The sequence below is a fragment of the Phodopus roborovskii genome, unplaced genomic scaffold (genome assembly GCF_943737965.1).
Source record: "Phodopus roborovskii unplaced genomic scaffold, PHOROB, whole genome shotgun sequence".
NCBI lineage: Eukaryota > Metazoa > Chordata > Mammalia > Rodentia > Cricetidae > Phodopus > Phodopus roborovskii.
Genome location: NW_026126571.1, coordinates 24582467 through 24726645, shown reverse-complemented (window position 1 = coordinate 24726645; position 144179 = coordinate 24582467). Strand labels below are relative to the sequence as shown.

Genomic DNA, 144179 nt, shown 5'->3' with positions numbered 1-144179 from the left:
TCCCCAAAAGTGTGAAAGTTTTGAGGAGATAAAACTATCCACCCACCCACCCCCAAACTTAAATAAGGACAGGAAAACCTTTGTGGGAACCATGGTGGATATTGATATCAGGGAAATCTTTATTTTCAAAAGAGGAGGGGCAGGGTAGAACGAGGGGCTTAGACTCATGGCCAAACACAAAAGCTCTCATGTGAATATGATTTCAAGGCTCAGGCACAAAGACTTCTGAAGCCTGAACATTAGAGGAAAATAATTAACATTAAACCCTTAATCTCAGATTCTGTACTAGGTGATTTACATATTTCTTGATAAATTGAATAAAGAGAGATAGGAAAGGGGGTGCAGATGATTAAGCTCTAATCACCCTAACTCCAACTAAGGGAACTTTCTTCCTCTAAACCGGGAGTATTGTTGTAATGTTCTATCTGTTGTCAACACAAGCTAAACAGAGGAGAAGCAAGCTACTCTCCCATGTCTAAATCCTTCAAGGTTGTAAGTCCAAGTTAGCCCACGCCCACCTCACATTTCTCATTGCTACCACCATGCTTTTCCAGCCAAAATATACCTTTCCACCCTTAAGCAACTTCTCTTTTATTTTTTTCTTTTTGTCACAGCAAAAGAAAAAAAGAAAAAAAAAAAAAAAAAGCAACACACCCCTCTTCTTACCAAGTAAGTGGTGTGTACCTGTTGTCACTGTACTTGGAAAGTAGAGGCAGGAGAATCATGAGCCAAAGCCAGCTTGGCCTACATAGCAATAAAACACATAGCAAGCGTATCAATATAATCCAACCAAGGCAGGCTGCATACAGAAATTACTTTCTAATTTGCAGCACTGGGGCTTGCCACGTGGGAACAGTTAGTAGCATCTTCAGCAACCACATCACACTGTGGCCTCACAGGAAGGTAAAGATTAACTTAAACTCTTGGGTTGCTTCCATAGCAATGCCTACTGAGCCACTCTGCTCTGTGGTGTAAATGCAGGCTTGTACAGGTAGTGCTACATCATCTCACCTGGTGATCTTTGGATGCTTCATGTCACTGTGTATTCAATGTTGATCCTATCTCCTTCCTTGGAGATTAATTATCAAGCTTCTATTCCCATATCTTCATAGGGTGTTTGATTGAAGCACTAAGTAAGACAAGTAGCAGATCCAGAACGGATGTGGGGAACAGGAGAAACTCGGGTTAACAGGTAAACAGCTCAGCTTTATGAAACTGTTACTGCCAACCATTCACCTTAGGACAATAGAATGCACCTCTTGAGAAGAATTCAAACAAAGACAAGTGACACTTGGCAGAGGACACTGGGAGTATGGGCACGTAGACATCTGAGGACAGTGCTTCCACTTAAGGGAAAACACGAATATGAGCTTAGGCTCAGAGTGCTGAGGACTGTCTCCATGTGTCTCTGGCTCATCTTGGATTCTTGAAGAAAGCATCCCTGTAAACACGGAACTCGAGTAATGGCTCCTCCTCCACGAGGACCGCCTCCTCTACTTCATCCCTTTAGCCATTCTTGACAGATCCTACCTTTGGTTACAGCTGCTGACAGAAGGGTCTTGTGTCACTATCACAAGCTTATGTACTTTTCTGTTTCTCTTGGACCCAAAGAATCTAAGTTGCTCCTCACTGGTACCAAATCACAAGGAAATTTGCAAAAAAACAAAAGAAACCACATTGTGCATTTGACTCCAGGAGACAGACTGACAGCTCTGAGTGCCAGAGATTTTACCCCCTGAGTGGGTGCCCCACTGAGGCAGAGGCTCTGCCCACCCCTTCCTGCTTGCTCTACAGAAACCAGCACTGTATTCAGTACGTGATGGATGCTCGTGGCATAGTCTTAGAATGATGACTGAAATAAGCCATTCTCCTGAAAAGGAAAAATCACTTTCCTCTGCTTTGCGATATGTGGGGGAAGGGAGAAGACCTAAACTGTCCTAATTATTATAGGAATTTATCTCCAAGCCAGTTCAGGACTCCTCAACTCAGAACAGTCTCTGGTTTAAGCTCCCCGCCACCACACGCACTCCCCGTACTAAGATTCCCCCCCATTAAAAAAAAAAAACCCTTTGTTCTACAGCAGGCTTGACACATTAGCAAATAAAAAATACAAGAGTCCCAGTTAAATTGGAATTCCAGATAAACAAACAAACAATGTTTTCCTGGAATAAGTATATTCCATAAAATATTTTGGGCATCTTATACTTTAAAACGCTGTTATTGCATGGAACTCGGAGTCACTCGGATGACTGGCAACCCCTTCCTCAAGGCACACTATGTTTCTTCTCCTCAGTATTGCTGGGTGTTTGCCTTGAGTCTGGTCCCCTCACCATTAAACCTGGACACGTGATGATTTCTGTGCAGTAACACTGCACACTACAGTGCTGCTCATCAGCAGTCATAACAGTGTTTGACAGACGCTCTGATCCAACTTAGCCCTTGGCACGCCTCTGGAGAGGTAACAGAATACATCTGCTTAGAAGTCACTGGCAGAGCCAGAATCACAATGCAGGACTCTGAGTCTGGAGTCTCGTGGATCGCCATCTTTGAAGGGCCCACAGGCCCTCTACTCTTCTAAGTCAGGGTCCCTAAAGTCCCCTGGGGCCGCAGTTCAGGGCAGTGATGGTGTCAGAAGGAGAGCATGTATCACTTACCAGCTTTCCAGCAGGTGGCTTCCATGACCTAAGACAGCCCTTTGTCTGGAACCCACCTTGACATCAGAAGGCTGACTCCAGAATGTTCTTTTAGACAGCATCTGAGATGAGAGAACAAACATAAGTGGCTAGTCCCCTGCCTAGTCCTGTGTGCCTCTGTGTTCTTCTAGGTCTTGGAGAGGCACACGGGGAAAGAAAGAAGGGAAGGAAGGGAGGGAGGGAGGGAGGGAGGGAGGGAGGGAGGGAGGGAGGGAGGGAGGCAGGGAGGAAGGAATTATGCTGGCTGGCATAATTTTCCTCAACCTCTAGGTCTCCCACAAGCCTTAAGCAACTCACAAATGACTCACCTTTGGAAGGCTGTTTTTGTACTAAAAGATTGGGTGTTTGATGTCTCCATCCTGAGGCTTCTTCTCCAGCCCAGCCAGGATTCAAAACAACTTTCACTAAGACCATCTGTTCTTTAAAACATGCCATGTCTGGGAGAGGGAGAAAGAGAGAGAGAGAGGGGGGGGGATGGAAGGAGAGAGGGATGGAAGGGAGAGGGAAGGAGGGAGGGAGGGAGGGAGGGATGAAGAGAACTCAAGCCTGAAGTTCTCATCTCGGCTGGATGCACTCTGGCTGAGCTGGGTCCATACATAGTTCACAAGGTCCCGCTTAGTATTTGGAAACAGGTCCATGGTTGGTCCAGCATGGTCTATCATTTTAAAAGGCATTGGTGGGCAAGCAAGGTGTTAGCTTTTTAAGCTTTTACTTCTCTTTTTTGGGAAGTGTTCCATTTCATAGCAAATCGAGACAGGTGTAACTATGTGATGTTAACAGAGGTGTGCATATAGACTAGAACTATTGTTCCTTCAACAGAAACAGAGTCACAGTGATCTCCACTGCAGTCCTCCTTGGAACCTATTGGAGATCCAGAACGTGCAAAACATCTAGGGATATTACCTGATGATCAAGCCACAAGCACACTATGTTTTTGTGATAGTTTTGTTTTGGATTGTGGGTATCAGTCATGACTCCAAGCCCCTAAAGTGTGCAATTCTTCAGAGGAGACAAATTTTAATGATTTTGGAATGTACTGAATTGAAACTACTTTCCTAATAATTGCCAAGATATGTTGGCAGATAAACTAAATATTGTGCTGAAAGAGAGCAGCATTTTAAAGCCTTGGTTGACATCTTTGCTTTTCTACCCAGCAGGCAGCCTGGCTTCCCAGCTGAAAGCCTCTCTCTACCCAGGGACATTGTGGGGACAAGTTCCTGCCTACTTTTCTGTCTCAACCCTGGAAAATTAAATAACCATGTTCTGAACAGCTTCGGGTATTATTCTGCTTTGGAAATAGATTTACAAAGTTTCATAGTCAGAGGGGGAAAAATGAAGACATTCTTACTATAGAGGAACTGGTAGCCTCGGATGCTAACAACGTAGGTTTCTAAAGGTTCCATTAAAAACAAGACCACAGGCAGAGAGTCACAGGATGTTTGTAAATTAGCCCCGGGGGAGAGGCTGTTCACAGCCCACCAGGGCCGTGTAATGGGGAAATCGTGTGACAAGTTCCAGATCAGTTTTGGTTTTTTTTTTCTACAGTCTCAAGAGGCAGGGCAGTACAAAGGCCGAAGCTGTGAAGTGCTGTGCCTTTCAAAGAATGAGCTCGAAATGGTGACAGTGATGACAAAGGACCATCAAATACATTTCAAAATGAAGTCTCCCTTCGAGTTCTGCCACCCTGGCCAACCCTGTTCCGTTCCTGCCAGGAGTTATGAGAGCCTTCTTGTAAGGAGCCACCCCACTCTTGAGCAGTCCCTGAGCACCACTATGGAGGTGCCTGCCTGAGTGCTTGCCAGCATCATCTGGTGTGCAGGCCACGACTTCTCCAGCTGGCACCGGAGAGATAACACAGAATCCTGGTGTGGTGCTGATGAGTGACTAGGTAGAGCCTGGCTCTGACACCAGCCCCAGAAAGAGGCGTTGGCATCCTTCACGCCTTTTAGGTTTACTCAGCTCAGGGGAAATCGATTTTTTTTTTTTTTTTTTTAGTTATACTATGCAACTCTGGGAACTAAAGAATCCAAGCAGCATAAAAATCCCCTTCTGGGTAAGATATTTTAGTTTGCAAATGGCTGTTGAAACAGGCTCAAGCAGAATGTGGCAGCTTAGGATGGGCTGCAGATTTGTGCACCACCAGAGTGGGCTTCTCAAGAGGGGCCTGCTGCTCAGCCTGGCAGGGAGCGACCTCAGCAGGATTGACATCTGTGGACAGCAGGTCTGTTTGTGTGAGATGCACTCATCTGGCGTTCAGCTTGGGGTCTGCCTTGAGTGAAAGCTTTCCCCCAACACCGAAACCTGTGTGAGCGCCAAGACAAATGCTGACCTGTTTGTGCTCTCTGAGAGATCTCCCAAGTGCTAAAATCTTCATGATGAGAATGAACTCGCTCCCCTTTCTGTGTCCGGTTCAGACTCAGCAAGTTCTGCAAGCTCTTGGGACCACTACTCTTGCCAACTGAAAATTAAAACCGACTTGGCTAGATAATAAAGGGCCATGGACAAAATTCTTTTTTCTTAATTTGTCAGGAATTTGATGCTCCTGCAGAGATCAAAGGGAGACATTCCGAGCTGCTGTAAGGGGAAAGTGTTGAGTCTGAAAATGGTTCATTCCTTTCTTATTCTACAGCCTTGACTCAGCACCTAAGCTGAAAAGATCCATGGTGTGAGATGTACTGGTTGTTCTTCAGGCCACCAAAACCAAAAGAGCTCTGTGCTAACAAAGGAGCGTTTTTTTTTTTTTTTTTTTTTTTTGTGGGGCTTCATAGACATAGAGCTCCTACACAACAGTGGGGGTCCTACACAATAGCATCTAAGTTAGAAGTATGTAGTTACAGTTTTACATTTTTTACATTTATGTACTTTGGGGCTTGGGGCACACAGGTGACAACTAGTGGGAGGCGCTTCACCCAAGATGTAGAATTTGGGAGCAAACTCAAGTTGTCAGGCTAGGTACAAAGCCCCTTACTCACTGCTGAGCCTTCTCACCACCAACCCTTGAAGCACAAATGTTTTTTACTTCATGCTTTTAATACAGGCTTCAGAGGAAGGGGGAGGAGGAGGAAGAGTAGGAGGAAGAGATTATTATAATAAAGATGAGTGAATGAATGTCAGTTAGAGGTTTGAGTCAGGAAGCAATCATTAGCATTTGCTGGATGGCTGCTACCTGCTGTGTGTGTTCTGGGCACACTGTTGCTTTATGTATTATGTATAGTTGCATTTTACAGAATCAGAAACTAAGAGAGCTGGACAGTGTCCCTGAGGTAAAGAAACCAGTAAGAAACCAGTAAGGGGCAAGTGAAGGCAGCATTTAAATCCACAACGTCTTTCGTTTAACCTGGGCTGTTAATGTCTGGGTTTCCCCTCCTCTTGGGACCCTTTCATCGTGCCCCCGCCCCACCCTTTGGCAGATGTGATGTGGTGATCTATAAAAGCATGTTAAAGCACAGGCTCCAATTCTGACAATCCCTTCGGAGTTAATGGCAATATAAAGCAAATAGTGTCACATACTTCTATTTGTAGCATGTAATCCATTAAAGCCCTTTTGTAAGAGCAGTGAAATCCATCATTTAAACCCTTCTCATAATGTATATGACTAATGTGACTATTTAATGAACATATTAATGCTCAAATTCTTTCTAAGCTGCCACTCAAAGTTAATATTAATAAAGGCAGTTAATACCAATAAATCACAAATATCGCTCTTGTGTTCTACTTTTAAAAATAAATAAAATCATAATGCCTTTAAAATGCATGCATACAACTACATATTCTACCAGCATGACGACTGTGCCTTTGGCTGGACAATCCTATCTCTAATATTATTACTGACAGACATGTATATTCTTGCTTTCTTAAAATACCACATAAATGTATTTTACATACACCCTTCATCTACCCTTGCCTTCTAACTTGTTAAAAATTTATTCATGGGTAAAATTTAAAATTAAACAGGAATGGCTATCATCCTAAGTTGCACAGTCATCTGTAATCACAACTATTACAGCACATCAGTAAACATCAAAATAAATCACATCAGAATGGAAAAGTGAGAGGCAACAGCATCCCAGACCTGTCTGAAATCGGCTCCACATTCCTTTGAAGGGAAAAGGAAAGACACAATTCTGGAGTCCTGATACTTTATAATTAGGAACTGGATTCTTCTGCATTTCATAACTTGCCCCATCACATCAGGTGTCTTGGCACTGCAGTTAAGAGTAGTCAAACTAGATGCATTTTGCCAAAGCCTACCGAGTTCAATATTCACTCACTTGCTTATCCAGTCATTGACTCATTCATTGACTTAACAAATACTGAGTGCTTCCATGTTTGTTCTTTACACCTGTCTCATAAGAATGCTTCCTATATTCAATGACGTCATTTATTAAATACATCACGGTTTCCTGCCTTCTAACTTTCAGATTTTTCCTGGCAGCTTCATGTTCAAATGAGAAGCTTCATCCTCTAGGACACAGACCAAGATGTGGACCTTGCATTCTATCCAAAGCATCTTCCGTGGAGTTCCTTTCCCCTCTGAGTACATTAGAGCTTAATCATGTCTGGATGTCAGTGGTAAAGCATCCCAAAGCTGCATATGTCCCATTTATCTCTGGCTATGTGTCCTGCATATGCATGCCTAAAAGCCCAGCATCTCTTCCGTTACTATTGAGAGTTGAACAGAGCAAATGTGCCTGGGTGATCGTAGAGCAAAGGAGTCAACATCCCTAGTGTGTTATTGCCTTGATGCTGTGACAAAGCCCTCTGACAAAACCAACTTAGGGAGAGAGCGGTTTGTTTTGTTTTTTTAATTTCAGGAGCCAGAGGCAGCTGGTCATGTTGCACCCACAGCCAGGAAGAAGAGAGAGATGATTGCTTATGCTTTGCTTGCTTTCTCCTTTTGATTCAGTCCAGGACTCTAGCCAATGAGATGGCACCACTCACATTTAGGGTGGGACTTCCCACTTCTATTAGCATAATTAAATAATCCCTCACAGGCACACCCACAGGGATGTCTCTTTCTTGATTCTACCTGTGGGATTAACAATCAAGAGTTAATCACCACACCTACTGAGAGGTCACCTCCCTAAGGACTGATCTTAAGCCAGGCACATTGGCACATTCCTGAAATCTCAGCACTTGACAGATGGAGACAGAAAGATCAGGAGATCAAGGCCATGCTCATGTACATGAGAACAACAAAATCTTTTACTTGGATTTCCCAGAGGTTTCAACCTCACAACTGTTACTTTCAATCAGAAAGTTCCTTAACAGTTTTCAAAATAAAAGTCCCAGAGAAACGAGAGGGGAAGAAGGAGAGAGAGGGAGAGCACTTTTACTTCAAGACAAAGTTAAACATGGCTGTTTACTCTCTAGATTTGGGTTTGGCTACAAGGAAGTCAGAGAGGGAGTGAGGTGAAGCGAAAAAAATTACATAATAAATACAGTAATTCTATCATGATTATTCCAAATACCCCTAGAAGTCTCTCTCCCTCTGCTTCCCCTCCCTCTCCTTTTCCCACTCTTCTCCACATTTAGAAAATATGATGTCCTTTTCTACTGGAACAGAACAGCTGTAAGGATGAGAGACCTTGAGGAAATCCATGAATGGAAATTCTTCACCCTCTGCAAGGCAACTAGCAGTCAATCAAAGTGTGTTATTCACTTTTTATAACAAAAGAAATGTTTTTAAGGCTTCCTTGTTTACATGACTGCATTAGATTTTAATTTTAAAGCCCATTAAGAAACTTGCTGACTCATCGTAGAACTCCAATTGATTCAGAGAATGCTGTGAAGAAAGTCTCTGCTGGGTGTTTGGGGCTGTCTTATTCCAGAGTGCGCTTCAGTGGGGCTTTTAAATTGCACCCCACGACTTGGTTCATCATTTCAGACCTGTTGGGATTTCATTTATTTGATTTTTATTTTTCAATCCCAGGTTTTCTCCTGTGGTTAGTCATTCAGCAACTTTCTTTGTTCTACCTTGAAATAATACAGAGAGCAACACATACCACAACAGCAAAAATGCATTTGCCAAACACAGTCAGGCACATGAATCACAGGACTGTTGAGAGATGGGTTTGTAACTTGTTACTGAGGCACAAAACAGGACTTGCATGGGAGCCAGCAGGCTGTTTTGTTTCTGAGCAGATGTGAAATGTGTTCTCTTCCGTTGGTGATGGGCCACAAGAGGTTGGGGAAAACAGGCTTGGTTTAATTCAAAGTCACCTGAAACCTTGTTTGAAGTTCATTACGGCAATTCAATTCAATTCAGCAAACATTTACAGTGGGCCCTTCTGGGAGGTGCTGTGTGCTGATGGCTTTGGAAGACTTTGTGAGACCTGAGATCTCAGCTACCCTCTCAAATACCAAGGACTAGCAACCACAAGTATCTCTGCACAGCTTCTTCCCACCTGGCCTGACTGACCCTCAGAAGACTACTGGGACACACTGAGACCCAGTCTTGATGCTTCACCTACACTGGCTGCCCAGCAATCCCCTATGATCCACCCGTCTCCTCCCAAGTTCTGGTACGACACAAACATACCAGCACACCTGGATTTTCATCCATGGGAAGTGGAGATCAAACTCAGTCCCCATGCTTGTAAGGCAAGCACTTCACTGACCAAGCCATCTCTCCAGCCATTATTTGCATGTGGTGAACCAGACAACAGAGTCATTCCCTGGACTTTGTAAGTCCTAAATCCATACCTCTGGGGTCTCCATCCTCACTTCATCCTCATACTATCAATGTATACATCAGTGCTTCTCAACCAGGGGTAAGTTTGGAGACATCCAGTCACAACTAAAGGGGAGGTAGTGCTAATGGCATCTGGAAGGGAGAAGACAGGGATACGCCTGAATGTCAATGCAGTTCAGAGGTCACGCTCTATGAGGAGGCAGTAGAAAGTCCCAATGCCACAGTGCTGTGACTGGGAGATTCTGAGGTACACCATGCAATGTTTAACACTGCTGACATAATGCAAATTCTGTTTCTGACATCACTCCTGCTTTGCTAACTCTGTTATCTAATACTAGTTTATCTAATGTTTCTGAATCCTGGCAACTAAGCACAACACCTTCCCCAAGAAAGATTCTTAATAAGTGTATCAGAATGGGGAGTCACATGTCTCTCCAGTCACATACTCTATCATAGCCTCACAGATATTTGATTTTAAGGGCGTTGCCTTATTTGCTTTGAGACAAAAATCTCTCTGTGTCATTCAGGCTGACCTCAAACTCTTGATCATTGTGCCTTAGCCTCGTGAGTGCTTGGGCCTTAGGTTTGTCCTAACATAACCAGCTTGAGTATCTTTCTTTCTGGGGATGTCAAGGTAGACAGTTGGTATGTGAAATGAATGATAGAGACGTGGTGGCAGCAGTGGGCAGAGAATTCCTGGAGGAAGAAGCAAAATAGGACATCTAGAAGATGTGAAAGAGCTGAACCAAGAGGAGGAAGGTGTGTTCTATGCAGGGAACTGTGTAGCGGTTAAGACCAAGAGATGAGAAAGCAACATGCATCTGAGGCCAAAACTCAGGCGTGGAGCAGGGTGAATGAATGAGGGCCTCCTGGCCACACACAAGCACCAAGGATACCAGAACCTGCTCAACAGCCTTAGGCAGAACTGCAGAGATCTAATCTTGTTATAAAGCATCACTCCAACCAGGAAAATGCAACGCCTAAGTTCAGAGGTCCCCATATGTCTTGCCAGACATGCTAGTATGAAGGACAATGACAAATGGTGGCAAGGAGGCAGAAGAGCAGGAACGTGTAAGCTGTTGTTAATGTAAAATGCTGCCATGGTGGTACAGGGGCCTCAACACAAGAGAAGAGAACTACCATAAGCTCCAGCAACCTTGTTTCCAGGTGTACATTCAAAAGAACTGAACTCAATACCGCGAAGAAACAAGAAACACTGATGCTCCCATGTCCGCTGAGGCACTAGTCACTGTAGCTCCAAAGTAGAAGCAACCCAAATGCCCATGGATGGGCAGATAATAATTAAAAAAAAATGTGGTACCAACACCTAATAGAATATCACACAGCCTTTAAAAAGTCAGCCAAACTTGGTGGCCTGAGGCAAGAAGATGGTGAGATCGAGGCCAGCCTGGGCTGTAGAGCAAATTCTAAGCCAGCCTGAGCTATATAGCCTTTATCAAAAAACAAAACAAAACAAAATAAAAACACACAAAAAAAAACAAACAAATAAAACCAACAAAAACCTCTAAGAAGGAATGAAAACTTAAATCCTGCCATATTTAATACCATGGATTAACCTGGAGGGCATTGTGCTAAGTGTAATGAGCCCATCTCAGAAGCACAGATACCACATGGGTCCCCCAAATTAACTAGTTAAAATACTCAAATACAGAAGCAGAGGTTAGAAGGGCGGTGCCAGTAGCTGGGATGCAGGCAAGAAGCAGAGGAGCTGCCTCATGAACGGTGGCATCTGTACCTCACCTTGCCATACCACCGTAAGCAACACTTTTAAATATGCGTGTGAAGGGTGGACTTCCTGCTAACACTGGTACCCATGCAACAGTTTGTGAGGGAGGAGACCAACAGGACAATTCAGGTGGTGATGGAAATGTTTCAGTGCATTGATTGTGGCAATGGCTTCCATCGTCAAGCTTGTCCGATTGTATATATTAATTATGTGTAAGATTTTTTAAGGTAACAATTACCCCATACTTTTTAAGAAGCTTTTTATTTTTGTGTTTGTTTGTTTGTTGTTTTGTTTTGTTTTCGAGGGAGGTCAGTCCCTCTGAGTGTTATGCACAGATTGGACTGGGGGATTGAGAGTCACAGAGAAGGACTTCATCACAGTGACAAATTACCCCAGATATTAAGGTTTTGGAGTATATGAGGGATGCTGGGTCCTCACAATCTGGATCCAGAAAAAGGACAGCAAGGCAAGCATGATGGCATACCCTTGTCATCTGGGAAGCAGAGAGGGAAGATCAAGGACTTCAGGGCAGCCTGAGAATCATATTGAGTTTGAGGCCATCCTAGACTACATGCACAGCAAGATCATGTCTCAAGACAATGCAGCTTTAAAAAAATATTCAAAGCCGGGTGTTGGTGGCACTCACCTTTAATCCCAGCACTTGGGAGGCAGAGGCAGGAGGATCTCTGTGAGTTTGAGGCCAGCCTAGTCTACAGAGTGAGTTCCAGGACAGACTCCAAAGCTACGTAGAGAAATCCTGTCTCGGGGGAAAAAAAAAATCCACAAGTTGCAAAACTCAGAAGTTGAAATCATTTGACTCTTGTTACAGTGAGTATGAAGTAAGGTGGTATTACAAGAGCATGTCAGCCTGGGGCTACACAGTAGAAGTAGCAAGAATGAATATTCAGCTGAGTCCTCGCTAACAACAATCTTAGAGGTACAGATTAATGGAGATGGTGCATTTCTCGTAGCAGACTCTCAGTAAACATTTGTTTACAGTGAATTGGGTTAAATTTTATTCCATGCTCACTGAGCAACTTCCTGATTAGGAGTGAGCTTCTTGTGAGTCTTGACTTTTGACGTGAGGTGAGCGTGTGTGTGGAGAGAGAGAGAGAAAGAGGGAGAGGGAGAGAGCGAATGTTTGTGCAGGTGCAAACACCCACAAGCACATTTGTGAACGCCCAAGGTCAACATCACATGTCTTCCTAATGCTGGTTAGTTTTTGTTAACTTGTCACAACCTAAACAAATCTAGGAAGAGGGAAACTCGACTGAGAAACTGCCTCCAACAGATGGAACTATGGCATGTCTTGGGGGACATTTTTTAATTAGTCATTGATATGGGAGCCCTAGTCTACTGTGGATAGTGGGCAGTTGGTCCTGAGCTACATAAGAAAGCTGAGACAGTAGGTAACAGCACACCTCATGGTCTCTGCTTCCGTTCCTGCTTTGAGCTCCTGCCTGACTTCCTTCATTGATAAACTGTGACTATAAGATGAAATAAACATTTTGGTCATGGTATTTATCATAAAGCCGAACAGAAATCTGGGACATTTCTCTGTCTCTCTTCACCTTCCTTTTTGAGACAGGGTCTCTCAATAAAACTGGAACTTTTCAATCCAGAGAGACCTTCTGACCAGAGAAACCCTGGAATTCTCCTTTCTCTACCTCCTCCAAGTTCCTGGACTACTGATACATGCTTGGCTTTGTGCATTGGTGCTGGAAATCTGTGCTTCAGTCCCCTTGGTTACACAGCAAGCTCTTTTCACACTAAGCCATCTCTCCAGCCCTTCAGGTTTTTTTTTTTTGTTGTTGTTGTTGTTGTTTTGATTTGTTTTTGTTTTTGTTTTTTTGTTTTGTTTTTTGTTTGTTTGTTTGTTTTCTATTAGCAAAGCTTGTTCTGGTAGACCAAAAATATTCAACTCTAATTAGCACTCCCATTTCTACCATAAGTTATGTAGTTGTCATTGTGAATGCTGTATTGATCTCTGACACCTGTGGTTGTTTACCCAGCATCCTTCTCTTCTGCCTCCCAGAAATACACTTTTCCAAGCATTTCCTTCTCCTCTTCGCATAAATCCTTTGTGCTTATGGCTGGCTGGTCCCACTTTCAGCTTCAGGTGGGTCCTGACTGCGTTAAGTCAATCATCATACCTGCCCGCTCTAATGTCTGTCAAATTCAAGAAGAATGTCACTTAGAAAACTAGAGCTGAGGTGATTCCCGTTCCTGACAATGTAGCTCCTGGGCATGAAGGAAGCCAGTTTGCTACCAAATGGATGGTTAATTCTGTACATGGGTTTACCAGGCTATCATGCTAAGGTGGGAATGTTCCTGAGGAGGGTTTTTCAAACATGTACATAAGTTTTGAATTGGAAGAGTTAGAGTAATGCAAGTTACTGTGCACATTGTGGAGTGAAAAGGAGGCTGCCTGAAGACAGGACTTCCCCTGCAGACTGCCTGCATGTAGGGCTGCAACAGCAACTCCTCTGGGGCTCTCCTAGGATTGTGTAGATGGATCCTTTCAATCTCAATACAGCTCCCTATAAGTCCCCCCCACAATTTGTTTTCTCTGTCTGAAGAACTCTGACTAACACAGCCATCATGGGGGAAGTCATTCTGAGAAGAGACAAGCAAGGAGCAGGGTCAAGACGATCATACAGTACATAAACAAGAGCCTGGATCAGAGCATGGTGAGACCTGTCCCTACCCATCAAGATAAATTCAGTGCCAAGCAACAGAAAGCCTACAGCCTTAAGCCCTGTGGACATTTCTCATGCCTCAGTGAACACAAACCCCAGTGGAAGAAGAGACTCTAAAGTAAGGTGGGCCTGGCCTGAGTTCCATGACATCACCACCAGGAGGTGAGTTCTATCCTTATCTGTTTCATTGCCCACAATGCCTCATCCCAGTCTCAAGCCCTCTTTACTTACTGGTTAACACCATCAGAGCCACCCACTTTATCTTTCCCATCTAGCAAGAGACTGGATTTCACTGGTTCTGTCTCTGAAAGGCAATGCTGAATCTTCCTACTGTGGCATTTACCCAGACTTACCTCTATCAAGGGTAGCAGAGAGGGGGTGCTTGATGGGTATAACTGTCAGGACCTACACTCAGAGCTTGGCCACACCTTCCATCTATACAGCAGCTACATGCCGTAGAGGACTGGAATGGATATCAGGCAGGCTAAATAATGTTTTGGGCCCGACCAGTACCTTTTCACTACAAACTGACTTTTCAAACAATTTTGAATTGGATTATTAGTGATAATAATAAGCAAAGTCCCCCAACTCTTGACTTGACCAATGAACCCATCCTCAGTATCTGATTGTCTCTGAGCTGCTTGATGAAATCAAACTTTTAGGCCACAAAAAGATCTATCCTTAGTTCATAAGTTCTTAGGCCACATCACCCTGTGAGACCCTATTTCTCTAGTCCATACATCCCATTCACCTTCCCTTTGTCTACCCAAACCCTAAAATTCCCTAGGTCCATAATGTATTTGTGCCCTTTGAACTCTTGACTATAAATGACATATTCTTCTCCTTCAACCTGACCCTTGTCCTGTTCTGTCCATGCACAAGTCATCCATCCAATTGAATGCCTCCCGTGCTGCTATTACTAGGACCCTGGAGTACAAAACACTCATACTTATTCATTATGATATTCAGAACCAGATGAACTTCTAATTTCAGTCTCACAATCACCTTATGAAATGAAGCCTGAATCTGTACCTCATAAATGAGGAAAGTGTGACCCAGGAGAGTTCAAAAGCTTGACCAGGTCTATGTTACCAGGGAGGTTTCAATCCTGGTTTATCTCTTTGCAAGTCTGTATTCTTTCCACAGCACCATGAAAAATCACATTCTTCAGCCTGTGATACAGTCTGTGGTCAAGGTTGTGTTTGGTGCTGGTTAGGGGTCTGTAGCCCTAATGCATATTTGATTGACTTTTTATCATGCCATCTGTTTTCCAAGCCCTCCCACGTTCCAACACCCCATCTGTTGTCTTTCTGACCTTAGGACTGGGAGGCAATGGCTTCCTGTATCACGAGGCCCATGTGTACACATCTTCATCACAATGCGTCAAGGCATCCTTCCTAACTCCTCTCCACGAGCAGAGGAAGTGAACCATCTTCTGGAATGTTCTTGCTTAGTCTGCTTCCTGCAACTATCCCCTGTTCTGTTTACCCACCAGTTCTAATTCTCATTCCCTGGGCCCTTTCCTTTATACCTGTAAATACTTCTCATTCTCTGCATGTGTGAAAGCCCACGCTGTGTCTCAGGATCTCCTGAAGCTTCCTGCTTCTCATCACTTCTCTCTTCCAACTTCCTCCCAAACTCGTCCATCCTTCCCTGTGTTTATCCTTTGATCACTGCCGTGCTTGAAGCCTTCTACTCCACCCCACCCTTAACATGCCCCCACACAAAGATTCTCAAAGAAGTGGAAACTGGCCTCTCTCTGAAGCAAGTGCCCCCTTCAGTGTTTTCCCTCCCCCATCTTCAGTCCCTGACATGCCAGTCCCCCTACTCTTCAAAACTGGAATTTCTGTGACACTGTTGCTTCCGGTTTTTTCTTTTTTTTTTCCAGTTCTGTCTGTGCTCTTGGGTAGCTCTCTTGGCAGGCCCATTTGCCATTGTCCCCCTTCTTCCTCCCAAGGTAGCCCCACTACCTCCTTGGAGTTTAGAGACTTCCTCCTGAGTTGGTCCCTAAGAGTGCACCCACAACCTTGATTTTCAGGGTTCCCCAGTGTTGGTCCTCTGGCCTGCCATACTTATCTCCAGTTCAGTGTCTCTGAGCATCATATTTTGGGTCTGGAGTGACTTCCAATTTCAACTGCCACATAGTTGTGTTTGGATTCTCCGGCCCCAAACCTTAGTCCCCATGGCTGTTTTGGTTTTGTTTTTGTTTTCTTTATCTAGAAATTGACTAACAAGCCAAACTTACTCTACATGGTCATCACCTCACATCAGTATTGCTACAGCTTCTGTGCCTCTGCAATCCCCTCTGTTCCTGATATTCGGGAACATTCTGCAGGCCTCCCTTGTCTGCTATAGCAAGTCTATGGTAAGCCAGAGACCTCCCTGATGGTGTCCCCGTCCCCTCCTTCAGAGGACAAGCATCTTTCTGAATCGTATCCCAGTTCTTACTGAGCTGCACAGACCCTTCCTGTCCCTTCGGCCTTGTCAGGGACAACCAAAAAAGTTATCACAACCGTGGAAGATCTGTTTACTTTCCCATTTAGTGCTTGTATCTGTAGAATTCTTCAGCGTATTCATCTGCTATGGGAATCAGGAAGAAACAGTAACAAAGTCCCATCCTTAAGAAATTTGCCATTCAGTAGAACAGAAGAAAGGCCTTTACCAACAACAGTGACTCCACCAGAAGAGGAAGTTTCTAAAAACCAATCACACAAAACAGAAGTTCTTATCACAAGATCACACATGAATGTTCTTTAAAACTATATGCTGGGACTGGCAAGACTGCTCACTGGGCAAAGGCGCTAGCGACCCAGTCTGACTTTGATCTCCAGAACCAAAGTGGTAAAAAGAGAGAACCAGTTCTCACAAGTTATCTTCGGACTGCCACAGGTATGTTCGTTCTCACCCTAAATAAATGTTAATAAATAAATAAAAACCCAAATGCTTATATGTGTGTATATGTACACACACACACACACACACACACTCACATACACACACACACACACACACACACACACACACTGAAAGACTCTTGCTTTTCTGTCTTCCTTATGCCCTCATGACAACAGTAACCATTAACAGAATATTATACCTTTTTTACACATAGTATATGTGTTGTACTCTCATTTAATTACATGAATATATATACATGTTTTACAAAAATATATCATGCACACATATTATCCTGAAAATTTTTCTCACTGAAAGTAATCTCCTTTGGTGATATACTTGCTTCTTTCAATTTTTGACTGCATAGATGCACAGCGTCCTCTGATACTCAGCCTTTCCCTAGAGATTATCACTAACTCTTGTGGGTTCTTCAGTGAGCATCCTTCCACACATTTTTAGTTTCATGCTGGTAAAGGTTTAGTAGTTGAGTCTGTGAAATAAAACGAGTAGCCCCAATTTCTAACTTCTTTCCAATTTCCATGGTGTAAATACCCTCACTCTATGTAATTTGAAGATACCGCCATAGAACCATGGAAAGAAAGCTAGTAGTCAACTCCAGCTAGCAGTTGCATGTGCTCCAGTACTGGAGAATATACTGTGAGTATTCTTCTGAGTGTTTCACAACATAAGAGAGCAAAATATTAAAAGGCAATTATCACTTGCCAGACAAGGGAAGCATAACTAGCTTATTAGCTGTAATAAAGTGGGGCTGAGAATTAAAGGCATTCCTCCTGAAGCCCAAAGAAGGCCCCTCATAGTCTTAAATTGGCTCTGTTTAACAGCCAAGGACATTTCAAAGCTTTCTGCTTTGCTGCCTGAGCAAATTATTTAAGGAAAGTCGACTTGATAGACAACAAAATATGCTCTAAAGACTCAGTAGAATTGAATTCACCAATTAGTATACTCGGACACACAGAGAACTTGATGAGATCATGCTGACCTCCTCTCTTTGGCAAACTCATAAGAACAGGGCTGAAGTGCTCACAGGTGCACTAAGGACCACTTCAGACTTGAGAGTGCATCAGAATTGCCTACAGGTTTTGCCAACCCACTACAACTGGACCATACACACAGACCTTCTGATTCTATAGGCCAGGGATTAAGGCCAGGGGTTTGCATTTGTCGAATTCCTTGATAGTTTTAGCAATGGTGGTGATGGTAATGGTGGTGGTGGTGGTCCAGAGACTTCACAGAGAACCACCAACTGCTTGCTATATATGAAATCTAAGCCCAAAGCCTAGGATCTCCCATATTCTTCCTCTATATAATCTCTACCACTAGATCAAGTTCTTCCAAATATAGACTTTCTTCTTGTTAAACCACAGACATGGACTGGGGAGATGCTTAGTGAATAAAATGCTTGCTTCACGAGCTCATGCTTGCCTGAAAATCCCCCGCGTATGCATTAAGATCAGACACCATAGCATGCATCCGTAATTTCAGTGCTTCTGAAACAGACATAGGAGGATCCATGGGGCTTACAGGCTAGCTAGTCAGTGAGCTCTAGATTCAGCTAGAGACCCTGTGTAAAACATAAAATGGAGAACAATTGAGGAAGAAATCGGGTATCAAGCTATGATCTCCACATACTTGCACACATGTGCACATGCAATCAAACACACACACACATACACACACACATTCTAGTGCCCTTCTGCAGTGGCGACATCCCATCCCCTCCCCCATTTCTTGTCTCATTCAGTATTTCCCATATTCGTTGAATGCCTTGAAATAACAAGCACCCTAGGCACCAGGGACTCAACACTGAATGAGATAAAAAGAGCTCTTGTCCCCTTAGTGGCTTAACTTCTAGAAGAGAGCTGATAAAAAAAAAAAAAAAAAAAAAAAAAAAAAAAAAAGGCAAGCAAACACGAAGTGTGTCCTCAGGTGGTAGGTACTGGGGAAATGGGTGGGGATGAGGGGCAAAGGAGAAACCCTCTGAGCACTGGATCATTTGAACAGAGCCTCAGAGGACATTTGTGAGTGAGGTTCTAGAACACGGGAAAGGGAAGCTAGACCCAGAAGAGGAGAATCAGAGGCATGTCTATGTGGCTCAACCTACATAGGGAAGCAGCTGGAACAAGGCCAAGCCTGGGAAGACTGAACTAGCTCTTGGTTTGGGTTTTGGCTTCTTAGAAAAGTTCTTGCTGTGTAAAGCAGGTTGGCCCCAAACTGACAACCTCCTGCCTCAGCCTCCTGGGTTGTGGGATTACAGTTAGGGACACCATGCCTACTTGCACACTAGCATCTTTACTGCAGAGCAAGTCGCTCCAAACTTGGTGGCTTCAAACAGCAGTAGCTACTCCTCTCCTCCCTGCAGCTTTTGTGTGTAAGGATTTGGGAGTGACAGCTGGGCAGGGCTGGCTTGGCATTCAAAGTCATCTAGAACTGAACCACAGCCATCAGTGGACTGGGCAGCTCTGGGGGAAGTTGGTCATACAGCTGGCAACTAGGTGTTGACTGTTTGTTGCAAGGGGAAATCATTTCCTCTCCAGAGGTTCTCTCCCTGGATCTTTTTAAAATTCATGCATGGTGACTGGCTCCTCTGAGGAAAGAAAATCCAAGAAACTGAGGCAGACACAGCAACATCTTTTATGACTTAACTTGGAAGTCACACACAGAGTCCTGATTCTGCATGAAAGTGAAAGTCGTTCTACGATTATGAACCTCACAAAGGGAGGGCTCTAGAAGCCATCTTGGCACCAGTTATAACATCCCACACAATTGTGAGGGTGGTAGCCTTTTCTCTTCGTGGAATAGTATTATATTATGGTTGGTTTTAACACCCGAATGGTATTACAGTTGGTTTAATTCGAACTTGCCACAAATTAGGACATCTGGGTAGGGGGCCTCCCCTGAAGAACTTTCCTAACTGGTGTCATTGACATGGAAAGACCCACCCCAACTGTGGGCAGCACCTCATGGTTACAATCTAGATTTTTTTACAGAGGGGGTGTGGAAAATGGAAGATCATTCCTGCCTTTTGCTGATTTGATCTTCCCTCTTGCCATTTACCCTCTACTGATATCAGAACCAGTGTAGCCAAACTGTCATAGACTAGGGAACAAAGTTCTCCAAGAACCTTCTGGACTTCCAGTGGCAAATTAGGGGTTGTTGCCTCATCCCTACCCCAGTGAGATGCAACTGCTGTGGGACTACTTGGACTTCTGAGGCACTGAGCCTCAGGGCCCGAGTAGCACTGGTTCTCAGCTCTCAGTGCAGCTCTGCTATTGCTACTATTTCAAGAATGACTTAATAGACTTACTAGATCCAGACATATGTGTAAAGGGTGATGATAGACAGGCAGACAGACAGACAGGCCGACCCCATTGGTTCTGTTCCTCTAGAGAACCATGACTCATACAAATGATGAGCCAGTAGGAGTTTGTAGCAAAGGGTATCGTGATTTTAAAGTGGTTTGTGAATGCAATCTGGAGAATCCACGCTGCGCAGGCAAGTAGCCAGAGTGCAAACACAGAGGATAGCAAGGGAGGCAGAATGTCCACAATTCAGGAGGGATTATGGAGACTTAGATGTTGGAGATAATGGTAATGGAAAACAAGAGTCTAGATCCTTCTGAATATGCTCTGAAGTTGATATCAACAGAAGTCTTGACTGATTAAAATGAGGATCAAAAATGAGGAGGCAGAGGCAGAAGGATCTAGAGAACTGGAGGCCAGCCTAGGCTAAGTGGTGAGCATTTGCCCTAACAAAACTGAAAGGCTATTGACCTGAAGGAGTGGCCATTGCCCTGTGCTATATCCTGGCTCCAGACAGATCCCTTGCCATGGCAACTCACTGAAGTGGGAGGGAGTTGCCAGAGTATTAGCGAAATATTAGCCAAAGTCTGTCTAAAAGGCATTGATCCAACACAGTGACATTTTGAATAAAAGGAAACAAGTGTCATTTCCAATGAAATGTAAAAACTAAAACTGTTGTAAAATTAAACTGAGGCATGTGTAACTATTTACTAAAGCTGCAGTAGGCTATGTAGTTTCTCTTCCTCATGTCCCCTTTCCTGGCAGCCTTTGGATGACAAAACAGTGGGTTTCATCTCTTGTTCCATCCCACACGAACAGAAATTCTTTTAGCAAGAGGACATGCTCAATCATCACACAACTTTAAAGCTTTATTGTAAAAGCAATATTTGTCTAAAACTTTTAACTTTTGCAAGTATTGTTTTCCCAGCACTCTGAAAGCAGAGGCAATAAAACCACAAATTTAAAGCCAGCCTAGGCTACATAGCAAACTCCAACTGGGTCTGCAATCAGACCCTGTCCAACAAAGTTGTTCATTTGATCTGATGTATGACACTGCATATAGAATATTCTCAATCATTGTGGAGATCTCACTGAGTCGAACAATATTGGATTCATAGATTATATTTATCATGTGATTTCCTTGGATCATATTGTAAGTACCACATAGTTCCTGATCTGTTCTAAACCGAATTTGTTTTGACTGAAAGTGTTGAGCTTCTTGAAAATTGGCGAAACGGTGTTGTTGAAGCTACAATTTCACACTTAGCTACCAGACCGGTCTTCATGTGCTCTCACTCTCTCATTCCCCACACACTCCCTCAGCATTCCACTCAACGCCCGCCCGTGCTCCACACTGTGAGCGTAGACATAGACAAATCCTTATCTCGGGGAGCTTCCAGGACACTGGGAAAGACCACTGTGAGAGCTGAAAGGAGGAGGCACTGTGACAGCAGGGAGGAGAAGCCCTGAGGTGGAAGCAAGGTACTCACACTGAGAGGAGTAGGCACAGGGACACTGAGTCACCCGCCAGCCAATTCAGTAGGGGGGAGATGTGAGAAAGACAGTGGAGTGTGGGGAGCGGAGGGAACCCCAAGTGAGTGAAGGCCCTAGTGAATGTGTGCTGTTGACATGGGCATGGCCCTGTCAAGGACCCAGTGGCCTCAGACCCGTGGAGAAATGCCAGAGTCTTCTACCTAGTGGTAAGGCTCAAAGGAAAGTGGAAAGGCATTCTCTTCTGGCCTGTGTGGAGATGTGGGACAGCGTGTGCACAGAATGGCCACCATGCCTCCCTCCTGCCAGATGTTTACAGAGTAAAGACTGTTCCCCTACAAAGACTGTTCTTTCTAAGATTAGCTACCCCTACCTCCTTGCTTAGCTGTTTGCCATAGACCTCGCCTATTGTTTGTCTGTATGTAATAACCCTGCCTCCTTGTTCAGCTGTATACTATAAACCCGTCTCTCTGTTCAGTTGTATGTAATAAACACTCTGAGCTCCCAGGATGCTGGGGTGTCTCCATCCCAGTACCACTCTCCAAAGGACCCCTGCTTCCCTGTGTGCACGTCTGTCATTTCTGCATTCCCTCCACACCCCTAGGTGGGTCAAGTTGTGTGGGGGTGCAGCAGTGAAAAATAAAAAATAAGTAAAGAAAAAGCTGGTACCAACCCAGGAAATGTTCAAGGAACTTCCATGTTACTCAGAAGACAATGGGCACGCACTGTGCAGTTTAAAGCTGTACCATCCCGGCTTTAGTGTTTTGAAAAGGCAGCTCCAGTTATGGCTCAGAGCATAGATTCAAAGGGAAGAGGTAGAGTCAAACAGTTGTCCACCTCCTCACTCGCCTCCAAATTCATGCCCATCGTTCTTCTCTGAAATCAGAGATTCCACATCTCAGAGTCTTCCAATCTGTTCTCATAAGTCAATTAAAAATACAGTTCAGATCGGGCCACTTTCCTGCTTAAACGATGCTTTGGCATGTTCTTTTCATTATAACAGTGATTCACAAATGCTTGCTCAATCTGGTCCAAAGAGTCACCCAGTTTTAACAACACCTCTATTTTCTGTGCTACTCCTGTTAATTTTCACTTCCTCCAAGGAAACAGGCTCTCACTCTTGCTCCTCTGGAATTCTGAATACATTATTCGCTATATCTGGAGAAATGGACCCCAGTCTGTTCATGCCTTTAATTCCCATTTAAAAGTAACCAGCACCTTCTTAGAGATGTGATCCTTTACTATCCATTCAAAAAGAAGTTCTCCCTCCCCCGAGTGTGCACATGGTGCGTGCGCGCGCATGCGCGCACACACACACACACACACACACACACACGCACGCACACGCGCGCACGCGCACACACACCCACGCAAGGCACGCACACACACATGCATGCACGCACAAGCACACATGCACGCACACACATGCACGCACACACACACACACACACACAGTCGATTCTCCTATTGAGCCTGAACCATTCCTCTCATTACATGATTTCAACAGCAGCCTTTCCCACTAGGCTGAGCACCTTCCCAGCTTTCTCCCTTCCACAGTACCCCACTATCCAGCAGGCTCAACATGTCATATGATCTTTATGTTCAGAATAAGTGGATGAAAGCAAAAGATTTAAGTTCCACCTGAACTTGGGGTGAATGTAGTAGAATGCAGTAGAGAATACAGTTGAATTTTGGGTGATCACAGTGACTACACTTGAACCTTAACTGTCACAGGGCAAAATACTTGGGGGAAAAGGGTGAGTCCTCCTGTATGCGATCCTTGACTGAATGGCTCTTGAGCAGCATGTGGGGCACAGTAGAGCACTTACTAAACATTTGTGTCAATGACTGAGGTAGGCTGAGTGGAGGCATCACTCAGGTTTCTGGCCTTGGCTAATGAGGCTGGAGGGAAGGGCTTTTTCAGACTGGGCTACAGAAAATGTTCAATGAAAGTATCTAAATGACACCATATCAACACAGAAGAAAATGAAGTATAATTGTGTGTAAAGTATTGCTGGGTTGAATTCAATATTTTGTGGATGTATAATTTTAATACTTTGCGTTTGAACCAGATATTTTCACATTTCCTTTTAGAATAATTTTCTCTAATTGACTTGAGTTTCTGGTGTAGGTCAGCTGCAGTTCAGGGAGGGTGGTTCCTGAAAGTTACAACTGATTTAAACGAGAAAAGGAAATCTGTCTCAAAAATAAAAGAATTGCATATTCCATCAAAGCGCTTTCCTAAGACCAGCCATGCATCTCACTTCAAAAATCACAACACAGGAAAAAATCCTGGACCAAGATGGTGGTGACATCATACAACGCTGTGAATGGATGGCATGCTCTAAGACACGTTTTAAAAATGGTTCCAGCAGTAAATGTTATGGCATGTGCCTTTCCCCCCCCCCAAACAAAGATTAACACAAAACATGTGTTTCCTCAAAATAAAGAATTTAATCACATTACACAACTTAGATATTTCAGAAATATGAGTACTTTGCTCTGTGTACAAAATGCTTTGAAGTCACATATGAATACACAGTGCTGGGAGCTGTCTTTCTGGCAGTGACACTGGGACCTGGCTTTCTGAGAAGACTGAGAGTCAGGCAGGTTATGATGGGACTTTGAAATACAGGGAAAATACCAGCTGGGTGTTGGTGGTGCACGCCTTTAATCCCAGCACTGGACAGGCAGAGGCAGGAGGATCTCTATGAGTTCCAAGTCAGGCACCAAAGCAATACAGAGAAACCCTGTCTTAAAAAAAAAAAAAAAAAAAAAAAAAAAAAAAAAACAGAAAAATAAATAAATAAGGGGAAAGCGCTAGACATTATAATGAAAATTAACATCTCCCTTGCCCATAGCAAAACAGGGCTCTCGTTGAGGCTCTTCCAATCAGATTCTCCTTTCTTCTCAAGAAACTAAGAAAGAAACTCAAACCAAGGCATTACACACACACACTCACACACACACACTTGCACATACAGAATATACTTTCACACACATACATAGACTTTCACACACACACTAAATAATCAAATAAATAAATGACTGATTTCTACAGGCCTTAAAATGTCTTATTGCACAGTAGAGATTTCACTCAGTCCTACCACTACACAGTTAGTGGCTTCTGGTCTTTTGGGTACCATAGAAGGTGCTTTGTCATTAATCCTTCTTTCACAGATCTTGAGTTGCAGTTTTCAAGAAAATGTAGACTGTATAATCCTCTCATCAGTGTTATTTGCCACCATTTCAATATTTGCACCCCCCTAAAGTTCATATTTGGAAAAAACTGGAGTCTTCCATGTACCTGCCACATGCTGGTCCCTCTCTCACATGCTCCATCTCACAAAGAACTTTTTCTTATAAGTGTTCACTGTCTTTGGCATTCATACTTAAATCTCATCATCTGTTAGTACATTCAGGATTTGTGTGTGCGTGCATGTATGTGCACGCATGTGCATTCTACTCTCTCTCTCTCTGTGTGTGTGTATGTGTGCGCATAGGAAATCATGATTAATTATTTTTTGTACTTCAGATCCTCAACAACACACATGATATCTAACACACAACTATTAAGTCAGTAGCTCTCAACCTGTGGGTTACCACCTTTTGAGGGTCAAACAACTTTCTTATAGCGGTTGCCTAAAACCACCAGAAAACACAGATATTTATATTACAATTTGTGATGAAAATAATATTATGGTTAGTGTCACCACAATATGAGGAACTGTACTAAGGGTTGCAGCATTGGGAACATTGAGAATCATTGTGCTAAATGTTTGCCACAGAAGAAAACTGTCCTTTCAAGCCCGAAAGGCTGACCTCATAGACGCCAGAATCAGAATCAGTTATCCCAACCTACAGCAAATCCAACATTTCTTTTAAAATAAGCATGCTTGCCAGGAAGGAAAAACAACGAAGACCCCTAAAAGTCAGGATGGTATTCAGGGCCTGAATTATTAAAATGAGGCCATAATCTAAATGGATGTTTGAAATAAGCTAATATCCTGAGTGAATATTCAGTCTCAGTCACTACTTTAAGAAATTATTCTGAATTGAGCCATAAGAGTCATTTTCCATTTCAACTAACTTCCCAGATTTTCTTTGTATGAGAAAAAAAATCTTCGTATGAGAAAAAAAAAAAAGAGATAGAGAGATTCAAATGACAAGATGTTATTGGCTTTTGTCAGATCTAATTATAGGTCTTACTTTTTAAAAAGAAGTGCATAATCATAATGTCGGCCAAAGGTCATTTTTTTCTCTTGTGATGTTTTTGGTATTTAAACTTCTACTCTTGTCTGATCCTCTGCTGTAGTTTCGTCAAGAAAGAGGGGCAAAGGGAGGAAAGTTTGATTGGCAGCAAACGTGAATGGAACCAACCTTCTCCAAAGACAAGACAGTGAAGCCGGATAATGGCATACATTGTGATAGAAAGTGAAAATTGGTCCATTGCCTCATATGGTGTGTGCTCTGTGATTTCATGAGTGCAAGAAGTTTTCAGATGATTGATGGGTGCTGTGTGGATCAAATCCATGTGAGTCTCAGAGTCATCTCTGCCTATCAGGAATCACAATGGAGCTCTTTTAGTACTAATGACACGGGACTGGTACTACAGTGGGAGGCGTAAATAACAGAGCATCCTAAGATTCCCATGAGCCGCTGTGATTTTTTTTAAGTCTTTTTCTATTATCTTATGAATATGCTTTACACGTCAATGTTGAGTGTCCTAACTTTTGAGAGCATGGCTTCTGTAAAGGCAGATTGACTGTTGTGAATAGCATGTGAGGTATATTGCTTTATCTAGAGGAATGAGATTGGATCTATTCTAGTACATTCTCTAAGCAAAACATAGGAGTATTCTACAATTAAAAAGGGCACTTTTAGGGAAAAAGTGGTCTGCCTACGGATGGACAGATGGCTGGTGCCTCTCATTTATCTGCCCATCTATAACTACCTGGTACCATTTCATACACAAAACAGATGTCAGGAAGTGCTCTTAGACTAAAGATGAAGAACAGTCTTTAAGCCACTGAGAAATCGCCTACCCTCTTCTCTTTCACTGAGGCTAAGCTAACTCTGCCTTTGCCTAGAAGTGGTGACTTTTGGAGGTATGGTTACACCTTCTTAAAACTTGGGTTGAAGACCTGCTCAAGTTTCACCAAAGTCACGAAAATGCTTGCATTTTCAGCATACCAACACCCACGAGTTGCCACCCACTGTCCACCCCACAAATGGCTTCTCAAATATTGCCCTGGTGCTCCGTGTATTTATTTTTGTGGCCTTTGTTCTTGAGGTTAAAAAGCATCTTTGTTCGTGTTTTTATTGGATTTAAAATTCAAATGTCTGGAATGAAGAAACATTGCTGAAGAAGTAAACAGTCTATACTTTGTCCCTGAATAACCAAGAGGTTAAACGGGGCAGTGGACCATGGCATTTTACAGTTTGCTTCTTACAATGAAAGCTTAAGTTTCATCTGGGATTTGGGAATCTTGAAAAATTTTAAGGCATGTAATTTAATTTCTTCTAAGAATTTTTTCCTGTCACAATATGCAGATTTGAAGTTTTTTACCCAGCATCCTCAGGGACCCCTTTAATAATCTGACCACAATGCTCCATTACTCAGAGCCTTCTGCGCTTTCCCACTGACCCTTAACAAAGTCTGGACCTCTCACCGCAGCCTTTAACTCTTGCCTACGCCATGTTTGTCTAACTCCAGCTCCCACATCGAGCCGGGCACGCACACTCTTCACCCAGCCCTAGTACGGCTTCCCCAGCCACTCCCTCCGGAATCTCCACTCCCAGCCTTTCGCACCAGCACCTGACTGAGGCACAAGCTCAGGTTTCTGGGGAAAGCCCACCTCACACAGTTTCCACAGGTTACCAGCTGGTTTTGTAGCATCTAGCATTTCCCCTCTGTGACTGTCTCTGTCTTCCTGGCTAACTCAGCATTCTCTAAGGATGGGGCTAGCTAGCACCTACCTTGGCAGTGAGGTATCCTTGGCTGACACATACAACACTGAGCCAATGAATGGCGCGAGATATGGTTGATGGCAATGGCAGGGACTGTCAGGGTTAGCATGCGACACCCCCATTTTATAATCTGTAGTTGAATAGTAGATAAACACAGATAAGTTTTCTACTGACCTGGACATAAGGCCTAAAGTCAGAATTGCCTGAACAAGCTATGGGCCTTTGGCTGTGAAAGAAGCAATCCAAAATATTACTTCTCTTAAAAAAAAAAAAAAAAAAAAAAAAAAAGTGTTCCTTTTTTTATGTGTACTGAGAAGCCATAGAGTTCAGCTTTGCTTTTTTTGTCTTTTTTTTTTAAGTTATTTCAATATGTGGAGAATAAAAGAGGAAACATGAAGTAGGACACTTCAGAGGGCACACTGGAGGTGATTTGCCTTTAACAGGAGGCTGAGGTCAATGGGAAGAGAGACATTGGTCTACCAGTTGGATATGACTTTCCATGGTTTCACAGGAAGGGATGAATCCACCCACTGAATTACAAACTCTCAGGGACCAGAAAGGGTGGGCCTTTGGTCTTTATACCTATGTACTGACATGGTAAGCACTCTAGTGTTTAGGGAATGTTTTAAATATAGTTACTGTTTTTTTTTTTTAAACTATAAAATGTATAAATGTTTTATGTAAATAAACTACACATATCTTTATAGAAAGTAACAGTTTTATTGAGATATAACTCTCACACTAGCAAATTCATCCATTTAAAGCATATGAGCCACACAGGTTTTGTGGTCTGTTTTCTTTTGTTCACAATAACAGAGCAGGACAAATATCAACACTGAACACTTTAGAACACTTCATCTTCTCATTTATAATGTGATATAGCTCAATATTTAATAGGTTTTCTTTCATTTCTTTCAGCAGGGTTTACTAGTTTCTAGCTATAAGTAGTACCCTCCCTTTGTTAAATTACTACAAGGGGTTCTCTTTATCATTACAGAAAACAAACTGTATCTTTTCAGCTCCTGTAGTGGACAGGTAGGATGGTGTTGACAATGCCTCATAAAGTGTTGTGTGGCTGTTTAATATCCAAAAATGTACACCTTTATAAAAAAACACTTAAAGTCAAATCCTCTGAAAGGAAATACAGTACTTAACATGAATCATGTGATCGTCACAAAAGTCCAGTCTTTATATTTCTTGTATTGGTCTTTATTTCTCAATATAATTTTTATATTTATCCCTGGAGAATTTCATACATGTATAAAATGTATTTTGAACGTTTCCCTCAATTGCCCAGCTCCAGATACCCTGAACTTCTCCATATGGCCCCTTCCAATTTCAAATCTTCTTCTGTTTATTAACAACCCACTGAGTCCAGTCAATGCGAGGCCAGCACCTGGGCATGTGCAATCTACAGGTGGCCAAAGCCCCAAACTAAATATAATTCTTCTAATAACTCATCAGATATGGAAGCTTTTGGGTCTTGTGAGTCCCTCTTAGATCCATGATGGAATTTTAACCGGCTTGATCTTGTACATCTTACACAGGTAACCATAGCTACTGTGATTTCTCAAGTGCAACAGCCCTGCATGTCTAGAAGACAGCATTTCACAGAATTTCTTCTAATACTCCTTCTCTTATATTCTGTCTGCTGCTTCTGACAATGTTTCCTGGGACTTGTGTGTTAGCGGGTGGTATAGATGTCACTTGCTTTCAGCAATTTGATCAGTTACAAGTCTTTGCATTAACCACTGGTCATTACAAAAAAGTTTATCTGTCCAGGGTTGAGAACAGTACTAGTAGTCTATAGGTATTTAGAATATTGTTTGACAGTATGATCATTTAGTAAAACAACAGTAGGTCCCTGCACCCTCTAACTATCCTACTCTCCAAGGCCTGTGATCTCCCTAGTCATGAGCATTAGACCAAGTTTACAATCCCCAGGCATGAAACTCTTCTGTGAAACAGACCCCATATCCAACCGGAAAGTGTCTGGTTACCTTCATAACTGTCGTGCCACTATTGTACCTGTAGGTACATCTTTGTAGGTTGGTATTGTAGCATGCATGGTTCAGTGTTAGGTAGGACCACTGGTGTCTTTTCTCACACAAGCACCTTCCTTCCAGTACCCTGAAAGCTAGGCAGCAGTGGGGAAATGTCTAGATGAGTTCCAAACTGATTTCTCCATATCTTGCAGCCAAAGTGTGTGGTGTTTCCAGCAAGAGTGCTTAACTGTGCAATTGTGGCGGGCAGTAAAGAGCAGTGGCAGTAACCTGTGTTGTTTGCAACGCTTTGGTGTCCCCGTGATGAGAAGGCTTGTAAGGGGGTATCCTGTGCCTGCCAGTTTTATGTTTTTATTTAATGAACCATCTTGACAATTTTCACCCATGTTGGATACCCTCTGCTTAAGCTCCTTTTTAAAATTATAATTATATTGGCTACAAAGTTTCTGTAAGACTTTGCCATATAATGAAAATTTTAATGTCCTCTTGATAGAGATGGTTGATAGAGATGGTGACCGTTATCTCTTCTCACTAGTTCTGGTTCAAGTTCTGCTTTGTCAGATATTAGTACAGCAACATTGATTTGTTTCCTAGGTCTCTTTGCTTGAAATACTTCTTTCTTTCCTTTTACCCTAAGGGAGTATCTGTCTTTTGTGGTAAGGTGTGCTTCTTGAGGGCAACAGATAAGAAGTTCCTACTTTTTATCCAATCTACTTCCTAGTCTGTGCCTTTTGATTGGTGAATTGACACCACAGTTATTTAGAGTTATAATTGACATGTGTGTATTGATTCCCACTATTTTATTTATTTACTTATTTATTTATTTTTGGTGGTTGTATTTTTCCCCTCTTTCTCTCCTGCTGAACTTTTATTGTAACGTGGCTCGTTCTTTCTTGTGGTCTTGTATATGGGTATTTTTTTTTTTCAGTCTGAAGAATTCTTTTAAATATCGTCTGTAGAGCTTGCTTAATGGTCACGAATTCTTTCAGTCTATTTTTATCATGGAAAGTTTTTATTTTTTCAATTGTGATTGAATAACTGTTGAGTGTAAGAGTATAGTTTGGCAGTTGCTATTATTTAGAACTATAAATACATCATTTTAAGCCCTCTGGCTTTTTAAAACGTTGGCTTGAATAATTTTCTGTTAATTCTTAGGGGTTTGCCTGTATATGTAACTTGGTATTTCTCTCTTGCCATTTTCAATGTAAATCTTTGTTCTACACGTTTAGTGTTTTAATTCTAATATGATGAAGGGGGGTTTATTTCTGGTCTTGTCTCTTTGGTATCCTAAACACTTCTTGTGTCTAGATTGGCATCTCTTTCCCTAATTCTGATAACTGTTTTGTTATGATTCTTACAGAATGTTTTCTATGCCTTTAACACAAGGTGCGTTTCCCTTTTCTATACCTGTAGATTTGGTCTTTTTCAGGGTGTCGCATATGTCTTGGGATTTTCACTGATGCTTCATATTAATTCCTTTGTCTTTGTTAGATTTTACTTTTCCTCCAGCCTGTCTTCAAGTCCATGTGCTCTGTGTTCTCCTTGGTCCATTCAACAGCTGAGACATTCCACTGAGGGTTTTTCTGGTTTGGGTGTTGGTTTTGTTTTAATTGCTATGCTTTCTATTTCTAGCATTTCAGGTCAGTTTTTCTAACTCTTACTGAATCCCTCTATTACACCATCCATTACTTTCCTTATTTGTTTAAGCGTTTGTTTGTATCTTTGAATATATCTAATATTATTTTGAGTCCTGTATTAGGGATTTCATCTAACTCACTGTATTACTTACAGTTACTATGGTTGTGATAAAACACCCTGACAAAAAATCATTTTGGGGAGAAAAGGGTTTATTTCTTCTTAAAGTTTGTACTCCATCATGCAGGAAAAACAGGGCAGGAACTCAAATCAGGATCCTAGAGGCAGGAGCTAATGCAGAAGCTACAGAAGAGAGCTGCTTACTGGCTCCCTTGATGATTTGTTCAGCCTGCTTTCTTATAGCACCCAATACCATCTGCCAAGGGGTGACACCACCCACAGTGAGCTGAGCCCTCCCACGTCAACCACTACAGGACAACCTTAGGGAGGCATTTTCTTGGTTGAGGTTCCCTTCTCAGATGACTCTAGTTTATGTCAAGTTGACAAAAGAAAAAAGGAAAAGGAAAAATAACAAGAACACTCACTTTTACAAGACACTACTGCTATACAGTTAATAATTTGAGGGGGTGGAGGGTGTGCTGTCCTAGTTTTTTATATTCTTTAACATCACTGCACTGCAATTTATATATCTGTCACTGTTATGTTGCTTGTTTTATTTTTTTAAACCAGGTATAGTTTTCCAGCTGTAGTATTGGAAACTTTGAAGTGAGACTTGGATATGATAGGGTATGTGGTCCAGAAACGAATTCCTCAGTCCTAAGAGGTACTCCTCACAGCAGGTGTGAGCTTTATAATATTTCCTAAGTTAAATATTAGCTAGGAGAACAATCATAGCCACTTGATCTTACCATTATGAAATTTCATACTAGCCAAATAATAACAGTGGTCCCATTAACTTCAATAACCACTGGAGGATAAACTGTCAAGGATAGCATAGAATGCACTCACATTTTAGTCAATAAGGTTAGGAGTGAAAGGGAACTACAGTGGCAAAAATAAGGATTAAGTATTAGACCAACTTTGAGAAGAAACCTACTGAGGTGGGTAAAGTAGATGGAAAAGGAAAATTGGTACAGTCAGGATTCACAGACTTTAGAAATTGTGCAAGGTGATAGACGTGTGCCTAATCTCATTCTTCTACAGGTGGACATCCAGTTTCCCCAGAACCATTTGCTGAATATGCTTTCTTTTCTCCAGCTTGTGTTTTTGGCACATTTTAAATGACACAAATATTAAACGACTGAAGTTATGTGTACTTATGTATGGATCTTCAGTTTTATCCCACTGGCACCCATCTCTGCTTTTGTGTTGATGCCATATTATTTTTCTTACTATGTCTCTCTAATATATCTTGAGATCTACAGTGGAGAATCTACAGTCACCACTTTACTAAACCAGCACGCCCTGTAACTACCTTCTAAGTTTCTATTCTTATACACACAAATAAGCGTTATTCTTCACCACTCATCAAGAAAACCCCTCTTTACAACAGAGCTGTGGAGCTAACACATCTACAACACAACTCCTGCATCTAAGGCTTAGGGATTGCTCCAACAGACAGGGTAGAAAGATCGTAAGGGCCAGAGGAACAGGAAGTTAGCTGTGGAATTGTGTCTCCTTAGAAATGTCAGAGAAGCTACACCCATGAAGCTTCACCAACTTGACACCCTAAAGAAGAATTCAACAAGGGCAGCACCAATCGATATGCTAATGTAGAAATGGGAAAATTGACAGCTCTTCAATCCTGAACAAGGAGCTAAGGGATACTGAAAGCTGGAGAAATAGTCTTCCCCAGGGAAGAAGACACCAATTAGTTATCCAATACCAAATGGGCAGCCCTGAATACAATATATGCACAAGAACCATTATACAAGTTGAGCAGGGTGTTTTGTATTTATGTAGTTAGGAATATACATATATGCTATACATACATATACATATGCATATATACATGTAACAACAATTAAAGAAAAAGTGGCAATGAATTTAAGAGTGAGCCAGAAGGGGTTACATGGGAAAGGTTAGAAGAAGAAAATGGAAGGAAGAAATTATGCAATTGTATTCCAACCTCAAACAAATTATAGTAGAAATTTTAAAATATAGTATATAAAATGAAATTATCTCTATGGTAGGTTACAATGAAGAAGAAAAGCATGGGAAGAATGAGAGAAAGAAGACATAGCACGGAGACGATATGTGATGTGTGAGAATCATATGGTAAAGAATGCTTGATAGTAATCTTGGTAGAGAAACATGAACAACACACAAACAAAAGAAAAGCCAGCATGAGATATAAGTGAGGTTACATACAGAGAATAAGAAACGAAAGGATGCTTACAGCCCAGCTAAGCTGAGCTAAAAGGTGGGCTTCTCAGATCCCTCTGGCTCCAGCAGGCTCCGTGTGGCGCTGTGTGTATGAGCCTCTGGCTTCTGCACTCTCTTCCCTCTGAGTTTTTGGAACTCTGAAGGGTGGGAGAGGGGAAGCTGAAAGTCCCTTTATGGTAGTTTCCTTGGAGCCAGTTCCATGCTCTATCATACTAATGCAGCCCTCATACCCTACAAATGAAGTAACTAGGCCCGGGCCTTGTGGCTAACAGATGAGGTAGGATCTAGAAGTCAAAGGAGGTGTATTGACTCCAGACTTTGCTGCTGTGTTGTTACTAACGAGTAGGGCAATTACACATTATCTTTGGGATTCTATTAGGACAATGGATCTTGAGTGATAGTATGATAGCTTCTAGCCATAGTCTCTATTACTTTATTGTGATTAAGTAACAAGAAAATATTGACAAAAGTAAATTTCTTCCCCAAAAGAGACTGTATATTCTAAGAAGGCGCTGGACATGAAGGGTTCTGTCTCCTTGGGTTCAGTGCTAATGCTTTCTCATTACACAGGATGCATAGCAATAAAGATCCAGAAATGCAGTTTTATCATTGTTGGATTTTTTTCCCCTATTTGTTTGCATTGATATTTGCAGTGCTGGTGGCGGGACACAGAGATTGGTATGAGCTGGTTAAGCATTCTACCATTAGGCTACCTCTCTAGTTATATTTTCCCTCTAGTTCCTATAAACATATTTATTTTGAACACAAATGTTAGACTCTTCCTGGTCACTTTTAATAGCATTTAAAATACCTTTGGTGTAGAACTTGCTCCTGGACTATTTTTCTCTTCAAAACATCCTTTGGGGAAGTCAGGGTAGATCACTGTAAGTAGCTCACTCACTGTCACTTTTAGTGTCTGAAGGTTCCCTAGTCCCTGACATCCCATGCTTACTTATAAACTGAAAACTCTGTATAAGGAACCAAGGTAATTTTGAATATGAACAAAAATGTTGGACTTTAAACTTCTAATAAATCAACTGATTTCAGGAACATGAATATACATGAGTTTTTTTAGGCCGTAAAGGGCATAATAAATACAGTGGTTTACTGTCCATTAAGAATAGAGACACTGAACATTTGAAATGAGAAGGTACTGAAAACAAGTAGCTAGGAGGGTACAGAACAGATGTTTGCATCATGGGGGTTGAGAGGAGATGTAGAAATCAATTTCATCAGAGGATGACAGTACAAACAATAAGGAATTCTCTTTTGGCATTAGTACTTAAGTAGTCATTGCTCTGCTTTTCTTAAAGAATACTCTGAATAGGAAAACATTCAGCTGTGTCACTACATGTCAAAGTCACTTAAATGCTAAAAATAAGGGGAAAATATCACATGAATGTGATGTATAAAATAGAAATATAATGCACATATATGCATACATATGTATACATGGAAACACATCTAGTCATGTATGTAGCACTAAAACCAGACACATTAATTCATTGTTGATAAAAATAATATTTGGGGGTTATACCCATGATTTCCAACCAATATAACAGTAAAGAAAACCAAGATACTATATTCTGGTGAGTTCTCTGTGAAGATTGTTATACCTAGAACACACAGCCGGGATTTGTGTGAATCTTCTGACTACCATGGGGAATATTATATGTATCAGTGTATTATTTGGGGTCAGGGAAGCACAGTCCCCTGAGATTTATGGATGGAAGGACTCCATGTAAAAAAAATGAACTTAACACTGCCATCAGAAGGAATGAAAGTGTAGAGATGCTGTTGGAATTGTTAAGTGATTAATCTGAGAAACTAAGATGGCTAGCCACAAAAAGAAAGGATTGGAGGGAGATGAGAAGTCATTGCCTTTGGAGTTATTGTCTGTTCAGGTCTTCAGTCAGCTTCTGGGAAAAGCCAGGGGCAGCTAGGAACCTGCACTTGCTGCAAAGAACTAGACATGGAACAGAGAGGAGCTGAACAATTGGAGCTAGCATCTCTGTGTATTTCCATCTGTGTGATAATGATTGTGAATGACCATCAGAGACAACAGCTACACCATCTGCCTCCCAGTCTCTTCTACAGGGATGGAAGTGCCTTGGATTACCCAGTAGGACCCAGCATGAAACATCCTATCTGCCAGAAAGACCACCATATATTGCACAGGCTAATGCTAGGGAAGGCCTTGTAATTCCTGCTTCCCACATCGGGATAAGACCTGAGTGCAGGGGAAACCTGATGCTGCAATTGCTCAGTGCAGCAAAGGAGATGGACATTGTTCCTATGTCTGCATTATGCTGTACAAGACACAGTCTTAGCAATGTACAGGAAGCAAGACTCTGTGGGCTTGGCAAAGCAAATGACCCTTTCGTGAACTACCTATTGGGAGTCATACACGGTTCCGGGAGCAGTCTCTAAATGAAAATGTGACAAAGAAGAAAATTTAACCAAGGGCACTACAAATTCTCACTTTCCATTTCCAATTCCACCCTTTGGGGCCAGATAATTGTGGGGGAGGCTGCTCTGGCACTGTAGGAGGGGTAGCAGCATCCAAGGCCTTTTCCCATGAAGTGTTAAATTCTGTGGTGACGCTTATAACTTCCCCCCAACAGTAACCAAATATGCCTTCAGGCATGGCCACATTTTAAAAAACAAATTTTTTTTCTAGCTGGGAGCCACTCTTCTGCTATAAGAGCTATGAGGTACTGTGTAGCCAAAGGGAAATTTGGAGGGGGAAAACCCTTGGATACAGCTGATTTGTACACTGTCTATTTTCTAAGTGTGCAGGCCCCAAATTCAAAGCTGGCCTCAGGTCCAGTGACTTTTCCACTTTGCACACCAACTGATAGCCACAAATGTGCTCATGTGAACGTTGTGTACTACAATTTGTTGAGAAAGAAAAATGGTTTATTTTTGTAAAGACACGTATAAGCATTTGGCGGCACCGCTTCTTTAAGAATTACTTAAGGTGCATGTGTGATGAATGATGCTGGGGGCATATGTCATAGTGCAGATGTAGAGGAGTTGGTGCTCTCCATCCACTTTCTAGATTCTGGAGATCCAATGTGTTCCCAGACTCCCTCAGCAACTGCTTTTGTCCACTGGTCCATATCACTAGCCCTGATGTCACCATTAAAAACCACGGAATGTGTTAAGTCATGCTCACATGGCTCTTAGTCTGCCAGAAAATCCAAGGAAAAGCAGACCCTGGGAGCTTCTATATAAAAAGCTAAATGTATGGAAGGGCTTTCCGAACTATTTGCTGAAGGGGCCAGGGTCTGATCTCATCATGGTATTTCTGCATATGCTGCTTTGCTATATGTCATCTGCAGGTGGTATTGCAAGTTGATACCAGAAATATAAAACTTGTGATGCATTGAATTATTTGGAGAAATATGCCTTAAATAGAGTGCTAACACAAACAATCACCTAGTAACAAGCTTCTATGTAAATAAAGTTGATCAGATTGGTAATAAGTGAGTGAATGAAGTAAGTTTTGGACCCTATCTTTATCAAGAAACTACTACACATCAAAGACTACTAATACATGCTGAACAAAATAAAGGAGGAAGTTTTAATGGCTATGGTTACAGGTGTGACAGTTTCCATCTTATAAAGAGATAAAAGAGAGAGAGAACACAGATAAGTAGGGTGGTAAAGGTTGTGCTAAGTACATGGAACTGGAAGAGAAGGTACCTAGTGAGTCATGGCGTCAGTGATGCCTCTCACCCATCAGAGGTAAGGATTTGCTGGCATGAGTCAGGTGATGAAGCTGGAGAAGCATTCTCCACACAGAAAGGACAGAAGTGCAGTTCCAGTACAACCAAGAGAGAGGACAGGAGCCTCCATGTGGCAGCAAATGAGGGGAGGTGGGCAGTGGAGGCCAGCTGGTAGTGATGGAGATGACATCCTAAATGTGACAGGAACCACTCTGGATTCCGAGCAGACTTGAGACATGGTGGATCTTGCAGGTCTGGAAGAGTTGATGTTTGCATGGAGCATGGGTCAGACCTAGACAGGCCCTGGTGCAGAGGAATCCCTGGCTGACTGAGGTACTCCTCAAAGTGGGAGTGGTGAGGAGAGGGCAAAGGAGTGGGGGCAATAGAGAAAAGCAGTGGACACGTTTTCAGAAAATCCTCTTCTAGAAAAAGGACCAGTTGGGGGTAATTGCTCAGCAGGGCTCTGGACCCATATAAAGGGAAAAACTTCAGATATGGACCAGGTCCTGACTTTCAGAGTGTGCCTCTGTCCAAAAGGTAAGAAAGGAAGAAACAATGCATCAAGGTGGTCTTCACAGGGAAGACCTCCAATACACATCTCCAAATGTCTGATATAGTTACCCTTGTTACATAGAATATAAAATGACTACCCCCCCCACAAAGACATTGTTTGGAATACATGTTTATTAAAGAGGAATTGCTACACTTTGTCAAGTAAGCCTGTCTGCTATCATAAATGCCACTGCCAGTGTCTCAGAAGACCAGTGATAGAGACAGTCATGTAACTACATTTTCTTCTGCCCCACTAAACCCGGAAGGAAGTGGGATGCCGGAGCAAGGTACTAAAAGACAACTTTCCAGTGCACATCTATTGTGGTTGCCAGGGCGTTCCACTGCTCTAACCAAAATGTGCCCCAGGTGTGTGACACCGTTGACTTAGCATCCATTCATATTTTTTAAGCACTCTTCCCTCCCCTTCTTCAAACCCAGAAAATGGGCTAATTTTTAAATGATGGGTGGCAGAAATAGAATGTGATAGCCTTGCTTGTGTAAATACAGCCCTGAAAAGGTCAAGAATTTGAAATTGCTTACTCAGAGACCACCAGAACTGTACTTAGCATGGTTCAAATCATTTAGGATGGAGTGCACTCGAGTTCAAGCCTGACCTGGCAGACCTGCCACAGTTGTCTCCATTTTTTAATTATCTAGGCCAATCTAAAGTTTAAATACATTTTTAAAGCTTAATTAAACAAGCCACCTAAATCCTACACGCATTTAATACTTAGTTAGAAATTGAAAAACAGATACCATGAAATCCCAAGGTAAAGCGAAAAAACCAGGCGAAAAAACCAGGCAACATCTGTCTCTGTCACATGGGACGGATGTGTTTATGAAGACTCAAATCTTTAAATAACCAAATGCCTCTGAAATGGCTTTTTAAAAGCAAAACACTTTTGCATGGTGTTGCTGATTGGTGGACAGATCTTGAGAAGCTTCTCTTTGAAGCTGAGTCCAGGAGAGCAGGAAGGGCACGATGATGGGGTAGCACGCAGGACAGATGTTACATTACCATGTCCCAGGCCTTGGGAACCAGGAAGGTAGGAGAGACACTAACCACTGGTGGGAGCTGTGCCAAGCAGCAGAGGGCTTGCTATTTTGGAGTGAGTTTTATAGTGATCCGTTTATGGAGGTTTTTGTTGTTCCTGACATTTAGCAGGGTTGTTTTATGGTGAGGAGAAAGAAAGTGATTAATAAGTTATGGGAGAATTGTAACACAATGCCTTACATGCTCTCTCAAATATTGCCGGGTGAATTAATAAATGAAAGTTCTACCCTTCTCCCAAATAATAAAAATAAAACTTAAGGAGAATCAGAAAACTGTAGGGCTGTTTACCTTGGAGTTTCCCATCCATCTAGCTGTAAAGATTGGTAAGCTGAGACCCAAGGAGGTTAAATAAGTTGTCCGAGGTCATGTGCCTAGCCTAGTGTGAGAACTAGAGATGCTACATGAATGAAAGCACATTGTTCATTTGTTGATTCACACTCTGGAGAGTCTGACGACCTATTTAAGTCTTGGATCATATAACATTCTGTTAGGGGACTTTGTGGTGTGAACATTGTAAAGTACTCTTACATACATCTGGGTGGCCCTGGCCACTCCATGCTTAGATGCTGTGATACATCCTACTGCTCCTGGTGCCACAGTAAGCTGTTGTTACAAGTAGAACATGCATAATGATTTTAAAAGTAGATTATAGTAAAGAAATCATTTGTGATCCTTACCAAGTATTGTATACTGCATGTAATTGCATGTACTATACATGTATGCTACTGGCAGCACAACAAGCTTACCCCTTGGAGCACCACCACAAACAAGTGTGAGTCATCTGCTGTGATGTCTTTAGACTCTTATATTTTTGGTTGTGAGCCTAGCCTTTAATGGCTGAGCCACCTCTCCAGCTCTATGATGTCATTAGAAATAAGAATTTTCAACTCCATTACAATCTTATATAATTATGTTCACATACATAGCAAGTCTTTGACTGAGATGTCATTATGTACTCTCCCTTTAGCCTGCATTTTTAAGTACTCAATAAATAGGATAGAAATTGATTCATTTGTTATGACATTTATTCACTCAGATTTACTGTATCTAAATACATGACCATATCAGGCCTCAAGAATGTCATCATTTAGACAATTTGGTCCTTCCAAATAAAATGCATTAAAATCAAATATGCATTCATTTCTTTAGCTAGAATTAATAACTTTGTATCAAATCATATCATATCATTAGCCTGTCTAATATTGCATTCTGCCTCCAGCAGACTACTACGGCTTGAACTCTGGGAAAACTGAATCTCCCCATCCCAAAGCCCATTTCACTCAGCTGCGCATCAGCTCCGACCCCAACTGGCTGACTACCTTGGGCTGTCAGGTGAGATTTGAGTGTCCTTGTTATGGCAGTTTACATAACCTCAAATGTTCCCTGGTAACTGAAAGAGAAACCAGTTCATTCAAAATAGCTCTACCTGTCAACTCCAGGAACAGCTCACTGCGTCCATGGTGAGCACCATACAGGCTGCTCTGTTTATCTTGACTTTATTTAAAGCATGCACCCTTTGCTCTCTCTACTTTTTCTTTTATCCTCTTCATCTTTTGACTGAGAAGGTTTTAAAGTAACTCCAGTTTCAAAGATCAGACTAACATCTTGTCTCAGTGAAAGGCACTTTATCAGCACTCACATTCTTGTCTAATTGAACAATTTTTACTTCAGCCCATGATTAAATGCCTCAGACCTGGCATTGTAGTACTGTACTCTGCATCCTTGTGGGACCCCTGGAAGCAGAGGCGTTGTACTTTCTGCCATCATATGAGGCATACAGAGTGCTTACTTAGGGTCATGAAACACCATGACCAAAAAGGAAGTCGGAGAAGAAAGGGTTCATTAGGCTTACACTTCAGTATTGCTGTTCATCACTGAAGGAAGTCAGGACAGGAACTCAAAACAGGGTAGGATCCCGGAAGCAGGAGCTGATGCAGAGGCCATGGAAGGGAGCTGCTTACTGGCAACTTCCCCTTGTTTGCTCAGCCTGCTTTCTTATAGAACCCAGGACCCTCAGACCAGGAATGAAACCACCATGGCCATAGATTGGGTCTTCCCCCATTGATCATTAAATGAGAAAATGGCTTATAGCTGAGTCTCAAGGAGGCATTTCCTCAGCTGAGGCTCCTTCCTCAGATGACTAATTTGTGTCAAGTTAACACACAAAACCAGCCAGGACACAGAGTAACTTGTGTGTCAAGTACAGTTCAAGACACTCTAAAAGCAATGCCAGATTTGCCCAGATGACAATCAGTTATGACACTTCATTCCTTGTACCCAGAAATTCAGAAATTGGAACGTTCCCACGAATCACCTGATAGGTGTGGGGAAATGGAAAGTGCCAGGGGAGGCAGTCCAGTGTCCAACATTTCTGGGAGGACAGAATAACTAAATATGGTAGACCTGTTTACGGAGATATTATTCTATCCTTTAAAGGAAGTTCACACCGATACATGCTACAACACGGGTACATTTTTGAGGACATTATGCTGAGGGAAATAAGCCAATAGAAAAAAGGGAGAGGTTGTGTGATTCTGCTTCTGAGAAACACTGAGCAGTGAGTTCACAGAGACAGAAAGAATAATGGTCATACGGGCTGAAGGGAGTGGAGAATGTGGAGGTGTTTGGTGGATTTTGGTACTTCCTAATACAAAGAATTGTAAAGATAGGTTTCCCAGGGTGAATTACAGACTTGGGAGCAGCTATGATGGCAAATTTTATGCTTTTCATATTTTGCTACCGTGAAACAGACACACACATATTTCCAGGTCCCATGCTGGAAGTTCATGATGCAGTAGATCTGAAACTGGGCCTGAGAACTTGAACTTCCAACCAGATCCCAGGCCATCCTGAACCAAGACTGTGAACATAGTATGAACATAGTAGGGGCATTTCCAGAATCTCTGACTCACACACCCAGAGTTGACAGTTTGATCAGAAGAAACACATGGGTATTTGCCTCGCCAGCTAGTCTAGGAAGCACACTGCAGGTCCTGTGTCTTCCCGGAGGAGCCCAATAGAAACCTAGGAAGTCACTGCCAGTCCTGTGTCTCCCGGAGGAGCCCAATAGAAGAGCTGAAGAAATGATGGCCAGCTTCACACACTCCATGCCACCTCCTGACACCCCACCAACTGCTCAGGGTACTCAGCAAATCCTAAGTATACGTGTGAAAACATAAAGACTCTACATTTTTGCCCTTAGCATTCTTTTACTTCGTTTTTTTTTTTTCCTTTTTAAACCAGAAGGAGAGAGTATAGACATTTAGAAAATGAATATAGGAAAGTATGAAATGCTAATCAAATACCAAACTATATGTTGAATGTCTACTATAAGCAGAACATGGTTTCTTTAATGCAAAGTAAGCATGAAACAATGTGATAACCCTTATCAAATTAAAATTGATAATACTCCCTGTGATATGGTAGAATAGTAGTATTAACAATGGCAGCTGAGACTGTATGTCATTCAAAATACATTGGGAAGATTTTTACCCCACCTATGCAATGTTCATATGCATTCACCTAATAATCCTACATATAGAAACATATAGTAAGTACATAAAAGTGTAGAATAGAAAAGATGTGTAACAGTAAAATAATATTAATAATTCTGTTAGGATGCAATAAAACCTGGAAATATCCGGAGACCAGTGAGGGTCTAAATTGATTGCAGTGCACCAAATGAGAGAGCTATAAGTTTAAAAAAATTTGCATTTGGGGGCTGATTCAAAGTTTGTTCTTGAGCATCTTAGTCAGGGACAGAACTGTTTTTGGAGATAATTGTACATTCATGATAAAGATTAACCTCCTGCCTGCTGGTGTTGCTGATTGTAAAGGCAATGAAAACCAGGCTGAGGTAGAGCAGAAACCACATTGAGGTAGAGCATTTATCTATCATAGGTGAAGCACTAGACTCAGTCCTCTGGAAAGGGAGGAAGGGAAAAGGGAGGGAGAGAGGGAGGAAGGAAGGGAGGGAAGGAGGAAGGGAGGGAGGGAGGAAGGGAGGAAGGGAGGAGGGAGGGAGGAAGGACAAGAAGACCAAGCCTACATCCTACTGTACCTGAAACTAGCAGACTGTCTTTGCCTCTGGTTTCCCAGTTACATGACTCTATGAAGGCTTTATTTTTTTCCCAACTTTGCAATCAAAAGGTTTAAAATCCACATTCTATATAAATATGTATTATATTTTAAGCTCAGATATATATATACATATATATATATATATAGTAAAGTAGTGTATTATAGAAAAACAAATATTTAACTTTTGAAAATTCTTCATTTAAAAAGAGTGTACCTGTCTTAATTCCCTGGCTATATAATATTGTAAAAAATTTATTGCATGAGATATATAAGCACATGTCTCACAGATAGAATGTAGGAATACAAAATGAATAATCCCCATGAAAGAAAAGGAGATCTTCAATGCACAACTAAATTAAAAATACATCTATCTTGGTCTAACCAACACCAGTTCTATGAATACAAAGCAAAGACATGACAGCAAAAATATGAAAAGTTTTGTGCATAATTCTATTAATTATGGCATATTTATAATAGGAAATCTTTGGAAATAATCTAAGTCTTCATTGCTAGGAAAACTAAAGTATACCCAAATACTACGTAGTTATAAAAAGAAATAATACATGCTGAATTGCACAGAAGTCACTGGACACATTGCTGAAATAAAAATAAATCAATTTATAAGACAGAGGACCACAGATAGAAGAGTGTACCAGTGTATATTTATTTTGCATGAACAAATAGTGGATATTAAGCAAAATATGATATAATCATGAGAAAAGCTAGACCAATGTACAGGAGATATTTGCAAATGAATAAAATAACAGGACAGAATTACCCAGTGTTGGTAAATATGAGGGAATGACTGCTAAGAGTATTCATCACAACAGTCGCTTCTGGAACCTGAACTGTCTATGAAAGCCTGCAGATACAGCAATTCTATTCTCCACAAAATGGCCACTAGAAATGCCCATGTGTGTCATGAGACACACCAAAGCACACCACAAATAGACCCAACAAGAGACCTGTGACCAGTGCTACCGACACAGAGAAGACCTTTAAAAACTTCAGTTTCCCTTGGCAAGCACTCGGAAAGCATCAGGAACAGAAGGAACACACCTCAAAAAGGCTGCATACGGCAAATCTTCTGCCATTATACAGTGCATGTAACCATTAAGTAAAACCAGCGGAAATGAACTCACTTCCTCTAAAATCAGGAATAAGACTCGGGCACCCACTTTCTCCATTCACATTCAACAAAGTGCTCAAATCTCAACAACTCAGAAAAAGAAATAAAGGGGTTACAAATGGGAAAGGAAGAAGTCAAATTCTTTCTCTTTCCAGACAACATAATCATATTCTTAAAAGAGATGTTAAGTATACAAAGCCAGATTCAGTAAGACTTCATGGTCTTTTTGTATGTGGCATGTGTGTGTGTGTGTGTGTGTGTGAGAGAGAGAGAGAGAGTCCTCACACATGTGTATATTTGTGAGCCTGTGTACGCATGTCCATGTGTGGACTTGTGCATATGTGCATATGTTTGTGCATTATGTGTGTACTCTTGTACATTTATGTACTTGTGCACATGTGTGCTCATGCACATGTATGTATGCTTGTGCAGTATGTGTGTACTCTTGCACATGTGTGTACGTGTATGTGTGTGTGTGTAATCATGCACGGGTGTGTTTGTGATGAAGGTAGAAAGGAAACCGTGAGAGATAAGAGGTATTAGAGGGGCACATGGAGGGAAGAGGGCACAGTGGAACACTGTAGGGCCCTGCATGGACACACACCCCCCCCAGGCACCGTGAGCAAGCCTGAAGCTGTTGGCTGGAACTCCTTGCCCCAAGGCTGTTGTTGGTACTCTTCCCGTTTTGATAACACACCTCATGACAACACACACCTCATAGGGAGGAGCTAAGCCTAAAATTCCTGTAATTTTCCACTGTGCTGTGAGTCAGTATTTAAGCCCGTTCCATCCCCTCAATAAACGGCATTCGGCGTTCGGCGTCCCGACATTGCCATTGGATGAATGACCCGCTGTATTGTCTTTATTTCAATCTCTAGGCCTTCACCCGATTCGTGGAACAGACCGTAGCGCGGAGACTACAGAATACAGGTGGCATGAAGGTAGAAGGCAGTATGACGATGGGACCCGCACAGGGTGTCATGGAGGAGACAGTGTAGTGTTGACGGGAGTGAATTAGGACAAAGAATAATGACACATTTGTATAAAAATGTCACAGTGAAACCTATCACTTTGTATGTGAACTAAAAAATATTTTTAAAATGGAAACGAACCTAATATATTAAATCAAAAGAAGTAGTTTGGATTCAAACTCCAAACTAGACACCTATATCCATCACCAGCAAAATGGTTACATTATGGTGCAGTGTACACAGTACAATCCAATACACCAACAGCTGGAAGAGAGGAACATCCCACCGCACACAGCCTGGAGGGAGCTGAGAATGTATTGTTGAATAAGAAGCACCACACACGCTGTGCTTTCCCACTCCTAGTCCAACATCTGGCAAAGCCGGTCCACAGGAGAGCAGCTGCCTCTGGGGTGGCAGAGACCAGAAGGGAACAAGGTCAGTGTCTTGAGTGCTGATAGAATTCCATTTGTGTACCTGGTGGTGGGCTCCTGGGTGTCTTTAGCCTGTGAGAAATCATCATGTGGCAAGCTTACGATGTGAACGCTTCACTGAGTGTATAGTGTGCTTTTTTTTTTTAAGCTTAGAAATTTTTCAAATCACTCATCTGTAAGCAGGAAGGAAAAAAGGGAAGAGAATGGACAGGAAAGCAAGACTTCTCTGAATTTATGTTGCTATATATGTTTAAATTTGTAATCAAGTGTATGTTTTATGTGTGCAAACGCATTGATTAAATAAAAAGAAGAAGAAAAACATGTATGCATGCATCAAATGGAAATAATTTTAACTATGTTCCCAGGTATTAAATTCCATGAGGTAGGTGTGTGTGTGTGTGTAAGTACACACACATATATTTTTAAGGCTTACCTTTAAAACTGAAAATGGACAAGGTCAGATCCCCTTGTCTGGATTCAGTTTAACAGCTTAGAAATGATATTTCTGGATTCAGTTTAACAGCTTAGAAAAAAAAAATCAGGAATGCTAAATGCTCAGGCCTCAGGGAAACAAAGAAGGAAGGCAGAAAAACACACAGCTGGAAAAGCACTCATTATTATCCAAAGCAAACAGATGTACCATGGTTAGGCATGTACTAGCCTAATAGCCTTCTGGAAGTCACAAAACTGTCTGGGAAGCTATAATAACATCAGGCACCTAGGTAGCCCTGTGAGCCAAGCAGGAACTGAATGTTCAGATGGAGTCCCCACAGCTTGGCCTTAAGCTCAGTCAGCTATTCAGTATGTTTCTCAATGACCACTGCAGAGCAATGCAACAAGCAGATGGTTCACAAATGTTTTTGTTATAAAGCATAGTTTTCCTCTTCCATCTATTCCAACTATTTAATGTCCAAGTGTTTCCCAAATGATCCTAAACTAGTGGAAGATGAAAGATGATGAGACATCGAGAGTCTTTGTCTTTGGTACTGACAAAAAACCATACTGTCACAGGTATACACAGGAAGAGTTTGAATCTTATCTGTGGAAAATGTTTAACCCTCAATTGATGCTATACCACACACAGGAATCAGAGCTTTGAAAATTCTTCTAACTTGAAGGTTCAATCTAACTCTGCAAATTAATGTTTATAGGTTTAGCTGTGTTCTTTAATTCTGCTGCACCTTGGTTTCTCATTGATAAAATTCACATAATAAGGTACATGGAGTACTTACTATGATGCTGCACTATGCTGTGCTAACCTGTGATGTGCTATGCTATATGTCACTGTATCTTATCCTTACATATGGCTGACTAGAAAAAAATAAAGTGAATGGAATAGTTAAATAACAGTTCACCACCTATTAGTTATTAGCTACATCACAAGGCATTTTAAACACTTACAATTTTATTTATTCTATTCCTTCTTCAAAAATTCTTACTATGAAGAAATTATTTTTATCATGAGGCAATAAATAAGCAGGAGAAAGATGTTAGCCTACCCCTACCTCAGGCCTAATCCTAACCCTAGCCAACCCCAACCCTGACTAACCCAGAACAATTTGGGTCCAAAAGTTACATTTCTTATTTTCAAAAACTTCAAATATAAAAAACAAATTAGGTTGTTAACCTGTGACTGACCAGAAAACATTTATTAGTCATTCACATATTAGCTCACATACAACGTAAGAACTAAGTTCAAGGACTTACTCCCACTCAGAATGCACAGAAAAGGTCCTGTTCAAATGGCGGAGGCAGGCTGGAATGGTCAAAGTGTGGGTGAGTTGGAGCTAGTGGCCTAGAACACAATGCCCAACACACAAATGTCTGTTGAATGAATGAGACAAACTTCATAGAGCAAAAGGGGTTCCTCATTCACTCTGTCTCTGGATAACTCTGATATCAAATTGAGCAGATGCTTAGAGGGTTTAGGCTAAAGAAACATATTAAAATGTCCCTTAAAACTCCATCAAAGGTGGATAGATGTTGAAAACGTAATTCTGGCTGACTGCCCTGATGTTCATGACTTAAAGCACCATGGCCCAGGTGGAGAACAGTGTGTATAAGGCATGGATGAACTAAGGCAAGTCAGGTTGGTCAATGAACAGAGGAGAAACAGAGAGACTAAGTATGGCAGCTCAAGATGCTTTCATTTGTGGGATCCCCGAGTCATGCTCACCTCTTCTGGTGTTAGACAATCAGTACAAGAAGGGCAATCATTACTTCATGGTGTTCTAATTTGTGCTCTGCACCCCACTGTAAATTCATTCTTACTGTGAGATATAACCATGGTATTTTAAAGTCTCCTCCTTCAGAGACTGGAACCCACAAGGAATTATATCCTTGTCAGTGGTGAATATAGAAATGAACCACTGTTATTTGTTAGAAAGAATCATGGAGCTAGAGAGGCGGTCCACTGGTTAAAGACAATTGCTACTCTTCCAGAGGACACAAGTTTGGTTCCCAGCATCCATGTCAAGTGGTTCAGAATTACCAAAACTCCAGCTCCAGGAGATCTCTCTCTCCCTCTGTCTCTGTGTCTCTGTCTCTCTCACTCTCTCTCTTTCTCTCTCTCACACACACATACACACACGTAAAAAGAACATAGTTCAATTCCTAGCATCCGAGTGGCAGCTCATAACCATCTGTAACTCCAGTAACTCCAGTTCCAGGGGATCTGAACCCTCTTCTGGATTCTGTAGGCACCAGACATGCATGTGAAACACAGACATACATGCAGAAAAAAACACTTATATGCATAAAATAATAATGGTTTGAAACTAAATATATGTTTTTAAATGTTTTTGAGACAGGGTTTCTTTGTGTAACCTTGGCTGTCCTAGAACTAGCTCTATAGAGTGGGCTGGCATCGAACTCACAGAGATCTACCTACCTCTGCCTCCTGAGTGCTGGGATTAAAGACATGTGACACCACTGCTTGGCAAATATATTTTTAAAAAAGAATCCCAGTCTAGGTATTTTTCAGGTAGCAGCATTATCTTGATAAAAATTACCACCATTTCATCACTAAATTTGATTATGCAGCTCACAAAAGATGACCAGTGTTTTAGGACTGATTCGCATATTAATTCCCAAACATGGCCACACATAGCTATTGTTATATTCACTTTTATGAGACAAATTTCCTTGAGGAGTCAAGTCACATGTGAATATGGCTTTATTTACATTGAATCAGAGTAACAGTAATTACTGATAAGTGGTAGTGACATTCCACTGTGAACACCATATATGCTGATGATAATAACAGCTAACATTTATTGAGAGATTACTGTACATCAGGCAATGCTCAATGCATCATATCTAATTTAATCCTTGCCCATGAGATCTCTTTTTTTATTGCAGAGCTATACCTGCCAAGCGGATGGCATATTGATGTTAATTAGCCAGCCTACTCCCCTTCCCGAACTCATGCTAGCAAATTCTCAATTTGACTCTATTTTCCCAGGCTGCACTATTTCTGCTCACAAACACTACAGTCCCATCTGTGACGAAGCATTCTCCGAAAGGTCCTTAATGAGTGACAGTGAGCACATGCAATGGACCATTTTCCAAAGACTCAATAAGACTTCAGGAGTAAACTATTTCAAGTGATTTTAAATGAAATTAAGTAGTCTTAATATGGAACGCAAATGCACAATTCAAATGGATGTTGAAAGATAAGCCTGGAAGAAATCTCACACTTGAAATGACATCTTGAGAGTTGTCTTTTAGGGTGCTTGGTAGAACTGCTTTAAAATCATTGTGCTGTCACAGAAGGCTGACACAAAGTAGCTGTGGAGGAGAAGTTTCTGGAACTATATGTGTATTTGTTTAAATTCCTACAATGCTGTCTCTTCCCCCTTGGTTGAATTGGGTATTTCAATTTCATGAGCTACAGACAATTCACCTTAGGTTCTGTCTCTAGCAGTCAATTTTTGTTCATTAGCATTTTTCAAAATCAAAGTTTATTCTCTTCCTCTGACTAAAAAATAGAATTCAAACTTACAAAAATAGAATGTTTTTTTTAAAGCTAGAGAAACAGAAAGAAAAAAATAGTTGATTTCCTTAAACTTTTCAATCAGATATAAAATTATCCCACCACATGTGTGGAAACTTTGGGGCTACCCCATGAACTAGATAGCAAAAATCTCTGCCTTCAGAGATGTTCCAGTTTTTCATTCTTGTAAATGTTGACGTAAATATGGATCTAGATACACAAATATACATATACACACATACACTTTATAAGCTTTTTTACCACCATACCTAGATTTAATTGGGTTACTTTTATAGTAATAGTATTTTATAAACATTTTTATTATACTTTATATCATAAAAGTTAAAACCTGAATAATAATTTATTCAAGAGACATGGCATATATTATCTAATAAACCTGGTGATTTGGGTTCTTTTTAATTTCTCATTCTTACAAGGTTACTAAGATGAATATTTTTACAGGCAATTTTTTATGCCTATCTCTAGTTATTGCCTTTAGAAAAAGTACTTTCAAATCAATATATCCCTCTTTTGGTGTCAAAGGATGCCCCTACATTTAAGACTTTTGAAACATTGCTGAATCATACCCTAAGAGTATTTATACCAGCTTATATTTTCAAGTATATCATAAGATAATGTCTATTTTCCCACATATTATTAGATATTTTAAGGCAATCTGTAGGTGCAAATTGATTTCTTGTTTGAATATGCCTTTGTGGTCTCTTGTGAGGGGAAACATTCATTGCCGTATGGAATTCATCTCTGGTGGTTGTCTTTTCGTGTCTGTACCTTGGCCATTTTTCTACTGCTGTGCTTATCTTTCCTTCTATTTGAACAGGTCTTGAAAACTAAACCACAGAGTGACTTTTTTTATCTGCTACCTGTGATTCAGTGATTCTTCACAGCCTGTAACTTGTTATTTATTTATTTCTTGAGGATTGTGTTTTCTCTAGCCACATTTACCAGGAATTTCATTTTATAATTCCTGCTCCAGTTTAGAGCTTTGGAAGTCCCCTACCCTCTATTATTGACTTTTGACTCTAACTCTATAGACACATATCCCCAAAACATGTCAGACACATTCTTAGTGTCTCCAGGTTTGAGAGAAGCAACATGATGCTTCAGGAGTGGTAACAAAGTATTTAGGAACAGAGAGTAGAAAACACTGTGACATGTACATTTCCTTCCCAGACTGAACAGGTTACTAGAAGTTTTCCTTCTGGCAAGTTTCAAGGTGAGGCTCAAGGCTACTCCAGTATATTTGTATGTCGAAGACAATGCTGGAGGTCTTTGATGTGACAGTCAATTTAAATTTATCTTTTTATGATTTAATGGCTTTCTCTAATCTGATCCAAGTTGTTGTTCTTCAAGACAGGTTTCTCTGTGTAGCCCCAGCTGTCCTAAAACTCACTGTGAAGACCAAGCTAGCCTGGGATTCAGAGATCTGCCTGCCTCTGCCTCTCAAGTGCTGGGATTAAAAGTGCACCACCACACCCAGCTCCTGGTTCACTTTTGAAAACCTAAGCATCCCAGACAGACTCCCTGGTATACCTGTCCCTTCTTAACAGTGAGTACTCAAAGCTCACTTGTAAGAACATCTTGTTGGTGTCCAGAAGGTGTCCAAGGGACCTAAGCTGCTCCCAGCTTTGGGTCTGGTTGAGTGCTGAGAAAACCCAGTCTTTCCTGAATTTTATTCATACTCCAGATAACCTCTAGTTATACACAGATTCAAACCCCACTCTGTGCTAGGAAACTGTTCTTTTAAAGTATCAAACCAAATCCCACTTCTGACTGAGTTTTATATTTGTTTTTAAAAACAAGATAAAAAGCAGCAACAGAGACCTTCTAAGGCCCTCATCTTTGTCTAAGTGCAAGCTGCTCCCATATACACTGCCCTGCATGCCCAAAGACCACTTTCCTTCCTCACAACGTTTTGAAAATCCCTTGTTCTACTCCATGTAAGTCCCTCTATAACCATCCATGTATTCCTCTGTCTGGGAGCCATTCAGACCTCTTCTACATTCTCCACATTCAGACATCAAACATAAGAGACCATGTCACTTTTGCCTTTTGATCTCCATTGGTATTGCCTCAATTCCAGCACCCCTGGCTTGTCCCCTGGAAAGGCAGCATGCTACAGAAAGAAATGCACAATTGATTTGGTATCAGACTGTGCATGGATTCCATTTATGGCTTAGATAACCAGTGTTGAAAACAATAACTTGGTATTTCCAAGCCTATTTTTTCTTTAAAACAGTAGTTCTATCTGCCTCATATGCATGCCAAGAAAGCTCCTCCACATCCCGTCTCCACAAATGATCATGGTTACATACTCTTTTTTGTTCTTTGGTTTTGACCAATGTCTCTTAACACTTGTGGGGTCTCTCGACAAACATTTACATGACCACTAGAGTAGCCTTTTGACACCAGAAATCTGGTCATAGGACAAAGCCATTTGACAAGGCTCCCTTTATCTACTACATCATCTCCTAGATGCTTCCTGAACTCCTCACCAAACTGTATCTTCTTCCTGATTCCAGATCCCTGTCTGTATCTCAGATCTTCTTCCCTTTCCCAATCTTGTCTCACTCCTTAAGTCCTGCCTTAAGCATTTGCAACACTAAGTAATTTCCTCTGAGTGCTTTGCATAATTGAACTTACCTCCTTTTTTGTAGCAAATGCTTGCATCAACTTGCCTGGTTTCATTTCTGGTTTTATAGGTAGAAAAACCTGATGCTTTGAGGTCTACAGGAAATTGTTCACCCAGTAAACCGACTGTATAGCCAAGATTCCCCAGGCTGTCTGACCTCAGGGCCATGACTTAACCATTATGCAACACTTAGTATGTCATTAAACATTCTAGCAGCTTCCTCACTCATAAATGAGATAATTATCTACTTCTCAAGATCTACAAAGTATCTAGGTTGGTACTTGAGTGGTTTATTAAGGGCTGAAAATACTTGTCTGGGGCTGGGATAACAAGGGGTGAACCTGTTACTTCCTTGATCTGTCCTGACAGCTGCTGAACTTTGAGCAATGCCTGGATTGAATCTAACACGAGCCTCATTGCTTCCCCGTCGAGACTATAATTTCCATGAGGCCAAAATCCCATCTATCTTATTTGTTCTAGTTCCCAGCCTGCTCCCTGATATGTGCATTAGGTGCTTAAAAGAAACATTGGTTGAACTGGTGAGTTCAGTAAGCACCCAGCTGGTATAACTGATAGTGCCAGGAAAACAATAGAAGTAAAGACTTTTAGCAACAAGTAGCCTGCATTCCATTAACACTAAGGATAACTTATTTCTGCAACAATATATCATCAAATTAGCAACACAACATCTCACAAGCCCCTACTACTTCTTCCATCTATAGAATCCCATAAAAGATAGAATGTGAGAAAGTTTCCATAATTTTGCTAATATTCTCTTAGCATACTAAGATATGATTAAGATGTAACAAGAGAATAGAAAACATCAAACCCATAATGATATGCAAATGATATTGATCTAATCAGTCATGTTTGCTGTCATAGAGGAGTCCATGATTATACTCTGTTTCCCATACTGTGTGAGCAGTTCTGTGGGGCACGTCATCACCATTAAACACTCATCTGCTTGCAGTACCATGCTAGGTGCCATGCAAAGGGTTTTAATTAAAACAAGAACAATCCTGTAGTTTGGAAATCAGTTCACTCAAAGAAACCTCTCTTTTAAAAAGAAAAGGGTTTCTGATATGTTGAGTCTTAAATTTAAAGAATCTGAGCATCCATTCCTGTCTTATTGACATTAATCAACACATGCCATTAAGTACAAAAGGTAAATCCTAAAGCACATTAGTTTAGTCTGCCAACCTTACATTTGTCCCTTTTAAATTTAACTAGATTTAGTTATTTATACTGATTTGAATATATTCATGACAGGTGACTCAACACTGCCACAGATTTCCATTTTATCTCTAAATTTATTGTTTGACTTCTGTTTGTTCATGGATTCTTTTTACCAAAGACTTCATGGAGTCACAAGTTTTTAACTTAAAAAAAAAAAAATGTGTTTGTTGCCCGGGCATGCACACACCTTTAATCCCAGCACTGGCAGAGGGGTGTGGGGGTGTGGGGGGGCAGAGACAGGCAGATCTCTGTGAGTTTGAGGCCAGCCTGGTCTATAAAGCTACACCAAAAGGGAAACCAAAAGGGGAAAAAAAAAATGTCTTATTTAGCATACAAAGTAATAGGTTTTGTCAAGGTATTTCATACTTCACATACTTGATTTGGGTTTCTCCTACCCTGCTGCCCCTCCCCCCACCCTCTGGCAGCTCTTCTTGGACCCTTTCCTATTGCGGTAAATAAGGATCAGGATAAACAAATAGGCCGGATAGATGTTTATTCAGGGAGAAATAACTTACAACCTAGACAGATGAACACCAGGAAATTCAACCCGATCCTCTCCTGTCCGCGCCTTCCTGGCCCCCTCCGACCTCCTCCCACAGGTCACTTCCGGTCATGGCTCCACCCCCAATGGGCGTGGTCAGTGCCACAGAAGGACTATCTCACTACACTTTCCCCTAAGTAAGCCTTCATCCACTTCCATACACGTTGTACCCCACCACCCCTCATCCTTCAACCTTCTGCCCCCCGCCCCCCCTATGATTCCCTTTCTAGTTTCATGGCCTATGCCCACACTCACACCCATAAATACACACATCTAAAAATCAAATGCTATCTATCTGATTTGACAGTTGCATGGTGGCCGTTATATACTTTAATACTCCTAAGTAACTATTCAACGTGTTAGAATTGTATATTGACTTAGAGTAAGATGAATCATAATCATTCTCAAATTAAAAAAAAATTAGAATGAATCAAAAAACTTAACCTTTAGAATGTTAAGTGCCAAAAAATAATGTCAGTGCCTTATAACTATTTACCCAACTATATCATGTAATTGTATATTTTCTATACTGCAAAATTTCATAAATGTATAACTTATCCAAATCAATTCTTCTTAAGTTAGAATGGGCTGCTGAAAGGGGGCTTGAAATTCAGCTAAATTAGTTTAGTTTTAAAAGGATTCCATGACTATATAACCAGAAAAATCCAAAATTAAGACTCTTTTTAAATGAATTTCTCCAAGTGTTCAAGAAGAGAATATAAACATACACATAAGGGATCTCTCTCTCTCTCTCTCTCTCTCTCTCTCTCTCTCTCTCTCTCTCTCTCTCCTCTACCAGACATAAAAACCTAAACTGTTCTTGATTTAGGTAACATACCTATCTCTCTGTGACTGAGGGTCACCCACTGATTCAGTGTTCTGATTGGGCAAACATGGGTCAAATGGCCACTCCAATGATTTAAGAAATAGGTATAGTCATTAGCATCCCAGGCAGAATCTTATGCAACTAGTGGTGAGAAATATTCCTTCAAATACTGAGAGGGCTAACAACTGTCTCAACATAAGGAACTTAATATCATTAGATTTTTAAAACTCACAGTTATTTGTTATGAATTACAAGCGCTTTACTATTTAAATGATTGTGTTTCTGCAAAATTCTGTGAAAAACTACCCCTAAGGTGATGTGGTTTGGAGGTGTGTCTGTAAGAAAAAGCATTAGGACCTGAGGATGGAGCCCAGGTGAATGTGATTAGCCAGCCACCTTGTAAAAGAGACTGGAAGAAGTCTTTGGTCTTCTCTTCTGTGTAAGGACACATGGTGTCATCCACACGTAAAGATTCATTTCCAGTCACTAAACCAATGAGTACACTGATTTATCTTGGACTTTCCAGCTTCCATAAATGTGAGAAAAGATATATCTATTCATAAATTACCCATCTTAAAATACCTTACATAGAGCAGAGCAAATGGACTAACACATGCTTCCTGTTTTGAGTTAGCAAATTTTTTTCTCCTAGTTGAATTCCTCCGAGTGACCAGTAAAGTGAACATCTATTCATATAGAAGGCATTCAAATAATTCATAAGCAAAACACAGAAATTATATTACAAATAATTAAATAGAACTAGTTAGCCTTAAACCTCCTTTGAGATAATTGCACTGTGGTGTTAATTATGTTTCCTCCTTAAGATAGAGAGAAGGCTGCTGCCTGAATCAGAAGGAGCCCTTTTTCCTGTACCCACCAGGTTCTCTGAGCAACTGATGCTGAGAGAGTTTGGTGTGTCTGTTAGTAAGTGGCCTTGGGTCGACACCAGCAGAAGGAGCCATGAGTACATGATGTGGGCAGAAGGAGCTATCAATGACAAACAGGCCTGAATGACAGTCTCAGCTGTTGCCTAGGTGGTTGCTATGTTAGTGTGGTGCAAGACTATCTTTAGTACATGTTGACCCTTAAACACTGGCCGCATCCTACCGAGTAACAGAAACTTTGGAAATGTTGGTTTGGAAGAGCAGCAAGATGGTTCAGCAGATAAAAGCACCTCCTGTGCAAGCCTACCTGAGCTCCAAAACATTGGAAGGAGAAAATCAACACCACAAAATTTTCCTGTGCCTCCACACAACACCACACACACACACACACACACACACACACACACACACACACACACACACACACGAGAGAGAGAGAACGAGAGAGAAAGCGCACTCTAGAATTATTTTTATTATTATTTTAAAATGTCAAATTCTATTCCTTTTATTTTTGAAAACAGTTTAGGAAAATTTAGACTTTGGTGACATGTAGTTCTCCTGCAGCAACAAAACCCCTGGAGATTTACTCAGATTTTACGTTGCTAAAATACATGCACCCTATAAGTTTGCAGATCATGGTCATGAATCCAAGTTAAATAACATGTTACGGAGAGCCCTTCATTGTGTGACTTGTACTATAATTCATTCTGGTTGAGTTGGCCTGAGACTTACAAAGCACTCACTCTGTACACACAATGTGAGAACAAGCAGAGCCTTCCCTGGCTTCACAGGCGCATGCGGTAGCCTGTGCAGGGGAACTTAACTCTTCTTTACTCACGCCCTCATAAAACACAGGGTATAATGATGTCAAGGGGAAAACAGGGTGTCCTACCTGCTTCTTTGCTTTTGTTTTGCTGAGATGAGGTCTCACTATGAAGCCCAGGTTTGCCTGGGACTCACTTGGTAGTTCAGGCTGGATGAAAACTGGAAGTCTTCCTGTATCGGCTTCCCAAGTGCTCAGATTGCAGGCGTGGGACATCCCAACCAGACAGAGCACTCTGAGAGGCTTAAGACTGTGTCACTGTGTGAGTGTGAACTCACTGGCGGTGTTATTCAGTATTATTACCAAGGCAGGTCTTTCACATTTGTAAATAGCCTTGATATTTTAAAGAGGAACTAAGCACCCTGAACTCCCTACCATGGTAGCAGCATCTCTTTATAATGGGCCATTGACGTCCAGGATTTTGAACAGCCAAAATGGTTTGTCCTGGTCATACCCTAATAATACTGCTGTACACACATGCACACATGGACGCACATATGCCCACACTTCCACCGTTATTTCTACACTCTCTAGTCCTGATTATCAGTCAGTTTTTGAACAAATGTCTTACCTGTCTCCTTTGCTTCACCCTCCTGGCACCCCAGTCTCTGGAGGAGCCTGTCGTCTCTACGGTGTGACCTTGTGCTCTAATGCTTAAGCGTGCTATTAAGACTCTCTTTTCAAAAACACTTCCTCTGCCCTACAGGTCCTCTTCTCTCGGCTTCTCCAATGAGGTCAAGATACCACACAGATACCTTATAGATGTGTACAGGCTTATCTTATGTTTCAATTTCCATTTTCATATTAGTTAAAAATCTTTGTTTGTGCCCAAGTAGAATAATTATTTTCTCTTTATATAGCTCATAGATAAAGGGGAGTGGTGAAGCTTAGAAGCTAACTCCAAGGGGTTAGTTAGATGTCCATGCTGCTATAGGATAAATTCAAGCAGCTTTGCTAGGCTCCCTTCCTTATGTTCGATGGCTTGGTAAGAGCTTTTCAACTGTGCCCTGTGTATTCAGGAGTAAATATTCATGTGTAGGTAGCAACTTCCTTTCTCGATTAATGTTCTCAATTTGGTAGTCCACCAACCCAACCACTTTGTTTGTTCCAATAAATGAGTACCTAATGTATATAGCACTATGCTAAATGTCGCAAAGCCTTCTTTGTGCACAGCACACTGGACTCTCGTCTGCAAGTAAGTTAGGTTGGAGCCTAGATGATGAAAAAAATAAAAAGGTAAATATTTGAACATAATTGATGCTTTTGTAAAGCAGAATAGAAAGGGTCCAAAAAGGCAATCAAAGTATTGCAGAAACTCAAAGGGCTGTCACCTCTGTTTAGGGTGATGCAAAAAAAGATTCAAAGAAGAGGAAAAGGAGATGGACACAGAAAGAAGCCTGCATTTTGGCCAGCAGAGAGAGGGGAAGATATACCTCCAAGATACAAGGGCCAGACATACATGGTGCAAGATTGGAGTGACTAATGTCCAGATGGGGAACCTTGACCCCTGTGAGTGGCTTTAGGAGTGGAGTCCCGTAGGCAGTAAAGAGACAGGGATAGAATGGTAGATCTCCTTGGTGAAGTGTACAGATTAAATTAGAGCAAGAAGACCTTAAAGCAAAAGAGAGGAGTCAGAGGAAATGGACAAAACATCCTTTCATATGGCTTGCATGTGGGCTTCAGGAGGACTAGTGCAGGTTAAATGTGTGTGTGTTAGGGAAGCCAGAGGGAGGTCAGGAAGGAAATGCATGGCAGGAATACTAGCAAAGGGGATGAATGAGGGTGGCTAGACGTAGCAAGTTTATTTTAGTCATGTTAATTGGAACTGTGATCAGCTTATCCAGATGGTGATACTCAAATCTCAATATGGAGCTGAAAACAAGCCTGAGAGTAGATAGGCAGAGGTTGGGGAGCCCTGGACCAGCAGCCTCTAGCATCTGAGTCTGCCTCCGTTATCATTCTACATTTCCCCTCAGAATCATCTCAATTCTTAGTAGAACATGTTTATTTGAGAAGAAGGTAATACAGCAAGAGCACCGAGACAGAGCAGTCAGATATATAAAATTGTACCTGTAAGGAAGAGAGAGCCTCACAAAGTTGGGGTTGGGGGTAGAGGGCAGCCCCATTAAACTCTGCAGAAAGATCAAATGAATGAACACTATCTAAGCAAAGACCTTCTGGTGCCCATATAATCCCATCATCTCCTGTTGAGATGTCTGATGTAGCAGTTATGTGATATTTTAATAGCATAGTACTCTGCACCATCAGGTAGGAGCTGATGATGTTAATATTTTATTCCCAGCATTTTCCACCAATAAATGGGTGAATAAATAAGCAAGTATATGAATGAAATTGTCAATGCTGACGAGATAAAGAGTAGTTTCAGTAAAGATGTGGGTGTAGAAACCAAATTCCAATGTCTAAAGAACAAGAATAATGACACACAGACATATGTATATATGTATATATTCTCTTGTAAGAAAGAAAAAAGCTAGCATTTAAATTCTTACAGTTGATAGTTTGAATTGTAATGATTTTTAAAATGAACTGCTATTGTGTTCCTTATACAGCTAGTTTAAAGGAGAAAGTTCTGGTAAGAAAGCATTCTGTTTATTTTGGATTGTCTGTTGACCAGTGAGACTTCAGGGAGATTAAGATTACAAAAAAGGCCCTGACAGCTATCTATGAAAGCAAGATTAAAACAATATTATCCATAGTCAACTGTGGTCCCAGGCTTTGTAAACCTGTGCTGCCAGGATGCGCAGAGATTTGGGAACCTGGAGATCTCCAGGCATCCAGAGGAGACTAATCTGGGGAAGCTTTTGAAAGGAGATAAATTTAAGCTGTTTTGAAAGGAGACTATTCTAGTCAATTGGCAAAGAGTCTTACAGCACAGGATTAGGTATTTTAATTTGATTACTTGAGATAATTTGGAGCTACCTCTGTGACGTGAATGTTCCCTGAAAGGTGACTCATTTCCATAGTTCCTTCCTCTGCTATACACTGGAACCACCTCAGAGGCCTGAAGCACCCTGTCCTGCAGGCTGTACCCTGGGCCAATACATCTAGGAGTGAAGCAGGCATTAGTGATGTTGTTTTTGGTCTTCTTGTTGCTGTTCAGTTCTTAGGGTGATTCTGATAGTCAAAATGGAATGTAGGATGAATTTCTCATCATGTAGGGTAACGAATAAGCAGGTAGGAGACAGGCTAGAATTAGAAAGGTTAGCAAGAAGGCTGGATCTGGGGAGTCTGACCTAGCTTTGTGTACAGACATAAAAGAGTGAAGCTAAAGTATTTAAAGTATACTGGAGGGAGCCTTGCTTGGACTGTGTGATGCTCGTCAGTTGCAATTTTTCACAAAGCTATCCTCTAAGAACACTGCAGTCTTATGATGGATCACTTGGAAAACGAGCAAAAAGGATGTGGATTTTTTTTATTTTTTATTTTTGCTAAGCTTTGGGGCTCTTGCTGTTAGCAAACTTTTTTATTTCTGTAATAGCATATCTAGTCAGAGTACATGTCATCATACAAACTTTTATCGATATATATATTAAACTTTTTCTTTTATTTTTATGTATATGGGTGTTTTGCCTGCGTCACATGCATTCCTGGTGCCCTCAGAGGCCAGAAAAGGGTGTCCGATCACCTAGAATTGGGGTTTCAGATGACTGTGAGCTGCTATGTGGGTGTTGCGAACCCAACTCAGGTGCCAGCAGCAAGTGTTCATAATCACTGAGCTATCTTTCCACCCTCAACTTTTATTTATATTTGAGGGAAGAAAATAAAAGCTAACCATGGATGTTTAGATTTTTTTAAAAAAATCAAAATTCCTTTCGGTTGATTACAACAAGGCTGTAGTGAAATTATGATCCCATTTAGACTTTAAAGTTTAGATTAACCTTGAAGGGAAAGGACAGTAAGGTTGTTAAGAACACTGAAGAGAAAGACTCAGTGTCACTTTCAATCATAACTGTCTCCTTCCCTAGAATGAAGCTCTTGAAACAGGTGTGGGAAATGGATGGGTGTTGGTTCAGGAATAATAGGCTTTCCAGAAGGTGAGCTGGCGAGCCAGGGCAGGGGCTTTCAGTGTTCAAACCAGATCATTCTCAATTGACTCCAGCATGTCCCACTTTTAAAGTTTAGGGGAAGGGCAGAATGTCACAAGGTGGGCTATTATTTAGAAAGAAGTACTGCTTCATAATATAACTGGTATAGGAGTGTCTGATAAAACATAGACACTGACAGGAAACGTCCCTGGCAAGAGCTCCCAAGAAAGAAGTGATTGAAGACAGTTATTGAAGCGAAACCATTTCTGTGATGCTGAGGATGAGCCTTTCAACAGCGATCGGCCTCTATCTATAACTTCTGTCAGTGTTTAGAGAGAAGATTTGGAACTGTAAATGAAATGCACTTATTTCTGCTCTTCAATGCCAGGACAAAAGTATTGGCTAGGGCTGATCCTAGAGATCTACAGCTGTGATTTGACAGGTAGAGACTACTTCCTCCTCGAAGCTTCCTTGGGTCATTTCATCTGTTTGTAGGGACAGCGTGGCAGGTTAGTACACTATTTCCATGAGACCCCTGAGAAAAATAAAGGCACAATAGATGGAGCAGCAATATACCCAGAAATGACATTCACTTTGTTTGTGTCCCTCTCCAGAGCTCAGGGCAGGGACACCAATGGGTTGAAAAGTGTGGTGAGGTGGGAATTGGGAGACTAGATAAAAGTTTACAGGTCTGGGGGGGGGGGTAGGGTGCTGCAGGCAGGAGCCACTACGTATCCAGAAAAATAAGGAAGACCCGAAGAGTCCACACCATCTTGTGAGGACAACCATGCTTCCTTTTTGCCTAAGCCACATCACATGTCACCAGGCAGGCTTAACTACAGGGGGCTATAGTACCTACCCAAAGTTATTCTGTGCTCCTTGACATCTTCCGCTTTTCTTAATTGCTTCCAATTTCCCCTTCTCAGGTTTGCTGTTATGGGAAAGAAGGTTCTAAATTAACGCTCTACAAAGTCCCCCTACATGTTGGTTTGCAAAATTAATGATCCTCATGGCAGAGCAAATTAATCTTTGATGCTTGGTTGATGCTAAAGACAAAACTCACTGGGGCCCTCTTAATACACTGAATCTGTGGTCTCTTTCCCATCTTTTCCATGCCTGCTACACCCACGGAAGAGACAATGCATCTCGTCTCGGAAGCCCATCTCGTTGCTAGTTTGTGGAGGGGCTGTGCAAGGTGCTCAGAAGCCAGGAGAAGCTGCACAGGGGAAGTCACCGGATGTATGGTCACAGTAGTTTTACTTGCACTTTCTGCATCCACTGAGGACACATGTTGTTCCACTGAAAGAGCATGTAATACTTGCTTCAATTTTAGGGAGAACACGACAGTTCTGGTCTGAGGGCTCGCACTGAGCTCCGCGGGGGATTAGAAGCTCTAGGCACTGTCTTGCTGTGTTTCAAGCCAGAAGTGTCAGCTGCTACATTGCACTGCTCAGTTCCTTTCAGCTGAAAAAAAAATTAAAGCTACACTCTTGTCAAAAGGACACTTTCTGGTAAGGCACCCATGAACCATCGCCCCACTCCGCGCAGGGTCGCGGCTGGGGCCACCGCACACCGCCTCCTTCCAGGTCTGGGAAGGCCAGATGCTTGGGAGCTAAGCCCGCTCGCCCCGGGATCCCGCCCGAGCCCCCTCGCTATACAGGAGCCAGTGTCCCTTCGTTTGTCGGTGTGAACCGCAGTCTCGGGCTGGGCCTGTGGGGGGAAACTGAGACCCCCGCCAAGTCCACCTCCGAGCCAGGGGCATGAGAGGGGGGCAGGCGCAGGCAGCCTCCAGGACGCCCGCGAGTCCTTTGTGCCACAGCCGCTCTGGGCCTGTCCCCCGCTCCTCGCCCCCAGAACGCTGCGGACGCGCGCCGGGCCGGGAGACCCTAAGGGACCCGGCCGCGGGGCCCTCTGGCGGCAGCACCTGGCGGCCGGGCCACGGCCGAGGGGCGGGGCCCTGCGGGGCGGGGCGCGGGGGGGGGCTCCGCGCGCACGAGCCCGCGCGCTCGCCGGCGTCCGGCGCACGCGCGAGGCCAGGAGGAGCGCGCCCCGGCGGCGGCGGCGGCGGCGGCGGCGGGAGCGGAGCGGCTGAGGAAGGCTGGCCGCGCGGGCCGGCGGGCAGCGGCGGCGCCCGGAGCCGGGCGGAGGGCGAGGCCGGCGGGGACGGCGGGAGCCGCCCGCCCGACCGCGAGCCCCGAGTCGGTAGATGGGGCTGCGCGGCGCCCGCGGCTGAGGAGAGGAGCGGCGGCGCGGAGGCGGCCGAGGTGCGAGCCGGTGAGTGGCGGCCCCACGCGGTGCCGTAACGGCCGGCTCGGGCGCCCCAGCCCGGAGGCGCCACGCGGGCCCCGCCCCTGCCACCTGGGCGCGGGAGCCACTGCGTGTCCCGCCCGCGCCCCGCGCCCCGCGCCCCACGCGCCCCCGCGGGCCGCCCCTTCCGGGCGGGGCCGGCCGCCTCCCTCTGCGGCGCTGGCGCTTCGGCGTGGACCGGGGCGGGCGGGCGGCTCAGCCTGACAACCTTTGGGGGCTCGCAGATCGCGGGGAGGCGGCTCGCTGCAACTCCCGCGGCCACTTCCGAGCCACGAGGTTCCAGTTGTTTGGCCAAAGTGGCCGTGGGCGAGCACACGCCTCTGCGGGGGCGGTTGCCGCTCAGCGCGTGCTCTCCCAGCCTGGGCACGTTTGTCTGGAAGCAGAAAGGTGCCTGCCTTCTCTTCCCTTCGCCTTTGGCCGGGCAGCGGACCTGGGGGGAGTAGATGGCAGATCCGACAGCGCGGTGACAGCTTGTGGATTGGTTGGGGTGTATTTGGTTATTTTCGTGCGGGGGTACTTTTTTTTTTTTTAACACTTTATTGGGACTTTATTTTCAAACTACCAGTTCCTGGGGTTGCAGCTCGAGATAACATTCATTAAACTCCCCTTTTCTGGGGGCGAGTATTTGTGTAGGTGGGGGTGGGGGGTGAGGAAGAGCCTCGAAGGCTGTCGGTGAGAGGCTCAGAAAATTCTCCGCATTACTCAAAAAGCAGCCGGTTAAGGTCAGGCTAGCCATGCTTTTACTCTTTTCCTACGCCCCTGGGAATTTTTGGAATTTTACTTTAGCCTTCCTGAATGGGGTTCCTTGTAATATATAGCTGACAGTATTTGGGATGCGTTAAATTGCTCTTTTCTTGAACTATGATTTAGCAGCCATTTCTTCCCGTGTAGTCTTTCAGATTTTTTTTTTTTAACTTACATATGTCTCGTGTTAGGTGTAGGTAATACACCTACACTACTTATCAAGGCTGAGATAGTTTTGGTACACTGGTCAAACAAGGCACCAGGAGTAGGTTGTGCCGTTATGATACACTGCTAGGCCTGGTTACAGTTTTGTGTTCAGAGGCCTTATTACTCTATAAACAAGTAACTTTGGGGGGTTGTTTCATTTTGAGGTCATTTATATCTTAAAGCCTTCATGTATTTAAATTATGTTTAAATACATGTATTCCTCTTTAAGGCTCATAATGCTTTTATTCTAAATTAGGGTTACATAATACACAAATGGTAACACTTTGAATTGCTCTGTTTTGTCCTATAGAGACTACAAGCTATGTAGGAGGGTGTGTGTCTCTTGTAAATTATGACAGTGAGTTCTGTTTGTGCCTTGGAATATTGAAATGTATATTTTTTAAGTTTTGAGGTAAAAATCAAGCTATGAAGTTAAGTTTGATAGCTCTATATATGACAATTATTTTTTTTCTCTTCAGGAAAAATGTTGGTTTTATAATTTTCTTAAATATTTGAGAGAACAGTTTGATTTATTTTTTTTATTTTTGTCTGTCTGAAGTTTATTTCATGCTGTAATTGTGTTAGACTACCCAGGATTCTTCTTTATCCTTCACCTTTAAGCTTGAGATTAAAAACAAAAAAAGGAGAAAGAGAATGATGAGACTCTGGGTTTTATAATGTTTCAAAATTGCTTTACTCGGTTGAATATTTACCACACCTATATAGGCTTTACCACTGACTAATGGGTGATTAGCAGAAGACAACAGATGTTTTAATTAAATGCTTTGCACATTTTGCACATCTGAGCTTTATCTAAAGTGGGCAGCATCAGCAAATCATGGCTGAGAGAGTGGCAAACAGTATAATGCTCTTGCTAATTGGAGACTCTTGGGTGATTAAAACACCAAAAAATAAATACTGAAACATGTAGGAAGACCAATTTGTATTGTTTATGTCATTTACAGCCAATGCAGGTTACTGGTGGCTTAAAGGGAACTTCTTTAAAGTCTAAGTTAGGCATATAGCAACACTGATAAATTCTCTTTTCCGATGTATTTCATTTGATGTGTAACTACATTTGTATCAGAACTTGGCTCCAAGTAAATGTAGTTACCCACAAAGGATATGCTGATAGTTAGGAATGGTTGAGCATATTTGAAAAGTAATCAACTATTTGAGATATTATCATCTTGCCTAGAAAATTTTATACACATTTTTGTAGTTTTACTGTTAGGTTTTTTTTCCTTCCAAAAGTAATTCTCTGTTCATCAGCATCGCTTCTTAAAGCATGGAAGACCTCTCTCCCATTGTGGTACTAGTATTTGATTACATTTTTCTCTAATTGTAGGCATCGGCTTTGCTTAGAGAATTTGGGGTTAGCTTCAAAAGCAGCAGCAGTGATTGTTCCACACTTCGCTGTTATTTGTGTGTGACCACTTGGGGGAGCCTTTGCAGTTCATCTCAACTGGATCCAGGCTCTGCTTGCACTGGCTGCTAATCATCCTGGGCACTCTGCCAAACTGCTGGAGAGTGTGCTGAGGAGGATACATTCAGAACCAAGTCTTGATCTCAGTGTGTAACTACTTTTCCTTTAACTCACACTCCACTCACAAAGTACCTCTCCTTATAGACTGTTACTAACAGTGTACTTTTTGAACTACTGTTAAATGGACTAACTAAATAACCATAAAACATAAGATTCATGAATGCATTATAGCTTTCAGAGATCACATTTTACAGGCATTAATCTTAGAGGCAGTGTAGGTTTAATCACTTGTTTAATGTACACAGATATTAGTTGTCTTGGAGGATCTGGGGAAATCATCACTCTTGTTTGAAGTAGACTAATTCCAAACCTTTTAAAGCAGATTGGTCCCTTTTTGAAAGCTCTTAGAGGAAATATCAAAGCACCCCTTATAGTTAAATTTGTGTTCATTCCCCTAGAGGAGAAAAGGCGGTCTTCTGGCAGAGTTGAGGAGACTGGGTTAAAAATCTATACCTTTTGACCATTAAATTATGATTATTCTTACCCAGTATAATAAAGTCAGATTTTTGCATTTTCTTCTTCTGACAATATTTAACCTTATTGTGCCCATTTCAGAAAGTGAACTCAGTAAACGAAATAAAATGCATTTTAATAGGTTAGAGAGAAGTTAACTTTTATGACCTTTTTTAATTATAATAGGAGAACTCAGAGACCTTTCTCAAATCTTTTTTCATGGTACATTCATTGGCATAATGACTAACAATTTGGAGTGGTTCCCATCTTTTTAAATTGCTCCAATTTTCCTTTAAGATGATTTTGCTTTTATCTTAAAATTTCTTTTCTTTTGGTGGTGGCACATACCTTTAATCCTAGCAGTGAGGAGGCAGGGGGATCTCTGTGAGTTCAAGGCCAGCCTGGTCTACAGGTGGAGTTACAGGGCTGTTACACAGAGGAACCCTGTCTCAAAAACCAAAAAAAAAAAAAAAAAAAAAAAAAAAAAAAAAAAAAAAAAAAAAGAAAAGAAAAGAAATATTTGTACGTATATGGGTGTGCCTGAATGTATGTGTGTGTACTACATACATGTGGTACTGCATTTCCTGCTCTTGCTAGTGAATGTATGGCTTGCTCTTCTCTGGCCATGGAGGAGTGCTTTCTGTTCCTCCTAGTAGAAAGTATGTCCACCAGCAGCTTCTTTATTTTATAGTACCTACCCAGGAGATACTGGAGACAGCAGCTAGGACTGCCTTCTTCCCTGTTTGACAGACTAACTTATGTTATCAGAACTTGGTTGTTCATTGTAACCATGTACAATCCCAGTAGACACCTCATGATCAGACCTGTGCTTAGTCATTCCTGAAGCAGTTTTATCTTTACTTTTTAATTTGATCTTCAATTCTAAAGATGTGGAAAGCATCCCTCTGTGGATATACAAAAGAATTGTACTTAATGAGAGGAATTTACAGTTTAAGAAAAATATGAATAGAAAAATCAGTATAGCATGAAATAATAAAAATAGCATGTTGGTGATGAAGAAACTTGGAATTTCTACTGAAGATAAAAGACTCAATTTCTTAATCTATAAAGGATGCTTGCTAACTAGTAAGCAAAAGATTAACACTAGAGTGCTTGGGCATAGTCTCTAGACAAATCCAAATCATATTATGCAAATGTTAAGAATTTCAACTTCATACAGAATGCAAATATAAGTGAGATTGAGTGTTGGGTGTGGTAGCAGGTGTCTCTAAATTTAGCACTCAGGAAGCTGAGGCAGCCAAAGCTATACAGTTGAGACCCTGCTTGAAAAAAACAAAACAAAAGAAATCCTATTATGTACCATTTTTATCTATTAGATTCACAGAACAAAGAAGTTCTGCAAATGCTTTTAAACAGAATGGAGCTTAGCAAGTTTTTTCACACTGTTATGGGAGTGTAAAGTAATAAAATTAGATACAGCTGAAATCCTGAAGAACATTCAGGTGAATGCTGGAAATTAAATTTGAAAAGACTAGAAGTATGCACAAATGGATGTAGATGCTTGTGGCAAGATAAAGAACTAACATGCAACTTATTTATCTGAATTCGACTAATGTTTATTGTTACTTTCTGGCTTCATTCATGAAACTCAGCAAAATGGCCTTCTCTCCTTCCACTCTCCAAAACAGAGTGGTCATGAGTAAGTACTTGGTCTCACTTGGTCAGATGGTCTTTTATACTGATGCCTGGAAGACTGAGGGGGAGCCAAGCTTATTACCTTTATATAAAAACAGTAAGCAATTTTGTGCCATTGGAAGAAGTTTTGTAAAAACTTAGTGTCACTTGAAAATGTACTTAAGATGTTTATTAAAACAAGTGACCACACCTTTTAATCCCAGCACGAGGGAGGCAGAGATGGGGCTCTCTGAGTTCAAGGCCAGCCTGGTCTACAAAGCAAGTTCCAGGACAGCTAGGGCTGTTAAAGAGAAACCCTGTCTCAAAAAAAAAAAAAAAACAACAAAAAAAAAAAAAACAAAACTTTAATATTTTGTGTGTGAATTGGATGTTTTTGTTTTGTAGAATATAGATCTTACTTGAGTAGGAGGGATGCTATTAAAAAGTGGGATGGACAGCTGGGAATGTGTAAAATATTTAGGAATATTTAGTATTTAGGAAGTTTGTGAGAGTGTGGCAAAAATGACTGTTATGGGCCACATGCTTAGGAAAAGTGAAAATGAGAGGTTTAGAGACATGGTAGATAACAGAGGGCCTTTATCTTGGGAGGCATATTGGCCTTGGGAAAAGCGAAGTAGACTAAATTAAATATTGAAAAGGTATTTGGTTTATGAGGTTTTGTTTAGTGGGTGCTTGTGCTGTAGAGTGACTGGTACAGCATGCTTTTTGTGTAAGTACCTGTTCTTTGTAGTTACCCCATAGTAAAGGATTTAACTCTAGAATGTTTATATTGACAAATGCCCCTACGAGTCACAACTTGTTATAAATGAATACATCCTGTGGAATATTCTGTTTACTACCAAGCCATTTATTTCTTTTGGCAGGGGTGTCTGTGTTATGGATAGCTCTTCCCACTAGCTAGCCTGGACCCACAGCTGCATCAGCCCCAAATGAACTGTTGACCAATGACTAGGGCTTCTTATTAGCTAACTGTCTTAATTATTACCCATAACTATTAATTTGTGTATTTCTATATGGTCTTATCTTTCCAGAGAACGCCTTATTCTTGTCCTCTCGTCCTGGGATCACATGACAACTCTTCTCTGCCTACACTTCCCAGAATCTTCCATATCTCCTAGACCTGCCTGTCTTGCTGCCACAGTGTTTTATACATCAACCAATAAGAGAAACATGTACAGATGACATCCCCATCAAGTCTATGCTGTTTAGATTACTTAAATTTAACACTTGGTCTGTTCTCTCCACCACATTAACCAGGTCCACACTGCAGCACACATCTCACTCATTTCTTCCCTCTTTTGATCTCTAAATCTCTAATGGGGTCAGGCTGTCCTTCTTCAAGAAACTGTCATTGGTTGACCTTATCCACAATTTTTCTTCTCATTCAGTACAAATTGTAACATATAATTTGTGTAACATTCATTACGTGAGTGGATGGGTTATGTGTTTTCATTCTTAGGAGCCTTGAATATGCCCCCCCCAACACCCCCTACCCTCCAACCCCTGACACACACACACACACACACACACACACACGCACGCACGCACGCACGCACGCACGCACGCAGTAGAGTTCAAGAACTGTGCTAAATGCTCTTCGTATATGATCTCATTCACTAATTGTAGATTTACATTAGATTTTTAAAATCCTTCCAGATTCTCTTAGTTTCTCTTGGCTGCTACATCAAATTGGCACACTTACTGACTTATAAACAAAAGTCAGAAATTTATGAAGAGCAGATTCCCAGAATCAATAGTATTGGGTCCAGGTCAGGGCATTCCTGGAGAATTCCTTGTTGCTTCTTCCAGTTTCTCATGGGCACCCCTTAGCGTGTCACTGCATTATTCTCACCTCAGAAGGCTACTCTTTCAAATCTCAGCTCTGTCCTCCCCTTTTCTCTCTTCTTCCTTTTCTGTCCCCCTTCTCATCCTCCCTCACAAGATCCTTATTTAATATATTCACAATTTAGGTATTTTCTTTTCTTAGCAAGGTAATGTTCAGTTTCCAGAGATTAAGATAGTTTCCTCTGGGGAGACCTTTGTTCAGCCTCTCAGATGACCATTTAGTTGGTTCAGAAAAGGGACGAGTGCTAGGAAATATTTTTCCCCCAGTCTCCATCTCTGAAGTAGTATTTCTTCACCAGGGATTTTACTGACACTCTGTCCTCAGGATTATCTCACCATCACACATGAGAGGAGTAGTTACTGGTGACTGTGGAGTCTACTGGAGGATACTTCAAAGAGTATCCAGGACAGCCCTGTACAGGAAGAAGCAGTCACTCAGAATGTCAGTAGCATGGGGCTGGTAAACACTAGTCTTAGGGCATCTATTGACTAGGTATGGTGGCACACACCTAAATTCCAGTACTGAGTGTACAGACAGGAGAATGATAGGCTTGAGGCTTGCTAAGCTGTGTAACAATTTCTAGACCAGCCTAGTGGTGTGGTGTGTGTGTGTGTGTGTGTGTGTGTGTGTGTGTGTGTGTGTGTATTCGTCAGCCTGTCTGTGCTCATTCACTTTCCTTCATTGATTTGAGTTACAAAAAAAGATTCATCAGTACCTTAACTAATCTGTTGCTACTTAAAACATAAATTCATGTTAATGTGCTGATGTGCTGATCTTGGGAATGTGTCTTTTGCCAGGAGCTCTGACTCCTCTTCTGGAACATTATCACTGATAAGCTGGTTTAGTAGTGAAGGTGATCCTGAATGTGGTGATGTCTTGCACACCCTTGACTATAGTAGTTAATCTTGTTTTGTTTGGTCAGTTTTGTTGGGTCTTTCCAAGTCATTGAACTTGGTTTTCATATAAACATGATATCTATAGTACCATAGTCTGTATCAAATATAATGTGATATACATAGTATAGTATTTCTAGATGCAGCTTGTTTTCATAGCTTTTAACCAAGTGATATGAAGATAGCTAATGCTATACTTCTTTAGAAATTCTTGGATGTTTTAGTAAATTTTGTTTAGTACTTGTCCAAGTTGGTTTTCAATTGCTGTAATAAACAACACGATCAAAAGCAACTTGGGAAGAAGAGGGTTTATTTTAGCTTATAGTTGATAATAAAGTCCATCATCAAAGGTAGCCAGCCATGAAGGAGCTTGAAGCAGAAACCACAGAGAAGTGCTGCTTACAGCAGGTTCCCCCTGGCTTGCTCAACTAGCATTCTTAACCTAGAGCAATGGCACCTCCCATGCTGGGCTGGGCCCTCCTACGTCAATTAGTAATTGAGAAAGCCTCGCATAAGGGGCCACAGTCCAATTTGATCTAGGCAATTCTTCAGTTGTGTTGCCTTCTACATAGGTGACTAAGTTTGTGCCAAGTTAACAACTGAAGCTAACTGTAACAATACTACAGTGAATTTTACTATACATGATTTAGTAACATCAGCTTCATGCTTCAGAATGAAGCAACATTATTTTCTTCAGAATGAAGAAATATTTATTTGCTTTCATTAACCATAATAAATATTACTAAGAGTATATTTATACTAACAAAATAATGTTCTCATAGGTTCTTAAGTTAAATCACATGATTCCTTAAAATTAGGACCCATATTTTTTTCTTTTTTGGCTCTTCATGGGAGTTAGGTCTGGGTCAGAGCTTCAGCTTTTCTGTTGCTCTTTTATATTGTCCAGATTACAAAGCTCTATTCAGTCAAAACAGTAAGTTTCTGGTAGAAGTGTTTCAAAGAGTTGTTTTGAGAAAGGGTCTTTGTAACCTCAAGCTGATGTGGACTTATTGATCGTTGTGCCTCAGTTCTTGGGTTTTGGGTGTGTGCTGCCATACTGGCAGTGATTTTAATGTGTTAATATAAATAAGCTATAGCCTATTTTAGGTATTTAGTAAATGAAATTCAGGAAATTCCTTCTCTTACTATATGGTACAGTGTGGTATTCACAGAATCTAATACCTAATAGAGTTTTAGTTTAGTTCCCTTTGCTTGATTCATACTTTTCTTCCTACAATATACATCTAATTTTAAATATTTGTTTAAATTATGTACTGTCGACTAGTTAATGTCTAATTTTCATCTTTTCATTATATTTACGAAGATCAATCAAATATTGACTGACAGATGATGTCAAGTTCCTTTCAACCCAAAGATTTTGTAACATTGACACAATGTCCATTTTTGTCTCATATTTTTCTGCTAAAAGTCTGTAGAGTACAAATAGTATTTAATAATGTGACATTTTGTTTTGAATAAAGCAATATATACTTCTAATAGATCTGTAGTAGTTCATTACCATATAATGAACTACTTTAGCATTTCAAATGAGTGTGGTCATCTTCAAATGAATTTATTATGTGTGTCCATATGCACATATGTTTTGTAGACATTTTAGCCTTGGTTTTATAAGTAAAATTGTCTTTTCATCTTTTAATATTCTAGCTTACACTTTGGCCTAAGAATCTTAGGATAGTTGAGTGAAGTTTAAAGCATTGGAGTTACCGATTTTGGAAATAAATGATCATCTCTATTTTAATACCAATTTATTCAAGTAGTTCTTATTTTCTTTTTAAAACCAGTGTGCTTTTGGAATGAGAATATGATGAAAAGTTAAACTGTTTAAAATGGTTGGACTTTCTTGAGCAACTTAGTTGTAGCCTGCCTTTACAGGTCATCAGATTTGAGTTTTCAAAAGCCTTGAAGCAGAATCCTTTTTTTATGATGGAATTCGACTTTGTTGGGTAAATAAGGTTAAAGAAACTGAAGTTGTGAATGAATGCATAAAAGCCCTTACAACATTTTAATGTTCTCCCAATGAGAGTATTAATAGAAGGTATTATCAATAGTTTATGCTACTTAGTTTGGAAATTCCAGATAACTGTTGCTTTCTTAAGAGAAACTTTTGAGTTTTTTGAAACTTTTTCTATTTTCTCTTGAAAACTGACTCCTATTACTTTCCTACAGACAGTACAACTCAGTTGTTTGACCCGGGGGTGGGGGAGTGGGGAGGTTAGCAACTCTAGTTTTCTTTTGTTCAGCTTGCTGTAGCCTTGTATAGTAGGTTTCCACTCACGATAGTTTCATGCCAGTGTTAATAAGAACACAACATTCACTTGACTGTCTTTATTCTTTCCTTCTAGCCTGTCTGCTGTCCTTGCTTCTGTTATTTCTGTTAAGAGCACACTGCCAGTGTTTTCAATTCCTATTCTGCTTTTGTTTCCTATCTTTTATCATCTAAATCAGCGCTTCCCTTTCCCATGTTTCTAAAAGAAACGATTTATACTGTGTTACTTTTCAGTAGAAATTTCACTGGAAGTAAATCTGAATATGTATATTCTAGAAACTTCAAATATACACACACACACAAAATAAGATTCCATTATATAGTTTGAGGAAATAAACTTTGTTTTACACAACCAGGCATCATTCCATGAACATAGGCTATGCTTATACTTTTTTAAAAAGATATTAGGAAAATTTAGCAAATAAATAGCATTGTTACTATGAATAACACTGTAAGTTCTCAAATGATTCATGGAATAGTATAGTTGTTTTTTTGTCAACTGATAACTGACATTAGTTAGAATCATTTAGGAAGAAGGAACCTAAGTTAAGGAAATGCCACCATTAGGTTGACCTACAGGCAAGTCAGTGGGGCATTCTCTTTATTAGTGATTGATGTAGGAAGGTACAGATCACTGAGGATTGTATTGCCCTTGGGCAGGTGGTCCTTGGTTGTATATGAGGGCAAACTGATCAAGCCATGGAAAGTAATCCAGTAATCAGCATTCCTCCACGGTTTCTACCTCCATGCCTTCAGTTCTTGCCTGACTCCCCTTAGTGATGGATTGTAACCTGGAGGTTGTAAAATGAAATTTTCATTTTCAAGTTAGCTTTGGTTAGTTTTTGTTTGTTTGTTATCATAGCAGCAGAAAGTCAAGCTAGAAAGGCCAGCAAGATGGCTCAGCTAGTTAAAAACATCTGCCTCCAAGCCTGATGACCTGAGTTTGCTACCTAGGACCCATAGGTGGAAGGAGAGAAGTGACTGATAAGTTGTCCTTTCACATCCATATGCCTAGTCTTAATGAATATTATTTTAATTATTTAAAATTGATTTTTAAAAGTTTAAAAAAAGAGAAAGAAATTACACCTGTGGGTACAAACTTGCTTTCTGGTTGGTTGAGTTGATCTAGAGACGAGTTTGAAGACTAAAATAGATTCAACCCAAGCAAGAGGTGGCCATAAATTGTTTAGAAACTGGTAACTAAGAGGAAAACTAAGACTCCCATGGAATGAGTAACATAAGTGGAGTAATTTAGGAAGGAGGTGTGTAGTTGTGTAGAGAGGATGGAAAAGATCAAGGTGGTTAGATCAGATTTGTATGTTAAAGAAAAGGAATTAGGTTGTGTACATGAAAAGGCTGGATCATCAGAAGAGAAATTTAAACATTTCCGAAGACAAAAAAAGCAGGGTCTTTTCTAATGCATCATGGCCATTAAACTGTTTCCAAGTGAGTTGTGTGACAGACTTGTGTTGAGTAGGTTACCTTACCATCAAAAAGAAGCTAGTAGTCACATGTTAAAGGTGAACTAAAGACAGTGCTGAGTGGCAGAGTCAGGAGTAAGGAATATACTCAGGGACATTGTGACTCCACCATAACAAACCAAATGGCTTAGGGTTGAACCTTTCAAGGAATTCCTGTGCAGTCTATCTCTGGGTTTTCAGGTTTGGGATTGCCCCGAGTGCTTGTCTTTTCCCCCAGATAAGCCCTGATCTTGTTTTTAAAGTTATTTTAGGTTATATATGTATGTTGGGGAGCAGAGGCAGGGCCTCACACTTGCTGGACACATGGTCCACCACTGATCTACATTCTCAGCTCTTGTCCTCTTTAAAAAAATTCTTATATTCCTGAAGTTCTAGAATTCTTAACTGTATTTAACTGTTAAAGAATGAAAGGTTTTTTTGAGACCACTTACTTAAATATAAATCCAGAAGTAGGATTTCACTGATCTCTGCATGTTAATCTGTTCTAACCACCTTGATCAGTAGTAACAGTAACTGTGATGGATGTGCTGTATGGGTTTAGTGATGTAAGGCATGAGAAAGAGGTTGGGAGAACTAAAAAATTAGAAAATTCTAGAGAAATTAGAAAAACTATAAAATTCTAGAGCAGCCTGTGCTGTGTCCTACTCCTTCTCTCCTGAAAAAATCATTTTCCCTTGGGGGTCTGCCTGCCTGCCTGCCTCCTGCCTTCCCTCCCTCCTTCCATTCTCCATGTCTGGCTGGCTGCCAGCTGCTTGACTTTTTGTCCTGAGTGTTTTTCTCTCCTCTTCCTCCTCTCATTCTTTTCTCCTACTTATTTGCCTACCAGCCCCACTTTTCTCTCTTCTGCCTAGCTATTGGCCATTCAGCTTGTTATTAGACCAATCAAGTGCCTTAGGCCAGCAACATGAAACAAATGTTAACACACCTTTACACAATTAAAGTAATATTCTGCAGTATAAACAATTGTTAATGCATCTTTATATAGTTAACTCTAAAACAGAACCTGTTATCTTACAAAGGTACTGAGATCCAAACTCGTCCTTATGCTTACATGGCAATAACTTTACTACTTGAGCATTTATTTACTCAGCTCCCTAATGGTAATGGTATACACGAATTTATTGTCTTTAGGAAGCAAAATACTTAAGTACATGTTTTTCTTTCAGTAACCATTTCCTGTCTTTCTCATATGCACTGATTATATCTTTACCTTCCATTTTCATCCAGGTAAATATTTCATGTTTTTGCCACCTATCAAATTCAAGCCATGTGATTCCTTGCTAAGTATGTCAGTAATAGAGACCTTTGTTAGTTTATCCCAATTTGCACTGCAAACTCAAGTGGTTATTGTTTGACTTTTGACTTCTTTCTGGGGCATTTTGTAAGCTGTGGGGAGTGATGACATGACAGCTGGTGCTTCAGAAAGGCAGTATCTTATACCTTCCCACATGATCACATAATTAGCATTAGGAAACCCATTTTCATGCTTAAGATATTTTAGCTAAGAACCATCTGAAGGCACTACTGCTATGAGTCTAAGAATTCCAGAGTAGCCAATTGTGATGCTCTGACCCTGGTGCTCTGAACGACTCAGCATATCTTTTTTTTAAAAATTATTATTTTTCTTATTTTACATATCTATACCAGTTCCCTCTCCCATCCTCCCATGTCCCCCGACATCCCCCCCATCCCATTCCCCACCCACTCTACAGGGAGGGTGAGGCCTTCCAGGAGGGATCATCAAAATCTGTCAAGTCATTTGGAATAGGGCCTAGGCCCTCCCTCCTGTCTCTAGGTTAAGGGAGTATCCCTCCATGGGGAATGTGCCTCCAAAGTCCTTTCGTGCACCAGGGATATATCCTGGTTCCACTGTCAGAGGTCCCTTAGATTGCCCAAGCCTTCTAATTGAGACCCATTTTCAGGGAGTCTGAGTCAGTCCAATGCTTGTTTCCCAGCTATCAGCTTGTTCAGCTCCCCCTTGTTCAGGTCAGCGGTCTCTGTGGGTTTCTGTAGTCTGGTCTTGACTCCTTTGCTGGATTCCAGGAGTTTGGCTCAGTGTTTAGCTGTAGTGTCTGCTTCTGTTTCCATTAGCTGCTAGATGAAGGCTCTAGGATGGCATATAAGTTAGTTGTCACTTTCATTATCAGGGAAGAGCATTTAAGGTAGCCTCTCCACTATTGCTCAGATTGTTAGTTGGGGTCATCCTTGTAGGTCTCTGGACATTTCTCTGGTGTCAATATTTTCTTTGAAACTATAATGGCTCCCTATCTTATGGTATCTTTTCTTGCTCTCATCTATTTGTCCCTTGACTCAATCTTCCTGGTCCCATATGGTCCCTCCCCTTCTCTTTCTCCTAACTCCTCCACTCACTGCCCACCCCCTTCCAAAATGCTCAGGAGATCTTATCTCTTTATCCTTCTTCAGGGGACCTTGTATGAATCTCTTAGGTTCCTCCTTGTATCCTAGCTTCTCTGGCAGTGTGAATTGTAGGCTATTGATCTTTTGCTCTCTGTCTAAAATCCATATATGAGTGAGTACACTCTTTTTGTTCCTCTTTTTGTGACTGAAACCCAACATATCTTGAGGGAAGGATTTGAAGGATTTAAGCCAATCCCATAATTTATTTTGATGTTTTGAGACAGAGTCTCACTTGTGGTTCTGATTGGCTGGGAAATCAGTGTGTAGACAGGAATGGCCTTCTACTAATAGACATTTGCCTGCCTCTATCTCCTGAGTGCAGAGATTAAAGGTATGTGCCACTACACCCAGCCCCATTTTTTTATTTATGATATATTTACTTTAAAATTTAAAAGATACTGTTACATCATGTGGTGATTTGAATAAAAATGACCCTCATAGGCTCATATATTTCAGTGGCTTAGTCACCAAGGAGTGGAACTATTTGAGAAGGGTTAGCGTGTGTGGCCTCATTGAAGTAGGTGTGACCTTGTTGGAAGAAGTGTGTCTCTGGAGGTAGGATTTGGAGTTTCAAAAGCCCACACCAGGTCCAATGTCTGTCTTTATTTTCCTGCTGCCTACAGATCAGGATGAAAAGCTTAGCTGTTTCTCCAGCACTATGTGTGCCTGCCACCAAGACCCCCACCCCCCACCCCATGGTAATGGATTAATCCTCTGAAACTGTAAGCATGCCCCCAATTAAATGTTTCCTTCTGTAAGTTGCCTTGGTCTTAGTGTCTCTTCACAGCAATAGAACAGCTGACCAAGACACATGATAAATAAAATGGCATGTGGTTTTTAACCCCAGTATTCCAGAGGAAGAGACAGGTGGATCTCTTGAGTTCGAGACCAGACTGGTCCATAGAATGAGTTCCAGGCCAGTCAGAACTGCCCTTCTCCCCCCCCCCCCCCCGAGATTAATCATTGCTTAGGTTCAGAGCTAGATAGACTAGTGATGTTTCTCAGCAGTTGGTGGACTTACATTTTTGGCCAGATCCTTAGTGCAGAATCACCCTTAATGTTGCTTAGTGCTTATTGCCCTTGCTCACTGTTTTGGTTCTTGGCACAAGCATAGTGCTCTGCCACATTTCCAAGTAGAGGATGGTGCTGTTTTAAAATGAACCATATGTCTTAGGAACCATCCGTGTTTTCATCTTCACACAGTAGGTATTGATTGCCTTATAAAAGATGACTGTTTGTACTCAAACATTCTCAAGGGAGACCCAGAGAAAACCTTGGATGAGCTTGTAAACACTCTGAAGTTTACAATACAAGATTACCCAGTGTTACCTGCTTTCCTCTACAACAGCCTTTTTTTTTTTTATTGTGTTTTTCAGTTACTTCTTTTTTCCTTAAGTGTTTTAAGATTTTGAATTGTGTGCTGTGGCTTGGCCAGGTTGTATTCAAGGTGATTTCCTGTGGCCTGATTAGAGGGCACATTGCTTTAGACGATTACTAAGGCTTTTCTCTGGTGCCTGGGGAACCTACTGAGTCTGGATCACTGTTAACTTTTCTGCTCAGTTTTCTGAACGAAATGGGTGTGTTTGAGCCTTAAATCCTTGAGTGGATACTGAGTAATTTCTTAGATTTCCTTGTCCAGTCTGCTCTTCTACAGGGTGGGAGTCAGTTTCACCTTCTTGTGGAGGAGTCTGAATTGTGACTCCTCCCATGCTTATGAACCTGACCTATGAGAACTGACTTCACTAGCCCTCAAGGCCATTGCCACGTTTGCCCGTGGAGATTTTCTAGGAGACTTGTTTTCATTTTAATTCCAGAGGATGTCTGTGGTGATTTAGTTGGCATTTGTAAATGCATTGTAAGACACTTACTCTCAGATTATCAGGTCTGCCTTTCAGCTGGATACACACAAATCACTCACTTTCAACTTCAGCCTTTTCAACACCAGCTTGCTAATCTTTCTACTTGAATTTTCTGCCATTCTGCCTCCGGTATTGATTACTCTTGTCTTTTACTTTTACAGATATACTTTGATTTGGGACTTCTAGAGGTAGAGACTGTAGTAGATACTGTGTTCACTCTCCTGCTTTGAGGCACTTGTTTAATAGTTTTGGGGACTAACCTGACTGACCAGAGAAAGAATTAATGTTTTGCTAGTTAACTGTAGTTAGAACATAAAGACACCATCTGTGATCATAAAAAAGATAAAGAGGTGGTGGTGGAGGCTTTGCAGTTGGGCAGGGCCTCACTCAGATGGGGGAGACATGGAGAGCTGGTGAGCTATGTGGGCATTTTACCATAAAGTCTGAATAGGTAGTGTAAATCATATTACAGGTATTTGAAGGCAGAATTTTAAATTTTCTTTGAATGAATACTAATTGCATTGTGTCTAGCCCAATACTAACAGAGTATAGAAATTAAATGACACTCTGTCCTCAGTGAGCCCTCAGATTTTTGCATCAGTCAGTTTTTCAATTTGTTGTAGTTGTGATTTGTAAACTCTACAATTAATGGATGATCAAATGTTGAACTCTTTCTTTTATGTGAAATACAGGGCAAGGTTACTGTCTTTGGTCCTAGTGTTTAATGCATAGCTTTATTTATACTGGTTAATATATAGTTTTATTTTATGTGTGTTTCCATGCAGAGGCACTGTACTTAATATATTTGTTGACATTGATTTCCTAGCTGGCCTTATTTTAATTCATAACTAATCTTATAAGGCATATACAAAATATATTAACATTTTGTTTATGTTAACATTTGTATTCAAAAGACCAGACAATACTGTGATTGAAACCATTTTAGACATTGTTTGTAAAAGCATAGAAATGAAAAGGAAAAGGTGGCACTAAATAAACTGAATAAATAAACTGAAAGAAACACTTGCTTTTACCAGAAGATTGAAGCAAGAAGAGCCTGCCCAGTCTTAGCTGGGCAACTCAAAAATTTCAAGCTTTCTACATATCTATACATGACCATAGTTGATTCTGTACATGCAAATAAATTTTAATAAGAAGGTTAGTTAAAAAGAAACAGAATCCATGAATAAATATCGCTATACAAAACTGTATTCTAAAGTGGGAACGTGATGTTATGGATGTCTTGGGTCAGTTAGATAAAGTCACAGCAGGATGAAGTATTGGATTTAGGGAGTAGTGACTGGCCAACTGAGGCTACAATTCCCTGGAAGGAAGGCTGTTTAACAGGATGTTAGGGCAGAACCATGAAAAGAAATTAGAGTTCATAGGTGAGGGAGAGCTAGCAAATCATCTTTGGTGGGGTGGGTCTCTGGAGCCACATCTGCCAATGGCGTTCTTGTTGATGTAGTGTCCTGTGCAGGAATCAGGAAGCACAAGTCTCCTTTCTTTCTCCCTCTCCTAAAATTATATTAATCCTAATACAGTTCAAAGTCCCAGCCTATCAGTACTATAGCCAGATTACACTTCTTTCTCTTAGTTTCTCTCTCAGAAGAGATTAAACACCAGTATGAGTTTCAGGTGAGAGAAACCACATTCAGATCATAGGGTATGATGGTTACTGTTAATTATCTACTTGACAGAACAGAGTCACCTGAGAGAGATATCTCAGTGGATGTCCAGTGGGAGGTATTTTGATTTCATTAATTGAAGTAGGAGGGCCTGCCTACTGAGAGGCTCCCTTCCTTGGCTGGAATCTTGGATTATATAAGCAGGGAAGGAAGCTGAGTAACAGATTGCATTCATTGCTCTCTTTCTCCTTGCTCTTCTACCATGATAGACTGGACCTTTGAACTATGAGCCAGAAGAAACCTGTACATTGCTTTAGTCAGGGTATTTTACGCAGCAACACAAAAGAAACTGAGATGTAGGGGTGGGTAAAGTAAATTGGTTTTAGATTTTTGGAGTGAGAGGTAATAATTGAAAAGTAATAAGGTATGAGCTAAAGTAGTGATAATGAAATAGTGAAAGGGAATGTTATTGAGAAATATGTAAAAATTTGAATTTGAAAAGTCTGTGATGGGGGAATAAGAGAGAATAAATAGCTACAATGATAACATTAATTAAGAGGGAATATGGGAGCAGGCCAGATTTAGGTAGTACCATGGTGAGCTTCAGAAATTTGGAGTTACATGGTACCCTTGGAACATTTTTATGGGAAATACTGAGCCTGAGACTTAAAAGACACTGAGAAGTATCTGATAGCCTGCTGTGTATCAAGGCACTGTTGAGTGTCTGAGGAAATAGGGACATGAGTGAATGGCTGAGCCACATAGACGCTGAAGAGGTAGGTTTGGGTGAGTGTGACGATGATGGAGAGTGGATAGGTGCTGCTATAGGCAGGTGTTTCTGTTTGTTTTCTGAGGAGGTGACAACTACACTAAGTAAATGAAGAAAATTAAAGATTCACCAGATTTCTGGGAGGGTGATTCAAATGAGATTATAGGAAGTGGTAAAAATGGTAGGTAAGTGAAGACATGGAATGGATTAGACTCATTTAAAGGAGAGGAGGCCAATATAACTGGAGGTTAGTGGACAAGGGGCAGGGAGCTGTAGGAAATAAATGGACTTAGTTTTAAGTACACACTGTGGCAGGCTGTGTGTAAGTGGACTGGGAAGGTTTGGACAGCTTTAGGAAAGAGTAGTAGGTGTAAGTTGTAAGTGACAGTTGTTGAGAACTAAGTTGAAAGTGGAGAAATTGTCAGGGGACCACTGCTTCACAGGTAATAATAGCTTAAAGTAAGTGGGGGTGTGGGTCAATGTTAAAGCATAAAGCACTTGGGTAGAAGTGCTTACTTCCAGGCAGTAAGTTTGATATTCATCACTGCAAAAGAAAGTTATCACCAGATCTCTATGACATCTATTTATTTTTCTAAGCAAATATGTTAAGATATGTGCTACTTGGAAACAGTCTACTAGTAAAATTCATCAGTCTGATGAAGTTCCGTAATTTTGAGATAATTTTTAATGACTCAAATATTTAGATTTAATAAAATTTGGCATTGATCCTGTAGTCGTGTTTTCATGCTTCTAGTGTTCATTAGATGTATAAAAATAGTTTCACACAGTATTGATTTAATAATACTTTATAATTATACTAAGTTTTGACCTGCTTTTATTAATTAGAGCTCTGATCAAAAGGTTTTTCAAAGGAGAACAATTGCAAGGTGAAGAACATTAGGAATAGTAACATTGGTTGAGTTCTGTTTTGTTTGTTTACTTGTTTTAATGTGTAATTTTCTTTCTGAGAGCTATATTTCACATCATAGAATGGACATGGACAACATTCAGGAAGGAGCATGGGCTAGTAGGCCAGTCAAGAGGCATTTTAAATAGGGAAAGTGGGAACTCTAAAGTACTTTAAAGGACATAGTGGGAATAAAAATCCATTTAACTTAGTTGTTTGTTTGGTTGGTTTTTAAATAAAAGTAGAAAGTTAAGGATTTGGAGAACCAAATGTCTGAAAATTAAAGAGAAGAAGAGAGAAATTGAGATTTTTTTTTTTAGAAGTTTTGAAGACAGTGGACAGATGGTGATGTCATAATGTACATGAAAGGTTGAATCTGTAGTAGAAGGATTCAGGTTAATAAGGTGGGTGAATAGTTTTAAAAATGATAAATTAAACACAGTCTGACTCCCAGGTTAAGTACATTAGAAGGCAGTTGGTAAGGTGAGTGCTGTAACTGGGATTTGAAAGTCATCAGATAGATGCTAGTTGAGGCCCCAGAAGTAAATGTGATTGATTCCTTGAGATGAAGTTGCCAAGGATACTGGCAATTGTGATAAAAACCTTGACCAGAAGTAACTTAAAGATGAAAAGGTTTATTTGGTGTATAGTTTACTGTCCATAATCCTGGAAGCCCAGACTTGTTCTTCCTGGCTCATTCACCCTGCTTTCTTATACAGTTAGGATCTCCTGCCGAGGGCTGGCACTACCATATCAACCATCAATCCAGAAAATGTCCCCCAGGCTTCTCTATAGGCTGATGGAAGCATTTTCTCAATTGAGGTTACCTCTTCTCATATACATCTAGGGTTGCCAGGTTGGCAAAAATAAACCAGCACAGGCAGTGATAGTCTATCCTTCAGTAGAGTATTGGATTACCTTGCCAGTTATGCTGTTCCCAATTCCTCTGAAGAAATTTGAAGAGAGCAGTAGCAGAGTGGAGAACTGACAAGACTGCCCAATGCGGGCTGGTCTGTAGAGGAAGGAAGTGAAGCATGCTTCAAAGGAAAATGAGGTTCAGATTAAAGATTTTTAAAAGTTGGAAAGATGTTAGCATTTATTCATGTGGAAGTATAAAAGGAAGAGGAAATACTGTATTTACAGTTGAGCTATCTCTGGGGTCATGGTCCCATAGCAGATAGGTGGGTATAGTCATTGCACAGATATCAGCCCTGCGAAGCAAGAAGAGTGTATTTTCTCCGATTGGAGGAAAAGATAATGAAAGCTGAAACATTTCATTTCACGGGTAGAAGTAAATGTTGGAGAAACAGGTAATTAGCCGCTTTTTCTCACCTATCTCTTTTCACAAATTCAGTTACAACAGGAATGTGAAATTGTGCCAGAACACTTACAGTCTTGCAGACTTCTTATAGGTCCAGAGCAGTTTGAGAATATTGAATATAGGAATAGGAAAGGAGAATGAGGGAGGAAGAAGGTGCTGAAATAAGAGGGAAACAAGATTATTGTCCTCATAATTTGGTTAGGATTACTGTGTGTGTGTGTGTGTGTGTGTGTGTGTGTGTGTGTGTGTGTGTATGTGTGTGTGTGTGTATAGAGAGAGAGAGAGAGGAGAGCAGAACGCTAGGTATGTCAGCAAGTAATGTAAACTGCTGTCTTATCAAATCCAGGTATGTGAAGGAAGCTTTGTTAAAACAGAATCAAACTTTTGAAACATCTGCGTATTTGAAAAACTATATGTAAGCTTTTAAAATTTATGAAAGCCATAATTATATTTTTAATTTATGTTGTTCCAAGTATTTTTGAAAAGATGACACCCAGTATATTTTGTAACTGCTAGAAATGAGGACTGGCACAGACATGCAGTTGTCGTCCACAGGGAGATATGCAACCAGGAATGATAAAATATTACTAGAATTGAGTTGTCAGAGTGCTTCTTCACTACTTTCAACAGATTGCTTATTACTTAAGTTCTTAGAACCAGAAACTCCTCCAGATAAATGTGATCTTAAAACCTAAAAGAATGTGTTTATTTTAAATCTCATAATTAAGTTTTCATCAACGTAAGATCTCATTTCCCAAATCTAGTTAAATAATGAGTAAAGCTGTTATAAGATTTCACCCAGACACAGAATAAAAGTTAATGTATATGTATTTGACAGTTGTAATGTTCTTCTGAAGATTCTCTGATTAAGTAGCATGGGAACTTTGGAGAAAAGAATTTGCTTCCCAGTTTTTAATGGAATATGATTTTATATTTACTCTTTTGCAATACTGTTTTTAGGGAGCGGTTTAAGCAAAAGTAAGCAACAGCCTGAACATTGAGGCCAGAGTAAAATATCCTCAAGCTTATGGTCTTATTCCACTTTCTTATAAAACTTATAAAACTTTTATTACAGTATGATAATTGTATTGTACTGTGAATTGTATTCCATTGTAGGTCAATGACTTCTGAGCCCCAGTACCTTGTTAGGATGAAATTGCTAGTGTGCCAGTGAAGGTAATTGATTGATTAGATTGATACTAGATAAGTACAGCTTAAACACAAATAGTTTTATTAGGATGTAAACAAAATAAGTGGACTGAAAACTTTCTACTTGGTTAAATTTTGTATTTACAAATATTGAGAATGATCCTTTAAAAGTTGGAAATACTCTTTATGACATTTATATATTACATTTTAGTTGAATGTTTTACCAAAACATACTTCATGCTATAGTTCTAAAGAATACGTAGTATCTGAAAACAACTTTATTTTTAGATTTTTTTTTTTGGTTTTTCGAGACAGGGTTTCTCTGTATTGTTTTGTATCCTGTCCTGGAACTAGCTCTGTAGACCAGGTTGGCCTTGAACTCACAGAGATTCACCTGCCTCTGCCTCCTGAGTGCTGGGATTAAAGGCATGTGCCACCATTACCCGGTTAGATTTTTCTTTTTTAAAAAATATATTTGTCATTATTGTTATTTTGGATGGTATTGGGAATGGAACCAAGGCCCTCATACCTGCTAAATAAGCTTTCTGCCTCTAGGTTACATCATCAGACCAACAGTTAATTTTAATTCCAGAAATTGATTGTAACTTTATGATTTTTCTACATTTAAACTGGTTACTGTTTACACATGATAGCTGCACTTTTTTTTTTTAGCTTTTAAAGCTGTTAATGCAATATAGACAAAAAGATTATTGCTTTCCTTAACTCCAATTTGAGTTTGAACGTTTTGTTTTGTTTTTTTTGTTTTTTTAAGCTATTCTCTTTACTATTTCAATATCAAATAAATGGAGTGGTTTACATTATGGATGCCAGATTTTTTTTAAAAAAAATTCTAAAAATTTTGCAAGATGACAGTTTAGCTTTTTTACATTCTACACTTAAGTGTCTGTATACATAGTATACACTTCCAGTCCCAGCATCACTACATTAGGGATTTTGCTCAGATTGGTATTTATTAGTGTGTGTGTATGCATGAATGAATAAATAAATATATAGATAGATAGATAGATAGATAGATAGATAGATAGATATGTAAACTGTATTCATGAACATTAGTTACTATTTTCCATTTAATTTTCTTGGCACTAATAATTATTTGTTTAGTTTTCCAAATATATTACTTAATTACTGTTCAACATTGAAATTTTTGCTAATTTTCTTCATCAACTTTAAGGGTACTTATTAAAATCTGCCAACTTTATTTTCTTAACATGTCACTCCTGAGCCTCTTACTTGGCCAATACACAGTACAAATTCTCAGGGTTTGGTTGTCCCTTCTTGGAGCATTACCTTTACCTTCTGGGTTGAACTTTTAGGGCCTGGATCATACATTTTCCTCTTTTGTTCTTTGTTTCATGTTTAGAGTGGTAGTATGACATTTTATAATCTTAGGAAACATTTGTGGTAGGTTGAATTTGTGAAACTTTATATCACCAAGTCATAAAATTATATTTTACTGCCTTACACTTGATAAGGCAGAGAATTTTCAGTTGTAAAAATTTAAAGGCCTTCTTCGTCTTCTGTCTTTAGATGTGGTCAGTGAGCAATTCTGATTCCTGAATCATGGCATGTGCTTCTCTCCTCCCTCTCCTTTTGTCCCCAGTCCCCAGAAATTTCACAATCCAAGTATGTTAGTTTGAATCTGTTTTCGATTTTGCTAGGTGTTCAATGTTGCATTTAGTTCAGCAACTTCACAGTTCTTGAGTCTGGAAAGTACCCAGGATCTCATTAATCATTTCTTCTCCCCCATTTTATGTGTCCTCTCTTTCTCTCTAGAACTCCATCTTCTTTAGATGTGTTTTTCTACCCAGTGTGTGTAAGTTAGATAAATTCAATTTTTCACATTGAAGCACAACAAAATTAAGGAGGAATTTCTACTATAAAACTCTTAATGCTAAATGTGGGTAAATGCATCTTTGATGAAGAGATCCTTCTGGCTTCTTGCAGATAGTGATAGTATTGTAAACTCAAACTAATACCAAAGAAACCTTGTATTCTAGTTTTGATGTGTCAGTTGGTTATCCAAAAATTTGTTTCCAAGTGGAACACTAGTAATAAGAAAAAATAATTCATAGCACTAACAATCTTCCATGGCATTAATCATCTATTTACTAATAATTTGTTGGTTATTTGTGCTATGTAAAACACTATATTGGGACCTCTAAAAAGAGTGTAACTGTTGTTCATTGAGAGTTGTAACTTAACGGAGGGAAATGGAATCTTCTGGAAACTGATATAGTAGTGTTCCTTATCCATCTGGTTTCCGCTCTAAGCCCCTGGTAGCTGCCCACACTTCAAGTTCCAGAACCATGTATGTACTGTCTTTTAAAAACTACATGCACAAATTTAATCTTTCCATCCGAAGCATTTAACATTCATTGTGGTTGTTACTGTAGTTACTTTCACAAAACTATTACAGATTTCTTTTTCCATCCTTTTTCTTCATAGCTCTTTATTCTTACCATAGATCTTAGCAACCTTATCACACAATGTTTTGCTTTCCCTAGGAAGCCAAAAATGTTCACTTTTTCATGTAAAATACCTCATAGCTTCTCTGTGGTACTTCCACCTTTTCTCTTGCAGTTTACGACCATTATTACATTAAAAAAGCACTACTTGAATATATAGACATTTGGCCTGGCAGTCTCCTCCCTCCCTCCCTCCCTCCCTCCCTCCCTCCCTCCCTCCCTCCCTCCCTCCCTCTCTCTCTCTCTCTCTCTCTCTCTCTCTCTCTCTCTCTGTGTGTGTGTGTGTGTGTTCACGCACACATTCGTGTGTTTATGCATGCATGTATTTATACAACCAAGAAGCATAGATGGTATGGGTAGAGTAGATAAACAGTGCAAGAATTCAACACTGAATGCAGACAGTCTCAGTTTTATTTTGAAGGTCTTTCCCCCATGATTTTCCATTTGATATATTCAGACCACAGTTGATTGTAGGTAAATAAAGCCATGGATTAAGAGGAGTACTATAGTAAGTGATGGGAAACTATTCTTTGTCTGGTCAGGCATTTTTAATTTAAAACAGTTGGGGAACTAGGAAGTCTCTGTGAATTCTTTTTGGAGCTTGGCTTCATCGGTAGTCATTATTATGGACTAAATGCAATTCTCTCTACTGCTCGGATGTTGAATACCTGCCTCCAGTGTGATATTTCCAGGAAGTAAGGCCTAATGCCTTCATGAAGGTGGTCCACGATAGCTCTCAGCTTTGCTGAAGATAACAATGAGAAGGCAGCAGTTTGCAACTTCCAAAAATGCCTCCATGAAATCACATTGTACCCTTATCATAATTCCACCCCCTTGTAACTGTAGAAAGGTTGTGGTATGGTAGATCCATTTTTTTCAGCAGTTATATATTCTGTGATTTTTAGTTACTTGTAATTTTCAACTGAAAATAATGGCATAGTTGAATGACAGATTATGCTATTTTTATTGTTATAATTGTGTTATTAATCACTGTCAATCTGTGCCTAATTCATAAACTTCATCATAGTTATGTATTTGTAGAATTTACAAAGCTCAGTACCATGTGGTTTTGAGCATATGCTAGGCATCTTGTAATGTACACCCCATGGAGAATTAAACTACTGTAATTTGTTACATCAGTTTAAGTTAGGGAAACAATCATTACAATTGATTTTTTTTTTAGTTATATAATATAGGTTGATATAATTAAAATACAAATCTATTATCATTCTTCAATATTTCTTTTATGTTTTCCTTGATTTGCTGGAGATCAAACCTGGGGCTTTGTGCATACCAGGCAAGTGCTCTTTTGACACAAACCTAGGGCTTTGTACATACCAAGCAAGTGCTCTATCACATAGCCACATTCTCAACCATAACTGTGAAAGTTTAAGCAAGAATGTGAAAAGCAATCTGAAAGGAAACAATTTATATTTAATAGGTTTTTTTCTTTCATATTTCACTTCACAGTTTATTGGAAGGAAAATACCTATTAAGAATGATTATCTAGTTAACTTTCACAATAAAAGAGAATGCTAAGTCATTTTACTGTTAATCTGTGCCATCCAGCGTCTCTTCAACCCTACTGACTGCAAGTAGTTCCAAATGGTCTCCATTCATTAGCTCACAAGTACTCTTTTCTATCACATGCTGTTCTGAACAAGTTTCTACATTTTTGTTAGCTTTGCAACAATTTCCAAGTTCCACAGGATTTCTGATCCCTTTATTTCCATGCCTGAGTTGACATAACAATAGATATGAGAGATAGTTGGTTGACCTACTAAGTTGGTATCTCAGCTCCCTCAGGACTAATAACATGCCATATAGCACAGTGGCAGGTCTTGGACTGAAACTGTATTTTCTCATACTAATTCTATCTTGACTACCCAAGTCCATTGTCTCAAAAAACTTTTTTTTTTTTTCATATGTTAAGATGAATCCTCAGAGGTGTGTGTATGTATTATCGTATTATCTTGGCCTGTCTCTTGCAAAATGTCTTTACTGTCCTTCTAGTCTTCCGGACATTTTCCTTCTTCCCATCAAGGGAAAAAGCTGAGATTGTTTTGTGGAGGAATCACACCCAGTTGCCACTTATAAGCTAAGGTCCAGTTGTATACTGTGGTGCTGTTTGGAAATACTCCATTAAGTTGACCTCTACATATATACCTCTATACACTTAGACAGATAGAAAGTATAATGTTATCTAGCATATAGGGTTTGTTTGTTTTTATTATTTTTTAAACAAATAGGTTAGATAATAAAGGAAAAGAAATAACTCTATATGGAGCAGATGTCTAAAGTAGCTCAGCCTCAAAGCAGTATTTAGAGAAACACCATAATGGACAAGTGTCCTAAACATGGAATTAAACCATGTTTGACACTACAGGGTAAGTAAGGCAAGCATGACTCAATCATGGTGCAGTTAAAAGAATGGGAGGTTGTAAAGGCTTCCACTGCTTTTACAGTCCACTTGATGACTTCAATTAATAACTTACCACCTGTAGATGTGTGCTTACATTAGCAGTCTCTTCCTCATTCAATTGCTGTAAACAGAAAAATTTTCTATTTTATCATCCTACAATTGTAAGAGAGTTGTACAGCATTTAAGAAGAATTAGAATAAGTCCTTTAACCTGATAGTATTTAAAAGAATCATGTAGGACTCAAATTAGTCATCTCAAACCAGGTACCCTGGAACTACATGTAGGAGCCTCTAGCGTACATTTCATGTGTGTATAGCTAAAGGAGGAAGGTAAATAATTTTTCTTTCTTCACTGTCCTGAAGTCTGTTTTCTTTTGGATATCTGAAAGGATTGTGGTTAAGGTTTTGTCATAAATTTTCTTGTTTGCAAGATAAAAGGATTAGTTGTTAATGAATTAAATTTTAACAGTAAGCCTTAAAGAAGTTTATAACTTAAAGACACCTATTAGAGTTTTTTAAAGACATTATTTAATGTGACAAATTGGAATGGCTTATTAAGAAAGTAACTCATACAGAGTAATTCTTATGGCATGGGATGAATAAGGGATGAATAAGGAGATTAACTCCAGAGAGAAAAATCTGACCTTAGAAATGATGCCAAACAGAGTTCAGTTTTAGATTATTTGGGGAGGGTGGGTTGTTTGATTAGTTTGGTTTGATGTTTTGGTTTTAGTTTGAGACAGTCTTACTCTGTAGGCCAGGCCAGCCTGGAACTTGAAGCAGTCCTTCAGCGTCCTAGGATTGAGATAACAAGTGTAACTACTGAGTTTGTTGTTGTCTTTTGTTTCTTTTCTTCTTCTTCTTTTTTTTTTTCTTTAATAAAATGTTCTCTTTTAATCCTTCTGAATTTGTATACAGCTACTCATGTTATTGACTCTTCAAGTAGTGGTGCATAGGTTAGGCAAGTCCTTTGTTAAATTACTGTTTTGTTACACAGGTATATATAAATACAGTAATTATGTAGTCATTACTAGGTAAAGCTAAGAGCCTTTTAACTGAACTTGCTTTCAGGCTCTGCTCCTTCCTCAGAAATAGTTCTTGTGTTTTGTTTCATAGCTTTCTAGATGTATGCCTATGCATTTATATGTTTGTACCTCTAGAAAACCTAGACTTTTGTTCTTTCATTTCTCTTTCTTTTTTTCTTTGTGTGTGTGTGTGTGTGTGTGTGTGTGTGTGTGTGTGTGTGTGTGTGTACAGTGCTAAAGATGGAAGCATGGCACCTAGGGCTTCATACATAGCAAGCAAATTCCCTATCTCTTAGCTATATTCTCAGTTTTCTTTTCCCTTTTTATTTTGGGACAGAGTATCAGTAGGTTGTGCACACTGTCCCTGAACTTTGCAGTTCAGACTGGCCTTGCCCTTGTGATTCCTGTTTCAGATTCCTGAGTGGTTAGAACTGCAGGTCTTTATTATTAGGCCTGGCTCTATGCTTCATCTTCCATGAATGTAAATAACAAAATGTAATAGGCTAGTAATATCTGACTATACAGAAAATATATCTTGGGTAAAATTTCATATTATTACGGTAACCCATCCAATTTTTTATAAACTTTTTTTTGAGACAGGGTTTCTCTGTGGCTTTGGAGACTGATTTGGAACTAGCTCTTATAGACCAGACTGGTCTCAGACCACAGAGATTGGCCTGCCTCAGCCTCCCAAGTGCTGGGTTTAAAGGCGTGTACCATCACTGCCCGGCCAATTCTTTATAAACTTTAAAAACATTTATTTTACCCTTCCAGTATTGAGACCATTGGCATTGTTTTTAATTTTTCCCTGTTTTTAATAATGCCATAATTAACTCCTGATATGTTGCCTCCTGAGAAGAAATATCACCTATAAAATGGTGATCTCTTTTACTTGGTAAGAAAATTGTTTCTCTGAAGGATCAATAAAATTAAAACTTTGAAATGCTTTTCATTAGAAATAGCACTTAGATTCTGGTAATCCTGGCATAAAGAGGTTGATAGTTTCCCTTTGTAAATATTATACATACATACATACATACATACATACATACATACATACATACATTTATATATCTATATTCTACACATATGTAAAACTGGCCATTTACAGATACTGGAGATTGACCAAAAGCAGTTTTAAAAATTGAGGAACATTTACTCTTGTAAAACAGATGGATTTGATGTAAGAACAGTGTGAATTTGTGACCTTTTTACCTCAGGCTCTTCACCACCTAGGTGAGTTTCTGGGGACTGCTTTATCAGTCCTGTGGTAGAATGTTTGTGTTCTTTCAAATTCTTAGGTTGAAATCCCAATCCTCTGTGAGATGGCATTGGTAGGTGAACCCTTCACATGGCCCTTATGAGGAGATGGGTGAATGGAGAAGGCAGGGTATTTTGGTAAAGGAACAAGAATTAAGATAATCAGCTCTGCTGCCTGTAAGTTGGGGTGGCTTGGTGCAATCTGGGATGGAGTTATAAGGAACACAAAAACTTATGACTTCACTGCTGAAACTGGTGAATTTGCTGGGAAATAAGGAGAAAACACTCTGCTTTGTTAGCATAAGGTCTTAGTGTTTTTTTTTTTTTTTTTTTTTTTTTTTGAACAGAAACTTAACTGATAATTAATTCCTAGAAAAAAGACCCAAAAGAGTCTGACAAAAGATAAAAGCGGAGGGACTTGGCTTTCCAAGCTCAAATACACACAGACAGGCCCAAGGTGTGTGAGCACAACCTTTACCCAAGTCATTGGCTGATCATTAAGCTGCAAAGACCTCTGTACAGCCCCAAGGGAGCCAGGCTTAACTGGACTGAGATGTCCTGCCTGTGTACCATTGAAGGGAAGATAGATTACTGGAAAAACAAACAAAAGCCCACTTTCAGCAATATATTAAGAATGTGGTGGTTTCAGCAAAACTGCCTTGATGCGTGTAAAACAAATAAACAAAAACTTAAATAATCTAAATTATAATTAGTAAAGCAGTCAAAAGAAATTAACTGGGTATGATGTTAGGTCGGTTTGACACAGTATTAATTTGGCTGTTTTAATATATTAAGAGAATGTAAAGAAAGAGTCAACAGAGAGGCTAAAAGAACCAAATGCAAAGTTTAGATGGGAAAAGTTCTATATCTGAAATGGCAGGTGCATTGGATAAAAGTTCAGTAGCAAATGTGAGGAAACAGAATAAATCTGAAGATCAGTAAAATACCTTTATTCACATAGAAAAGAAAACCAAAGTTAAGGATAATGGAAAGAACTTCAGTGGGGCATTGTGTCACTGGATGAAAATTCCAATGAGAGGGGAGAAAAAAGTATTTGAAGAATTGTAGCACTAAACCATTAGAGATTTTCCCAGGGTTTCAATTAATGAACTCACAGGGGGTTCCTGTAAGATAAAAGAAGCACAACAGACCCTGTCTTTTCCCCAGTGAGCACCTGTAAAACCAGGACAGAATCCATGGCACAGCTATTTGCAGACTCTGTAAAGTAAATTTGCAGATGGAGAAGATAACTGTTTACCTTTGTGGGGAGGTGGGGTTGTCACATTCCTTCTTCTGAACTCAGAACAGCTCAAAACCAGGTCACTGGAGAGCATGTCTTTGGGGGATATGCCTCATCTTTAATCCTTTGAGGGACTCTACATTCTTTCTGCTATGAGACGAACAGGCTCCTCCATGCTCTTACTGCCTTGATGGTGCCTAACTTCAAGACAGGGGAGTAACAGAACCTCTGAAACGTAAGACCAAATCAGTAATTCCTTTTAGGGACTGTTCCCTCATTTATTTTAGTCACAGCCAAGTCTCTGAAGATAATACAGGAAATGGGTATTAGAGTTCAAATGGTGTCATATATTTCTTACTCCTTTAGAAATACTTTGGGAGATATTCAGAGTTTAGAGGTAGTCTAGAATGCTATAATCTGAACATAGTGAGCAATTCTGGGCGGAGTTCAGAAGACAGAGTGCCGGTAAAAACACAGATCGAAAAGGCTGTTCCATAAGGCTGTGTTAACAAGGACACTGCCAAGAATTGGGTAAAACCCATTCATGTTACTTGCTGAAACAAAAAATTTGTATTTATCCATGTTTTAAGATTTTGATTGAGTGTGGATTTAAAAGTGATAGACTAATTAAATTTAAGGAAATTTTAGGACAGTGTAGCAGTCTGTGACACTGTGATTTCTGTTTCTTTTGTCCAGACTATGGTGAGAATTGAAGCAGGAAGCACAGCTTCCTAAACATCTTTCAGGTTTGACAGAAAAGCCAGTGTATCGTTAGGGCCAAGAGGTCACCATTTCTGGAGCTATTAGCACCATTAAAAAGAAATCGAACAATATGTCAAAAAGCCTTGAGGTTTCTCAGGAATTGACCAGATTCTATCCCTTGAATGATTAAGGTGTAAAGGTTTCAAACTCACTTGAAAGGCTGAGAAGAAAGCTCTAGATGTTCTGGCTTGGACAGGATCATCTGGAGGGAAGGAAATGCTTTTGTGGGTTTAGCTGCCCAGCTGCTACACAGGCTGGCAGTAGACCTTGACAAGTCTACCACATGATTCTGCTTTTGCAGTCTGTGCAGATGGCAAGAGTTCCAGGAGGCTTCCATCCAGACTGGGGAGGCCAGGCAGTGTGTAGGAGAGTTGGAATCCTGTAGGCAGCCCCAAGAGGGCAGTGCATGCATTTGTGGAGATGAAGTCTCCACTGTGAGGTTCTCAAGGTCTTTGAGATGCTGGATGAAAGATGGACCTTCTCATAAGAGTCTCAGGTAACAAGTGACACCAGCCCAGAAGAGGAGCAGTGTGGACTGCCAGCAGCAACTCCACAGGGACAGGGCCCCTCACACCTCTAAGAGTTCATGTATGATGCTGGACATAGGATTACAAGATGAGTCTCATCGTTCTTAGCTCTTCTCCCATTCTCCCTTCAGAATGGGAGTGTTTTTTTAGGGGCTCACAATTATTTGCTTCGAGTCTCAAAAGCTTTTGAACAAATGTTTTAGCATTGTTTGAACTGTCATGATTTTGGGGGATGCTTGGTGATGAACTGAATGTATTTTGCATTATGAGATGGGTGTGTGCTTTTGAAGAGCCAGGGACAAAAGGCTGTGGCTTGAATATGAAATGTCTCCCCTAGGCTTATGCTTTTTAAAGCTTGGTTCCCTGTTGGTGGTGGTGTTTAAAAATGTAGTATAAACTTTGGGAGGTTTGACCTAGCTAGAGGAAGTTAGGGAGTGGGGGTTTGCTTTTGAAGGTTGTTCCTGGACTCTGGTCCATTCCAGTCTCTTCTCTGTCTTCTGTCTACTATGTCTGCCATATGCAGCTGTGGTCCTAACACTCTTAGACCATGAAAAAAATTAATAATTCTTTGCCTTAAATTACTTTCCCCAGGAATTTTGGTCATAGCTTTGCAAAAAGTAACTGATGAATTTTATTCTAATCCTCAGGAATGCAAGAATTTCTGTTCATGTCTCCTTCCCTCCCTTCTTGTATCTCTCCCATTTTCCCTCCTTTTCCCTCCCTTCCCCATTTTATCCCATTCCTAGTCTCCCTCCTCTCCACCTCCTTTTTGGTGATTTCTTGTTCCTCAGTCCCCAGGAATCCTTTGGCAGCGGTGTTGACGTGGTTATAAAATTACTAAAACTTAAAACTCAAAAGGAAAGGAGGGACTTCCTTCTTCTTTTGGAGGAACTGTTCCCAAAAGGATGGGGCAAATGCCATTTAGTTTTGCTTTTCTGGTTTGCCCCACTCCTTGAACTTGAACATGAATCTGGTTCTAGAAATTGTGTTATCACAGTGGAATTAATAAAGATCCACCTTTTTGCTTGATGTTTAGAAAGAGACATCTGGAAGAGACCCTTTAAAGTCAGTAGTACATGTACTTAAGATTCTGTGTACTGAAATACGGGTGAGCCACTACTCAAGTCCTGTATTGGCCAGAGGGTGGAATATTCGTGGTATGGATCTGAATAACATTGTGAACATTTTGAAGAATTTAGTTATTTCTTATGATGCTAAACTTATACCAGTGCTACTCTTTGGTATTTACTTGGCAGAAATACAGTTTACATTGATAAACAAGAATATAAGTAATCATGACAAGTTGGAAATAATGAAACAAAAATGAGAAAAGTGTCAGTGGAAAATAAGAACTTATTGTATGGATTGGTGTTAAAAGTTATTTTTTAAAGGTCCTAGTAACAAATACAGTAAAAATAAAAACAAACAAAAAGTAAGGGCATTATGTGAAAAGGCCTATTATAAAAGCAAATACTAGGACATAGTTACAGACCCCTAAATACAAACAACTGTAATAAACAAGCAAGAATATGCTTAGCATAGAAGAAACTATATATCACAGTACATAACAGTAATAATTGTAGATCTGGATAGGATTAGCCCTTTTATAAAGAAATACTTTCAATTTATCAAATAAAAATCTTTCTATATAAAATGTTATGTGTAATAGAGCTTATTGAAAATGAAATTTTCTGAAATGGTTAAAAGTAAACGGCTACAAAGGTATCAAGCAGATGGAGACAAAGGGCAGGTCAAGGGAGACAAAGGACACTGATACTTGGCAGAGGAAAACATTGAGTTCCTGAGCATTAGGAATGAAAAAGGAAGAGCTGGGCATGGTGGCACACACCTGTGATTTCCACACTCAGACAGATGCTGAGGAGTCAGGTGTTGAAGACCATCCTTGACTAGATTTTTAGGTTACAATGAGGCAGTTTCAAACAAACAAGCAGAAAGCACCCCCCCCCAATGCACACGTACAAGTGACGTATCAACTGCACTGGAGAGGCAAGGAAATGTTATCCATCAGATGTACAGAGTAGATCAGCTGAGCAGTAATGAGTGAGGGTCTAGAAAATATAAATCAGTAGATCATAATCATTAGATAGATCTTATTAGATATATGGTAGGCTTTGAGTCATTATCATTGGTAGGGAACATTCATGGAATGTTATGGAATATATCAGAATCCCAACGTAAGCTAACTTGTCTATAGTGTACAGCAGTATATGCTTATATACAGTGGGAAAAGAGATGGAAGTGGTCAGGGGGAGGAAGGATCATAAAGGAGTCCTTCTGGATGGACACACACACACACACACACACATCAAAGTATATACTATTGATATGTAGTTACTTTAACTTTAGAGAACTTGAAAAAAAATAATGACTGCAAAAGCATATTGTAAGTTGGCATTATTTCTTGAAATGCCAATTTATTTTATTGTGTCTTGAAGAGAAAGTAAATCTTCAGTTCAAAATTTTCCATAGTTTCTTAGTTGTCCTCACTTATGGAAGATATAACCATTACATCCTAGTGTATGTAGAAAATGCAACTGAATCTCAAGCAAACTATTAATGTCAATAAAAGAATTAGGATTGCTGCACACAAGATTAATCAAAACTAAGATATTTAACAAGTCTTTTTCACAGTAGAGCAAGTCACTTAAACATTCAGGAAGAATCCACCTGTTTCTGTGATGGAGACTTTCAGTGGACTGTGAATTACAATTTGTGAAATTGTCTGGGCCGATTGGCCAGCAAGCCCCAGAGATCCTCCTGTCTCTGCCTCTCTAGCCCTGGTTTTACAAGTACCACAAGGCATTGTTGGAGAGTTTTCATGTTTTATTTAGCATGGCAACCTTCTGGCACTTCTTATTTTATCAGATAAAAGAAACTGGCTTGGGAAGGCTAAGTCATGTACCCAAGTTTTCTGGACTAGTCAAATGACAGAGTAAAAGCTCTTAGACATTCCAAAGTTCACTGTTCACTTAAATTCCTGGAGATCACACATACTTCTCTAAATTGAATTTTTAGATGAGAAATGGTTTCCACTATTTTCTTTGTCTAACTGTGTAGGAAGTTCTGAACAGAGCATAAAACTACTTACTGTACACATTTAAATTTCTACTTTTCTTCTTTGGCTCAATATAATTAAATAGGAATCCAGGGTATGAACCTTGATGGTATGTTGTAATTTTATAAAATGTTGTTTTCTTTTTGTTGATTTAGCTAGCATTTTGTGATCATAACTATCAAGCATTGAGGCAGAACTGGATTCATGCTGGGACTCCAAGGGGGAGGACAGGCAATGAGAAAAATAAACACTCAGCAGCTAGGTTCAGGAGGGCTACAGTGGCTGATGACCCCAGCCAGAAAATTTATTAGTATGATAACGCCTTACATACCCTTAAATGGGGAAGCAGAAGACAAATCAGTAAAGAGCACCAGACAGCAGAATCATGGGAGCTCGAGTCCTTCTAGTAGACAGCATTTCACATTTGACCACAACTGTAGAGGGAAAATGTCATGTTCAAGCCCTGGCCTCAGGACCACTGGAGCTCTTGTGACAGACCATTGCTTGCATGATACTGCAGGGAAAAAACAAAACAAAAACAAAAAACACAACACTCCTTGTTTTCAAACTCTGATCTTAAGGAAGCATACCCATTTAATTGAGTTATTTTTGTTATATCTTTTGGAATTGTGTTTCATAAAAGGATTTTGCACATGAAAATTTTTAAAATGACTTTTGGGTACTTTCTTAAAGTTATTCCAAATTATATAGTGAGATTTTTTTAATATGGCATTTCATGGACTTTGTTTGTAAATTAGGCAGGAGGTATCAGGTTCTATGTTTAAAGTATAAATAAATTTAACATCTTGATTTAATAACTAAGTTGTCATGTTTTCATTTGGGAAATTCAGTGTCTTGAGTCAAATGGGTGAGAACATAGCATCAAATGTAGTAACAAAAAGATTTTAAATATTAAATTGTAATCTAGTCCTAGCTGAATATGTAGAATAGTTAACTTGATTATGTACAGTTCTAAAACTGAGTAAAAACACTTTGGTAAAGTTCTGTTGTGAAACTTTTAGAAAAGAATATAGGTAGTTAAGTATCATTCATTTTATTAAAATTATTTTGCGTGGTGTTTTAGAATGCTTAGAAGTGTAACAGTAGAAAATATTCCACTTCAGTAATATAAACGGTTAAACACACCACTCCTTATAAAATAATTTATGGGAGTAAATAGATAGTTCAAAAACTATGGTTGTTAAGATACATTGAAATGCTCCTTTTTTGGTGACTTAAATACATTATTGAGAATCTATAATGTACCAAGCTGTATCCTAGTTCTTTGGGATTCAGGTAGGAACAAGACAGGTCTGATTTCTGCACTTCTCAGAATTTGACGGGAAACTGTGCTGCGAACAAAACCACATGTAATTATATGGGTTTGTCAGAATTATAGAGTACTATGAATATATGTATATTAAGAGAAATCCTAATTGGAGCAGCCAGTGAGGTTGAAATTTTGCTTCTGAAAGATGAGGTGAATTATCTGTGCAAAGGTGGTTGTCTATAAACAGTGGTAAATAGGAGAGGATTTTGTGTCAAGGATAGGGAAGGACTGGGTGGTTAAAGCTACAAAGGTTGGTGTAGATTGAATCCAGCAGTGTATTAAAAGGCTTAAAATTTACGTTTTAATTACTTCCTTTTGGGTCATTGCCATGGTTTGGATCTGGAGTGTCCCCCAAAGGTTCCCATCCCATGGTGCTATTGGCAGGTGGCAAAGCCTTTAAGACATAGGGCCTCATGGGAGATTTTTATTGAGGGCATGCCCTCAAAAGGAGTTCTGGTACCTTGGTCTCTCTCTTGTCCTGGATATGAGGTAAACAGCTCTGTCCTGCAGCGGGCTTTTGCTATGGCATGACATTAGAGGCCCAAAGTAGTGGGGCAATTAATTGGCCCTGTATGAAAACTTCAAAACTGTAAGCCAAATTACTGTTGTCAGGTATTGTAATAGTAAGAGGAAGCTAACAGTTATAGATGGGCTACAATGATAATCTGGGCAAGATACGATTATAGCTAAGATGCATTGCCAAATAGGGGGGAAAGATTGGGTACATTCAAGAAATAATGTGAGAGGAGGAACTGGCTCGTTACTATGAGTCTCTGCTGCCACTTTCAAGCTTATATTTATATTGGCCTAATGTTTCTCCTAGTCATTCTTTTTCTTCGTTTTTTTTTTTTTTTAACAAACAAAAAACTTTTACTAATACTTTGCTGGTATTCTAGAAGGAGGAGTCTTGAAGGGAATAGACATAGTAATACGATGAAATAGTCAGTCTGCTATGTTGGCATTGTTGTTGTTGTGTAGTGACTTTCATTTAGGTACTTAGTTTAAGTATTTCTCTGTACCTGTGGCAGTGCTGCACGCTTCCTAGTGTTTCGTGGTCGACAGCTTAGGAAACCCCATATATTTATGGTTTTAAAAATATACTAGCTAATTTTCTGTATTTTCTATTTCAGGTAAATTTTTTAACTTAAACTCCTATTGGAATATCTATTATATTTCATTCTTTCTTAAAGAATAATTTGAAACCAATTGGCATCTTTTTTATATTAATGATTCTTACTATAGAGATATGTCTTCAATATATTTTAAATGACTTCTATGGTATAATTTTATGATTTCCTCATATCTGAACATCTTATTTTACCTTTAAATGGCTATTACTACTATCTAGGGAAAGTATTGCTCTAATATATAGCCACTCAGAAAATTCATAATGAAATCACTATTTATTAGCATACTTTAATTGTAATGTAACTGACTGATTTCTGTTTTCCCTTTTATTCACTCACCCTTTGCATTTCTGATTTTCTACTTTGTGAAGTTCAATCTTTCAGTTTTCTCTTTTAAAGAGTATTTTTCTTTTTAATGTCTACTGATTATTTTTTCCCTCCCAGTTCTTCACCTTTCCCCCTTCCTTTCAGTTTCCTTAGAAGCTTTTGCTGGATTCACAGTGGTTTTCTGTTTCTCATATTTTCTGTCTCCCTTCCTTTACCCTCCCCTTCTGTTTTCCCTCCTCTTTTTTGGTAGGAATCAGACCCAGGTCCTAAAAGCAGCTGGACAAAGTACTCTCCTCCGGAGGCACGCCTGGAGCTCCTTTGCTCTTTAAGGCTTTCTCCCAGCATTATTGTGTTGCACTCCTGATTCCTTCTCCATTTCCTCCTCCCATGCCCTCCTTCTCCCCCTGTCTCAGTGGCTCTTTGGAACTTATTGCTTATGCTTGTTGAATTTGATGCCTCTTGGTCATGGAGGTGGATTTCCTAAATGCTAGTTCTTGATTTGTTTATATTTGAGATTAGAGGGCAAGATTAAGTACTAGCTTTTCTCTCACTCAGATAAAAGCCTCATTTTCTACCCATGATTAAGAGGTCTCTTCTACAGGGAATATGGGGAAGTGGATTGTTCTGATAGGTTCCTGTAAACTCTGAGACTTTTCTTCCTGGATCCTGAGTAAACTTGGGTCACCTCCTTGCTTCAGTGACACCTAGCCTGGCCCAACTAACTTCGCAAGGCTTCCCCATGGCAGGGCTTGTTTCATACAAGAAGCGCTTGCATACATTAGCAATCTCCTTTTGTTAACTATGTCTCATTTATTTCATGCTTTAATATCTGGAGTGTTTTCTCTCTTTTGCTTAGGGTTCCTTGGTTTTGTTTTAAAACATCAAAGTACTTTATTGGAACTTTGGGCATGGAAGGGCTTTGATATGAGGAAACAACCCCCTCCCAACGTTTCTGTTCAAAACCAGAAAATAACACAGGACACATCTGTAAGAAACAGTTTAGACTCTGTTGTCTGTAATATTGGAAAGAGCAGAATCCCTCATTTAGTCAGTTGGGGCCAGTCCACTGTTATCCTTTGTTAAATGTCCTCATGCTTCCTCTATCTGTGCATGTGTCTTTAGAATAATGTACCTGAAAACAGGTATGCATTAGGTTTTTCTTAGAAATTCATAAAGAACCCAGGCATGCCTTTAATCCCAGTACTCAAGAGGCAGAGGCAGGTGGACCTCTGTGAGTCCAAGGCCAGCCTGGTCGATAGTGTAAGTTACAAGACAGCCAGGGAAACCCTGTCTCATAATTAAAAATAAATAAATAAATAAATTATATCTAAATCTCATGTTTGAAAATTTCATCAAGTGTAAAGCTAATTATTCAGGGGGCAGAAACAAAAGTCAAGACCATCCTGGTCTGCATAGTGAGTTTCAGGCCAGTCAGGACTACTTAGTAAGAGAGACCTTGGCTCAGAAAGTAAAGAAATGAGGAAAAGGGAAATGAGAAAGAAAGCACAAGGAAGAAAAAATTAGTGAGGATGATTGATAGCTTTATACTATCAAGTTATAATTAATCTCAAAAATAAAAGGAGTAACTAGTAAAAATAAAATCTGAGCTTCCAGGCCATTCAAAACTACACAGTGAAAACCTCTCTCAACTCCCTTACACACACAGTTTGATTTCAATTCTGTTTTCACATGTTTGGTGGAATTTACCAGTGATCTGATTTTGAATGTACAGGAGAGAGAGAGAGAGAGAGAGAGAGAGAGAGAGGGGGGGGGGAGAGAGAGAGAGAATATATATGTGATTAATGTAATCTTTACACTTTATATAAAGTCTTCATTTTTTAATTTCCTCTTGGGTAGTATCTTCAAAGTTAAAAAGAAAGCAAGTGAGTTTTAAGTATGTGTGTATTAAGTGTAGTCTTATAAAACCAAAGCTGTATTTAAACATTCATCCAGTTCATGGGACAGCAATTAATGTAAACTCAATGTTTAACAATTTATTTTTTTTATATAAGATTTTTCAAAAGAGTTTTGCTAATTTTTTTTTTATTTGTACTATGTACTCTTACTCCAATATGACCTGGAATTTGAGTATTCCTTTATTTATCTATTCACTAATTCTTACCTGGCTTTTATCTCATCAGAAATGCAGCAAGTTTTGGAAAACCTTACGGAGCTGCCCTCATCTACAGGAGCAGAAGAAATAGACCTGATTTTTCTCAAAGGGATTATGGAGAATCCTATTGTGAAGTCACTTGCTAAGGTATGGTAGTTTATTCATAAGCTTACTGAAGGACTTTGAAAATTGTTTGTGTGGAAGTCTTTTCAGTTTCAGTGGTCACCATTTTATAATTTAGTTGATACACCTTTCTGCATAGTTGGCAAATAACACTTGTCACATAATGAAGTGTTAATGTATGCTAAGATAAGGTTTACTTGCCTCTTTTTATTCTGCCTTTAGAAAATGAGATGATTCTTAACTTTTGATCTATAGTACCTTAAAGCTAGACAAGTCATAACAGCATGGGGTTGACCTGATCCTGTGAAAATGGATTTTGGTTCTGTCTTCACTTTCAACCAGCAAGGTGGTCTGGTTTTTTCCTTTTTTTCATTGTAACTTATACCTGCTTATCGTTTAAATTTGTAATCACTTTTATTTAATTCTTTTATTTTGAAATTTTAGATTTTTATTCCATAACCCTGATACTTTAGATGTGTTTTCTTAATCAACTCTGAAACAGACATTATTAACTCACTTAATACACAACGTTTTTATAGCCATATTTGAAGTTCTGTTTTATTTCACTTGCAGTTTCTTAGTAATTTTTTTTTTTTTTTTTTTTTTTTTTTTTTTTGAACATCAGGGAAGTTCTGTATTTATTGCGTTTCACACCCTGCTGGCTCATACTTAGTTGTTCCAGGTGGCTTTTGCTTTTGGAAAGCCGTTCTGATCATCCTCCAGCCTCTCTTTCATGGACCCACCTTCTCCTTTTTGTTTTGCATTGTACTTCTGGAATGCTGATCTCACCTATGTGGGTTTTCTGTTTATTTTTTATTTCTTTGTGTTTTAAGGTTTCTGGAAACCATTTTTCTTTTTGCATTGGTAAATATGAGTTAATATGGCTCATGATGAGATCATGTGGTAAGAAGAAATTTTCATAATTTTATTTATTTAATATTGCTATATTTTCATAATATACCCTGTACCTTAACAACCTACTGTGTTGAGGTTCAGTTTCAAGGCCTGTGGAAGTAAGTAGGAGCTATTTAAGCCCATACTAAAAATGATTTCCCTTGGGCTTCTGTTGGTAACATAGTTTACTTTATCTTATACTGTTGTTCCTTTTTATTGTCTCTGGGTCACTTTTGTCCCTGTTCTCATGTTTAATTTAAGGCTTTTAAGTAGACTTAGACATTTTAACAATATGTGAGATATTTTACAGTATACTTGTAGTTTCCTAAGGTCTTTAAAATATAGTAGAGTAAATAATAGGGCCAAGGGTTAGGGCAGGTATTCTAACCTTGTCTTTTCAGTGTTCTGTTTAACATTGAGTAAAGGTTATTTATGTGTATTTATTCCCAACAACGTCTGTGAGTGAGAAATGGATTTATTTGTGCCACCTATGACAGACTTTCAGAGGATCACCAGATCACCATTCTTAGCAATTGAAATGGTTGGTTTACTTTGAAACACACAAGGAGCAACTGTACTCTTTTTGATTAAAAATAAAGGCTGGGCAGATAGCTCAGAGAGTAAAGTGTTCAAGCAAGAGTACCTGAATGTTCTTGTGTGTTTCACATCCCAGACAAGAACAGGGAGAGAAAATAGAAATGGTTTTAAATGTACTAATCAGAAAATAGATAAGTGTTAGGTCTCAGAAAAGAAAAAGTGAACAAATGGCTGGCTGAGGTGCCTATTTAACACATCAAAGTGGACGCTGGCTTCCAGGTTCCTGCAGCATCTCTTAGCCTCAGGAACACAGAGTCCTTCTGGCTGGCATACCTAGCCACCTACCTCAGTCCTGTGTAGCCCCTGAGGTTCTCTTTCCCCAGCTTCTCTTCCCTGTGTAACTTAGCTGTTTTGGCTACATGGCTTCTGGTCTCCTGGTGTCCTGGCTCACTCTTGGCCCTCTTGGCCCCTGGTCTCCTCTCCTGTCTGCTCTTCTCTTCCTCTTGTGGTCTCCCTGTGCCTTTTTCCCACCTCCTAACACGGCCTAATTCAGTCTGCTGACCTGGATCAATCTAGGCCCTTCCAGATGCTCTATAATAAACCTTCTCAGCCATACCTTGAAGCATCCATGTCCTCATTTTTCATTCAATGAGCAATATAAACTGACAGATTCAAGAGGCTAGGTGAGAGATAAGAAGAAAACGTGTCTAAATCTTGAAATTTAAGTGCAAAGTAAAAATTTTAAAGCAAACAGGTGAGAGAAGAAAGACAATTGGGAAAAGGGTGGGTAGAAATAAAACAGGAATTCTGAAATTCCTAATGAGAATTGAGGGTTTTGTTTGTTTGTTTTCAGATGACAAAAGGGAAACAACAACAACCTTGCATTCCTTTCTAGCAAAAATAACCTTCAAATATTAAAAACACTTTTTTCCAGACAAAGAAAATTAATCTTTATTTATTCTACAAAAAATGCAAGAGGAAGTTCTTCTGACAGAATGACAAAGGAAAGGGACTGTTTATAGATGAACATAAAATAAGCTTTTAAGATGAAGTACTGTCATATAACATTTATACATATTTGTAATGTAAATGTAATAGCTCCAGAAGAAGACAGACTTAGGTATACTGGCTCACACCTTAAAAAGCAGAGTCAAAATCATCTCCAGAAATATCCCCAAATGGTTAGAAATTAAATACTATGCCTTAGTTAGAGTTTCTATTGCTTGGATAATACTCTGACCAAAAGTAACTGGGAGCAAAGTTTGTCTCATCTTATACTTTAAGCTGAACAGTCCTTCACTGAAGGAAGTTAGGACAGGAACTTGGAGGCAGGAATTGAAGCAGAAACCATGGAACACTGCTACTTATTGGCTTATTCTTCCTGGCTTTCTCAGCCTGCTTTCTTAACCCAGGACGTCTTGCCCAGTCATAGCACCACTCATAGTGGGCTGGCCCTCCCATATCAGCCCATTAGTCAAGGAAATACCCCACATGCTTGCCTCCAGGCCAACCTTATGCATTTTCTCAATTGAGGTTCCTTCCTCCCAGATGACTTTAGTTTATGATATGTTGACAATAAACTAATAAGGACAGCTATTAAAAAACCATGAGTAGAGGAAGAAATCATAGAAAATATTTTGAACTGAGTGAAGAAATGCAAGTGTATGACAAAACTTACAATGTGCTACAAAGCAAAACTTAAAAGAAATCTCTGTGTTAGAAAATAACAATGCCAGCAGAGAGGCTTAGAGGTTAAGAGCACTGACAGTTCTTACAGAAAATAGCAATGCCCAAGTGACCAAACGCAATGCAAAATATACAGAAAGAAGTGAGCAATAAAAATGTGGCATAAAATGATAAGGAAAAATGCTACAACTTAAGATAATATATATAAGTAAAATCGATATACCTCCAACTAAATAAAAATTACTGCCTTTGGGTTGTAGTTGTGTGTTTTTTTGGTTTTTTTTTTGTTGTTTTTTTTGTTTGTTTGTTTGTTTGTTTGTTTGTTTTAGGTCACCACAGTGATTTATGAACTGGGCCTGGAGAGATTGGCTCAACAGTTAAGAGCCCTGGTTCACAACATTCTATAACTCCAGTTTGAGGGGATCCAATGCTCTCTTCTGGCTTTACTGGACATGAAGCATGCATGTGGTACACATACATACATACATACATGCATACAAACAAAATATTCATAAAGTAAACATTTATCTTTTTTGTTTTTGTTTTTTTCTCGTTTTCTGAGACCATTTCTCTGTGTAGCCCTGGTTGTCCTGGAACTACCCCATGTAGACCATGCTGGGAGATCTACTCTGCTTTTGCTTCCCAAGTGCTAGGTTTAAACAATTTTGTGACCATGACTGTGACAACCTAAGTGTAACTTTAGTTTCTTGAAAGAGAAGCCTCACGTAAGAGAACTTCTGTAGCTCTGTATCTAGTTTTCAAAATTGGATGTTTGAAATTTAAAACCATTGTACAAAAGAAACTTCAAATCTCATAACCATAAATTCTACCAAACATTTAATGAAGAAATAATACTATTTTTTTCCAGAAAAGGGAAAAGCAAGAAAACACTAATATAAAAAAAAATTTAATTAAAAAAATAGAGTTGTATTCCTGACAAACATAAATGTAAAAGTATTTTTGTTTGTGTTAAAATTAATTTTATGTGTGTTTTTTTCTGCATGTATGTCTGTGCAGCACATTCATGTCTCAATCCCAGGAGTCTGGAAGAAGGCATTGGATCTCCTGAACTGGAATTATAGATGTTTGTAACTTCCATATGGGTGCTGGGAATTGAGCCCAGGTTCTCTGGAAAAGCAGACAGTGCTCTTAACAGCTGAACCATCCCTCTTGCCCCAGTTTTAAAATTTGTAAGAAAATATTAGCAGTTATAAGAGATAAAAACAGTAATAACTCGTTATACTTTCCAGGTTTCTACAGTTACTCTGTGTTGTACACTCACATCTGGGGATTTGGAGCTAGGAACTTCAGATAAGAGAACATGTCTGTCTGGGTCTGGATCACCTCATTCAGTATTGTCATTTATGATTTTACATTAAGTGTATGCTGAATAGTGTTCCATTATGTATGTGCACCAAATTTTCATAATTGATTCACCTGTTGAAGGACATTTAGGTTGTTTTTCATTTTCTGGCTATTATGAATAGGGCAGCTATAAATGTGGCTGACAAAGTATCTGTGGACCAGGGTGATGAGTCCTTTGGGCAGATGCCAATGTACAGCTGACTCTTATGGTAGATTCCTTTTTAGCTTTTGAGGTTTTTCAAACTGATTTCTAGAGTGTTGAACCAGTTTGCAATTCTGCCAAGAGTGAATGAGGGTTACTCTTTCCCTACAAACTTTCCAGTATTTGTTATCAGTTCTTAGCCATTCTGTCTGGGGTGAGATGAAATCTCAAATTTTTAAAATTTTCATTTTCGTAATTCTTTTTTAAGTATTTCTTAGCCATTTTTTATTTCTTTGAGAACTCTGTTTTGATCCCTAGCCCATTTTAATTGGGTTATTTGTTTCCTTGATTCTTTGTGTTTTTTTTGGGGGGGAGTGGGGGATGTTCTTTGTGTATTGTGAATATTACTTCTCTATCCTGTGTATCTGGCAAAGAGTTTCTCCCATGTTGTGGGTTTGTTTGTTTGTTTTGTTTTGTTTTGTTTTTTGTTAACTCAATTGATGATGGTTTCCTTAGCTGTGTAGATACTTTTTAGTTTTATGAGATCCCAGTTGATTGTTGGCTCAACTCCTGGACAAATGAAATCCTGTTCAGAAAGTTCTTTCCGATACTTATGTCTAATAGGTTACTGCCTATATTTTCCTTGAGAAGTTTTAGTGTTTCAGATTTCATATTGGGGTCTTGGATCTGGTTTTTGTGAGATGATAGATCTGGTTCTTTTTTCACTCCTTTGTGTGTGGACACTCGGTTTCCCCAGCACCATTTGTTGAAGAAGCTGTCTTTTCTCCATTGCATGCTTTTTGCCTTATTGTCAAATATCAGATGGCTGTGCTGTAGTTATGAGAAATTATGTTGAGTTTTTTATTTTATTCCACTGGTCTTCATGTATGGGTTTTTGTTGTTGTTGTTTGGTTTTTTGTTTGTTTGTTTATTTGTTTGTTTTTTGGTTTTTCGAGACAGGGTTTCTCTGTAGCTTTGGAGTCTGTCCTGGAACTAGCTCTGTAGACCAGGTTGGCCTTGAACTCACAGAGATCCATCTGCCTCTGCATCCCAAATGCTGGGAGTAAAGGTGTGTGGCTACATGTATGTTTTTGTACCACTACCACATTTTTTAAAATTACGATGGCTCTACACTATATTTTAAAGTCTGGACTAGCAGTCCCTCCAGCATTCTTTTGGCTGTATGGGGTCTTTCCCTTTTCCATGCAAATTTTGGCTTAGTTTTGTTTTATCTGTGAGGACTATTATGGGTATTTTAATTGGGATTGCTTTGAATCTGTAAATGGCTTTTGGTAGAATGGCCATTTTCACATTCTACCATTCCATGAGCACGGGTGTCTTTCCATCTTCTAGTGTCTTTCCCTATCTCTTTCTTCAGGGATTTGAAGTTTTCATTGTAGAGTCCTTTTAAGTGGTTAGGTTTATTCTTAGTATTTTATTAGTTTTGATGTTATTGTAAATAGGAGTGTGTGATCTCTTTTTTAATGTGTTTGTTGTTGGTATAGAAAAGCTACTGATTTTTATAAGTTGATTTTGTACCCTGCATTTTGCTTAATTTAGTTGTTAATTGTTTCCAGATTTTTTCTGATGGTATTTCTGGAATCTCTTATGTATAATATCATTCATATGCAAGTAGGAATAAGTTGACTTGTTTTCATATTCATAGCCCTTTAATTTCCTTCTCTTGCCTTACTGCTCTGGCTGTTGCTTGCAGCACTATGTGAAAAGTAGTGGGGATAATATAACTTTTATTATGTTGAGGTATGTTCCTGACAGTCCTACATTGCATAGGACTTTTTATCATGAAGGCATGTTGGATTTAGTCAAAGGCCTTTTCTGGTTCTATTGAGATGATTGTGTGATTTTTTTTTTTTTTATTTTAAGTCCATTTAGATGAAATATGTGTGTGTGTGTGTGTGTGTGTGTGTGTGTGTGTGTGTGTGTGTGTGTGTGTGTGTGTATGTTGAACCAGCTCTGCATTGGTCTTTTTGATATGTGCTTGTGTTTCAGTATGCTGGTTTTATTAAGAAGTTGGTTGGTTTTTTTTTGGGGGGGGGTAGGGTGGTTTTGTTTTTTGTTTTTTGTTTTTGTTTTTGATTTTTGGCATGCTTGGGTCCCTTGCCATATGTATTAATTTGGGAATTAGTCTGTCAGTTGCTACAGAGAAGTCACCTGTATTTCCAATACCTATTACAGTGAATCTTTTGATCGTTTAGGAATACAAGTTTCAAGTTGGGAGTTTCTATCCTCTGTATTGGCTAGTTTCATATCAGTGTGATGCAAGAGGAGGTAACCTCAATTGAGAAAATGCCTCCATAAGGTCAGGTTTTAGGCAAGCCTGTATAGGGCATTTTCTTAGTGATCAATGAGGGAGGCCCAGCCAATTATGGGTGGAGACACCTCTGTACTGATGGTCCTGAGTTCTATAAGAAAGCAGGCTGAGCAGGGGAGCAAGCCAGTAAGCAGCATTCTTCTATGGCCTCTGCATCAGCTCCTGCCTCCAGGTTCCTGCCCTGTTTGAATTTCTGCCTTGGCTTCTCTCAAAGGACTAAGACTCAGGATATGTAAGCAAAACACCCCCTTTCCTTCCCAAGTGGCTTTTGATCATTATGTTTCATCACAGCAATAGTAACCTTAACTAATACACCATCTAACAGTCTTAAAACTTGTAGTCTAACATCTAAAACTTATAATCTGGTTTACATTTATTTGAATCTTTTAGTTTTCTTCTAGCAATGTTTTATAGATTTATAAGTTTTTCATTTTTTTTTTTGAAACATACTCAAATGTTTTACTTTTGGTGCTATATGAATGTTTTCTTAAATTTCATTTTCAGATTTTCTTGCTGGTATACAGAAATACTTGATTTTGCATATTGGTCTCTTATTGTGCAACCTTGTTAAACTTGTTGGTTCTAATTGTGTGTGTGTGTGTGTGTGTGTGTGTGTGTGTGTGTGTGTGTGTGTGTGTTTTAATGTATCCCCTGGGAATTTTGTAAATAGGAGACCATATCATATGTGGATAAAAAATAGTTTTACCTCTTTTTTTCCTCCATTCTGGATAGCTTTTGTTCCTTGATTTCTTGCACTGATTCCACTACAAATACTGACTAGAAATGAGAGTACTACCTTTTTTGTGGGAAGTCACTAACAAATGGAGTAGTAGGCATATATTGTATATAAGTCTATATCATCATCTCAAGGCACCTATATTTTGCAAAGTGAATATCATTTTCCATTGGAATTTTCTTGGTCATTTTGGTAGATTTTTATATGGCCTTTGTTATAGATTATACTACTAATGTATAATCATGCAACATCTCATTTTGTGCATATTTAATCTTTAGGACAGATTCTTAGAAAAATCATTTAATTTTGTTAAGATTTGATCAAATTGCTTATGTGTGTGTTCTCACTAGAAAAATACATGCAAGTGTCTTTTTCCTAATTTCTCACTAATTTGGTCTGTGAAAAGAAGGAGCATTTTTGTATAGTTATCATTTGTACTTCTCTTATACATGTAGTTTTGTGTTTTTTCATTTGTTTAGAATTTTAATTTCCCTTCCTGTGATTTTTTTTTTTTTTGTTCATATTCTTAATTAGTTGGTCTTAATTAGTTGGTCAGCCTTTTGCCTGTCTGTCATGTGACTTGTGTCTTGACTGTAGTTTTTGTGTCTTGACATTGGTGGTTCTTGATGAGATGTTTGCACAGTCCAATAAAATTAGACGTGTGTGTGTATGTGTGTGTGTGTGTGTGTGTGTGTGTGTGTGTGTGTTGCAGCTTGATTTTGTGTCATATGTAAAAAGTTGTTTCCAATACTTAATATAAAAAGATACATGTTTAATACTATTAAAACCAAACATGTTTTTTAAAAAAAAAATCTTGCTTCTCTCTTAAAAAGAAAAAATGGCAAATTCCGTTTGTAGTTAGTTGCTGGCATTTGTGTGGCTCCAAATCTGTAGTTATTATGTAGTGGTACTTAGATGCTCTGTGATAACTTACCTAGTAAAATTTGAGTTGCATTTGGATAGCGAGGTGATTTCTGAAAAGTCCCTTTTTTGTTAGAGAGTTCCATTCTAGCTGGTATAGTCCTCCTCCTGTTTGGATCCAAGTTTTTTGTGTTTGGAGTCACATATACAAAGTAGAAAAGGAACATAACTCCTCTGTTCTTTCCTCGTTTCTATGCCCATTCAAGTTCTTATTCTGGGGTCTTTTTGGATTTGTCCGGTATTTAGATGTTTAGATCCTTAAAGAAAATTAGCTTTTTCTCCAGCTAAATTCATTTCCCATTTATGTACCTTTTCCATAAAATATTTAATAAGGAATGACTACATACTTAGCCCTGTTGTAAGAGAATATGTATGCCTTGCTCTTTAAGGGTCAAGGCAAGGTCACAGACAGTAAGTAACACTGCTACCTTATTAATGCTATTATTAGTAGAAACTGTATTGGTTACTTTTGTTTGTTTGTTTGCAAGTATGCAAGGACAGTAGTTGAGTAAAATAGCCTGAAATTCTAGAAGAAATTCTCAGCTTGTTTCTCTAAGTTGTACATGGTGACTAGGATCCTCAGAACTAGACTTACAAGACAGCTAGTCCATATTTGTATAAGATCCTTGTACACTACACCATCAGCATGGCAAGTTCTTCCCTACTTGTAACAGGTGAAATACATTTTTACTGAGTTATCCTGGCCTTCTAATACTGCCGTATCTTACAGGAAAAAACTTATTTAATCAAACATGTGACTCATTTGCCCCTTTATTTTTATTTTTTTTAATACAGGGTCTCACTATATAGCCCTGTTGCCTATCTGGAATTTGCTATGTAGACCAGGCTAGCCTCCCATTGGGGGTGTGCTCTACTTGACTTGAGTTTACTTTGTTGGGTATGGTGGCTCAATCTGCAGCCACAACTACTCAGGATAGGTACTGCGACAGAAAGATTTCTTGAGCCTGCAGTTCAGTGTCACTCTGGCAGCATAGAAAAGAGAATTTGTCTTCAGGAGGAAAAAAAAAGTACTCTTGTAAGTCACCTTGAATAAAGCACATGTAAACAAAATGACCGTTATTTACAAGTTACAAATGTTGTATTTGGATTTTCAAGCATCTACTCTGCATGGTGATACATACAATGTGGAAAGCATCACAGTAATATGACACTAGAAATGGGGATTTCTGTTCAGCATTTATAAAAATGGATTATAAGACATCAGGGTAACAGATTTCATCCTACATGGTCTTCTAAATTAAATCTTAGTAGTTACCCTTTCTCCCTCTCTTTAGAATTAGTGAGCAACTATTTGTCAAAAGAAAACCTAAAAGATAGAGCCTATGTAGTATTCCTTCTCAATTTGAATTTGGATTTCTGGCTTCTATTAAACAAATATTTATGATTGAGGAAGTGCAGGACCATGGAAAGAAAGGGCTTTTGTACAGTATATATGTGGACAAGGTTGTCCTCCCAGTGGAAGTATGAGGCTTCTCAGACCTGTTCAGAAATGGACTCTTCTAAGTTGATGCTTTACTTAATGTTTTCATTACTAGGTATTAAACCCAATATGCATTAAGAAAGGATATTACCATTGAGCTGTGTCCCTAGACTAGATTTTCAAACATGAAAATACTAGCTTTAGGATTCTGGAGTTCTCAAATGATTTTTGTTTTTGTTTGTTGAATGTGTGTGTCCATCTGGGTTTTGTTTTCAAGATAGCTGCTCTTTGTAGCTCAGGCACTGACCTCAAACAACCAGCCTGCCCTCCCAGATTTCCCAGGACTGGGATTACAGACATATGCCAGTATACCCAACTCACTTATTTTTATTTTTTTTAAATCATTTGAAAAATAGTAGCATTCATAATGATTATGTTTTTATTACTTTTTATCCTTAATTATTTGCTGTAATAAACAACAGTATCCAGAGTTCAAACCTCTATTAGACATCTAGTTGGTGAGTAGAGGGGAACACATGCTCTTTACATATCATCTGGCCTATTCAGTTTTTAGCAGTTATAAAAATGAGTATTTCATGATGTTTAGGGTAGTAATAAAGACCAAAGTCATTATATTTTATGTATTTACAAAATTCATCTATTACTTCTGATGAAAATATTAAATATGGCTTTTGTAAATTAGTGCATGTGTGCTTACATGTCATGGTGCTTGTGGAGGTCAGGGAATACCTTTCAGGGGTTAGCTCTCTCCTGCCATGTGGCTCCCACTGATGGAACTCAGGTCATCAGGCTTGGCAGCCAGTGCCTTCACCCACTGACCACCTTGCCCACTCTCTAGATAATACCTTGTAAAAGTAAGAAAAAGATTGATGGAAGAAAATAACACATGAGCAATATTGCTTTAATCCATTATTTTTTCAGGCTCATGAGAGGCTTGAAGATTCAAAATTAGAAGCTGTCAGTGACAATAACTTGGAATTAGTAAATGAAATTCTTGAAGACATCAGTCCTCTAATAAGTGTGGATGAAAATGTGGCAGAACTGGTTGGAATACTCAAGGAACCTCACTTCCAGGTAACTGTGCCTGTCCTCCTCCCATAGCTTTCTCCCTCCTCATTAAAGTAATTTAGTATTGTGTAGGGCCTGTTTTAGAAGTTTGTTAAGTCCTAGACTAGGTAGGTATTCTAATATCCCAATGGTAAAGAAACATAAACAGGCATATATACATCACAGAATGTTCAGCGTCTGTCACAGAAAGAAATAACCTTGGCTTTTCCTTGACCATCAGACCAGGTCCTAGGAATAATTCTCCTCACTTTGACAGTGTTGTTGCCACTGTCTTTTGTTTGTCGGTTTGTTTGTTTAGCACTTTTGTTTCTTTATTGTTGGGTGAGGGGCATGAGCCATGGCGATGTAGAGAGATCATAAGACACTCTGTGGGCGTCCGTACTCTCCTCTTACCATGTGGATCCCTGAGATGTGGTCAGGGTTGGTGCAGGAGCCTTTACCCTCTAAACAATCTTGATGCCCATTTTTTCCTTTATTAGTACCACTGTTTTTCTCATTCCTCCTTTAGCCTAATTTGGACCATTTTTAGTATTGCTACAGTATCAGGGTAAATTCAATGATACCCATGATGAAAAGATGACGGACGTTTGTCTAAGGATGGAAAATGTTATGTAGCATACTTTTTCCACATAGATTTAAAAAAAAAAAAAAAGAAAAAAAAAAAGGCCCACACATAAGTTAAACAGTTTTACAAAGAAAAATTTCACTTTAGAACAGAAATGATGGGAAATTTTTATATTAAACCCGTAATAGTTAAGAATGTATGGTAGTGGAGACTATTAGGGAAGTTACAAATAATTAAGAACCTCAGAAATAACATTCAGCCAGGTATGGCCACTTGTTCTGTGACAGACATTGCATTTTAGTAGGGGGATGAAACGATAGGATAAAAGAAGAACGTGTCACTGTTTTTCCTGCAATCTTTACCCTCGAAATTAGATAACACTCCTTTGCTTTTTTAAGACACCGTTTATGAGGGGAAGGCTATGTGATTGAGTTTATGCAAGGCAGTATAAAGTATTTGAATTTTATCTTGATGGCCGTGGAGAATCTTGGGGCCAGGGTTATGCATGTATGTGTATATACGTGTATATACACATACATATACATATATACATATACATACATACATATATATATATATATATGAATTTACAACGCATATCTATGGGATTCCCATTTTCCTTTTTACTGTGGTGTTTACTTGCAAAGACCAAGCTATTGCCTTCATTGTCCCATTTCCTGAGTTTATCTGGTTGATTTTCTGATTTTTTTTTTTCCAAGACAGGGTTTCTCTATAGCTGTCCTGGAACTCGCTCTGTAGACCAGGCTGACCTCCAACTCACAGAGATACACCTGCCTCTGCCTCCCTGGTGCTGGGGTTAAAGGCATGTGCCACCACCGCCTGGCCTGATGTGTTATTTCTTATTGAAGTTCTAATTAAAGGGTTGATGATTCACTTCTCAAGTGCACTACTTTAAGCTTGAATGCATCTTAAATAATGATGCAAAATGAGTTGACTGTATCAGAAAATGTAGAATACCTAGTTCCCTACCAGTGTCGGCACTGAAATTGGTTCCTTGTTTAAGGGCTATGATAGTCTAATCCTTCTCTCCACTGGGAGGTAATCTAGTGTGTTGTTAGTTTTAAATTATATGGTTACTTTTTTATTTGAGAGTGTATTAATTGCTCCTTTTTTGGGGATAGAGTCTGGTTACATAGCACAAGCTGGCCTCTTACTCACCATTTATCTCTCCTACATTGGCCTCCAGAGTACAAGCATTATAAGAATGTTTCACCACACCAGGCTAACATCATACAGGAGTTATTCCTAATAACCACTTACCTCTAGATAAACACAAATTAATAACCCTTGCCTAAATCAATATTTTCATTCTTTGTATGTGAGGTGGCATTCTTCCATAAATCCAGAGTTTATCTTCAGCTGACCTATTGCCCTGTAACATTTCCACCTGGAAAGAGAACAAAATGATGGGTCCTATTCCTTAACAATTTTTCAAGTAAAAGTTGTTGAAAACATCAGCTTCAAATGATAACAAATGATGCTTTCTAGCCCTTTTATTTCCTAAATAGCTTGGTGTGTCTAAGATTTTTTTTTCCCCCCTAAATGTGGAGTTTCAATTCTCTATAATAGTTAACTCTTTTTGGCACTCAAATTATCCTGACTTTAACCAGGGGTGAGCAGCCTTTTAGTACATGAATCTGGAACACATGAGAATTCTTGACCTGAGAGATAAAATTGTATTAATAGTGTTTCGTGTAGTCACAGGAGTAGAAAGCCCTGCCTCAAAATAGAAGCTCCGGTTAAAGCTTTGAATAACTTCCAACATTATTAGGAAAACCTCTCACATAGAGATTTCTAATTTTTTTACTTTTTTGAAATTTTTATGTGTGAATGTGTATTTGCTTGTGTGCTTCATGTGTGTGCATATATGCAAAGTCTAGTGGTCAAAGTCTGATGTTTTCCTCAGTTACTCTCCACCTTTCCCTCCCTCCCTTCCTTTCTTTTTTGAGACAGTTTATCACTGGACATGGAGCTTACCATTTGGCCAGCAAGACCCAGAGATACTCTTGTTTTCACTTCACAGAGCTAGGATTGCAGATATTCACCACTGCTCCCAACTTTTATATGTGTACTAGAACTCTGTACATGGTACTTAGGTTTGCGGGGCAAGCACCTTACTGACTGAGCTGACTTCCTGACCTTGTTTTTAAATGTTTTCCTACTACCTTACTAGTGATTTTATAGAATTATCAGGAATTACCAATTAAGCCAGTGCTCAGATTGCTTCTGTCGTGGATATGTTGATGCTTGTTCACCTCTTCTGTTTTGATTGGTTGTGTTTGAACTTGTGTTCTGCAACTCAGACATTTTGTAGCTTAGTGTTATGGCAAGTATTGAATTATAACAACTTCTTTAGGGTAAGGGATTTTTAAAATATTTAGTATACAAAAAAAAATATTCCTAGCCAACTACCTCAGAATCATCTATAATAGCATACACACAATAAAAATAAAAAGCAAAATGAACATTTTATTTGGAACCATTTCTGATTCTTTTATAGACTAAAACCTTAATTGGTAATATGCAATTTCCTATTAATGATAGGAGGGGCTGATAATTATTTTCTTTTTAGCATACCTTTTGTACATGTACAAAGTATATCAACATATTAACATAATGAAATTTATAGTCTTTGTTGCTTGGCCTTTTTTTTTTTTTTTTTTTTTTTTTTGTACCAGATGAATAGAGATTAGTGGTAAGACTGAAGAGGATGCTGATACTGTTGATAGGAAATTTGTTACCTCCTTCTACCAGGCTTAAAAAACTGAGGTTTGGCTTCTAGTGAATGTGATGCTTTAAAAATGAGATTAAACTTTACCAGTCTCTTCAAACGTGTAAACCTAAATATGATATTGTTTGATGTTAGTAAAATAATCTAGTTTTACTTTTCTTTAAAGTAGTATTATGATTTGACATAATTCATACTGGGCATTTAATAATGTGTCCTTAGAGACTTTTAATACTCAACAGTGATAATGAACTAATAAATTATTTTTAGCAACTTGTTCCATCAGTAGCTAATAACCACAGACTGTTTTGACTCCTTACAGTCGCTCCTGGAGGCCCATGATATTGTGGCATCAAAGTGTTACGATTCGCCTCCCTCAAGCCCAGAAATGAATAATTCTTCTCTCAATAATCAGTTACTGCCAGTAGATGCCATCCGTATTCTTGGTATTCACAAAAGAGCTGGAGAGCCATTGGTGAGTAGATGAGTCACTGCCTTCTTAAATATGAAATGTAGTGCAGCCCTGTCTCTGCCCTTGATTTACTGTTGGAACTGTTCTCCTGCTTATTTTATCAGTCTTTGGCCTTTGTATGAGTACACAGCAGATGATCTGTCAATCATGTAGACTATGAAACCTTAAGCTGACTTGAAAGCTATAAATATGACAGTGGGAACAGGAAAACCATTTCATTTCTTCCCAGCCTTTCAGAAATTAACATCTGTTTGCTTACTAATGACAACACCAAAACAAGGAAGAAAGTTGCTGTTAAAATTTGAAGTATAATGGGGCTTTATAAGTAGTGAAGTTAACTATTCTCTTACTTTTTTTTTTTTTTTATTTGTGTAGCAAATAGCTACACACAAATAGCACTGTGGTGTAGCAAATAGCACAAGCTGGGAATCGTTGTTGCTTCCTTAAGCCTCCTTCGTCTATGGAATACAGCTAGATTTCAGGGGAACCCAGGAGCATTGGTGTTCCCTCTGATGTCAAAGTTGCACTTAGTATATTGAAACTTAACAGGAAATACATGGGAAAAGAATTTACATATTTATTCTTACTGAGATAAAATCATTTTTTTTTTTTTTTTTAAATTTCCTACAGGGTGTAACATTTAGAGTTGAAAATAATGATCTGGTAATCGCCCGAATCCTTCATGGAGGAATGATAGATCGACAAGGTCTGCTTCATGTGGGAGATATCATTAAGGAAGTCAATGGCCATGAGGTTGGAAACAATCCAAAGGAATTACAAGAGTTACTGAAAAATATTAGTGGAAGTGTCACCTTAAAAATTTTACCAAGTTATAGAGATACTATTACTCCTCAACAGGTTAGTGATAATTTCCTGAGTGATATCAAGAACACTTCATTTTTTTTTTGTCATTATTCTATTACATTCTATTAGGCAGATGCTTAATTGTTACTCTTTTGCTAAAGAAAGTTTGTGTTGGTAAAGTTTTGAATTTTTTTGTAATACTGTCTTAGTATTATAAAGGAAATAATAAAGACATTTATTTGTGAACATTATGAACCCTGTTGTTTGGGTTGTCTACAGTAGGTGTCAGAAAAGTCATAAAGCCTTTTAATTACTATAGTTGAAAGCATTTTTGATGAAAGCATTTTTTTTTTGATATCTCTTATTTTTCAAACATTATGTTAAGGCCTTTGAGATGGTGTAGTCTAGAATACCTCCATGTTAGTATTCTTGTAAGATATTAAATGACAGACAGTGTCAGATAGATTGGATTAAAGATGATATTGGACAATTGGTTTTTGTCACATTTTATGTCTATTTTAGGTGAAATGTGTAAATAAACAGGAGGGCGTGCTAATGTGCTAATGATAGAGATTATTTCCATCTCTTGTAATGGATGCTCTTGTAATGAGTATGACATAATCCTAGTACTTGAGGTTGAAAACAGAAGGACCCCAAAGTTTGAAATTTAACCTGGGATTCATAGTGAGACCCCTCAAAAAAGAAATGATGGCATTTTGTTTTTGAACTGTTCTTTAGGAGGTAGGATATACTACTTAATCATGACTTTCTTTCACATAGACCTCTGTAAATAATGAACTTTGTATTAGTTTCATTTCTGTTGCTGTGATAAAATACCCAACAAAAAGCTAATTAGTGGAAAGGGGGTTATTTCACCTTACAATTCCATCATGGTAGGGAAGCTGAGGCATGAACTGTCAAATAGCTAGTCCCATTATATCCACAGTCAAGAGCATTGATTAATACATAGTTGCTGACCTGCATCTTTGTGCTCAACTCTATTTCTATTATTACACAGCCCAAGACCTCCTGCCTAGGGAATGTTGCCACCACAATAGGCTGGGTCTTTTTATATCAATTGATTTAAGGTAGTCCCCCACAAGCATGCCTGTAAGCTAATCCAGTACAGATAGTTTCTCGCTGAAATTCTTTTCTCCAGTTAATTGTAGACATGTCAAGTTGTCAGTTAAAACTAACCATATTGCCATATTTTACAAAGAAAACAATCATGAAAAAAAGACACTAGAACTTAGACTATGCCTGTTGTTCTCAGGCTATTTCCCCCCATTTGCATATTTCTATTTGTAACAAAATGAGACCTATTTGAACCTGAATGTGTTGGAAGAATAATAAATAACAAATAATAATAATAATAATAATGATAAATACGGTGACAAGAAAATTATGATTTAGTAAAGTAATAAATGATAACTTGTTGTTTTTATTATATATTAATTATAATGGGAAAATAATATTTTCCTCTGTGGTCCCAACCAGAAGTCTTATAATTAAGTCACCAATGTGCATTAATTACTTTCTCATTCTGTAACAAAATACCTAACAGAAGCACCTGAAGGGGGAACAAGTTTATTTTGGTTCATAGGTTGACAGAATAGTTCATAATGCTGGGAAGATCATGGCAACAGGAGCTTAAGGCAGCTGGTCACATTGTATCCATAGTCAGGAAGCAGATAGAGGTGAATGCTGATTCTCAAGTCACTTTTTCTGTTTTCATTCAGTCCAGGACCCAAGACCCTGGGATAATGCCATTCACATTTACTGTAGACCTTCTCTACTCAGTTAAACCTTTCTAGAAACATCTTAATAGATATTCCCAGAGGTGTGTTTTCTTGGTGTTTCTCAATCCTATCTAGTTGTTGATCATACTGTGTATAATGGACTATTATAAGCAAAAGAGCTCTTTGTTTCCTGTGTAAATTTTGTATTTGGTGAATGGAAAACTGGCTTCAGTACATGGATATTTAGCTTTAGTTTAAGTATAACTTTTTTCCCATTCTATAATTTTTTAGTTTTATTTGGTCTTTAGAACTAGGGAAGAGGATTCAAGTGTGAAGTGGGGAGAATTGGTCATATGAACCCATTTAACAGCCTCTGGCATATCCTACTATGAAAAAGAGCCTCCAACTGCACTCAAATTAGATTACTCCCTCCCTCCCTTTTCCTCCTCCCTCCCTTCCTTCCTTCCTTCCTCTCTCCCTCCCTTCCTTCCTCCCTCCCTTCCTTCCTAACAGAAAGTCATTATATTGAAACAGTAAGTATAAACCAAGACTGTCCTAGACAAACGTTGGGTATCTTAGAGATGCTATGTTTAAGGAGGGGCATTTGCCCTCAGCTGATTTTCTCACTAGTGCATTGGCTCCTTCCCGAAGCTGCTGTGTTCCTTTCTGCAGTCTCAGTTACCCATTGCCAACCACAGTCTAAAAATAGTAACTGGAAAGTTCCTGAAATGAGTCAAACTTTTAAATGTGCATCATTCTCAGCAGTGTGAGGAACTTGCTTCACATGTGTAGTTCCACCCAGAGCCTGATCATCCCTTTGTTCAGAGTACTGTATATAGTACCCTGCACCACCACTAGTAGCTTTCTCAGCAGAACACATGCTGATGTATCAGTGTTTGTATTCAAGTGACTGCTGCCGTGGTGTGTCACAACCTTAAAGCATAAGGGCTATCAATTGAGATAGGCTAACTCAAAAACCTTGGAGTGCTTCCTACTAGGTAATGGCAACAACTTTTAATCTAGCATAAAAACAGAAAGATTCCTATGCTTTAGTTGCTAAGATCTATGGTATGATAGCAGCATACAGCAGATCTTCTGTCCATGAAATTATGAAGAAAAAGAAATATGCTAGTTGACTGTCTCACCTAAAGCAGGAATTTATAGCCACAGTGCTTGTTAAGTGAGTGCATGGTTAATAGTAAGTTATAAAGTGTGCTATAGGTTTAGCATCCATTGCACATGTTGGAATGTATCTTCCATGGAGAAGTGAGGAATCCTGTCTTTGGGACCTATTGTCTGTCTTCTGTAGATTGTTGTTATAGTAGAGGGAAAACAAAAGCTATCAGGCCAGGGTAGTTTTTTTCCTCAAAATATGACAGTAGATCCTCTTGTCTAAAACACTTGAGGTGCTGGCTTATAGTCTAAACTCTTCTATGTAAGAGTAAGGTTTTCCTGCCAGCCTGGGCCCAGAGCAGCGCCAGCCCCAAATAACACACCGAGACTCTGTATTTGATACAATGCTATTGGCCAGGTACTAGTTTCTTATCAGCTAGCTCATTCTTAAGTATTAACCCATTTCTATTAATCTACTTATTTCCACATGGTCTCACCGGAGAGTGGGGCCAGCGTCTGCTCTCTCCAGCCTCTACATGCTGACTCCTCCCTACTACTTCCAGAATCCTCTTGTCTCCTAGTCCCACCGATCTTGCTTTCCTATTGGCCAATAAATAGCGCTTTATTCATTAACCAATAAGAGAAACATATTTACAGAATGACATCTACAATCATTTCTATGACACATGTGATGTATATTTTACAGTGTAAGAACCAGGATAAACTAAAGATATATGACTTGGGTTTCTGGAAGGTATAAATAATTCTGCTTATAAAACCTGTATTAACTTTTACCTCTATGATAAATGGTTTGGGGTGCTATATATTTTAGCTCATGATTTTAGAAAGTTCAGTCCAGGGATACTTGGCTACATTTCTAGGCTGTTGAGCCAGAGCATAATTGTAGAATAGCATGATGAAACAATGTAGTATGGTAGGGCTAAAAACAGAAATAGGAAGGGGCAAGGGCAAAGTATGTCCTTCAAAGTCATGCTTCTTATTGACCTATTTCCTCCACCTAGGCCTCACTTCCTGACTCCCATTCAATGTGAATTAGTACTTATAGTCTACCCACCTCTCAGTGATTGGATCCACCAGATGGAATCCAAGAATTTAACACATGAGATTTTTAGGAGATAAATAAATCATAACAAAGACAAATTGCTCACAATCCTCTTTTGCTTAACCTTTATGACCAGCATGACCTGGACACCAAGAGTATTATAGGAAAATAAATTACAGCTTTATTTCATTCAACAAAATAATAGCAAATCAAAGTTAATTTTCTGTAAAAAAAAAAAAAAAAAAAGATAGTTTGTCCAGGTTGAATTTTTTGAAAGTATGCTAGTATAGAGATCTTATAAGAAAATACACATGTTAACAAATAAAAAATAACCTCAATAGATACGTGATTAAATTTATCTCAGATTCATGTTTCTTTTTTATAAGTACTAATAAAGTAAGAAGAGGAAGGTCCTAACAGTTGGAAGTTTGCCTGTATAGTGAGGACATGACCACTCCAAGTGTGATTGAGAGGAAGGTTTTTATTGCAGATAAGAGGGAGAGAACAGCCTGAGGCGTCGGAAGAGTCCAGAGCAGAAAGAGAAAGTAGTAGACAGAACATGGCTAGCAGACTGACCAGACCAGGAAAGGAGAGGAGGGGGGGGGGGGGTTAGTGAGAGAGGAAGAGAAAAGAGAAAAACAAGAGAGAGGACCAAGAGGATACATGACTGAAATGGGAGGCTTATATAGGGATGAGAAGCTGGGGGATGGAAAACCAAGAGCTGGACCAGTGTAAGATGAAGGGTAAGGTGAGAAGAGATGAGAGGAACCAGTTACTGAGTGAACCTGGAGGCCAGCATGGCCTTGGTATGCCGAAAGGCACCAATGACAGCCACCATTCATCCAAAAGAAATTTGGACCTGACAGCTTCAACATCGGAAGCAGGACTCTTAGTTAGTCTGCCTGCCACCTCAAGACAACCAACTTTATTCCCCCATGAGGTCTCATTTCCACCAAAGTAAAACAGCCCATCATAAATCAGAGGAACTCACCATATTATACACAAGTGTGCATTGGTGAGAGAAGTGTCCTCAAATGATTCCACTATAGCAAATTCTAAAGCTCTAGGTTTCCTTATAGATGTTAGGAATAAGTAGATTCTGATGCTAATGTTTAGTATGTTTGCAAACCAAGGAATAGCAGTCCACTAATGTTCAGACATCTCTGCAACACACACACTTCACCATTCTCAGCCACCCTGGGACAGAGCAGCTGGCAGAAATGCCACCCAGGATCTTAACACAGCTTGGCACTCACAAACTACAGGACCCTGGCCGATGATGGAAAAGCACAACTTGCTGCTGGAGAAGGAGAGTGATCTTGTTCAGAATTTTGATGAGGCCTCAAACAATGAAGCAAACTGAACTGACTCAACTTCAAGAATAAAATAGCACTTATTGAGTGCTTAAGAAAAAAAGCCTTTCGTATGGGATAGAATGAAACGTAAATCCTTAATATCTTTTATCTTTAAATTTCAAAATTCTTGGACACTGAAACTTTTTGTTGATTGTTGCTTAAATCTTTTTTTTTTTTTTTTTTTTTTTTTGCTATTGATTAATCCAGAGAAACCAGAAAGTTAAATCTAAAATAAAGATAAATAAAACTTTTGTCTCAGTAAACTCAGAGAAGTTTAAAGGGGGCAGGGAGAGAAAGGTATCACTAACATTACTTCTTGTCACTGTTTTCTTAAGGATTTGGTAAGCATGGTGTGACAAAATATATAGACAAAGGGGCTCCAAAGGAAGTAGTGAAATTATAAATTTACAATAACATAATTTTTATACTTAGAACCTACCCCCCAAAAAAACTAGAAATAATAGTTTAGCAGAGTATTTAGAAATCAGATTAGTATACAGTAGGGGTTTTTTTGTTTGTTTGTTTGTTTTGTCATATCTAGCAACTAAAAACATAACTAAGACATGATTTATAGTAAAGTAACCTTAATGCCTTGGAATAAATCTAAAAAAATAGTTCAAGAACAGTTACGAAGATGTTCTAAATAAGTAGAATATTATGGAAATATCCACTTTTTCACATTTACATGTTCAAAGGTCTGCGAATCAAAAGTCTAGCAAGGTTTTCAGGGTCTTGATGAGATTAATAGGCAACACTCTTGGGCAGAACAGCAGGAGTAGGAACACTTTAGTTCTTTCCCTATTGCTGTGATAAAATACACTGACAAAGCAGCTTTAAGGGAGACAGGGTTTATTCTGGCTCCCTGTTGAAGGGTGCAGTCCACCATAGTGTGGAAGTGAGAAAGGAGAAGCTTGAAACAGCTGGTCACACCTAGTCCACAGTCAGGAAGTAGAGGGTTTGTACAATCCAAGGTCCTGGTCCCTAGTCCAGAAAATAGTGCCACCACAGTAGAGAAATAATCAAGCTAATCCCACTGGCATGACCAAGAGCTGTTTCTTAAATAATTCTAGATTTCATTGACTTTAAGGTTGGAATTAACCACCATAGTTATTAATGCTCAGTGTTTACAGATTATGGTGTTGGCATAGGCATGGTAGCATGGTCATAGAGGGCTCAGAGGCCCTGAACATGTATATTACATAGGTATATAACAAAATAGATGAAAATTGATTATTCATAATTGCATCCCATGCAAAAAAAAAATCAAAAATCAAAATGGACCCTTGGTCAGGAAACATCTGAAGACACTAAAAATTACAGTGTGAAATGATGTCTTAATACAATTCAGTTAGAAAAATTTGTACATGAATCTATAATATGTTGACTTCAGTACTGGTAGAGTACAGTTGGTGTAGCACATTGATGGGAAGGAAGTTTAGTAATGTCTCCTAAAGTTGAATGTTCCCGTGTTCCAAAAGTCAGTCACTTCCTAGACTAATTCTTACATATGTATAGTTGGAAATTTATTAATGAGTACATAAATCCTAAAACATTATGTGCATATATTATGGTACTATTTTTATTTTAAAATGACTACAAAGTTCTTTAATTTACATAAATGGAATTAAAGCTATATCCAAGGAGGAGAAACGGGGAGTTGAATACGAGACCTAAAGTAAAGGTTATCTTGGTTGGGGAAGCCAGGTTAATGGGTTGAAATGAAATGAGGGCAGGAGGACTAGGTTTCTAGCTTATGTTTTGGGTGGTAAGCCCTTGTTTCTTTATTATGTAATTTACTAAATAAATAGGTGCAGCTTAATGTAATACAAGTGTGATTTTAAAAGTATACAGTTTTATAAATGTGACTATTCGTATGTACCTGTGACACCATTAATTAACACAATTGAGATAATAAACTTACCTGTCACCCCTGAGTTCCCTAAAATACTTTGTATCCCTCCCTCCTGCTTCCTAACATAAGGCAACTGATGTTCTGCATTCTGTCGTTGTAACTTAGTTTGCAAATCATCTCATACTTTTTTGGGTTTTAGCTTTTTAATTTGTTTATTCATTGAGCATTTCATATGTGCATGTAGTGTATTTTGACTATATTCACTCCAGTAATAACTCCCCTTAACTCCTCCCAGAGCCACCTCTCACTCTTTCCTGACTTTGTATCCTCCATTTATTCATGGAATGGGACCTGGACTCTGCCTCCCTCAGAACCCTCCTGCTGTCAAAGGCTCTAAGGAACAGACAGAGGCTCATGAGGCCCTGCCCTCCATGCTGGAAGGTTGACTCTCTTGATCCTGTACGTGTCTGCACAGGCAGGCGTAGCTGCTGCATGTGTCCATGAGTGCAGCCGTCCTGTCCTGTCCTGACCAGAAGAGCTGCTTCATTCTGGTCCTCCGTGATCTCTGGCTCTTAAAGTCTTTCCACCTCCCTTATCCTTGGTCCCCAAGCCTTGCAGGGAGGGATATAATAAAACATGTCCCATTTATTGTTAAGTACTCCATAGACACTTAATCTTTGCTATTTGACCAGTTGTGAGTTTCTCCTTTCACCATGGTGCACTACACAAGAAACTTGCCTGACTTAGTCTAAGAGCTGCATTAATTTGTGGTGATGGGTATTTGACTTTATTAGGCAATTTGACACTGTATGAGTGAGTTAACTCAGACCTATAATGACAGATGTTTTGTGTTCTCTCATATATGAACCCTAGAGTCAGATTTTTTTTATTTTTGTTTAACTTGAAGGCCCTATAGAATCTAGGAAACTTCAGTTTTTACCTGGGTTCTTTCAGCATAAATTTGCATGATTTATCAATTTTGCTTACTTTTATTGATCGCTTATACCTTTTTATTGATCTAGTATTTGGTTGCATAGACATACAAATTTGTTTATGTATAAGTTGGCTGATGAACATTTTTGTTATTACCAGTTTGGAGCTATTACAAAACAGCTAGGAACTATAAATACCTATGGATTGAGGGAGTTGGCCATGTGGTGGGCATATGTTGAAATTTTAGAGAAAAAAAAAATTTCAGGGTGATTACAACAGTTTACAGTCTCACCAGCACTGCATGAGTTTCTTTCACTCAGTATCTTTGCTGTATTTGGTGTGACCATTCTTTAATTTTAATCAGTATAATAATCTTACAGTAAGTAGTTAATTGTAATTTTAATTTGCATATCAGTACTAATGTATGAGGTTGAATTTCTTTTTTCATGTGCATATTTCCATGCTTTTATCCACTTCGGTGAAGGCTTTATGCCTTTGTCTATTTTATGTTGTTCTCTTGTTTGGCTTTTACATTCTTTTATATTATGGTGTGCTGGCTAGTTTTATGTCACCTTGACACATCTAAAGTCATCTAAGAGAAGGGAACCCCAATTGAGAAAAGTGCCTCAAAAAAGATCAGGCTATAGGCAGGCAAGCCTGTAGGGCATTTTCCCATACATTGTAGGTGGGTTACCCCTGAGCTGGTGGTCCTGGGTTCTATAAGAAAGCAGGTGGAGCAAGCCAGTAAGCAGCACCCTTGTGTGGCTTTTGTATCAGCTTCTGCTTCCAGGTTCCCACTTGGTTTGAGTGTCTGCCTTGACTTCCCTCAGTGGACTATGATTGAGTATATGTAAGTCATTTAATAAACCCTTTCCTCCCCAAGTTGCTTAGTTATAATGTTTCATCATAGCAACATTAACCCTAACATACCTGCATACAAATAGTTCATCAAAATTGTAATTTGCAGAGATTTTCATCCAGTTTTCAAACTTGTGGTTATGTTTTCTTAGCCTCATTATGCCAGCTCTGAGATCAAGTCCTGTTTTATATGCACTGTGGTCTGCTGAACAATTTGAATTCCTCCTATAGTTCCTTGAAAATAAAAGTATAATATGTAAAGTTTAAGTGTTCATTTTACTGGTCTTGTTGAAACAGGTTCTCATTCTGTAACCCATGCTGGCCTTGAAATCATGGCTAATCCTACCTTAACCTCCCACATGTTAAGATTACATACACAAATTACCATAATTGGTTGTACTAAGTTCTGTTTACTAATTGTTTCATATTTGCCATTTCTGTTTTCTTGTTTTGTTTTTGTTTTGCTTTGGGTTATTGTTTGCTTGTATATTTGTTTTTCGTTTTGGGTTTTTTACTTGGTTGATTGGTTTCTTTTTTGAGACACTTGTAGTCCAAGCTAGCTTCCCATTCACTGTGTAGTTACAGGTGACTTTGAACTGACCCTTTGGCTACTTCCCAAATGCTGGGATTATAGTGCACACCACTTCATCTGGGAGTTCTGGACTTTTCTTAATTGACTTTTCTCCCTGTTCCAGTTATCTCTTCCTACTTTGTATTTCTGCTCACATTGCTTTGTTGCTAAATTTAAACTTTTGAGGTTTTTTTTTTTTGAGAATTTAATATATGAAAACTGTATTTTACTTTATGTTTACCCTTCTTTGTTCCACAACCTCTTGTGTCCTCTTCACACTCTTAAATACATGACAAGCCTATTTGGTGTGATTTTATGCACATATGTTTAGAGCTGACCATTTGGGATCCCATAACACATCAGGGGCTCTTGTCTTTGGAGATGACTGGATGTCTCCCTCAAAGCCTGTAGCTTTTTGTATAGAGGTGGAACCTTGAAATTTTTCCTCGTCATTGGCATGTGGACTGGTATATTTTATTCTGTAAGTTTTTTTTTTAGGCAACTCATCATTGCCACAGAATGCTCCTAATTTTTTGCTATAATTAAAAGTTCAATAATTACTAGTATTATTGTCTGAGTAATATAACTGCTGAGTCCATTCTCAGAAGTGGATCTACTAGGTCAGAGGGTTTTGTATTTGTAATCTTGGTAATCATTTCCAAAAACTTGTTCTTCCACAAGCCTGTTAGGAAAATCCCTATTAGCCCATAGTCTTATCTGAAGATATCTTTCAAATATTTTAATTTCTGCTAGTTAATAGGAAGATGGTGTTATCTTAATAGAGTTTTAATTTTTCTTTGTACTCTTCATAGTTTGAGCACCTATGCTTCAAAGCTATTTTTACTTCCCTTTCTCTACTGTCTTATTTTAAATTATTGATCATTCAGTTTCCCTTTGATGGTGAGAGTACAAAACTGAAGTGTTTCGTTAAGTGTTGTTTAGTAACTTAATGATCAGTTAGCATTCACAAATGTACTTTTAGCCCAGTTCATAAAATGCAGTAAGTCAACTCTTGAATGATTTTAAAGATTTTATAAAACTCGTAGATCAAAGGCTAGAATAATTGATTTTTTCAGACAAATTTTACCAAAGTAAAACCAGATTAATATGAGTTTTGGAGCTTGAGGGTAATGTTCCAAAAGCAGTTTAATAATCCTTTTGGTAATCCTTTTACATTTGAGTTAGATGTTGGCATCTCTGAACAGGGGAAATAAATGTTTAAAATTTAGAAAACACTTGTAATTTTACAAAGTCCTACAACCAAGAATGATTAACACCCTCACTTAGGTGACATGAGGTTTTTCATTCGTGGGCATTTCTCCAGAAGTAAGAAATATACTACTGTTTATAACATCTCATACAGTCCCTTTTCTCCCTTTGGTCAAATGCATGTGACTTCTTGCTTGTGTCATTTTACTTCTTTATAGGTATTAGAACCTGTGGACAATTAACTAGGGAGGAAGTGGCTTTACCAAGTGAATGAAGTAATAAAATGAGCCAGTAGCTTACTTATATTTTGTTGTTATAATTTAAAAGTCTGGCTTTATTTATGCAATTGAAAAATATATTTTTAGAGTTACACCAATATGGAGAGGCATCCAGCCCACATCCGTCAGGTATGATATCATGTGAGAACGTTCTCTGGTATTCCTGTTGTTCTGTCTTAGCAGTCAACTAAATTTACCTTGATTAAACTTTATCATGTTGAGTTGTTCATTGCCCGTGCCTTGAGCTGCATGCCAAACTCATTAGCCACCTGTCACAGTTTAGCAGTCTTAATATTGTTTGCATGCTTGCTTCTTAGATATTTCTAAAATTATATGTCAGGAAAAAATGACTTCCCAGTTTGTTTAAATATTGATTTTCAGGCTTTGCAAGGTTGTTACAGATGGTCTAGAGCTTTCTATCAAGATCACATGTACCCAAAAGTTTAAAAAATAACCTCCTATGCACCTTTCACATGGGTGGTTTTCTAAGCATTACTAATAATACAATGTATGTATTTATACTATTTGAATATTTTATTTGTTTTTAGTTGTAGAAGTATGATACACATAGAAAAGTAACAATGTTGGTTTGACTAACTGCATTTTTGCTTATTAGTGTTATTCTGCTGATTAATGCTAAGGCTTTTCTCTAGAAGATAGTTTGGGTTTTTATAAATATGTATGATGCATGTCTATTTTTAAACAATTGATCTAAATATTTAAAATGATTAATAGAATTCAAATTAAATAAGCAGTATGTTGCAAGCACTGAAAATCTTAAGTAACAGTGTGACTGGCATACTTTTATTAATGAAACAAACTTAAGAGAAATGTGTATGTTTGAATTTAAATTGGAAAATAGTTTTAAGACTTTTTTAGTATTTTGTCTCTTAAGTAATTTAATGCTAATTTAAATTTAAACATATAAATCATGATAAGTTGATTTCAAGAAAATGTTTTCCTCCTTAGTTTTGGCCAGTGTAACTGATTAAAAATGCACTACTAGAAGTAAAGTTGAGTTTTTAATTTTTTAAGGTTACCAAATATATTTCAGGTCTCACTTCAAGATGACTTTTGTTATTTAATTTATACTTCAAAGTGTCTGTACAATCTGTCCTGATAGGTTGGAAATATGCGCCTTAAACTAACTGCACCCATTACTTCAGGATTTTAACTGCAAAATGACATTTACTTAAATTAAAAATTATGCAGTGATTGTTGGGAATCAAGTGAAAAGATTGGAGAGGAAGGAATGGAGAGGAAGGAATGGTTGTGACACTTGCTGATAGAAGAGTAGGTTTTGAAGAGTGGTAGCACACTCGCCTATTCACATGCAAACCCTAAGTCCTGACATCATGAGGAAGAAACAGGAGTTTTAAAAATGTACAAAATTTAAGTTAGCATTCATGTTTAATTTTCTGTAATGGCAAATCATTATATTCTAATAGCTTGTATTTATTGGGGAGAATAAGTTTTTTATCTGTTACAATTAAATCACAGTGGTTTGGTTCCAACATCCAGTACTTAATGTTACACATATAGGCTTTTTCACTGTGCTGTGTTTTAGGTATTTGTCAAATGTCATTTTGATTATAATCCATTCAATGATAACCTGATACCCTGCAAAGAAGCGGGACTGAAGTTTTCCAAAGGAGAAATTCTTCAGATTGTGAACAGAGAAGACCCAAACTGGTGGCAGGTTAGTTTGATTCTCAAAAACCCCTCAACTGTTTTTTTGTTTTGTTTTGTGTTTTCAATCTTTGATCTGGCTAGTATCTAAAAGTTCAGGAAGTATTTGTTCCCATGATTGTTCCTGCATGAACAGCTTCTGCTTTACATCTGTTAGCTTTGCGGGCAGAAGACCAAATCGAGAGAGAATTTGTGAGTAGCTGTTAGTGAAAGCAGATGTAACCTGCCTGTGGCACTGTCTGTCACCTGGCCTAAGGGCCAGGTTAAGCAGCTCTCTCACATGGGCAGTCACCTTCAGATATGCTATAGGACAAGAAGAACCGAATCCACCTGGAGTCATTGTTTGTCAGTTCTTTTAATTTTGTTTTTTTTTTTTTTTTTTTTTTGGTTTTTTTTTTTGCAATTGTTTATGTCAGCTAACAAATACAGTATTCAAAATTGAAGAAAATGACAAATAGAAACCTAGAATCTTTTCAACTGATTATGGCCTCATTGGAGAACAGGGACTGGGACCCAGTACCAATTCTAAAAAACAACAGTTGCTGGTAATGAGTGTTAACTGTGATGAATTAAATGGCTTATGCTTAGAGACCATCTACAGGGTAAGAACAGTCTCAGTGCAGTGTAGCCTACATGTAGATGAAGACATTTTTAACAATAAGTGCTCCATGGTGAAATCACTAAGAAATGGTTTCAGTACACACAGTACATGATTTCAAGAGGTCTTCACTGAAATACTTAGAAGCTTTAACACTGTACTTCCTACGGCTGTTGTTTCATGCCCCACCCCCACCTCCAAGTTTCCCTGTTTTATTTCCTGCAAATGCCATCTCTTAGTTTGAGTCTCTTTATGTATTTTGATAGGCTTAATTTTAATTTCAGTTTTTAGGATTACTAAACTAAAACTAAAAACTGATAATAGATTTTCTGTTCCAGTTATAAGGAGGACACTAACATTGTGATATGAGTTCCTAGCAGCCATGTGGGCTGCTCACAACCTCCTGGAACTCCAGCTTCAAGAGCTATGTACCTACCCATGTACTCATGCAAACATGCACACAGACAAAAGTACACACATAAAATACTTTATTTTATATACTTTGATTTTAAGGTTTTCATTTTTGTACTAGATGAAGTTTTACCTATTTTAAACTTTCTGCTTTGGGATATACAGATTCTTACTAGGATGAATTAAAATTTATGCTCTGTATAACAATATCCTAGGACTAAATTCAGTAGTAAAGGATACTGGATGAGATGCTTCAGGAACATTTCTTTGTATAAAATAGCATTCTTCTTTCCTTTCTTTGACTCTCCCTCTCCTCTCTCTCTTCCCCTCTCTTCTCTCCTCCCTCTCTCCCTCTCTCTCTCTCCATATTATTGTTAATGGGAGTTTCAAAACATCACTACTGGTTAACATACATAGGAGTCTTAGTTACTAGTTGGTTCCTTAGTATGGCAGTATTTAAATACTTTAACATAGTTCTATAGATTGAAAGGTTGTTTTTCATAGCAAACTAACTTTAACTGACCAGCACTTGTCCTACTTACTAAAATATTGTCTAAAATTTTGGTCACTGAGATATTAATTTGATTCTAGGCTAGCCATGTGAAAGAGGGAGGAAGTGCTGGTCTGATCCCAAGCCAGTTCCTGGAAGAGAAGAGAAAGGCATTTGTTCGCAGAGACTGGGACAATTCAGGTGAAGAGCTGAACACAAGTAACAGTCAGGGGCTGGGCACACCTTTCTTTGCCTCCTTTTCTGGATACACAAATCAACTTATTTCAACTGCATAGAAAATTAATCTTTCCTATGCATCAGCATTTTCCTCTCTAAAGTAATTTTTGATGCTTTTCTGCCACCTACTGGTAGAGTATCAAAATTCATTGACAAATTTACTCCTTCCCTCAAGAGGTAATTCTCCTGCTTCCTCATAAAACTTGACTGGGCAATTTAAAGTCATATGTTGATGTATCTTCTCAGTTATATTGGTCTTGTCATCCTTCAGGACCCTTTTGTGGAACTATAAGCAACAAAAAAAAGAAGAAGATGATGTACCTCACAACCAGGAATGCAGGTGTGTTTAAAATCCCTTTGAAAGATCAGAATAAATAGCATTGACATTAGTTAACATTTTAATCTCTGAATATGTAATCTGAAATTAATTAAATTTATATCAGTGTCAATTACTGGGCCTGACGTGAATACAGATAAAATATAAAGAAATTATTTAAGTCCCAACTTTCATATAATTTACAGAAAGATAAGGTTACTAGAATTTATGCTTGTATTAATGCAGAGGGAATGTTATTGTCGATATTTATTCAGGGCATTTTGGTGTAGTAATGTGTGTGATATTTCTAAGGGGTAGAAGGACTTTGTGAAGATATTAGATTTAAGATTAGGAGAACTATATGCAGCCATAACATTTTCAAGTACATTTTGCAAAAATGGCACTGGGCCAAATAATGCATCTTACTTTAGTGGGAGTCGTCTAATAATCTTTCTCAAACCTGCTAGGTTTTGATTTGTTGTTGTTTTTCAAGACAGGATTTTTCTCTGTAGCTTTGGAGCCTGTCCTGGAACTCGCTCTGTAGACCAGGCTAATTTTGAACTCACAGAAATCTGCCTGCCTCTACCTCCTGAGAGTTAGATTAAAGGCGTGCACCATCACTTCCCAGCTGGTTTTGAATTTTTTTGAGAGGAGATCTTTCTATATGTTTAGGCTGGCCTAGAATTCACTAGTTAGTATAGGCTAGCCTCAAAAAATTATCCTATAATTTTATTAGGTTTATTAGGTCAGGCTGACCTCAAACTGTAAATCCTTCTGCCTTTCCCTAAATCTTTCATCTTAAAGAAAGGAATACTTTTTAAAGGAAGCAAAATTGTAGTCATGAGTAGTAGATACATTTGTTAGCTTCATAATAAGATCATTTTACAGTTAAACATCAAATCATCAAGATGTATACATTAAGAATATAGAATTCTTATTTGTCATTTATGCCTCAAAAGCTGAAAAACCCTTTTAAAAACCCCTCAAATCAAAGTTCTGGGGGTATAGCCATTCCCTGGTATTTACAAGGTGCTGGGTTCAATCCCCAGAGCTAGAAAGGAAAACAAAATTAAAAAACCCACAGACCAATTGGGTACATTACAGATTTAAACCAAAAAACTTCAACCTCATTTACCAAGAGAGAAATACAATTTAAAGCTACATTGAGATTCTTTCTCACCCCATACAGAATGGCATTCATTGAAGAAAATAATATTCTGGCAGGGATATAGCCAAAAAGGAGTGGTTCTGTACTAATAGGAATTAAACTAGTCCAGCCATTGTAGATATCAGTATAAAGTAGAATAGAATTACCTTCATTACGTAGGTATTTCCACTCCTGGGTATTTACCTGAGGGACTCAGGTCAACACCACAGAAATACCCTACGTCATTTTTACTGTACCATAGTTCACAAGAGCCAAGTTATGGATCTAGGCTAAGTGACCATCAACAGAAATAAAATGTGGTGCATACACACTACAGAATGAAGTTTCTTTTATAGGAAAGTAAATAACAGCTGAAGATAATCATGCTTCAAAATTAAGTTGGTCTTAGAAACACAAACATCATGTTTGTTCTCCTACTCGTTGACCCTAGATTTTATATAGACATAAAAATCATGTGTGTGCAGTTGACATTAAAGGAGAAGGGAAACTATCTAGGGAAACCGAAAGAATAAGGTAAGGGATGAGAAAAGGAAAGGCAGCAGAGTACAGGAAAATGTGCTCAAAGCGCATTGTGTCTATATGAAAATGGCCTGATGTGATCCAATGTAATTAAAAAAACTAAGAAGGAAGCTAAATATGGAAGCATCATATTTATTTTTCTTGACTTCAAAGTTACCCATACACTAGTAATAAAGTACATATAAAGAAAATCATACAGGAGGGAGGAATGGTGTTTTTCTCTATAGTATTGGTTTAATTTACTATGAAGAAATTGTATGAAGGGTGAGTTGTCCAAATGCTAATGATGAAGTGTTATTACTGCAGATAAAATGAAGCAGTGATAAAGGGTGACCCAATATTTCTGAATCACTTCAGTTTTATTACTCATTAACTATATAACACTTAATTTTTAAGCAAAGTCTGTAACTTTTTCATTGATTTTGTTTACAATTTGAGGCAGTAGTTCACTGAAAATGCTTCTTCATGCAGCATTTTATTTTATGTACAAATTTTAGAATCTTGATATTTAAATGCGAGTGTGCTGTCATTGGAGGTGACAGTCTGTGCAAGTGAAGCAGCCAAGCAGGTGTCTTCTGTCCACTTTGCACACACCTTGTAATGTAAATTGTATAAACTGTAGTTTGAATAATGTTTAGATAACCATTTCTACTAACAAATGCTGATGAGGAGCCTTTAGTGTAAAGAATTTTGAGAAATACACATAAAACTCAAGGATTTTCTAGCACAGTAAATGAGTATCTGAGGGCAAATGAATGGGGACAGACATTTAAATCAAGACATAAAATAATTCCTGTACCTTTCCAAATTTGTAAAAAACAAAGCCTGTGTCAATGTGCACAAATCAATTGATAGTTAACTATCAAGATAAGAAGACTATTAGCATACAGAATACCAGGGAATGTTTCTGTGTATGTAAAGTATAACTGGATAAAATGTTGTCCCATTACTTTCACATTTAGAGTTTGATCGTCATGAAATTCAGATCTATGAGGAAGTAGCAAAAATGCCACCCTTCCAGCGAAAAACATTAGTGTTGATAGGAGCTCAAGGTGTGGGCAGAAGAAGCTTGAAAAACAGGTTCATAGTGCTGAATCCTGCCAGATTTGGAACAACAGTACCATGTAAGTCTTGTGTTTCCATTTGTTGGGTATATGGAGAAAAGGATTATTATTAACTAACATTAATTCCATATAAATGTGGCTAAGCCAATGCACATGGAAGAGTAGACTGTGCTGTGAATCCAGATGGCCCTGCTGCTGTCTTAGGTAATATGCCTGCTGCTGCTCAGCCTGCTGCTGCTCAGTGGTAGTTACTTCTGTAAATTCTTCATTCCAGAAGCTAAAGGCAAATGCATGCATTTTAGAGTTGTGGCAAATCACATGTATTTGGATTTTCTTGTGTAACTGTTATCCATCTATTTGTATTTTTCACCCTATACTATACTGTATGTTTAAAAGCAGAAAGCTCAAATACTAAGTATGGCAGTTGGTGAATTTAGATAGTCTAGTTTAAATTGAAGCCCTTGGCCCTGCAGAATCATAATAAGCCTCAAGTCCTCTACAGGAGAATGATATTCACTAATCATACTGAGACTGTGCTGATGAGATCATTCAGGATCAGACTGACTTTGTAATTTTCTCTCCCCCCAATCTATGTTTACATAGAAAATTCAGTGATGTCAGAAATGGAGTAGGTGGAGAGTTCAGATAATCACTGATGTATAATAATGCTTGCTGACTGTTTGACAAGAAGCATGAGCAAATAGTCTGATAGGAACAACTTCATGGAAAAGAAGGATTTATGGTAGCCCACGGTTTTCCAAAATTTTCCTTGGCTCTTTTGATGTTGGACTAATGGTAGGGTAGATACTGCTTTATTGCATTTTGTAATTTTGTTGTACCCTAAGTTTTTGTTTTAATTATTCTCAGTTTTTAATTCTAGAAACATATAATGAAACCATTTTTCTCTTCATATTGATGCTAGAGACTTAAAACATAATCTGATAATAAGATAGTTATGTAATACAAATCAGTTAGATCTAAATTGGCTTCTTACCACATCTGCCTGCTTGCAACCTTCTTCCTTCCTAATCATACATGAAAATAGTCACTGGAGTGAACTGGAAACTCATCTTTTTGGTTAAAGTGAAAGGAAAAATAACAACCCACTAGTTTTGGGTGCCTTCTCTCTGACACTCTTGTTCATGTTTGTTGAGAAGTCTGTGCATGTAAAGTACCATCGGTTTCTTTACTTCTTGAAGCTTCCCACAGTGCTGACAGAATCCTCCACAGCTATGCTGGCTGAACCATCCTTTTTGAAAGCAAAGACAAAAAAATGTGCTGACCAACCACCAGCACCAGGAGGACTCCCGCCGGCTCCTCTAAAGCAGTACCATTTTCATCTCAAAGTATTTTTTAATCTTACTTGTGATTTCTTATTTGACCTATTTTGAAATATATTGTTTAATTTCACACATTTTTTTATGTTCCCAGATTTTCCTGTTAGTGATGATAATGCCATATACTGTGTCCAGAGAAAATGTGTGATTTTATTCCAGTTAAACTCATTGGGAATTGTTTCATGACTTCAGATCTAATTTGTCTAGGAAAATGCTCCTTGTTCTTGTACTTTTGGGAAAATGCATTTTCCTGTTGTTGACTCGAGTACTACATAGACACATTCTGCTAGCTGGTCTGTAACATTGTTCAAGTCTCCATTTCCTTTATGACCTTATGTTTGTTCTTCATCACTGCAGGCCTTGAGGTCTCATGCTCTTTTGTTGACTTGTCTGTTTCTCTCTTCAGTTCTGTTTTGCTTCATGTATTTGGAGATTCTACTATAGTTAGGTACTTCTATGTTTACAGACATCTAACTTCTGGATGAATTGACCCTTCTGTCTTTGTAAATATTTTTCATTGTCTCTTGCTTTTGTCTCATTGTATGTTTTATCTTATGTGTGTACCTGTCTCAGGATATTGCTTGCATCTATATCTTTTCCATCCTTTACTGGGAACTTACTCGTGTTTTTAGAGTTTTATCCATTTAATGTAGTTACCAATACTGTAATTGTTCCTTAGTGTGAATTTACCTGATTGTTTCCTCCTAATTTTATATATACAATAGGAGAGTTGTATCTTGTCTTTGTGCCCATTATTGATGCTAATGTTGGTCATTGATTTAATTACTGTGGGGTTTGGTAGATTTTTTCCACTACAAATCTGTAGTTTACAGCTAAACAGCCTGTTCAGAGATACTTTCAAACAGAGCAGCTCTTTTCCTCAAACTTTCACGCAGTGATTTAAGCTTCTGTTAGTAATAGAACAATATAAAAGCTTTGCCTAAGTTTGGAGGGACATCTATCTGCTCTCAGCCTGTTTAAATACACAGATAAACTTTATTTCCTATTGTTATGACCCATGCTATTTCTGTCAGCTAATAAAAACTGCTTTGTTGGATGATTGAGCTCAGAAAGGAAAGAACTAGTGTTTTATCTGGCCTCTGATGATCTGTGTTCCTTTGCCCTTCTTTACCTTCAGGCCTCTAGAAGAATCGATAACTTTCTGGCTACTTTCAACTTCATAATTATGTCATCTTGTTAAACAAATCTCATTTTTAGGCATTAAAAATAAAAACGGCTAGTTGGCTAGTTGCCATTAAAACCGAAGCCATGATTCCAGTTCACAGTAGCTGTATTGGGAAGGATGGAGTATGGGTTATTTTATTGCTTGGTTTATGTAGTCCTCTGCTACTTCAGTTTCTTGTGAGCTATGCTGTAAGGAAGGAGTGTTAAAAAGGAAAGAGAAAGAATAGTGTTGCACAAGATTTTGCTTGCTGGAGTTGTCATGAATTCCCAAATAGTGTATATTTTTACAGTCCATTGGAGATTTCCTTACTATAAATTTTCCAGTATTAGAATTTCCAATTATTCCCTTGGAACCTTACCCCAAGCTCTTATACCATAGCTTCTGCAATTATTTCTGTACTGGTTCCAGGATAACCACGCCCTACTTCATTTCCCCCAAAGAACTAAAATCCAGGAATATGTCAAGTTCCATAGAAATTTGCATATACCCCATGCAAAACTTTCTGCAGATGCTTAATTCATTTGAATTATTTATGATGCCTATATATAATGTTAAGTGGTTTATAAATAGTTGTTAAGCTGTATTGCTTAAGGAACAGTGACAAGACAAAAATCTGTCCATAGTCAGTACAGATATTTTTTTGTTTGTTTGGTCTGAATTTTCCCATCCATGGTTAGCTGACTATACACAGGTATAGAGCTAACAGATGCAGAGGGTTAGTTAGTGTGTTTTTTCTTATTGTCTTTCTGTGGGAAGAGCCTTCAAGATAGCTCAGAAAAGTGGGCTATCTTTTGGACATGCATATATATGCATGCATTAACCTAGGAAAGTCATTTTTGTTTTACCAGCAGTGGGAGTGCAAACCTCCCCACTGCTATGGCATGTCAACATAGGCCTTGAGCATTCTTCAGGAGAAATAATTTTACTATGTAGGGAAAGAAAAAAAGACAATGCATTTCTCCCTAAACCTATGACTCAAAATTCATTGACTCCTTTTTCGATGTAGTGTTTAGATAGATGGACTATGTTTCTAACAGAATGACTATGTTTTGGTAAACTGCAGAAGATAGAGGACATCCTTAAAATGCTAGTATCTATCTAGGGCTCAAGTGAAGTTTGAGACTGAAGTTAAATTTCTATTCAGCATTCTGTTTACATTCTTAGGGAAAGCATTCAAAAGTATCTAATACTGATTTTGTGCTTATAGAATCACAGTTGCCTCGTTCAAGTCAATTCTGCAGACTATTCCCCACTTAGTATTACTAGTCTTTTCTTCAAGCAACTCTGACACATTATTCATGCTTTGTTCTTAACTTGTCTGGATTCCTGGAGTACCCACTCTTCGGTATTTTCACATGTTTGATGTGTACTTTTATTCAAGGAAAACTGACGGTTCAACTTAATGTAGCTTCTCCAGTTACCTAGTAGTTGTGGGACAGCACCTAAAAACTTATTATTTGTTTAGTCACCTTTCCTCCGTGTGTGTGTGTGTGTGTGTGTGTGAGAGAGAGAGAGAGAGAGAGAGAGAGAGAGAGAGAGTATTGTGTGTGTGAGAGAGTATGTGTGCATATGAATGAAAGTGTGTGTGAGAGAGTGTGTGTGTGTGTATGTATGAGAGTATGTGTGTATATGAGCAAGAGAAAGTGTTGTATGAGAGTGTATGTGTGTATGAGAGAGTGTGTGTGTGTGAGAGAGAGAGAGAGAGTGTGTGTGTGTGTGTGTGTATGTATGTGTGTGTGTGTGTTTTGGTCTTCTTTGACCTACTACCTAGGACAGGTTTCTATACTAACAGGATGCCCAGTGAGTATTTAATGATGAATGAATCGTCATCATTTGTCTTTCTGGCAGGTCATCAAAGATTCTGCATAAACATAGTCTTATAAACAACAACAACAAAAATCCCAATTCAAAAATGGACAAAGAGCTTCAGTAGACATTCATAGTTAACAACTAAGCACATGCACAACTATTCAATATCGCGTTAATCATCGGGTAAACCTAAAGACACAATGTACCATTTCATAACCATTCGGATGCTAAGGGCACATGAATTGCCATAATGGAGAGGGAGGATTTATTTAAGGGGCACAGAGTTTGGAATGACGACAGAAAACTCTGGGAGTAGATAGTATACTGATTTATTAGTATGCTGTATACTGCACAGCAGTCTGAATGTACTTAATGCTACTGAATGGTATACTTTAGAATGTCTAATAATAATAACTTCTTTTGTAAGAATATAAATATATTAAAGTATGTACAGTATTTTTAAAATCTGTTATTCATTGATGCACTTCAGTGAACATGGCTTGGCCAAAGAGTGGGATTTCTTGTTTCCATGTAGTATTGCAGTACACATTATCAGGTGAAGATGGTAATGTTGTGGTGATTTATTATAAGTTTTCAGTATATTATAGAACTACGATAGAAAAAAAAAGTGTTATATCAGGAAGATAAGCTATAAATCCTGTTTTGTTTTCCTTTGCTTTTAGTATGATGACCTTGGGCTTGGTTAACACATGGAGTGTTTCTTTGTTGATTCTACTGCTAAAATTTAGAATTTTGCCAGTCTTAAAGTTTCACTTCAAAGAAGTCCCACTATTTAATTGCTGTGTGTATAAGCCTAAGGAATAAGTACAGTCATTCTGCTCTGTTCTGAAAATGAAAAGGAATTTTAAAATAGGGCAGGAGTTTTGGCTTTTCTCCCTGTCCCTTTGGCATGTCTAGTAGAGTGGAGTCACAGTTAAAAAAAAAAAAAAAAAAAAAACACTTGTAAACGTCTTGCTGTGAACTGAGATTCTCTGAATGTATTGGCAGTGATGTACATGTTTGCATTTTCATATTCATTTCAAGCAATACTTCAATGATATCAAAACAGGGCTTCACCAGAAGATGCAGCTTTTAAATTAGAGTTACAGATATTGAACTAAGTCCTTGTGTGTACTTATTTGCGGGGCTTAAAATTTTCTTGGGTATCTTGTCATATGATCTTTTGTGAAATTCCATTTCATGGAGTTTTTTTGGTTGTTTGTCTGTTTTGTTGTTGTTGTTGTTGTTGAGTGAGGAAAACCATCATACCATCTTGAATATTCTTGAAATTAGTTCAAGACAGCAGAAGACAACTATACATATGGTCTCATTATAAATTAGACCTTTACCTTTACCTTGAGTTTAAAGTTCTTTTTGTTTTCTTCCAAAAGTTTCCTTGGTGTCTTGTGCTTTTTGCCCATAAGTTAAAAGTCTGCTGACTTTTTATTTATATCACTTATTTTAATTTCACATAGTTAATGAATTGCTCAGATATTTTCCATTTACTTAACAAAAATGGAGTTCAGTAGCTTAGGTTCAGGCTAACACTGAAATAATACAAAAATTTCTCTTCTTCAAAGTAACTGTTAAATCTGGCCTAGTACACCTTTACAGAGATATGAAAGGTAGTGATAATTCATTCCCAGCACAGACCAAATTGTCATAACATTGCTAGCCTAAAAGCATTCATAGATCCAAATAACACATGAAAGGGTCCTTGCACTTGGAATTTGGATTTGGCAACCATAAGTCAGAGTAGAGAGGCAAATAGACCATAATATAATGGTGTATAAAATCAAGTACTTAACATTTGGGAATATTAGAAATCAGGAACTAAAAGTAAAGAATAGATGTCCTAATTGGTGGATAGAATTGCACTTCAGAAAATAGTTATTACCAACTACAGGTGGGAGAACTGTCAGTCAATTCAGAAATGTTTGACTGCAAAGGGGGCCATAATAGAATCATCAAGGAAAAGGAGAGCCCCATTCATAAGGAAAAGGTATTCATTCACTGGCACCAGGCCTAAGACTGCCAAATAACTATGTTTTAAGCTTCAAGCTGAATTAAAAATCACATTTTTGATAGAAAGTTTATATTGGGCACCATCCCTTTAAACATTCATCTCTTTAGATCAGCAAGCAGTCCTGTTCCAAGGCTACACAGTATGCCATAGCTGCTATTTTAATGGAAAAGAAAATGTAGACATTGAATAAACAAATATGCCTGGCTATGGCCCAAAACTTTATTTCTGAATCCAGGAGACAGATCTGTTTAGCTAAATCCATGTACTAAGTGAAACATGCAAAGCTACCCATGTGTATTTTAGTCTATATTTCACAATCTACAAATTATTTTATTTTAGTTACTTCACGGAAGCCAAGAGAAGATGAAAAAGATGGTCAGGCATATAAATTTGTGTCCCGATCAGAGATGGAAGCAGATATTAAAGCTGGAAAGTATTTGGAGCATGGGGAATATGAAGGAAATCTCTATGGAACTAAGATTGACTCTATTCTTGAAGTTGTACAAACTGGACGGACTTGCATTTTGGATGTCAACCCACAAGTGAGTTGAATGAATTCCAAAGCCATTGTTAATTTTTATTTTCCTGGGGAGTTTTTGACTATGTAGGGTGTGTGGGGGGTGTTATTAAGATGGAAATATGGTTCTGTCTCAACTTCATTTTGAGTCCATAGCTAGATACATGAACAAATGTCAGACAGCCAAGAGGAACAAAGATTAGTAACACTTGATTTTTTAGCAGAGTAAATGACTTGGCATTTTAGGGAAGAACTAGGGCACAGGCAGTAAATTATGTCCTTAACCTTTGGAAAGAGACAGACTTCTGTTTGTACTAATGGCCAGCACATGTCAAGATCTAACATTATATAAATCGATTTGTAATTACTTTTTGCACAGGCATTGAAAGTATTGAGGACATCTGAGTTCATGCCTTATGTGGTATTTATTGCTGCTCCGGAGCTAGAGACCCTGCGTGCCATGCACAAGGCTGTGGTGGATGCTGGAATCACCACCAAGCTTTTGACGGTAGGGAGCTCTTTTCAAGTTAATACTTTTATTCTGTCTTTTCTTCTGAGTATGTTTACATAGTCACAGCACTATGTAAAGTGCTACAGAATGAAAATTGATTTACTAGATGTAATTAGGGTTTGAAACAATATTGCTTTTACATGACAGTCCTTCACTTTAAGACAGAACTTGAGTTTTAGAAAGTGAAAAACATCAGTATTGGAATATATACATTGTAGTCTTTCCATCTACAGCCCTGTGTAACCCTGGAGCCTTCTTGCTTAGACTGTCATCACTCTGTCTAAATGTAGATCTTTTAAGTCTTTGTACCTAAGTATTTTTTTCTTCTAATGTACTTAGAAGTTGCAAATTTTCTATTTGTCCTTTATGTGCCTTTTGTACCAAAAGGCAGGAGCCCTTTCTGTTTTACTTTTTATCTACTGAGTCTGAGACTTTGCAAACATTAATAGGATCCCAGTTCATATTTGTAGAATTACATGTGAAGGTATAGTAGAAGTTTATGGAAAGCTTTACCTTCTCATACAAAAAACATCACTTAGGTTCTCCACTCCCTCCAAACCATCTAGGACAACTTGTCCAAAGCAATCAACAATCTCAAATAAAGATGAAGTCTGTGGGTGTATGTTTTAGCACAGCTTAGAGTCTTCCAGCCACACTTTGAAGAGTCTCTGCCTTTCTAAGTGACAGGAGACAAATGGATTTTGATTTGAACAGCCACTATAAGCTAGGATCCTGGCTTTACACAGGCCATGGGATAACACTCTTTTGGAAAGGATTATATAGAAGTCAACCATCTATAGTAATTCTTGCATTATCTTAGTTAGACTCACCCTAATAGTATTAGGAATTTCATTCTAATGATAGCAGAAGAGAAGGTATAGAATACTCATAAATCATAGAAGTAGATGGAATGATTACAACATAAACAGGTATCTGATAATACCTTCTTGAGCACTATATAAAGTAGATTTTGAGAATTGGCGTCTGAATTCCAACAAATATCCAACTCCCTCTTTTTTTATTCACATTAGATCTGAACGAGTCAGTATTACCATGCACCATGCAAACTATTTTTTTTTTTTTTTAACATTCACAGGACTCTGATTTGAAGAAAACAGTGGATGAAAGTGCACGAATTCAGAGAGCATACAACCACTACTTTGATTTGATCATCATAAATGACAATCTAGACAAAGCCTTTGAGAAACTACAAACTGCCATTGAGAAACTAAGAATGGAGCCACAGTGGGTCCCTATTAGCTGGGTGTACTGATGATTCAATAAGGCTAACAGTTAAATAAAACTTTTAAAAAGTGACTCAACAAGTAAACCTTCTACTGGGAGAATACATGCAGAGGTAGAAGGCATCTGCCACATCTAGCCATTTTTATTGTGTAGATTGAAATAACAGTGCACTAGGTGGAATTTTTATATAATTGTGGTTGGGAAGGTGTAATAATATATAATTTCTCTTAATTTTTCTAACTTTTTATGGATAACCTTTCTATTCATATCACATAAAGAAATGCGTTCAAGCATTTTGTAGGTTTTGATTTAGTACCCTTAACTTTTTCATCAAAGGAATTTTCAGATCATTCTCTTCAACATTGGTCTCACATTTTCACTGTGATAATGAATACTTGAAATAGTTTTGTAAAGCTATCATTCTCTTCAGTGTTTAGTGAAGGGTCAATTATTCCCATTAGAAAAAATTAGTAGTTACTGACCTTCTTAATCAGACTTCTTGCAGAAGCAGAATTTGAATACCTGTACTATCACTAGTCCACTTCTATCTTAATCTGACATCAAAGTCTTTTCAATGCCACCTCTTACTTCAGAGTATGGCTATTCTTTCTTATTTGTGCAGAAAG

The 144179-nt window shown here is 39.0% G+C and overlaps 1 protein-coding gene across 4 annotated transcripts; it reads left to right on the top strand.

Moving 5' to 3' along the window:
• Positions 1 to 62524: 62524 nt before the first annotated feature.
• Pals2 (protein associated with LIN7 2, MAGUK p55 family member) lies at positions 62525 to 143625 on the top strand. Of its 4 annotated transcripts, none has more exons than XM_051203165.1 (13): positions 62536 to 62712; positions 101632 to 101750; positions 112723 to 112875; positions 116506 to 116658; positions 117286 to 117513; positions 128518 to 128559; positions 129998 to 130129; positions 131720 to 131819; positions 132127 to 132195; positions 134821 to 134982; positions 141620 to 141822; positions 142177 to 142305; positions 143405 to 143625. In XM_051203165.1, the coding sequence occupies exons 2-13, from the start codon at positions 101634 to 101636 to the stop codon at positions 143579 to 143581; spliced, it is 1665 nt and encodes a 554-aa protein (XP_051059122.1). In that variant the 5' UTR covers positions 62536 to 62712; positions 101632 to 101633; the 3' UTR covers positions 143582 to 143625. The 4 variants fall into 4 exon arrangements, with proteins under 4 accessions (XP_051059125.1, XP_051059122.1, XP_051059124.1 ...); XM_051203166.1 differs by having other exon boundaries at positions 62553 to 62702; XM_051203168.1 differs by lacking the exon at positions 101632 to 101750 and having other exon boundaries at positions 62525 to 62712.
• The last annotated feature ends 554 nt before the right edge of the window (positions 143626 to 144179 follow it).

Coding starts and splice junctions, on each gene's coding strand:
- Pals2 (XM_051203165.1), top strand. CDS start 101,634: ATGCAGCAAGTTTTGGAAAACCTTACGGAGCTGCCCTCATCTACAGGA. Junction 130,130..131,719: donor AAGACCCAAACTGGTGGCAG/GTTAGTTTGATT, acceptor ATTTGATTCTAG/GCTAGCCATGTGAAAGAGGG. Junction 131,820..132,126: donor CAGAGACTGGGACAATTCAG/GTGAAGAGCTGA, acceptor GTCATCCTTCAG/GACCCTTTTGTGGAACTATA.